Genomic DNA, 143,001 nt, shown 5'->3' on the forward strand with positions numbered 1-143,001 from the left:
CTTACAATTATTGTCGGTATTAGAGTCCAAAAATCTATGGTTCAATTATCACAAAGTTATACGAATAAATTTTAAACAAAAAATCAACAAATTAAATTGCAATATTTTAAGTAATGTTTTCTTGCCAAAAATGTTTTTGTTTTGTTTTTTCTTTTTAAAGATTTTATTAATTTTTATATATGCAATATTATCCACCATACGCGTAGACACGGTTTGGACGGTCGAAGAATAAATGAAGAAAAGAATCCACAGCCTCATATACGTTTCCTTTTATAATTAAAAATAATAATGGCCCTGTTTGGTAAAAAAATTGGCCTATAGGCCAATTTTGGCTTATTTGACCACTATTAATTGTTTGATTTAGTTAAAATATCAATATAAATGTTTGGTTAATTAGCTTTTTGCAATTTCAAAAGGCTAAAATTAAAAAAACTACTCCTAGCAACTTTTTCAATTAGCTTTTTGAGAAAAGAAATTATACAAAACAACTATCAGCTAACAGCTAATTTACCAAACACTTTTCTACAATCAGCTAATGTTATAAACTATTTATACTCTCTAATTAACACAATCAGCTATCAGCTAACAGCCATTTTACCAAACAGGGCCTATATTTATTTAAAAAAACAAATCTTTTCATATCATATTGGGTATTTTACTGTTGAGCTAATTCGAATTCAATTTAGGGTCCGTTTGGAAACCAGGAAAATGACTTCTGGAAAATGAGTCATTTTCCGGAAAACATTTTCCTTTCCGGTGTTTGGTTGCATTCTGGAAAACTGTTTTTGTGTGTTTGGTTCATTTTCTAGAAAATGAGTAGAATTGTATAATTAAACATTTTAATTATTTTATTTAGAATATTACAACATGTATAATAATATATAATAATATAATATTAATTTTAAATATAATAAAAAATAGCTAAGTTTTTCAACAAAAAAAAAAAAACTAATAATATATCAAAAATATTATGGTGGTGGTGGTGGTGTAGTGGTAGTGGTGTTATTCGTTATATAATAATAATAATAATAATAATAATAATAATAATAATAATAATAATAATAATAATAATAATAATAATTGGTGGTGGTGTGATGGTGGTGGTAGTATGACGATGGTGTGGTGGTGGTGGTGGTGGCGGCGACGGTGGTATGGTGGTGGCGGCGGCGGCGGTGGTATGGTGGTAGTGGTGGCGGCGACGGTGGTTGCGGTGGTATGGTGGTGGTAGTGGTGGTGGTGGTTGCGGTGGTGTGGTGGTGGTGGTGGCGGTGGCGGCGGTGGTGTGGTGGTGGTGGCGGTGGTATGGTGGTGGTGGCAGAGGCGACGGTGGTGTGGTAGTGGTGGCGGTGGTATGGTGGTGGTGGCGGCGGCGGTGGTATGACGGTAGTGGTGGCGGCGACGGTTGCGGTGGTATGGTAGTGGTGGTGGCGGTGGTGGCGGTGGCGGTGGTGTGGTGGTGGCGGCGGTGGTATGGTGGTGGTGGCGGCGGCGGTGGTATGACGGTAGTGGTGGCGGCGACGGTGGTTGCGGTGGTATGGTGGTGGTGGCGGCGGCGGTGGGTGCGATGATATGGTGGTGGTGGGGCGGTGGTATGGTGGTGATGGCGGCGACGGTGGTTGCGGTGGTATGGTGGTAGTGGCGGCGACGGTAGTGGTGGCGACGGTGGTTGCGGTGGTATGGTGGTAGTGGCGGCGACGGTAGTGGTGGCGACAGTGGTTGCGGTGGTATGGTGGTAGTGGTGGCGGCGGCGGTGGTGTGATGGTGGTGGTGTGACAACGGTGGTATGGTGGTGGTGGTGGCGGTGGTATGGTGGAGATGGCGGCGACGGTGGTATGTTGGTAGTGGTGGTGGTGGTGGTATGGTGTTGATGATGTTGGTGTAAAAGTTGGAAAATGACTTCCCCCAAAAAAAAGGGGAAGTCATTTTCCATAAAATTGCCTTCCTTTTCCATTGACTTCCACCCCATTTTCCTTTGACCAGTCATTTTCCAATGTAACCAAACACCAAAACCCCGGAAAATGACTTCCAGAAGTCATTTTCCGGGTTTCCAAACACACCCTTAATTAGAATAATAGTAGGAAGTGAGTTGGACTAAGAGTCGTAATTTAATAATTGCATATAATTAATCTTATATCATTTGAAAAGATGAAAATCATGGTAACTCTATATAGAAATTAGACCTTTACTTCAAGAATCATTCACTTTGAGAAGTTTCTTTCACAATGTTGTTAATGAAACTCGATTTTAAGTTATTATTCTTAATTTTATCACTGTAGTTAACTGAGCTGTAATTTTTATTTTTTGCTAAAAAAATAAAATAAAATTACAACTCGCATGGACAGCTGTAATTAGATTAACAATCATGACTAATTGACGAGAATCGTGTTTTAATTAAAAGTAATTCCGAAACGGGCATTTCAACCTCCTTAAACGACAAGGTAACGGCTAATTCAATAAATTTACATTTATGTACATATATATACTCGGCTTCTTGTTTCCGCCTTGTTTTCATCCTCGCTGGCATCTTCAGAGAGAGAGAGAGAGAGAGAGAACCTTCTGGAATCCCGAATTCTCCGTCCTGCCACGAAATCTATAGGCCAAAAGTCGTCAAAGTTTTCGCCATACGTTATGAGCTCTGACCCGATTCCGGCGCCGGCGGCCGATCATTCCCAAACCCAACCCCCAAAACCGGAACCCCAATCTCAATCATCTGACTACGCTCCCTACCCCAAGCTCGACCCGAACGACACCGTTCCGGTCTCCCTCGCTTCAGATCCTCCCCTGCAGCAGTCTAGGTCACCGCCGGCTGCCGGAGGCCCCGCCCCTGTCGCCGGCTACGCCGCTACCACCATGCCACCCGAGTCCAACCCTTACGTCTCCCCTGCTCCCGCATCCGGACCCGGTTCCTCCGTTAAAAGTGAGCTCATTTCCCCTTATTAATGAACCCTAAATCTTTGTTTCCTCTATTCATTATATCGATTTGAATAGGAATTGACACAGGATGATTTGATATTAATATCAATTTATTTGAATTTCTTTTATCTATCGTAAATACCTGTTAATTGATGTGGTTTAATTGGAAAACTAATTTTTATGCATTATTGCTTTGTTATTTGCCAGATACAATGGATACAATGAAGAATGTGTTAGGATCATGGGGAAAGAAGGCAGTTGAGGCAACAAAGAAGGGCCAGGATCTTGCTGGGAATATGTGGCAGCATTGTAAGTCTTAACAGTTACAAATCAAAATATTCGCTGTTTCCATGAATTAATCTTCAGTTTCATATTGCATATTTGTAATTTGCTGATTGATAGTTGAAGAAGCTGTTTATTTTATAGTGCCTTTGCATTTTCATGTGATTCTGCGTTTAAAGACGGATACTTTGCCTTGCCTAGTCTACAAATCATTTGTGATTACTCTATAATTCTTCAAGAAATGATAAAAAAGATACTGACTTTGCGTTGATCAGTGAAAACTGGTCCAAGCATGGCTGATGCTGCAGTTGGGAGACTTGCTCAGGGAACAAAGATTTTGACAGAAGGTGGCTATGAGAAAGTCTTCCGGCAAACATTTGAGACTGCTCCTGAGGAGAAACTGTTGACGGCCTACGCCTGCTACTTATCCACTTCTGCTGGCCCCGTTATGGGACTTCTTTACTTGTCTTCTGCAAAAATAGCCTTCTGTAGCGATGCTCCTCTGTCTTATAAAGTTGGTGAGCAAACACAATGGAGTTATTACAAGGTTTGTGTAAATATCATCTGTCTCGCCATTTATCTAGCCCTCGATGTGCAGAAGTTCTTGATATAGCAGTCGATTACTATAGTTCAATCACATATAACAATTGCATTCTTATTCGTTAGGTGGTCCTTCCAATCCATCAGCTGAAAGCAGTTAATCCATCAGCGAGCAAAGTAAATCCAGCTGAGAAGTTCATCCAAATTATCTCTGTCGACAATCACGAGTTTTGGTTCATGGGATTCGTAAACTATGATAGTGCTGTCAAGAGTTTGCAAGGCGTTTTGATGGGACATTCATAGACAGGTCACCCACCCACTGCATTTCCTGTCAGCAGATGTGTGTGTGGTATATACTTGTGTGTGCTATTAGTATTGTTATACTGCATTTGAGCTTGGGGCATTTCCATATATAATTTATTTTATTTACAAGTTAAAGGATTGTTGTAGTGTATATGTGGTTTCAGACCATCTGGCATTGCAATATATGAATGGTTCTTTATTGTGAATTGAGCTACTGTAAATAATTTTCTTTTACTTAAGATTGGTTAGGAGTTCAAAATCCCTTCTTGTATGAAAAAATCAATATGAGCAGCACTTTGTCCCTTAATTGGGTTTGCATGATGTGAACGAGGGATTTTTTAATTTTTATTTTTTTAAGAAAACACAAATCATTACTTAACTAGCAGCCTCTGAAGATATTATAGCAGAAATGAACATGACTTCCCTTGAAAAATGCATTATTTGCTGTTCACTTATCAAACATAAAGTTAATACAATGGAAATTATTAGTTAATTTACGAATATTGTTCAGTCCCGGGATGACGAGGAGAGCATCTGATTCGATCTGGACCCTTACCCTTATCATAGAACGGAGATTAATCTGATCTATTTCATAGAACGGAGATTAATCTGAGTATAGTACAAACTTGAAAGTATTACAATTTCAAATTTATCTCTATCACTGTCAATATGAATGTTGATATTGGGCTTAATTAAGGTACAGCTTGTTATACCTGGGCCAAATATTGCCAAACAAAGTTTTGGCCCAATTGTAGGAATGAACATCAATGCACGTAGGAAGAAGTGTACTGGACTAGAATTGGCACACATGAATTCTTTCGGCCTAGTTTGAACTTCTTTAGAGAAAAGTTTGAAATTTGGGATTTTTGGGCTCTGGGATGCTAGGAATTAGTGTTGGTTGTTAGGTCTAAGGATCAAATTAATTTGATGAGTAATGAAACAATCAATCGTTATATCGTCTAGATTATGTATTTATCTGTTTATACATATTTTCTCAACCCACTGAAACACAAAGAGTCAATGCCCCCACACTGAATTTAAACCTGAGACCTCTCATTTGAGAAGTCACAACTATGCCGCTCGACCATATGGCTAAAGAATATTGATATGTGTAGAATGAGTAAAGAATTTGAGTATTAGCTAAGGTGGAGGCAGAAATGAAGATGGTCCAGTGGTGTGGGCAGGGAAGATATGATAGTAGTAATGAGAGGAATCTATGGTAATAAGAATGCAAATCTTTGGCAATCAAACAGAGAATATGATAATTTAGCACAAAAAGGCTGCCAAAAGAGCACGTTAATGGAATTCAGACTCTGCACCTTTTCTCCCGTCTTGTCAATATCTTTGTTTCCTTCCCCCCACCCCCCTCAACATTTTTTCAAAATTTTAATCCCCAAATAATAATAATAATAATAATAATAATAATAATAATAATAATGGTTATCTATTTTATTTGGGTGTTTGTGTGTGTATATATATCTTTATCTTTTCTTTAAAATAATATAAAAAAATTAATAAGAGTTTATGATGTTAAGTCTTTAATTGGCCGGAGTGACAATTGTGTTGGTAATATCAAGTATTTGTTCTTTGTGTTATTTGTGTTGTTCTTTTGCATTTTTTTTCAATATTTTATCCTTCATTTTGTTGACTTTTAGTTTAACATTAGTATTTAACTATAATTAAAAACCTACTAGTGATATAAGTGGCATTAAAAGCTTTTATTTGGTGTTATTTGTGTGTACATTTATAACCTTTTTTTTTTTTTTTTTTTACCAAGCCTATCCTCAAATTTTTTTTCCTTTAGTCCGTTTTATCCTTCATTATGCCAGTAAAATACAATCACATGCATGATGCATATATGTTGTATATGTAATTTCTATAAACATAGTTTAATTTAATACTAATTTTTAATTAATGAATAATGTGTATCAATTTTCATATGCTTTTTTTTTTTTTAATTTACAAATTTAACTTATATTTGTTTTAATTTTTTTCTATAATTTTTTTTCAGTAAATGAGTTTAATTTTCTTGTATCTTATTTGATGTGGAATATACATATCATTGGCTTATTGACAACAAAATATTTATATTTCAATTATTATAAAATCGTTATTAACATCCAATTATAATAGAAGAAATTATATAAAAATAATAATTGCATTTGCTAAAAGCTAAATATTAAAAAAAAAAAACAAACAAACAAACAAAATACCTACTATGTTCAATGCATTTTTTTTTTAAATTATGCTATATAATAATCTTTCGCATTATAAAAATTAGAAAAAAAATGTCAAATAGGTCCTTAAACTTTACCCCAAAAGTCAATTAGGTCCCAAAACTTTTAAAAAGTGCAATTAAACCGTCAAACATGTCAAATTAGGTCAGTGAAGTCCAAAAATTGGTTCAATTTCTGCGACCGATGACGGCAAAGTTGTCGCTGGTCACCTTCTATTGGTGAAGGTGACCAGTTGGTCGCCTTTTCCAGCGGAAGGCGACCAACTGGTCGCCTTCCCTTGAGAAAGCACTCTGGTCGCCTTCTTCAGGGGAAGTCGACCAGATCTGATCGCCTTCCCTTGAGAAGGCCCTCTTGTCGTCGAAATCCGTCGCTGGAATTGAAATGACCTGTAATAACAGGTCATTTACTGGTTTTTGGGCTTCATTGATCCAATTTGACATATTTGAGGGTTTAGGAACTTACTATTTAAAAATTTAGAGACCTAATTGACTTTTAGGGTAAAGTTTATGAACTTATTTTACCATTTTCTCTATAAATTAAAATTATGTATTTAATCCGAGATGGCATGCATAAGCCCACTCCTAAGGTTGAAGACATAATTGCAATCCAACTTCTTCAGTCTAACTCTGGGAGCTCCATCTCCTGATTGTCTGTGGCGGGTGTGTGTATATTTGTGTATACAAATATAATATACTATAAAAATAAAAAGAAAGAAAATGTAGGAGTACAGTGGTAGTTAATGTATGAAAATGTAGGAGAGAATTGAAGTACGTAGAAAAGATAGGATCGGAAATGGTTGCGTTAATGTTCCCTGGCAGCTGACATGCATGAAGAAGGAGAAGAAGGTCGAACACATATCAGACGACGACGTACAGCGCACTGGCCTGCCTGCCTGTCACCCCGTCGCGTCAGACGTCCTCTCACCCCCCCACCCCCATTAGCTTCATTTGGACTCACTCACATGTCCATCTGCCTTCTCCTGCACTTCACTTTTTTTTATTTTATTATATATATATATATATATATATATATATATATATATATATATATATATATATATATATAGTGTTAGATTCTTGTGAGGTCAGGCCTTCCCATGCAGTCAGTGCGGCATACACCATTAGGTATGCATAAATGCACCATACAATGTTCGAGAATACACCATTATGTGTGTTGTATTTTTTTTTTGTGTGGTGTATTTTTTGGCATTTCATTCTGGTATATTTTTGAACATTGTATGATGCATTTATGCATACCTAATTGTGTATGCCGCACTGACCGCACGGGAAGACTTGATCTCACAGGAACCAATATATATATATATATATATATATATATATATATATATATATATATATATATATATATATATATATATATATATATATATACTGAAAACTATATATGAGCATAAAGTCGAGAATATAAACCTAACAATCTTGTACCGAAAGAAAACCAAGGTCAGAGGAGAAAACCCTAACCAAGTTAGTTAGACTGTTGGTTTAGTAACTACAAGGTTCAAAGTTTGACTCATAGTACGAGTAGCCTATTAGCTTTTATTTTTTGACTTGGCTAGCCAACCAACTATGGACAACCTAGGTTGGTCCTAGTTTACCTCCTTGTGCTCCTTTCTCCGGCTAAGGTTAGAGTGAAATAAGTTTTAGTAGTATTAGAAATTGCAAATTAAAGTGGATTTTGATTCGTACAATCTAAGTATGTAGCACAATTTGAAATTGGAATTCAACCTTTAAAAATTCCTTATGGAGTCCTTATAAAGCTTATTATATAATAATATTGTCCAAAGACTTAGTTTGAAGCATCATCATGAAGGGAAAGTACATGGAGTATAATTTTCTTAGGGCATGCCTACACATAATGGCATCCAAATGCCTATATAAGGACATTTATTAGGGTTGCATTATTAAAATTAAAGATTTTCTATATCTTCCCAATCTCAACAAGTCTATATGTAAATATATACCATCATTGACCAAAACAAAACCAATTATATATGCTTGGTGTAACATAGCCACTTATTTCTAGTCTTTTTTAATATATCCCATTGAAAAATCATTAATCCCAAGTCTCAAATTACTATACATTTAAATGCATCTAAATTATACCTTTCTGGGCACAGGAGCCCAATCCCAGACCAAATTGTTGGAGCTTATCTCCAAATTGTTTGTGCATAGAAGCCCGACCTAACTTGCTGTTGGAAGAGATCGAGTTTCAAGTGCAATTATTTTTTCACTAAACTACTATTCTGAGGCTAAACTAAATATCTAGATAAGTAAAAATCTGTTAATCGTATTCAATTCCGAGCATCACAAAATAATAAACTAATTTACAAGGGCATTTGTCAACATTTCCCCTGCCGACATCAACATAAAATTCTTTAAAAAATAGGAATGGTCTTAGACTCTTAGGTATGTAATCTTTAATGTAGTTTTTAATTTAAGTCCGTGTTTGGTTGTTAGTGAATAAATTGACATCAATTCTTAGTTTCTACTGATGGGCCCTTTGTATTAAGGGAAATTAATGATGGGATTTAGGCAGAATGTACTATATGGAAGTCATATTATACAGTACTCCAAACAGACGAATGAAAATCGCAAGTCCGATATTGATGTTTGGAATTTTTTTCACTACGCATTTTTGGATAGTAATTGCATATTTTTATTATTATATGTGTAATAACCTACAATCAAAAAAGAAAGTTCTGACGCGCTTGACCAAAAGGTATTGACAATAATCAAACTCATATAATTTTCTGGTACTAAAATAATGCTCCATTTACCCCGTCGCTGTACCATTTCATCCGAGCATGTAATTAATTAAATAAAGTAATATTTTTAAATAAATAAGGGATTTAAATTTAATTTGTTACACATTTATCCAAACGAAAAAAAAAAAAAAAAAAACATGCATGGACTAGGAAAAAGTGAAAAAACCATTCATAAAACATCCTGCTTTTTTCCTGGTTGTACAACATGTCACTATACTGAATTGACAGGGAACCCTAGTTTTCCACCCCCATTATTTGCTACCATACTCCAAGAAGGGATTTTGTACCTAGCCAAGCCTATAGGTTATAACCTACACTAACTTATTAATTAAACTTTAATTATTAATTACGTGTTTAAACTCATCATCTCATCATCTCATCATTAGTGTGGCTTGTTTAACTTATATCATCAAAATAAATGATGTTATCGTTAGCCCTAATTATTAATTTACCTTAGTCTTGAAAATTAAAGTAAAATAAATCATAATTTCAAGTAAAGCCAAATACTTGTGGTTTGATGACATTATTATTGTTTTTCATAAAGAAGGTCTCAGGTTTGAGCACGGTTGCAAAAATCAGTCTAGATGCCTTTAAATCGTGGTAATTTTCCGCCTAGGCGCCTAACTTGGCCGACTCGATTGCCTAGGCAACCGCTTAGCGCCTAACTCGGCCGAGTTAACTTGTCCATTACATATATACACCACACACGTGCACTATTTTTTTTTTTTTTTAGTTAGCCGCATAAGGCTACTCTACTGCTTAACTAGCGTCTACTGCAACCATGAGTTTGAGCCCCATAGATATACTATTGATAAGTTAAAGTGTATTCAAAACTTGATAGAAGAATCAAGTGCTTATTATTATCACAAAAGATATAACTAGTAGTGAAGAGTGAAGACTAACAAAAAATAATAAAATTTACCCGCACGAATTTAGCTCAATGGTTAAATATGCAGTATTTAGGATAAAAGACCAAAGTTTGAACTTCTTGTGTGCACCGACATTTGGCCTCTGATATGAGTCATTCAGTCACCGTGAGTTTTTTTTTTTTTTTTCTCTCTTATTTTACATCATCCCAAATACTCTATTGGGTAGGGATTGATGATTCAACTTTTGGGTGAAGAAAATTAGTAAAATTTCTAAAGAGTAAGTGATGGCTTTGTGTGAATGAGTTCATAAATGGAAACAAGGTATATATATAGTTATAGATACAACTCAAAGAAGTAATTACTGCACTGTAGTAATTAGTGAATTAACCAAATATACACCCTTCAACTTTTGTTTTTATTTATATTAATTTGGATGTGGGTAATTGTTGTCCACACCCTTCCCCTTCTTCTTATCTTCTCCTCCGATCATCTTCTTTAACCTCAGGCCATTTCCACCTCCCTTACTTCTTCCTTAGCTGTAAATTAAACTTATATATATATATTTTCAGAGTGGATCTGTTTGTCTTGAAGGGGTAATTTGTATAATTTAATTTGAAGACTGTATTTTTCAAGATTTATATGTGAGAGATGGATTTTGATGAGGAGCAAGAAGAGGAAATTGGGATGCATGAAATGGAGGCGGAAGGGAATTATCCGCCGCTGGGGAGCTCCGGGATGGGCGGAGGAGAGGAAGTGGTGGGCGGGAGAAAAAACGGCGTAGGTGGCGGTGGCGGCGGCGGCGGCGGTGGCGGTGGTGGTGGTGGTGGGACGACTAGGTATAGGTATAGAGAGTGCTTGAAGAACCATGCGGTGGGGATAGGCGGGCACGCAGTGGACGGGTGCGGCGAGTTTATGCCGGCGGGGGAGGATGGAACCCTAGACGCTCTAAAATGCGCCGCCTGCGGGTGCCACCGGAACTTCCACCGCAAGGAGGAGGAAGGTGACGGCTTGGGCCACTTCCACCACCACCCACACCTCACTCACTACCCTTCCTTCCGCCCCTCCGGCTACCTCCACGTCGCCCCTCACCGCCCGCTGGCCCTCCCGTCCACCTCCCGCGACGACGACGTATCCAACCCCAGCAGCAGCGGCGGCGGCGGCGGAGAAGGCGGCAGCGGCGGCTCCAAGAAGCGATTCCGAACCAAATTCTCCCAAGAACAAAAAGACAAAATGCTCGCCTTCGCCGAGCGGCTAGAATGGCGCATCCAGAAACACGACGAGGAAGCCGTCCAAGAATTCTGCGCCACCACTAACGTTCGACGCCAAGTCTTCAAAGTCTGGATGCACAACAACAAGCACACCCTCGGTAAAAAACCCTAATCCCCCCTTCTTCTCCAGGTACTCCTAGCTATGGCGGCTAGGCTAAGACAATGTACGATGAGACATTATATTCTTTAACCGCATGTAAAATCGGTTGAGAATTAAGGTTAGGACTAGATTAGGGTTGTTATTACACCGACCACCTTAATTAACTCACTACTATTGTCTCACTCCCATCACCCCCATCCCTTTCTTTCATTCTTCTATTTAGATATTCCAGTCTCATCACTCCCCCGCCACCCATCATTAAATTATTGTTCTTTTTCCCATCATTCCTTGATTTAACGTTGTACTCATGAGTTTCACCATCAACACAAATCAAGATTTCATTTCTATCTTTCTCTGTGTATATATATATGCATGTGTTATATATATGAACATCCATATATCTTGATTTAGTATTGTAATTTGTACGTGTTTGACATGCAGAGGTTAGTTCTACTGTTCATCAACCTGCATTTTTTGGTGAAACAATTTTGGGAGATGAAACCCATGAAAACCATTAATATGAGCAAACACTGTCTGAATCGTTAGTTGTCTCCCACGCACTTCCATTTAATGTTCTTACTGTTTCGCAACACTTCACGGGTAATCCCATGTTTCTCGCTAACTTCTTCTGTCAGTGCTGGAAATTATGGAATTTCCAACCATCTGAAAATAATCTTAAATCAGAAATAGCAACAAAGGTTTTTCCGGATACCATGGTCGAAACCAGACTTTCGACTTGATTTAAGATCACTTGGTGGTCGGAAATTTCATAATTTCTAGTAGTGTATCATCCTTAATTTCCACGAACATGGTATAGACCAGAGATCATTCATCTTATCTATGTAAACCCGGGATTGAAAGATACATTCTGTCTGGACTGAATTAAAAGAATGGGCGGTTAATTGAAGGATGTGTTCTGTCTAGACTAAAAGTATGAGCGGGGAGATCGACGGAGGACATGGGATAAAAGGGGGATTACGTTGTGTTAACGTTAAGTGGAGGATGTCGGAGAAAGAGCGGTCTAGGGATGGGGCTGTCGGAAAAATGAGGGAGTGGACCGGGTGGTCCGACCGGTCTCGTGGTGCTTTATTCTGTTCCGGTGGACAAACATGCATGTGGGGCTTCCCTCTCCCATTTATCCCCTCATCTCTCATTTTCAACTCATTAAATTTCTCATCATCTCCCTCCCCCACCCAAACAGGCCTTACAGCTCATCCTTTTTCTTATTTATGGTTGTCTTTGGTTTGTCAGCCTGTCCCTCCCCCCTCCCACCCTCACTTATTCTCGATATCGGCTTAAATTTTTAGTTAAAACGGAGTATATTTCTGTACGAATCAGATATATAAGATCTATGTACCATGATAAACGTCAACTTATTCCAATTATAAGTTTAAATTTTTGTTGAAATAGGATACTATCATCTTTCATCAATCCATTAATCATATCCACCAACTTGTACCTAGTTGGACAGAATATATAGTTGCACCATGACAAATGTTGGCTTATTTTAAATATTAATTTTAATTGCCCTTTTTATTATAAGTTGCAAATAATAATAATGTGTGTGGTGTAACCTTATAACAGTGTTTTTTTTTTTGTCGTATGTAGTGCCTGAAATTTATCATCTTGGATACCCTGCAAAAAGAAGAAAATTAATAAAGTTGACGCAATGGCATTATTCCACTTCCATCTCTCATGCCTTCTTTATTGATATGAACGCCTTTTATGAAGTAAAGGGGAAAGAGAAAGATGAAGCTAAACCAGTGTTAGATTTATCAAAAACATCACACAGTACACCATCCAGTTTGAATCATGAGAAAGAAAGTGTAGTCATGAGTTCTGTACTCTCCAAAAAAATCAATCACTAATTGCAACTTATTAATTAGTACAAAGTGTACGTTATATATTATGGGACAACCTCAGTTAGCAAGTTGGTCGAGCTGTTAGCTTGATAACTACAAGTTTACAAGTTTAACTCTCAGTGGGGGTGACCTATTGACCTTCTTAGTTTGAGTCGGTAAACTATGAATAACCAAGGTTGGTTATATGGTGGGTGGGGTTTATGTAATCCATGCAAACCTTTGGGTAGTGGATGCACGTTTTGGACAGCCTTGACAAGTTTATCTCCTTGTGTTTCTGCTAACTAGGGTTACAAGGTGGGGTTTACTCCATACACACATTAAGTAGCGGCTGTGTGTTTTCTCTCGTCACCCAAAAAAATAGTATATATTACAACGAAATACGCACTAGAATGAGACAAAAGATTAGGCGAGGGTGATTCAAGCTCATCACGCTAAATCTTCTTAGTGTGATTTGCAAGTTACTCCGTATTACATAGGAGGAATAGTCAATAGTGACTAAAAGAGAAATAATTATGTGACAATGCAATGTATGAGTTTGGCAAGCATGCATGTCTAATCACTATTTTTCAGTCAAATCTTTACTTACAATTTCTCCTTTTCTTCTATTCGGAGAATGAAAGGGACACCCTATCGACATTCTAAGTAGCAAACATTCAGCTCTCAATCTTACTTCAAACACCAAAACAGTCTAGAGTCAACTAATATGTACCTTTCCATAACCTTAAGCAATTATATAGTGGTTCGACGATGATAAAGACGAGATTCCATGGCCAAAAAAATCAATTATTCAAATTTTGTTTTTATCATTAGTTTTCATAATTTGGGTTACATTCAAGAACAGTAAATTTTCTTTCTTTTTTTGACGAAAAAAAACCTGCAGCCATTATCTAACTCTGTCTAGTACGTAAACCCTACCGTGTGACCCTAATTGGTAAAGGAGCACAAGGAGATAAATTAGCTTATTAGTTAATGAGATAATAAATCTGATCATCAATTCAAGAAGAATCTATACGGATATTGCAAAAATTGACCCAAAACACTTTAAATTACCTGAGTTGGGCCACAGAAAGATGCAGATTGGCCTGGAATTGAGGTAATGTTCATGTTTTGAGTGTCAATTCAAAGTATATAGGTTGTGCGTTGCACAATTGGACTATTGGGCCAAATCCCCTATGGATAAGGATATGTTTTCTTTATGCCTTTGATTTGACATTAAAGTGTTGTGTGCATGTGCATGATATGCAACTTCTAATTACACGCAATAATTATTGTATCTATTATTCAATTTGATAAACCAAATTAATACTTCAAATTCGACCCGCGTGACACTCACAAGAACCAAACTTTTATTCAAGAAAAGTTTGATCCAAAACTTCTTTAAACAATTAAATGTTGTACCTTATAACTTTTAAGATAATTAGACTGTCACCTTATTTTAGGATGATCCACCAATTGAGTTGTGACAGCATTGCATGTTGAACGAGAAAACGGAAACCGACATTGAGACTAGCTAGCTCATATGGTTTGCAACAGATTCTATTAGCCTTGCTCCAGCAGCAAGGTGGAGTTTGAATCCAGCCTACTAGCGCAGATTGAGGGTTCCAGTATGGTAAAGGCTCTTTAATTTGTGCCCAGATTGTTGGCTGATGGTTTGATGGGACTGACTGAACGATTTATGATTTACCTCCTCCAACAGCTTTAGGATGGGATTTTATTAGAGTCCATGATATAGTCAAACCTGAGCAGAGAAACCTAGGTTATAACGAAAAGGGGTGGTGGGGGGGGGGGGGGGGTGAAATCTTTGACAAATTAAAGAAAGATGAGAAGTTTGTCAACCTAGTTCTGCGATTTGGTATTGAAAACAGCCAATTGTTGAATATGTTATGCGGAATACAAGTTAAAGGTTGTCATTAAATTCAGTCAATCGCGATTGCTTTTCTAACATAACTGCTGGCAGTATGGTAGGTTAACGGCCAAAACCATGCATGTGCAATAATCGTTACACCATACAATATGTTGTGTAATGTGGACTCTCATCTAATAAAGTTCCCATACATTATTATTCTATTGTCGAAGTACCCAAGTCAACAAAAATTATTGCATATGGAATGGACAACGAGACTATTGTTGGAATCAAGGACCGCTACACTTAAATCTAGCTTGACCAGCAAATCCTAATATTAACTTACATTGATGAGAACTAATTTGTAATTTTCATGCAACCAAGATGGTTATGGTTAGATTTAGGATCGAATCTGTTGAATGGAAGTCAGTGAAGGACCAGTCTAACAATTGGTGGTTAGGGATATTATTGAGTGTGGGTCAGTGAAGGGTCAAGTACAACACCTTGCCTTTCAAAATTATGGTGGCGGTATATGAAAATAGAGTTATGCCTTTGTTGTGAGCTATATCTTTTAGCGTAGTGATAAGCGTTTGGTTCTTAAAAAGTGGTATATTTGACCCTCATGGGTAGCAAGTGCTTAGATGAGGAATAATATAATTGTTGAGTGGAGGATGCTGGTGAAAAGCAAGTCCCACGAGTAGGGGTGTCAATTACCCCATCCCCGATGGTGATCCCTGATCCCCACACAAATTTAATTAAAGTTTGACCGGGGATCCCTATCCTCAAAAGTTCTCCACAAGAATGGAGATTAGGATAGATTTCTCATCCCCGATGGGGATGGAGACGGGAATGGAGATAGAGGTGGGGGTTAGGAGACAAAAATGGGGGTATACTCCCCGCCCCATTCCATCGAAATCCCGACCAGTGAGCTATTGTCTTAACCGAATCAATTCCGAACAATAAAATTGAACAGTAGTGTTTCAGTGGTGGGCAATCTATCTCAGCTGTTAGCACATGGATATGTTAGCTGCTCCAGTAAAATATGACAGAGATTCGTGCAATCATGCATGCATTTGGATGCATACATATTGACAATACAATTCATGATGGACGAAAATGTCGTTTTGTACGTATGTGGATGGATGACTGAACGAGTGAAATATAATTCTCATTCTTAAAAAGTTAAGAATTCGTCAAATTTGTAACACAAGATCTTTGACGTGTTTGTAAGCTATTACTGGGAGTTGAGTCAAATAACTATAAAATAGATTTAAGAGTAAATTATAAGAATTATTTAAACCTCTATCTACTTGAGATTATTCAAAGAATAAAAATTTTAAATTAAAAAAAAAAAAAAAAACAATGATTTTTTTTTTTCTTTTAAATTAAGAGTATGCAATTGAGTGATACAGTAAAGTGAGGCACAACCCTACAACAAACCAAAATATTCCCAAAAAAAAAAAAAAGTAAAATAAAGAATTAAAGACATGCATTATGCATGCCACGATATCCAAAACCACTTCCTTAAAGTAAATTGCAATGAAGGGCCCAATCTATCAAGAAATTTCCTTTTGGGTCACTCTGACTTGGTCAACTAACAATTTTGACTTTTCCAATTCATTGCCATTAGGATTCTTTGCCCTCGTATCCGTACTGTTCATCATTCCCATTGATCTCGATTTACTCAATCTTACTGTGGGCATCTTCGTACCCAATCCTACACTCCTGGGACCCATCCCAGGCCCCACCTGGTTACTGATTGAATCCAACGGGTCGTAGCAAATCTCCGCAAAGGAACCGATAGATTTCGCCTTGACCGCATGATGAATACTTTTTCCACCAATCACATTGCTTCCAGATTCCACTGTCGTTACACTGGATACTTTCCTCGTCCGCCGGCTACCGGCTCGGGAAATCTTAACCGCCTCCATACTGTCGTCCAAGGGCTCGTATCTGGCCGCCACACGCGTTGAATCGCGGACGCAGTCCACGCGCCGCCGTATCGTGTTCCAAATCGGGGATTTTACCCGCTTGTATACCGCTTTCAGGGAGTCCACCACTTCCGCCATCGCCGGCCGCTTCGTGGCGGTTTTCCGGACGCACTGGGCGGAAAGCACGGCGAGATGACACATTATGCCGTCATCCTCCGGCGTATCGATCCTCGGATCGAGAATCTCGGCGTAGGCGCCGGATTTCACTAGCGGAACCACCCAGTCCACGACGGACGGCGGGCTGTAGTTCATGTCAATGGCATTCCGGCCGCTGATGATCTCCATTAACAGTATTCCGAAGCTGAAAACATCGGATTTTGTGCTGAGATCGCCCGGCGCTAGATATCCGGGATCGAGGTATCCGAGAGTCCCCGCCGGCGGCGTGCACTTGGCCGCCACGTCCTCCACGTGGCCCATCAAAGCTAGCCCGAAATCCCCGAGCCGCGCATTGAACTTCCCGTCGATCAACACGTTTGACGACTTTATATCCCGGTGGATAACCGGCGGGTTCGACGAGTGGCAAAAGTGAACCGCTTTCGCAACCTGCAACGCGAACCGGACCCGGAGATACAATCCCGGGATTCGCGGCGGCCGTTTCGGGCAATGAAGCAGCTCGTACAACGACCCGTTCGGCATAAACTCCACCACCAACAACTTCTTCTGATCCAAATGCAGGCCGTAGCCGAGCAAATTCACCAGCCGCGGGTGGTACACGCGCGAAAGCAGTTCGATCTCGTTCTCCGCCGGCGAACCGCCGGCGAAAGCTTCGCTCTGTTTCGTGATCTTGACGGCGGCGACGAAGCTACCCCGTCCCTGAGGAAGATGAGCTCTGTACACAAATCCATGGCTGCCTTTTCCGAGCAGATTTTCCTGGGAGAAGCCATTGGTGGCGGCGTGAAGATCAGAGTAAGAGAACTCCCTGAGCTCGAAGGGTCTGCTGGGATCACATTTCTTAGACTTCTTCTTCTTCTTCTTCAAGTATTCCCAGTTGTAGGAATCGCAGGTGGCAATCGCGGCCTCCGCGTTGCATGAAAGAAAACCCATGGAAGCAGAACGCGAGACAGTAAAATGTATAGATATAGAGAGAGAAAGAAAGAAGAGTGAGTGTGTTTACGGGAAGGAAGAGAGAGAAAGAAGACAGAGGCCATAACTGAAGAAGGAGAAGTGGGTGAAGGGTTTGAAGTGTAGCGGTGGTAAAGTTAACGAAAGACTGATTTTTTAAGCATTTGTTTTTCACTGCTTTTCACACTTGCTGTATATTATGGTATAAAATAGTTATTGGAGTTGTGTCTATGTGTTTTTTTAAACATAAATTCAGTGTATAATAACTTGCAAACAACACGTGGACAGTAATCGCTTATCGGGTGACGTAAAGATTTAAATTTCATAACCTTTGGTCTGCCTCTGATACTAAATTGAAGTATGTGCTCCATCTCAACTAAAAGCCTAAGCTGATAGTTGAATTGCACATTAATGGTTATATGCTCAACATAAGCTAATGAAATTTGAATTTTGAAAATGATATAGTAGTGCTAAGGTTTTATTCAGGCAAGGTTCGGTATTTCACAATTTTGATCTTACAATTTCATTAACAATCCATTATTAACGGTTTCAAAGTATTGAGTTAGAATTATTTTTTTTTTAATGAGATTTAATAATATTTCAAGTCTTAATTGAATATGCCTACACTAAAGCATTATTGAAAAGGACGGCGGCATAGTACTATAGGTTCATTATTTTCATTTAATTGTTGTATGTGCATTGAAGTATTCATTTTCATTGAAGACTCATCACAAAAAGAAACTATATATCGGTGTTAAGGACATCCACTTTCTTATGTTGAAAGCAATTAAAGGGTTATTAAATTAGATTTGAAATAGTTATTTGATTTACGAAAAAGTTCGCAACTACTACTATACCCAAATATGTATTTTGAGTAAAACTCACATTATGATTCAAGTTGGCAAATAATCATAAAGAGATAAATCAAATTAGGTTGTCCATAGGTGACCAACTAAATTCAAAAAGACCAATAGATAGTTGTTACGAGAAATTAAATTTAGAACTTTGTGATTACCGAATCAACTAACTTGGTTGGAAGTTCTCATACCCACCCACCAAAGATTTGAAATAACGGTTTTAGAAACACTATTATAGAGATTATAATGACCATAACAACGGACTCGACTAAGAAAGTATTGATTTTACTCTCTCAGTCATCTGATCTCTTTCTGGACATAATTTTATTATATGTTATTTGAATCCTATATATATAATATTTGAATATTCAAAGCAAAAGGCAAAAGATGGGCTTGATTAGAATTTGAAAAAGTTGAGGGCATAAAAAGGTGGCGTGCAAATTGCATCGAAGTGGGAAAGGAATATATAGAGGATGATTAAATACGTATTAGGGTCAAAAATCAAAATGTTCCCTCAAACTTTAAGACAGACTTGTTGCTTTAATTTAATCTGCTTTTTTCAAGGGTACCCCCATACTTCTAACTTTTCTTGACTTACCCTAGAAAACATTTAATCCAAACATTTAAGGGTACCCCCATCATTCTTTCTTTGGTTGCTATGATAGGAATTGAAATTCAATGGAAGAACGTATCCTAAAAAAATTAATACAATAACTGATAATTCATAAACTTTAAGGGTATGTTTGAAAACTATGAAAATGACTTATGAAAAATATGTCATTTTTCAAAAAACATTTTCATTCTCCATGTTTAGTTGCATTTTAGAAAATTGTCTTTGTGTGTTTGGTTCATTTTCTGAAAAAATAAGTAGAATTATATAATTAAAATTTTAATTGTTGTTAACTTTAAAAAAAAAAAAAAACATATTTGACAACAATTATGTTTTACCCTGCTATTTTTTTTTTCCAAATAACAGAGAAAATTAAAAAAAAAATAAAAAAAAAATAGATGAGTACAAGTTTCCGATGGAAACCAGAATAGTCCAGTTTCTGCCTGGCTTTGGGTTTTCGTCCCCATAGTCGAAAACTGTCTCCAGTGGCCGATGTCCGCTACAGGAGGTTAAAAAACTCAAAATTATAAGATGATGGAAGAAGGTAGACACTGGGATGGCCAAGGAAGCATTCGTGGAAGAAAACCGATGAAGAAGTCGGGGAAGAAGAAGTGTGGATCTGGAAAATGACTTCTCCCAAAAAAGATGGGAAATTATTTTCTCGAAAAACAAAGCTATTTTTCTCTTGACCGGAAGTCATTTTCCATTGACTTTAATTTTCCACCCTCCTCCGAAATCATTTTCTAGGTTTCCAAACATATCCTAAGAATTTCTTCATAATTTCTTGTAGAGTTAAAGAGATAAACTACACTAGGAAGACGACCTTGTGCAATGGACTCGATTGAAATAATGTTGACAGAAAATTTAATTTGTGATTTTTGGTACAAGAATTATCATACTTTACCCATCCACTTGATCAATCCTTTTAGGGTGAGATCTGTAATTATTTAGGGCCATAGGTTGGTAATCAATGATAGAAGAGAGTTGTAAACTTATTAGTGTTGAAACTTAAGTTTCAAAACTAGAATTAACAATAATGTTGGTTGCGAAAATCATAAGTTGCAACTTTACGTATGTAGTCTTTGAAGTGGGACAGCCCCCTGTGCTTTTCCCAGATGTAGTGATCATCGTATCATTGGTCAATTTGTTTTGCCACTAATCAAATCAAACATATATGAATAATATATATATATATATATATATATATATATATATATATATATATATATATATATATATATATATATGTGTGTGTGTGTGTGTGTGTGTGTGTGTGTTACATTAAATAAAGTAGCCTAATTAAGTTCAGGAGTAGTAATTTAATTTATTTTCAATAAATTATCAAAATACATCTCCAAATAGTGTTTATAGTATTGTAGTGAAATTAAATTCCGTTTCACTACAATAAGTAATTTATATTATATAAAAGTACTTTATTTATGCAGAATTATCTCTTTCATTAAATCTCTAAATTTATGTACATAAATTAAAAATCATTAATTTGTGTACAACCAACATAGTTTACATGTCTTAGTCTTCATAAATTAGGGTTAACATATTAGAACTATTGCAACATGTGGGTGGTTGAAACATTAAAGAAATAAGATTGTGATGCACTATGTAGATGAACATTTATTGTCCTAGCTTACAGCTTACTTAAACTATACATTTCATTCACCCCAGGCCACCCCCTAACATTCCTTCAAAACTACTCAATTACTCACTTCCACGTCAGCAATCCCACATAGTTTTGTACTAATTAACCTCAATTCTTTGTTGTTTCCAAAATGTTGAATCCCTAATTTCAAAGGCCCTGACGTATCGGCCCGACAGAGCATATAGGATGATGTAAATCATGGTAACTCAACTGAACAAAGATGCTAAATCTGTAAATCATGATAACTCTGTTGAACACACAAAGGCTAAACCTTTACTTATTGCGCATAAGGAGCCGCTTCACTGTCGTTGGTGAGACGCAATCCCAGATCATTGTTTCCAAACTTTATTTATGTGACTAACTAAGCTACCCATGACAAGATATTGAGATTGGCATTATTATTTTATTTAATATAATGTTGCTTTTGGTGTGTGTGATTTGGAACGTAGCAATCATTTAGGTACGAATGGGACATTTAGTTTAACTGCCACCGCTCTAGCTAGCTTCTTCCAGCTTCTCGTTTCTTCCAGATTAAAGTCAGCCATGTATATTTAGTATATATTTGATTTCATAATCATAATATTTTACGTTTGACTATTCATACATTAAAACTATTTATTAATTTTCTTGGTTTAAATTGATTTGTTATAAACAATTCAAAGTATTTTATTTTCTTATAATCTGTTACTGATTAAAGTTACATAGAAAAATTTTATCCAAAATAAATCAAAGATTGATTAACTTATGTACGTCTATCCGTGATGTTTACTGTTTCCAAATAATGAAAAAAGCATCAGTTTCCTAACTACCTTAGTACCTTCCGAGGTACATATATTATTTTAATATTAAATTCTGGCATCTTTGAAATGGGGTAGGTGACATCTTTGAAATGGTGTGTATACAATATTCAAATTAATTCTATTGGTGCCAAGCACCTGGTGCTTAGATGGCATATAGTGATCTTTCAAATGTGGGAAGTTTTGAAATTGAGTATCAGTGGAGGCGTTGTTGACTTTTTGTGCTTCATTATGTTGAACTGATACTATAATGTAATACAGTCAGTAGCATTAAAAAAATTCTTCAGGTGTAGCTCAAATTAACTAATCTTGTCACTTTGCTCCCAAGTTCCAAGTTTTAGTAATTTATATTTAGGCCCTGTTTGGTAAAAAGTTGGTCTATAGACCAATTTTGACTTATTTGACCACTATTAATTGTTTGATTTAGTTAAAATATCAATATAAATGTTTGGTTAATTAGCTTTTTACAACTCCAAATGACTAAAATTGAAAAAGCTACCCCAAGCAACTTTTTCAATTAGCTTTTTGAGAAAAGAAATTATACCAAACAGCTAACAGTTAACAGCTAATTTACCAAACACTTTTCTACAATCAGCTAATGTTATCAACTATTTATACCCTCTAATTAACACAATCAGCTAACAACTAACAGCTATCAGCTAACAGCCATTTTACCAAACAGGGCCTTAATGGAATAATCAAGAAAATCATTCTAAAAGGTCCAATGCTTTAATTTTTATCTATAAAGTCGAAACAATAACACACTTAACCTATAAATTAAAGAGTTGTTGAAGAATTATTACAACGGTCAAAATACTCAAAACATTTACTCAACATAATGTTCGACTTAAAATTGTACTATTAAAACATCTACTCAATTATCAATTTTGTCCAATATCTGTGTATCACAGAAGTTGTAATTATTATTATAACATTAGGAGCACGATATTTTGATATTTATTTAGTAGACTTAAGAAAAACCAAATTCATTACTTTTTAACCTAATGCCTTCTATCTTAATTTACTAATCTAACTTTTGACATTACAAAAAAAAAAAAAAAAAAAACACTTGTTGACATTACAGTTGCATGTAGTCAATGGAATTGATAATTTTGTCAATTTGGATTCAAATAATGCGATGGGATCGTTTTTCAACTGGATGAGATGTTCCATTGACATTATGAATAAGGCATACCACAAAAAGTCAGAGACCAAATGAGTAGAATTTTGAACCATAGGATATATTATCTGTACGCATTTCAATTTTAAGGTGTTTGAAAATGGTGGTTTGGACTTTTTATGACGTTAAAAAACAAAAATAAATAAATAAATGGTCAAATAGTCCATTCAACTACATAGCAAACTGCAATTGGATCATTAAATTCAAAAAAATTACAATTAGGTTGCCAAACAATGTAAATTTTTGTAATTCAATATAACAAAATTTTATATTGAATTGCAAGAATTTACAGTTTTTGGGGACCTAATTGTAATTTTTTTTTAAGTTCGATGATTCAATTTTCGTTTGTTGTGTAGTTGGATGGCCTATTTGAATCTTATTTTATTTCGAAAATCAAAGGTAAATGAACCCAATAATCTCTATTCTCTTGACTAAGCATTATGATTGAAGTAAAGACAATTTGCATACTAAATGTTCACAATTTATATATTAAATATTCACAATTTATATATATTAAATGTTCACAATTCAAATTGTGAACATTCAATATATAAATTATGTATTTTGGACTTGGCCAATTGTATAACTGCAGATTAAGTTGTGGGCTTGGTTAATCTGTATGCTTTAGGCCTATAAGCCCAACTAATACTACAAGTAAGCCCATGGGCCTTGAATGACTAGCCTAGCTATCAAGCCCATGAAAGAGTTGGCATCCAATTCCAATATAAGGCTAAGAAAGTTCAAACTACGTAAATTTGTTATGAGGATCCTTTAAGGGTGTGTTTGGAAATCCGGAAAATGATTTCCAGAAATTATTTTTCGAGTTTTTAGTGTTTGGCAAGGAGGAAAATACTAAAATTAATAGAAAATGAAGTTTGGTCAATAGAAAATTGGTGCATTTTTCCGAAAAATGACTTTCCTTTTTTTAGAGGGGAAGTCATTTTCCGTTTCTTCTTCGGAGAGCACAGAGACCTTCTTCGCGACATTCACCACGTCGTTTCCTTCTTCGCGACATTCACCACGCCGTTTCCTTCTTCGCACAAAGACCGAACTTCTTCTTCACACAGAGACCGACCTTCTTCTTCGCATAGAGATCGACATTCTTCTTCGCATAGAGATCGACCTTCTTCTTTAGACAAAGATCGACCTTCTTCTTCGCACAGAGATCGACCACCAGAAACGTATGGTTTCCGACTTGGAAACCCACAAATCTGTTTTTCCAAGTCAGAAACCAATCTGGTTTCCGGTGACTGCTTTCATTGCCGGAAACCAAACCAGTGTTCTGGTTTGGTTTCTAGCAATGAAACCAATCCAATTTTTTTTTTAATTTTTTTTAAAATAAATTTATAATAAATTTATTATTTGAAATTTATACAATGAAGTCATATCTATTATTATATGTTAAAGATTTGAAGATTATACATTTCTAGACAAGCTAAATCAAAGGTGAAGTATTAAATTTTGCAATTTTGCTCATTCTCTCTCATTTTCTGAAAAATGAGCCAAACACACAAATACAGTTTTCTGTTGTACAGTCAAACACCGGAATGGAAAATATTTTCTGGAAAATGACTCATTTTTCATAAAACATTTTCCAAAAGTCATTTTCCTACTTTCCAAACGGACCCTAAATGGAATCAAACCTCTATACATATATTATATATATGCTTCGGTAAGATTAAATAATATATTATTATACATAAAAATTATCAAATATTGCCAACTACATAATTTGTTGCAACACAAAATACTTTTCTCTGACATACTTTGAATATATAATTATATTTTAATTTTATCTTCCCATCATAATTAAAATTGTGATTTGTAAAATTTATTTATAATTGTAATTGTATATTAATTGTGAAATTTATAATAAGTTACATGTGATAAAAGTTATTTAAAGTGATTAATTAATTAATATAAAATATATTTTGTAATTTAATTATGTAAAATATTTTAAAAGAAAATTTATTTTTTATGAACTATCTAGTTAATGTAATTTAGACGGTTCAAATGTGTGTCATCGTATTCAATTTTTTTTAAAATTATTTAAAATAAAAGTATTTATGAATATCATACTAATAGAGATAATATGCAATTTATTTAACGCGTTTATCATCCTCTAATTATTATTCAACTCCCTTTTTTTTGTCAAACGTCCGTTTACACCTTGAAGCGTTTATCATCATCTAATATGATATATAATTAAGAAAGTAATTAGTGATAACAACACACGAAATTGTTGATAATTGTTGTCCGGTTAAGAAAAGAAAGCACACGCCATCATTGTCGTCAACCGCCTAATCTCCTCCAAACAATAATAATTAGTGGAAAACACGAGTATCGCGTGGTATCATTAATCATGGGATTCTTAATCCTAAAGTTAAGACAAAACTTCCTTAATTAAGTCTTATCTCTGGGTCTTATCCTGTTTTCCACGTTAAGTGTATGCTTTTTTTTTTTTTCTTTTTACATTTTTTGGGTAAATAATGCAAGACATGTGGGGCCCAGCAACTGTAGACCATTACATTATACAAATTGGCAAAGGAATCAAAACTCAAACATATCTGTCTCACACTTGTAGAATGCGTGCATGCCATGTAAGAACAAGAGAGATAAAGACAACCTATGACACCATTTGCCATGGTAGACAATTTCACAAAAACACTCACCCAAATACTAAAATAATTTGAAAAAAAAAATACATATCACCATCATCATGGCTTCAAAGCATGCATCACAACAACTATATATATATGTGGAAAGAAATATACACATATATAATATATATAAACATGTCATCCCCACACAAGGCAAGTTACTCGGCTCATCTGGCGATATGAGACCTCGACAAAAAGGTTCTTTTTTCCCGACCATTCAGCTAAAAGACTGACTAATCATGTTCGTGTCAAGTAAGACCTGAAGCGCAGTTCTTTTGACCATTCAGCTAAAGACTAATCATGTTCAGGAGTAAGACCTCGAGCCCAGTTTTCTTGACCATTCAGCTAAGACTAATCATGTTCGTGTCAGGTAAGACCTGTTGGAAAGGAGTGGTCCCGGGGTGATGAAGGCGGGGGGCGGGGAATACCTGATGTAACGCGAAAGTGCAGCAATAGTTGCAGATTGTTGTTGCTGTGATTTACTGGTGGGATAAGATTGGGGAATCCCCACAATATGTAATGTGACAGTATCTAAAAAAAGGGGGTGGAAAGTGAGGTTTGGGACCCAAATTCCCCATCAAGCGTGCATTCCTCCCTTTCCAGGGTCCCATGGGGGATCAACACACAATCATCCATTCCCAGAAAACAACTCAACTCTCAAAGCAAGCCGGCGTGTTCTTTTCCTCTCTTAGGCGTCAAGATATTACCTCATCATATCATGACTCTTAGCCCCCGGATTTCTAAACCAGAACTGCTCATTCCTCCCTTCGCCAATCAGTCTGATCGAGCTCTCTAGAATGTACTTATACTCCCTTTATTCCATTGACAAACCATCGGGGAGTACTCCAAACATTGCAGCAAAAGAAAAGGTATGGAAAAGACACCACTATTAGTACTACTACTACTGCTACTACTGTTACTCGGTGCTCGAATAATGTTTGGTTCTAGAGCGCATCAAGCCTCAGAGACTTGGCCTCGACTTTCAGGGATTTCAAGTACCGAATCGTTCCATCAATAACATCCATTGCGTCTTTGCCTTTTCTCCCACCGGGGATGATCTTCTGTAGAAGGCTTAGGGTTTCCCGTATTTTCTCTTTTCTCGATCTTTTCCTCCCCGATACCCCTGAAACTTGGTAGTCCTCGTCGATGTTGCCACAGCTAGATTCTGCATCGTCCTCTAGCTCGGAGCATCCAAAGGGTTTTGCGGGCGTTGCATTGTCTAGAGGGCACGGAACACCATAGCTACCGTCGATCAGTTTAAGCCTTTTGGATGGTTCATCGGAACTACCAACTTCTTCAATCCTTTCGTCGAGCCACTCGTGCTTATTATGTGCTGTCATGGTACTAGGAGAATGACCCGTGCTGATTTCTTCGTCGTCCTCGGAGTATTCACCGTCATCATCATCATCGTCATCGTCATCATCATCAGAGTAGAGTAGAGCATTTAGTTCTTCAGTATCTTCCCGCATTTCACTTTCCTCGACACCACCTCTAAGGTTGTCTTCAATACATTCGTCACCAAGAAAGCGGCCCAGGGGAGACGCTTTGTTTATTCTACTCCCCAGCTGACCCTTCGTCGAATTATAAGCCATTGAAGGCGGCTTTTGAAGCCACGGAAGAACACCCGTTGCAGGAGCATCATTTGCAGAACTGTAGAGCAACCTCGTCTGATCACCAGATTGATCAAAAACAAGAAACTTCCTTTCGGCGGGATTTCCAATCCATCCAAGATTTTGAACCGACCCAGCTGGATCTTTCTCTTTAGTTACGGATTTCAGTAACGGATTTGAGCCCTGATGGAAATTAGGCAAACCGTAAAACCGAGGCTCATTTGGTTGGTTTGCCCTAAACTGCAGCGGGGCAGTATACGAGGACAAGGGAAAATTCCCATTTGTCGATACCCCATTGTAACAAGGAATCATAAATGCAGAAAAATTATTCTGCAGTTGTGTATCAACTCGTGCACCCGAAGAATTCAAGACGGGTGATTGCACGTCTAAACACCGGTGCTGGAACCAAGAATTAAAGTCCTTTTCCATTCAATTGCAGCAATCACCTACAATAAACATTGGGAAGCAAACGTATTCATAATGAAATTCACAAAAGATGTTTCCAATCCTCAAAATGATAAAATTAACAACTTAGACATGGCAAAACATACCAGTTCTACGATAGTTTTTGGTACTACGATCTGCTGAACACTTCTTGAGATATTGAGAAATAATGAAAAATGAAAAATCTTCGGCTTAACTTGAATGCAGTGGAAAGAAAATCAATCTACGTTACAGGTTTCAACAAGTGACGGAAATATTCAGCCTGAAAATATCATACAAAACGAACATTAGCTTTCTCCCAACCAGTGTTGAGCATATAACCATTAATGTGCAATCCAACTATCAGCTTAGGCTTTTAGTTGAAATGGAACACATGCTTCAAATTATCAGTAACTGTTCTTGGCATAATATAAATTTAAGAGTAAAAAAAAAACGGTGGAATTATAAACCAACACTAACCTGGCAATCCTGGAGAGGTTGAAAGCATGCTATGACTCTAACTATTATGGTGGCACTCCCCGCAACTCCATTTTCATGTTTCAATGCCCGGAATCTCGTCTTACTAGCTGCTTGGCTTACCATAACTACTTGTTCCCAACCCTTCCTCACAAAGCAACACCGCAATCTTCCAGCAAAAAATTATCAAAGATCCCAAACACTCGCACCTTTTACTCAAAACCACACAAGAAATACCCACCAGATACCGATTGGCAATGCTTAGAATTGAATACTCTCAAGACTAAAGACACAAACTTGATTGGCAAGGCTTTAGAATTGAATACTCTCGAGACTAAATCTACAACACCGAATCAAAACAGACACAAACAAGCAAACGCTAGAAAGGCAATGGTTCAAAAATCTTCGAGAAAACAACAGGGAGGAAGCCGGAAAAGAAGGTAAATCTCAGCTAATCCAGCGGACGTAGCAAGGAATGACAATGAAACGAGTGGATCCCATTGCAAGAAGCACAACAAACTATTCTCTAGGGGGGTGAAATGAGCAATAAATCAAGAACTGATTACAAGAGCGAGGTCAATTTTACAGAATCACACGGCAGTACAAGTTCAAGGAGATCACTTTCCGAAACACATCAATTGAAAGACTATACCACCGCATAGTGTTCTTCACTCTGCAAGTTCGCCACAGCTGTTGCTGGTTGAGTTTCTTAATCTAGTCTAAGCTCCCTGCAATGTTTTTTCACACATATCACTACTGCAGCCACATAAATCTCACAAGAACAAGATAAAAGCAGAAAAAAAAAAAAAAAAAAAAAAAAAAAAAAAACTTTTTTCCACCTCCTAGGAAGATAAATCTCACAAGAACAAGATAACAAGAGGAAAAAAAAAAAAACTTTTACCACCCCTTAGCAGACAAATGCAAATTTTTCAATATGTAACAATATATATATCACTGCTTTATCTAATTGGAATAGGTTCACAGAATCACAGTTTATTCTTTGTGCTCAGAAATACTAACAGATACCTAAGAATAATAAAAGCAGGATCTTTACATAGAATAATCTAGAGCTAACGAAAGCCAACATGGTCTATCAAGCATTTGAAAAGTAAACTAGAAAAGTTAATGAAAAATTACAGCTGATTGGCAGGATTTACTTTTTACTGTCCATTCTTGACCAAGACTAAGAGCACAGGGGAGAATGAAAATAACTCAGATGATTCCTAGTTTATCTTCATTTACCCAGATTTACACAAGAAAGGAGCTAAGGAAGGGGGTATAAGATCTCAGCCAAAAGCAAATGGCAAGAAAATATAAAAAACAGGAAGACAAAATCTAGCAAAGATTGCATTTTTGGGAAGAAAACTCAGAACTTACAGTGAATGAAGGTCCAAATCAGGCACTCAGATTTGCTTATCCTCAGAAACCCAGAAAAACACAGAGATTCAAGAGAGAGATAGAGAGAGAGAGAGAGAGAGGGCGCGTGATGCTGATTTGCAGAGAGAGAAAGAGCAGAGTCAAAGACGAGGAGTGCACGGAGGGAGGCTATATAGGAAAAATGGATTTAAAAGAAGAAAAAAAATTGATGTCTTTTTATTTATTTATTTATTTAATTTTTGGTTAATTTTCCAGGTTGGGAGGGGGGGCGTGGTAGTGTTCATACGTGCGAACCGCACGCTTGTGGTGTAAGGAGTGCACAAATCATATACACTATCACTCGCAGTGGGGCCCATGAGTGGTTGTACCATGATTTTATTGATTCCTCCAATTGGGGTTTTAGTTGGCTTTTTCTTTGGTTTAGGTTTGATTTGGTTGAACCTATGCCCAACACTAGTTTCCCCAACTTTTGATTCCCCATATATATATATATATATAATTAGGTTCAGATGCAGTTGGTGCACTAAGGTGCGTTGTGCAGTTAAATCTGAACCATTGATTTTGCTTAAATCAACGTTCAGGATTATCAAAATTTAAAAAAATAAAAAATACGGTAGCGATTTAGTATGAGCTTTTAAATCAACACTCAGGATTATTAAAATTATTGTCTCTTCTTTTATAAAAAAGATTTAGTGTGAGCTTATTCATTTGAAGCACCATAATAATTCTATCTTGAATTAGTTATAACTCAGTGTATATATTTTATTCTAATAGGTCCTAACCATAATATAGAAAAAGTAAGGTGTAATTAAAAAGATTATATAAAATTTATGAAATAGTCTTAAAATAGTGACAGTGACAAAATTACTATGTTTATAGGGGCAAAAAAGCTACATCATTTCCAAAGTTATTTTGTATTTACTAATTTTAACTCTATATATATATTTTTAATCTACTAGGTATTTATGTCTTTTTTATATAAAAAGGTATTTTATATATTATATATTAACTATATAATTCAATTTATACAGATTATAAATTACAAGTTGCTCAATAAAATTTTATCAATAAATATCAAGTGATTGTACATAAATTAATAGAATCAAACACATAAAATGATATGGGATAAAATATAACATAGTTGATTACTCATTTTGAATATTAACTCTCTTTTTTCAGAAATGAATACCTGTCACAATTAAAATCAAACTATACAAAATTTAATTTAAAAAAAATATAATAATAATAATAATAAATAATAATAATCCAAACATCAATTTCCTTCCTAACATCCTTTATTTTGGGGCCCCCTCCCAATTTTCTACATATCTATTTTTAGGTTCATTACCCCCATCTAAAGATACTCACGAGATTGTGGTCACGCTGCTTGCTCTAATCATGCATCCTTTCTACTTTCCTTTGTTTGGATGAGTCTAATCCTCATTTTCACTCCACAAAATTACACCATTCTTTGCCCCAAAAGGATACGGTGGACAAGTTGGATTGAGCATAATTCTCATACCAGAATGTCACGAGCTGAATTTAATTATTGTCAATACATTATTAGTCGAGTCTGTTGCATAGAATATTTCTAGTTCAGTTTACATCTTTTGTATAATTTACGGGATATTACACAATAATAAAATTTACAGTTGTTATACAGTGGACCATGGTCCACACATCATTGTGTGGATCATGATTGTCGTATGAAACTGTAGTAGAATTAAAATGATACTTTGGTATTACTATAATTAAACTAGTGTGTGGAAAATGAAACTAAAAAACAGAGCACATTATTATCAAATGAAACTGTAGTGTAATTAAAATGATACTTTTTTATTACTATAATGAAACTAAAATCCAGAGTCGTACAATAACATATATTATCAAATCACCTGAAGTGCAATTAAAATAATACTTCAACATTACTATAATTAAACTAGTGTGTGTGGAAAATGAAACAAAAAATAAAACTCAGACAATAATATATATTATCAAATTAAAATGATACTTTAATATTGCTATAATGAAAGTAGTGTGGATGGAAAATAAAACTAAAAAACATAACAATATTGTCAAATGAAACTGAAGTCTAATTAAAATGATACATACTTCATGGTCCATGTGCTACATAAACCATGATCCGCAGTAAAATTTACCCAATGAAGTGATTGAGGAATTCTCTTACCGTCGCAAAAAAAAAAAAAAAAAAGAAGAAGAAGATAATAATAATAATAATTACACCATCCTTTAGGTGGGTTAAATTCTTTTGTTTTTGGGTCAAGGATAATAATTTTCACTTTGAGTCCTCCTAACTTTTAAATAGTTGAACATTCAAAGGGAAGAAAAAAAAATGTTATGTATAAAGCATAAAAGGGTAAAGGATCCTATGCATAACAAGATGTATTCCAATCATTTGAATCTTGACCATTCAAAACTGTGAATGACTCCACATTACCATGTGGCCCATGCATCTAACCATCCACCTGCATTTTACAATTTACATTTTCCCATTATTTATCTTTCTCTATCTACTTAATTGTAGTTGGAACGAAAAGATTTTGATTTTCTTTCAAGTAACATTTTAAATTTGAGTCGTGTCTTATATAGGTTTTATTCTAATTTGGTGTGTTTTATCATTTGTGAAAAGGATGAAAAATTTATGTATTATCAACTACTATTTGGTTTTAAATAGAAAAAAATTAAAGTTATAATTCAACCGTATGTAATGATTGGTAAGTGGATTATTAATTAAAATCTCACCGAATTGGTAGAATAGTTTACTTATTAATCATAAGGTCTCGAGCTTAACTATGAGTTACCTATTCTCATTTTTAATTTGAGTCAAAGTCCAATCATTGTGGTTCTTTGTTGGAAGGCGGGATTCACTCCAAACTCCAAAGATCACATCCGAATAGTAAAAATAAGTTTTTTTTTTTTTTTTTTTTTTTTGTAAATTAAAGAAATAGGGTGGTAGGGGTAAAAAGAAAATTAACGAGCTAAAATAAAGGTATGGTACATTAACTCTTTTCATTATTGATGTGATTTATAGTTTTGTATGAACCATCAAGTGAGCCATCAATAGAATGATGGATGCCATACTTTTTTTAAAAAAATTTTATTTATTTTTTGCTAAATTAATGCTTTAAATATTATATTGCTTCATAATACACACACATATATATACATACACTCTATATACCCACTTTAAAAATTTTGTATAAGTTAATCACCACAGCCACAGCTTTATCTAGCTTTTTACCCTTTTTCTCATTTTTTGCTTTAAAAATAATAATAATGGGTTTTGAGTAGTGAATGCATTATTATGGGCACACAAAACTATCACACTCAAGGTATCTATACACCCAAATTAACTTTCAAAAAGGTAAAAAAGAGGTAAAGAGAAAGAAAATCAACTTTCATTATTCCCCTTTTAATGATAATACATACATACTCTTGCGTAGTTAATTAGTTATTATTATATATATAGTACACCAATAAATAAATTGAATTATTATAACTATAAGAAATATCACTAATAATCACTAATGTCGTCTTCGATCAGCAATTAATACTTTGCAATATAGTAATGTAACATCTGCGTTGATTTATGATTCTCAATAATAAATATGTCGATCTTGATCAAATCAAATTCTAATTTTTTTATGCAATATTTGTATTTATTACAAACTTAATTTGTAAATAAAATAACAATATATTAAATAAATAGTAAAGATTGATTAAGAATCGTAATACAATATCAATTGCATCACTAAAGCTATATGAAAACATTTGTCTTTAGTGAAACTCTAGACCTCAATTTCAACCTCACTAATTACTTTATTAATTCATGCATATGAAAAGGGAATATATTCTCCTAATTGTTTGAATTATTGTTAATACGAATTTTAGTGATTCAATATAATAGTATTTATTTATTTATTTATTTAACACATACTTAATAGAGAGCAGGTATTCAGTTAATAGGAAAACGACAGTCAAATCTTCAACTGTTCTCATCTTTGACTATTCCTTCAATGAGTTCAATCATGCTAATTTCAACTAAATTATTTGTACATGACATAATGAAATACGGCACAAAAAGACAGTGGGAATTTAATAAAGCAATAAATAAATAAATAAATAATCAAGAGCTTCTGGAAAGTTATTGAAGGTGATAATATCGGAAATAATCATAATGAATTATGATTAAAGTACTTAAAATGTCACGAGTTTAATTATAGTCAATACCTTTTTGGTTAAACCAGTTATATGAGACGTGACCACAATTTGAATAGTCGATACGAAATGTATTTTTTTAATTATTGGTTAAGAATCGTAATACAATATCAATTGTAGTTTTGCTTTCTTCTAGCATTAATCATCCATCTCCCATTATTAAATTACAAACAAAAAACCTAAATATATACTAACTCACTATTATTAAAACAATAATTAATCATGCGTGAAAAAAGTAATAATTAAAATAAACAGAAGTGGTTGTACTATATGCACTGCCTAATAAAGCCAGGAAAGGGAGAAATTAAAAAAATTAAATAAAGCCTGATGACCATGATTTTATCACCTGAAACAAATCTTGTGCACAGATCAGAAGATCTACAGCACAAAGATTTATTTGTTTTTTTAATTAACCCTAATTAATTTAATTAAAGAATTGATTAAAAATGCAATTATTTATGAACCCCCTTGAAGAATCAACGCCCAATTGTTTGGAGTGGAGGGAACAATGTACACACGCCCAATCAAGTTACATTCATCCCTTTTCCCCCTCACCCCATTGGGTATACTCTTTAGGTGGCACCAACTATAATATATATACATGGACTATATTTAAATAAATTAATATACATATATTGATGTTTGGGTATCTAGTAGATGAGATGTAAAGCAAAGGATTGTTCAAGCTAATCAATGTTCATGTATGTACTAGCGATCCGTATACACTGTCGAGGTTCGAATCTTGATATCTTCTTGCAAATAGTGTCTACTGAACCATTGAGTAAGTTCATGTGGGTGGCATTTATACAAATTCTTCTCCCAAAATGTTGAATCCCCAATCCTAATGCCCCCCCCCCCCCCCCCCCCCCCCTCACACCCCGGCCCGACATAGTATTTGAGAGGATGTAAATCGCGGTGACTTAATAGTTCAGCGGACAAAGCCAAATGCCGGTGTGCACAAAAAATCTGCCCACTTAAACGTATGCAAATTCTTAATTCTCAAAGTGAATGTTAATAAGAATTAAACATATGATTTTTAAATACGAGAATTATGTTTTACCACCTAGGCACCGATATAAACAAACAAAAGTATAAATGAAGAATTGAAGAGTAGATTTAAGGCACACATGTGGGCATTAATGTTCAATCTTTATGTCATGATCATACGGTAGAGATTTCATGATGCGCCATCTCAAGAACTTACATGGGTCACTTGATCACGGGTTTAGTGGCAAATAATCATCATCGCCACTCCATCATTAATACACTACTAATTACGTCCCTCAACTCAACAATGTTTTTGATTACTAATTAATACCCCTTCCAACTCATTGCTAGCTTTAAGTTCTAACATCTTCAATACATCTCTTATCCTTAAACAAATTATTTTTGGTGTTTTAAAATCTGATTTAAATAACATACATAATTTTTAATTAATATTAGTTTGTTCAACAATGGCGAGAATTCATGTAAAATTTATGTATCAAGATCGAGTTTAAATTTATCTTTAAATTCATCTATTTGTGTTAACGAACACCAAATTTGACATTCCATGTCTGGTAACTTTCACTTTTAATCTTTCAACTTCTGTAGCATTTCACTTTTAGTCATCGATTATCAATTTTTTTTCACTATTAGCCCATTGACTTTGAATTTGAGTTAATACTTAATGTAATCATCGACTTCTGAACACTCATAAATTATATATTTGTTATAGTAAATATAATTTGTTTGGGGGGGGGGGGGTGGGAGGTGGGTAGGGGCACACGAGACGGTGGTTGGATTTAGGAAAATTTGATTTTGGATTCTCCAACAAAAGCATTCACGCTTGGAAAGTCTCCACCACGCCAGCCCGCACTATATTACCAAACATTAATACTATAATTTTTTATGCTTTTCATAAACTTCCAACAAAACTAAACAATTCGTACATAAAGCGCAGCGCAAAACAAGGGGATTCCTTCTCTACCCTAATTATTATTATTATTATTATTATTTAGAAATCTCCGAGTTGAACTTCAAATCTCTTATATATTCCCGTATGTTTGATTGTTCATATGGTTGAGACAATTAAATTTAAAAACTAGTAGATAAATATTTTAATTTATTAAAAAGCTCGCACTCATAATTTAAATGTGCGCTTTGAATAAAAACTCGTCAAGGATTAACTCTTGCCAACAAAGGACCACAATGAAGTAAACTAGTTTAGATTGTTCATATAGTTCAAATTGAGAAAATCAATAAGAAGCTCCTATAGGAATTAGGGAGTCAATCTTGGAATTTTGCATTTACCAAAACAATTATCTAACTAACTTCGTTGGGATTGACTGTGATTTAGAACTAAATTTTCGTCACACCCCAATTAAGCTAATTAAATAATTATGAGTAATTAATTTAACTAATTACATTGTTTCTTCAACTAATCATATCTTTAGCTGCGTTGCTAGGTGTATTAGTTAGCCAGTTAAGCTAAATTAAGACATTGGTTACGTTAATTAGTATGGTGCGTTTGGTATGAAGTTCCATCACCACACTGCTTATAGGTGTTGTGGGAATTGTTACGACGTCACATATGAAACAACTTATATATATTGTGCATTATAGGTTAAAAAAAAAAAGTTGTATTTTATGTATATTTACACGTACGCTTGAAGATTTGATCAAAAATTTTACCTTTATACTCCTAGGCATATTTTCTATAGCAAGGTGTCCAAAACCCACTGATGACCTCCAATATGTAGATCAAAGGTCTGTACACACCTTGATTAGCGTGAGTAGTCGTGCACTCTCATTCCATAAAAGATGTTGAGTGTTAAAAATATCATCTTATATAAAAAAAAAAAAAAAATCAATATGGTCAGCACTTCATCTTTCAATTGGGCCGACTCGATGCGAACAGCTGCACATGTACATATATACAAGTTATGTAAAATGTAGGGGTGTTAGCGAACAAAGCTTTTGGTAAACTACTCGTGTTCGGTAAACGAACATAAATGAACAAATTTTAAAGCTCGGTTCATAAACGAACAGAGTCTGAACAGTTGTAGGCTCTACAACTCGTTTGTTAAGAGCTCATGAACAAACTCGTTTGTGTTTGTTTAATAATGTTAATGAACAAGCTCGTTTGGTAGTGTTCACATACATACATATATATATATATATATATATATATATATATATATATATATAATTTTACTAGGGCAATAAAGTAATTTAAGGTCATATATATCATCATTGTAGTTATGTTGTTTGTTTGGTTATTGTTCGTGAACATAGATCATTTATCGTTCACGAACGAATTGTGATCATAAACATGTGCAGGTGTTTGGTTATTAAGTGTTCACGAATGTAAACGAACAAATTCGTGAACGTTAACAACCACTAATGAACACTTAACAAACGAACACGAACAAAATTTTCAAAAACCTTAACAAACGAACACGAACAATCTCGGTTGGTTAACATCCCTAGTAAAACGTGTATATAAATTTGTGTATGTGAGTATATATTCATGGCATCTATGTATTCACCATCTTCTAAATATCTTTAAATTTATTAACTTTTTTTCAATCCCCACTCACAAATAAACATAAAATATATGCATTAAAGTAAGGCGTGTTTTAAGGATTTTAATGAATTCCCATTGCGAGTGTCAAACTTGATCAGATGTTTAGTAATTAGTAATTAATGAGAGAGGACAAATCACCATTAAAAGCATAAATAATATAACCTTCTCCCACTAATCTCATCCTAGGTTTAAGAAAACCAAGACAGCCTCCTAAGTAAACTCGGAAAAGGCATCATTAGCCTGCCTTGCTTATTTTTTTTCAACACCTCTCTTAATTTTCTGGATTTTTAGTGTGCTCTTATACATCATTTTCTTTTGACTTTAATTTTTTAATCATTGTCAAACACTAAAAATTCAGAAAATAATTTTTAGAAATAATTTTTCGAATTTCTAAACACACATTTAATCTTAATCTCATAATAATTACACAAGAACAATGATGTCCAACGTTTGTTGTGGTAATTTCCGTACATCGGCTGGTTAATTTATCAATTCATAGGATATTAAATTGTAAAAAAAAAATTGCATTAAATTAACGAAATCATTTGTAATAATAGTAATAATAATAATAATAATAATAATACTCTATTATAACAATAAAGATGATAACAATATCCACCATCTTAAAACACCATTTAACCGACGAATTAATTAATGGTTAGCCAGAATATTAATAAATATAATGCATGTACTAATTTAAGTAATTAATTAGGTATGTCACATAATTAAGGTCAAAAAGTTAATTATTAAAAATAAAGAAATGATAGCCTCGTGTCACAATTTCTCATCAACATACATAACACGATTGATAATTCTATGAATAATAATGCGTTTTATAATTATTGAAACCAATATGTATTTTCTCTTTGTAGCCCCTTTACTCCCAAAAAAATGATGATACTACAATGGATAATATTTCGTTTTTAAAATACTCATGATTTTTTACAAAATAGTATGAAGTATCTTTTATATATAGTCTAAAGAATTTAAGTTCCCATCCAGGTTCGAATTTAGGACTATTCATTTGGAATGGTAATCGTGATCACTAATGAACTTCACCCAAAATAAAAATTTAGATGGGAGATACAACTGTAAATTTTTCTGGTAAATAAATAAAAAATAATAACATATATCCACTAATTCATTTTGAATGGGGGATAGATTTGATTATGTTTTAAATATACTACGGAGTATTAAAAAGAGAGGTCAATGAAGATATTTTATAATTTTATCGACTAATTGATTTGACTTATCGGCGCTAATGTACAAAGCACTATTGTCAAAGCTTTGTTAGTCTAAAAGTAAACAGTATTTCACGTACATATGTGGGGAACAAAAATTAGGTTTTCAAATTTCAACTAATTAATAATTTTTGTTAATTTTATATTAATCTGCAGCCAGACGAAATGCAAAAGGCTAATAAGGCCGACATGGCTATTGGTCTTAGGTTAGGAAGATGGTTTGGTTTGTCGATTATTGGAAGCCTTTGTCTTCTTTCGCTGTTTTAATTTGCCTAAATTATAAAGATACAAAATTCCTAATCAAAATAGAAATGATAAATGATAATATTCATAAGAAGAGTGAGAATGAATTTTAGCGTGTAAAAAATAAAATGTTCTAATACAAATAATTTAATAATAGTAATTAGGTGCGGGAATTTGCAGATTTAACAAGTTATGAAACAATCGAGTGTATATTTAGTAATGACACTAAAAAGCTAATATGTATATTAAATGTTTATAAATTTTGATAAAGGTTTACTAATGTCGACATAGATTGCATAAGAAGATGCAGAGAGTATTATGTACTATAGCTCTGGGTAGTGGATGGAGGCCAAAGGTTTAGTATAGCAAATATTTTTTCTTGTCTCCATAAAGCTAAATTTTATTGTTCAAAAGTCGTCACACCTTAACTCGACAAAATGATGAATGAGTAAATTGTCTTGAATCAATGGCTTTTTATGTGCCATCACATTGAGTGTAACTCTCACATTATGACTTGTGACTTGTGACTGTCAAATCTCGATCCTATGTCCAATCTTGAAAAAATCTCTAAGTGCCTGTGGACTACCTAGGAGGCCGACTGCCTAATGTTTATGCGCGATTGTTTTTTAAACACTGCCTATGTCATTGCCTACAATCTACTATTTGAGTTGACCCTACAGCCATTATATATGATGTGATACTCAACAAATTTTAACCTCAATTTAACCAATTTGAGATACTCAAAACAAATTTGAGTAATAAGAAATAAACAATGAAATCGCAAAGTGTGAAAGTAAGTCACGGATTCACAGTAGAGCACATTGGTGGAGATGCAAGCCAATGATGATGGAAGAAGGTAAAAAGAAGATCCCATTTTTACTGTTATTTGATTTGGCGGTTATCATCCCCTTGGGCCGCATGCATTTCTGCACGCTTTTGCCCTTTTACCCCAATTGAAATACTGTTACATTTTGAGTGAAATATTTTAATTTTTCTCATAAAGATAATTAAATAAAATGCCAAAAAACAGTATTATTGCCTTGAGGAGTTGAGGATAACCGCGTGGGTACTATTATGATTTTTATAGAGTTAATACCATTTGAGGTCCTTCGAGTATAGTGGTTTTGCCACGTTTAGTCCTAAATTTTCAAATTGACCATCTGTAGTCTTTCGACTTTTAAATTTAACCATTCGTGGTCCAAGTTAACCATTCATGGTCCTTTAACTATTAAATTTTAACCAATCATGGTCCTTTCAAGAGGACCACGACTGGTTAAATTTTGAAACTTGAAGGACCATGGGTGGTTAACTTTGACCACGAATGGTTAAATTTGAAAGTCAAAGGACTACATATGGTTAATTTGAAAGTTTAAGACTAAACCTGGCAAAACCACTATACTCGGAGGACCTCATATGGTATTAACTCATTTTTATATATAAAAGTTACGACTTTAATTTTGTTTGGTGGAGCCTATCATATAAGGTCTTTAGTACAGTTTACTTATGACATAATTAAAAATTATGAGTTTAATTTTTTAACTCCCTTTCAGTTGAGCTCATCACATAATATTTTTTTACTACAATTTACCTTTTATGTATAATTTGTGAGTTGAAATAAATGTCGTTGCAGGCTTGCAGGCATATGAGTTGAATATTAAGTTAAGGCTCTGAGAAGGTTAAGGGGTGAAATAGAAAAATTTGGAGTATGAAGGGGTTTGGTGAGCAAATAAGGGGAAAGATTTTGTAGTATTCCCATGCAAAATCACGCATGAGGGAGGGTCAACCATGCCTAGTTACTTGTAGCCCTGTGGAAGGGTGAGAGTAGAGCAAGAACTCAGTCTTTAATAGCAGCAAAGCATGAGCTTCCATTCCTGCCAACTACCTCACCTTTTCAGTGCCATTCACCACAATGTGATGAGTATATGGATTCAGATTTGCTCCGGACATACTTGTTCCCAACAGACTCTAAGCACTTCCCACGCTTTGACTTAATAGAACATCTGCGAGAATATAAATCATGATAATTTAGTTGAACACAGAGGTTACGTACAAAAAATTCTCTCACTTTGAGAGGTTGCTCTTATACTATTGGCTGGTGAGAGTGTGAGACTCAATCACAGATAATTATTCTCAAACTTTACCTATGAAACCAACTGGGCAACTGAGCTACCCATTACTCCGGACATACTTCACTGGTCGAGTGGTTGATAGTTTGAATGTGAATGTAGTGTCTATCAATTACTCATATTTGAATTCTTAATAAGGGAAGATCTTAACTTGGGGAACGAAGAAAAAAAAAGAAAGCATTCCGACTTGTGTCACTAAGACTGTAAGACATATCTTGTGATTTACCTCAGGTGACTAATATTCGCGTATTGTAAGATAAAATTAATATAAGTGAAATGTGATCCGGTCTTATTTAGTGTAATTTGTTAAAAATGTTAATGTATTATGTATATAAATATATATGAGTTTGAACTTTCGAACTCATGCTTAGAGGAATATTTTAATTTAGACAAAAGTTCGTAGAAGGTGTATTTTGGGTGAACCCGCAAAAGATTATAATGAAGTAAATTAGTCTATGTTGTATATAATTGACCAATTTAAGTTAAAAATGTCAAAAAATAATTCATGCAGAAATCTAATTTAAAACCTTATAGTTACCAATTCAACAAATTCAGAAGGGTGTTACCCTGATTAGAGCAGCATTTGATAAACAATGGAGCATCTTTATAGCTTTTATTTTAGTTCTAAATGTTGGGGCAATTGTACAATGTTGGTTTGGGCTAAAGCCCTGGTTGGACAGGCTTCACTCAAAGACAAGGGCTTTTGTCCTCTTTCCCTACATCTCCTGGAAATTAAGAACTTGGGCTTGATGTTTTGTCTTCTGATAGGGAAGTGAAACTAAGCCCAAATAAAACCTATTTCGCAGCTTCTAATACAATCGTTATGTTATGGACCCGTGTCCAGCATGCACGCTGGACACGGTAACGGTGCCGTTAGGCACCGTTCTCTTCCACTTTTTTTTTTTTAAATAAAAAAATAAAAAAATTCAGACCACTTTGTTATAGGAGTATATGTTCATAATTTTATCACTATATGTTCATAATTGTAAGTTCATAACGTCAGAGCTCTGTGTTCATAATTGCATAACTGTACATTAATAATTGCATAACTGTACATTCATAATTCAATAACTGTAAATTCATAATTTTTGAAACTCTATGTTCACAATTTTAGAGCTCTATGTTCATAATTTTATCACTATATGTTCATAATGTCATAGTTCTGTGTTCATAATTCCATAACTTACATTCATAATTCCATAACTGTACATTAATAATTCCATAACTGTACATTAATAATTGCATAACTATACATTCATAATTCTATAACTATACATTCATAATGCCACAAACGAATAACGCCGTTAACAGCGAGACAAAATCAATTTTTTTTTAACTGGAAGGCCGCGTTTTCCCTTAAAACGACGTCGTTTTGGACTCGTGTCCACAATGCATTGTGGACATTTTTCAAAAAAGTTTCTTGCTATTTTGCATCTCGAATTGTATTTCTGGAGTCCACAGCATAATTTGCCATGATAGGCACAGTGATTTTTTTTTAATTTTTTTTTTAGGTTCTGGGTAATTTCAAACTCTATTTTAGAAGAGATCTCCCAGCATATGTTAGGTAGGGTGTTTGTATCAACTTATCATTCTTATCTTTAGCCGGCTTGAAAACCTTAAGGGGGCGTTTGGTTCAGGTTATATAACATAACCAAGGGAATGTGACATTCCAAAGCTCACATTCCAGTGTTTGGTTCATATTATCTTAGGGAATCTAACATTCCCAAGGAATGTCGCATTCCCTCCACATAGGATTTTGAAGGGAATGTGATTCCCTTCAAAATCTTAGATAATGTAAGATAACCTTGGTCTTAAGAATATTATAGTGTGTATAAAAGATAACCCTAAACCAAACATAATTATATTACATACCCTAATTTTAACTAAACACAGAAATCTAACATTCCCAGTAATCTAATATTCCCAGCAATCTAACATTCCCTAAGGTAATCTGACATTCCGTGAACCAAACGACCCCTAAGTGGCAAACCGAACCTCAATCTAACATCATTTAGACCAACTCTTTCAAGGGCGTTGTTACATACATATATCGTGGCAAAATTATTTTTATATAATGAACCCTAATTGATCACAAGCAACCCACTTTTGTGGTTTTGCCCATATTAAGAAAACAGAAAAGATTAATGGTGATGCAGACTGACTGCTGCACCTGTTTTACAGATAACATAAAGAATCACTTAATGACTTAAACACACTAATATGGAGCAATGCATTTACAATATGAATCAGAGTATCCACTAACTTGTTTATTTGTGCAACAGATTAAAACACATTATGTTCAGATGACACCTCTGTGGCTCCCGTTGAAGGAAAGTCACAAGATCGAACCCCGATGGTGGGGTATTGACTCTTTGGGCTCCAGTGGTTCTGTCGGGGATTTCGACTATTGTGAGCAACAAAGGCTACTCTGTATATTAAAATGAATCATTATAGTACAAGGTTGATTTATGTTTATTAAATGAGATTCTTTTGATGCCTGCATCTTTGGCAGTTCCCTTTCTTTCATTAGAAAGTTGCAGGATTTCACTATAAGAAGAATTCACAGTTCAATGGCAGCATTTTCAGTAAACATCTTTTATTCTCAAACAATTTAACATCTTCCTTCTGTTTTTGGATTTATTTCTATTTTATTGGTTGTGATAGAAACCTTACAAGTAATACATACCTGAAATTTCAGAAACTCAGAAAAGAAAATTATATTATTCTCCTGCATTTTCTCCCATTTTCACTGGACCTTTTTGCCTTCAAAAGCTTCAAAGTTTATTGTATATCAGCTACTTCATGATAATTCTCTTCAATAATGCAACCACCAATGAACCAAGTACCAAAAACGCCTTCTTTACCGCCATATTCTCTTCATTGCCTTTTATCCTCTGTGAAGTTCTTCTGAGATTACACTTTAAAACCATGCCAAAGTTCAAATTCAACAAAAGAGGGTAGGTTTATATCGATGCAAAATCATGTGTTATATTTCACGGGGTCCATTTAGCTTCCTTCTCTTAACACCCGAATCATCAGTTTTATAACTCAAACACGCAGCATCAAGAACGCCAATTGGACTTTGAGGCACAAAAGGAATTGAAGTCCCCGGATAGTCGCCATAGCTACTTAGCAGAGGTAGTTCCATGATTTTCAAACAGTAGATCACTCTATCCTGCAAAGTACGATATAATGGTTAATGGGGATTGGGGAAGCGTTATTAATGTTGGATTTCTGCAGTTAATGAAAGTGAAAATGGAAAGTGGAGAAGTCCACTGCTTATAGCAATGAATGCAGCTTGGAGAATTGGACCACACTATTCACCTTTTGTACATAAGGAGTGAGAGCAGATAACACTTTCTCGATGTCTACTCCCTCGGTTTCCACCGCAACAGAGATCACCACTGCTGCTGCTATCTCAGATGGCCTGAACTCCAAGAAGTAAATTCCTGCATTAAATTTTCACCCACCGAAATGTTAGCCATCTTCTTCTTCTTTTTTTTAGTACTACTGAGTAGTGTTTCAAAAATCGGGCCTAGACGCCGATTAATCAGCGCCTAGGCGCTAGGCAATCGGCCACCTAGGCATCCTAGGCGCCTAGCGATTTTTTCAACCTTGCTACTGACTCTGTTACAATGCAGTATCTGTTCATAACTACTTTCTCAACCTACTAAAGCACAAAGAGCCAATACTGCCTCCAAGCCACTAGACCACAAGGTCTTGGCCTCCCTTGAGGTCTTAAAAGCAATATCTATAACATCAAAGCAAACTATGACAAGAATATAGCCATACCACGAACTTATATTCAACAAAAATATACCTTTAAGCATGCTTTGTACGAGTTGTAAAGATTTCCCGATTGAAAATCTTGAAGCATCCCGGTCGCCATTTATCTTCTTAAAGAAACAGTCTATGAACGAGAATGGAGTGACAGATCGCATTCTCCAATTCAGCGTGCTCAACACAAGAAGTTCCATTCTCTTGACGGCTTTAGCATCAAACACAAACTTATCATCCCCTACCTGTCATTCAAAAGGACCATCGCAAATTCGCAATAGACTTAGGACATATATTCATTCATTTTCTACTAACACTTCTAAAAACTTGGCACAATATTCACCTGCAGATCTAAACACGACGGGACTCCACCCTCATCCATTTTAGCCGCAAGAGACAGACAAGCTATGGCTAGCAACCGCATTGTCCACTCCTTGCCCTTCTATAGAACCAGGGATGCTATAAGCAGTGTGATCTAATGGAATTTATCGCACATATACAGATCTCAATTCAATAGTATGCAAACCATTACAAACTACAGTAAGAATACGAACGATGAACTTACAGGTAACTCGTAGGCCGAAAGAAACCGATCAAAGTAATTCACAGCCAAATATGCACACAGAGGTCCAAAATTGAAATGTGCATGAGCCTGTTGTGCCAAACCAGCATTACAATTAATCAATATCAAACTGCAGTATGAAATAAATGAAACACAGTAAAAGTTAAGATCTAAAAGGAATTGCATACAGTTCAAAATTGGGTAAAAAGGTTGTAACTTTTCATTTTCCACTATCAGATTTAGCATTCATCATTAACCAAATAATTGATAAAGACAATATCAATCATCATCATCAGTAACACACTTAATCAATATGATTTAAGCTAATAGATCAAAATCCATTACAGGGAAAAACACCAAGGTTCTATTTGATTGATTATATATGAATAAAAAATTGTGTTTATGAATCTAAAGAACAAACCTTAAAGATCCAATCAAGAGCCTGAACTCTAGCCTCAATAATCAAGTCCCCACTCCTTAATCTTGTCAAATAATCACGAGCAGGCAAGTGCTCACTCTCCCTGTGAATCATCGAAACCAAACACTCCTCACTATGTACAGGCAGACAAGTCAAACTCTCCCACAGATCGTTCCGATGATTCTTATGAATCCATTTATCCCAAAACCCATCCTCCAAGAACTCATTCCCCACGCCGTCAACTTCATCGCAGAATATGCTACCGCTATCCTCTGTACACAGAAGACTCAAGACAGCGCTGTGGGAACTCTGTGCCATTGGAATTGGAATACCTTAGAAATCCAATCTTTATGCTCCTCAACCCTCTTTCTCACCCACCCAGATACAAAATTGGCGCCAAATTTATCTATAGAAAGCGCGCTTATATGGTTTAATGGCGCGATTTAAACAGTGAATCCTATGGGAGTAAATATGAATATAGGGAAAACCCAAGAAGATGAAGCAGTTCTAGTTTCTTTTAGTCAACAATCGCTCTCGTGTGGGGAGAGAGGATCGATGAAAATCTGCAGAGACGAAGGGCCCGGAGAACAATGAAGGAGAGTTCTCCGTTTATAGCTCTTCATACGGAGCATGAGGCCTTCGTAGAGATTAAAATTTGCGTGGGCTATGGGCATTTATGTCATGCGCATCAATGAAAGGACGTAGACAGGGGGTTATGTGTTAATCTTTAGTGCATTCATTATTGACATCATTTATTATTATTATTGGAATTTTCTACATTGTTTGGCAAACTTTTTTGTTTTCTTTTGATAATCTAATCTAAATTTTTTCAATTCTGTTAGATTATATCATGAATCTCATAAATCTGTATTCGTGCGGTATAAAACAAATCTAAATCAATCTCATAAGAGTAAAGATATATAATATATTCTAAACAACCCATGTGATACATGATACAACCAAAACACGTAAATATGAGTGTATTATTACAATCTACGTAATATTCAGTAATAATTAGTCGACAACTCTAACATTTGTTGACTTACACTAAAAATAAACATGTATCGTGGGTTGATTTTGTAAGTCAAACCCTAAGAAGATACACAATACAACAAGATGTGTGAGTATGAATGTCTTATAACAATTTGTAATTTTTGTATAATATTCGGTAACTATGGGTTGTAGAGAGATACCTCATACCTTTGTTGACTTACATTAAATTATAACTTTATAAGTAGTATTCATATAGTTTATCTACATACTATCACCGCGATGAATGTTTCCTCAATATACACGTAAATTTCATTTCATAACATATGTCAAATTTGCACTAAAATAAATGCATAATACACTAAAAATAAGTCTGATGGTCATCCTAATGTGCTAATTAAGTGCTTGTCGTCCACTTGCACATGATTTGTTAAGGTGTGATAATAATTCACTATTAGCTAAATGTGAGTTATGTCTCTCTCATCACTCATATCTCAATATCTCGTCCACATGGGGAATCCTAACATTTAAAAATAAAAAACATGAAATAATTTATTTTTTAACCAATGGTGTTGCTATAAGTAAGGGGAATTCTATTTGCACCACCCTAATTGCTATTTACACCACATATTTAATAGGTGTAATAACTTTTAGGTGGTGTAAATAAAAAATTGTTATTTGCACCACCTTCATTAATTTTAGTCAAACATTACTTTTTTAACAAATATTTATTATAAATGACACTTTTTCTCCTTAGGTATATGTTTTTAACACTTTTTCCCTCTTAGTTATTCATGTATCCACATTTGCCTCTTAGTTATATTAAAAGTGGCATGTTTTCTTCCTTTTATGTTTGATAGACATTTTTACCCTTAAAACTAAATATTTCATTTATTTTTTCTTCTCCAACAAATTATTGTTTATATGTACGGATGGTCACGGTTTAGTTCAAACAATTTTTTTTTATTGCCAGTTCAAAATTTATTTATTTATTATAAATTTTATTTATTATTTTTTTTAAAAAAAAATAAATTTAATAATTATTTTATTGTATTTTATTTTTTCGGTTCTGAATCGTAAGCAAAGCCAAAGGGAGTTTTTTTTTTTAATTTGCAATCACATAGGGGTGGGCGTAATTCGGATTATCCGAACCAACACCCGAAATCCGAACCGAATTTTAAATTTTGGGTGAACCCAAATAGTTATCGGTTCTGATATTTTAAATTTTGGTATATCAGAATATAAATTCGGTTCAGATATCGAGTGTTAAAAATTTATCCATACCCGGCCCGAAACCCGAACTAACCGAAATTTTATTATAAATATAATAATATAATTTATATATTTAGTTTTAAATATATTTCATAATTAATAATACATTAATTTTTTAAAGTCCATTAGTTAATTATTAGTATTTGCCTTATTTTTAGTTTGATAGTATATGAAAAAATATAAATAATAAAATAATAAATTTATTTTAACAAAAAAACTCAAAATTGATAAAATAATATTTTGGGTATATCCAAACTAACCCGAAGTAAATCCGAAATAATTTCACCCGAACCGAACATATCCGAATTAAATTTGGTTCGGATATCGAGTGTCAAAAATATCACCAGAAATTTTCGGATACCCTAAATAAATTTCGGGTATCACCCGAACCGAACCGACGCCCACCCCTACAATCACACGTGTTATATATTACTCTTCCGAACTTCATTCCAGTTAAAAAGGGAGAAAAATATTGATTTCTTAGGCTTTCGCAGTCATATTGAAGTTGACAACTCATTACGTTCCAATGGCATTTTGGAGTGTGATTTTATATCTAAGATTATATTTGATTTCTCTCTTTTTGAGGAATGTACACCTTCATTAGAGGACATATATACTAGTAATCTACAATTACTTTGATTTAACAGCAATTGGTTTTTATACGATTATTATATATAATATGATTAATTAAGCCAACTATCATGTAGTGTGATGACATTTCAATTACCATTTCAAATAAATGGTCATAGGTCCGAACCTTGGGAGTGGAGCTTAGATTCTTAGGGTTAAAAATGTTTAAGAAAATATAGAACAAATATAACTAATTGTGAAGGCACAACACAACTTTATTTTCTTATACTTACGAGTCAGAACCGAAAAAATGAAATAAAATAAAATAATTATTAAATTTATATTATTTTAAAAATAAGAAATAGAATTTATAATAAATAAATAAATAAATTTTGAATTGGCAATAAAATAAAAAATTATTCGAAGCGAACCATAATCATCCATACATATAAATAATAATTTGTTGGAGAATAATTTGTTGGAGAAGAAAAAATAAATGAAATATTTAGTTTTAAGGGTAAAAATGTTCACCTAACATAAAGTGGAGAAAACCTGCCACTTTTAATATAATTGAGGAAGCAAATGTGTACAATTTTTTCTTAACCGGAAACTTTTAATTCGATTGCTATAGTGGCTGGTTCCGTTAGAACCGAACCTTGGTCATCCCTACGTATATGCAATAATTTGTTAGAGAATAAAAATAAATAAAATGTTTACTTTAAGGGTAGAAATGTCAATTTAATACCCTTTTAGAATAATTGAGGGGGCTAATATGCTAACATGAATAATTCAGGGATAAAAAGTACTATAAATATATAACTTAGGGGGAAAAAGTACCATTTTCTCTTAATTAAATTTTGATTTAAAAAATTACGGAGTATTAATTACACCTCATAAATGAGGTTTGACCAAGTTGGTGCAAATAGCAAAATGAATCTCCATTTGGCTATTTACACCACCTATGTAATTATTGAAAGTTTTTACCTTTTTACAATTTCAAGATACTTTATACCTACTTTTGACCAAAGGGTGGTGCAAATAGCAACACCCATTGCAAATTCTCTCTCCCCTTGCTATATTTGTCAATTCTCTCTCATATTGCAAGACACTTGGCTTTAAATAAATAAAAAAGATTTATCTCACTTGCCATGTCACTTTGCCAATACCAAATTTGCCGGAATGAGGATAGCCATTTGCCAATTTGCATTACTTGCAAATTAGCACCACCCTAATTGCTATTTGCACCACCTATTTAATAGGTGTGATAACTTTTAGGTGGTGTAAATAAAAAATTGCTATTTGCACCACCTTCATTAATTTTAGTCAAACATTATTTTTTTAACAAATATTTATTATAAATGACACTTTTTCCCCTTAGGTATATGCTTTTAACACTTTTTCCCTCTTAGTTATTCATGTATCCACATTTGCCTCCTAGTTATATTAAAAGTGGCATATTTTCTTCCTTTTATGTTTGATAGACATTTTTACCATTAAAACTAAATATTTCATTTATTTTTTCTTCTCCAACAAATTATTGTTTATATGTACGGATGGTCACGGTTCAGTTCAAACAATTATTTATTTATTTATTATTGTCAGTTCAAAATTTATTTATTGATTATAAATTTTATTTCTTATTTAAAAAAAATTAATAATTATTTTTTTGTATTTTATTTTTTCGGTTCTGAATCGTAAGCAAAGTCAAAGGGAGTTTGTTTTAATTTGCAATCACACGTGTTATATATTACTCTTTCGAACTTCATTCCAATTAAAAAGGGGGGGAAATATTGATTTTTTAGGCTTTCGCAGTCATATTGAAGTTGACAATCCATTACGTTCCAATAACATTTTGGAGTGTGATTTTATATCTAAGATTATATTTGATTTCTCTCTTTTTGAGGAATGCACACCTTCATTAAAGGACATATATACTAGTAATCTACAATTACTTTGATTTAACAGCAATTGGTTTTTATATGATTATCTTAATCTTAATTATAATAAAGCCATATGGTCTTTTGAAAATTAAATGTTGATATTAATGGTTAAATGTTGGTATTAACAACATGTAATTTTCACAAGACCATATGATATGTGTATATATATATATATATATATATATATATATATATATATATATATATATATATATATATATATATATATATATATATATATATGAATATGAATTGCAACTATGTTGATATTAGGTTATGTATTTTTTAATAAATAATATTATTATAATGTTGTCCAGTATTCATTCCGTGCATCGCATGGGTAGCATACTAGGAGTAAACATACTCAAGATTAAATATGTATACCGCTAGTTGCGATAAATATATATAGTAACTTTTTCATACTATTTTCAATTATTAAATTAAATATTGTAAATACAATATCATAATTATTTTGTCATATACTTAATAAAAATGTAATTTTAAACAATTAAATTGTGGTTCATGTTTTCTTCTTCTGTACTTCAAATACCATTACTAAAAATATTTTTTTACCTATTCTAACATTACAAACAAATTTTTAATATTTAGTCCGTGCATCGCACGGGACAATACTAATTATATATAATATGATTAAACCAACTATCATGTAATATGATGACATTTCAATTATCATTTCAAATAAATGGTCATAGGTCCGAACCTTGAGAGTGGAGCTTAGATTCTTAGGGTTAAAAATGTTTAAGAAAATATAGAACAAATCTAACTAATTGTGAAGGCACAACACAACTTTATTTTCTTATACTTACGATTCAGAACCGAAAAAATGAAATAAAATAAAATAAAATAATTATTGAATTTATATTATTTTAAAAATAAGAAATAGAAAATTTTATAATAAATAAATAAATAAATAAATTTTGAATTGGCAATAAAATAAAAAATTGTTTCGAACCATAATCATCCGTACATATTAACAATAATTTGTTGGAGAAGAAAAAATAAATGAAATATTTAGTTTTAAGGGTAAAAATGTTCACCTAACATAAAGTGTAGAAAATCTGCCACTTTTAATATAATTGAGGGAGCAAATGTGGATGAACAAATAACTGAGAGAAAAAAAAGTGATATAATCATATAACTCAGAGGGAAAAAGTGTACAATTTTCCCTTAACCAGAAACTTTTAATTCGATTGCTATAGTGTCCGGTTCAGTTAGAACCGAACCGTGGTCATCCCTACGTATACGCAATAATTTGTTAGAGAAGAAAAATAAATAAAATATTTACTTTAAGGGTAAAAATGTCAATTTAATATATCGAAGGAGGGGGGGGGGGGGGCGGAATTGTCACTTTTAGAATAGTTGAAGGGCTAATATGCTAACATGAATAATTCAGGGGTAAAAAGTACTATAAGTATATAACTTAGGGGAAAAAAGTATCATTTTCTCTTAATTAAATTTTGAATTAAAAAATTATTAATTACACCTCATAAATGAGGTTTGACCAAGGTGGTGTAAATAGCAAAATGAATCCCCATTTGGCTATTTACACCACCTATGTAATTATTGAAAATTTTCACCTTTTTACAATTTCAAGATACTTTTTACCTACTTTTGACCAAAGGGTGGTGCAAATAGCAACACGGGTGTTGCTATTTGCACCACCCTTTGACCAGAAGTAGATATAAAGTATCTTGAAATTGTAAAAGGTGAAAACTTTTAATAATTGCATAGGTGGTGTAAATAGCCAAATAAAAATTTATTTTGCTATTTGCACCACCTTGACCAAACCTCATTTATGAGGTATAATTAATAATATTTTAATTCAAAACCTAATTAATTAAAACATTAATTTTTATTTAAAAAAAAAAAGATGAACCCAGTCACTGTTTTGCTTTTATTTTTTGTTTTTTGTTTTTTGTTTTTTTTTTTTTTGTTTGTTTTAATGCCTAATTATTTATGCAATATTTTTTTAAGTTTCAATAAATATTTCTTTTAAGTTTCTATTTTCAATACATTTTTTTTTTTGTTCAATATATATATTTTTTGTTCAATACATATTTTTTTAAGTTACTAATTTTAATACATTTTTTTTTAAGTTTCTAACTTCAATACATATTTTTAAGTTTATAATTTCAATACATATTTTTTTAAACAATTAGTCAATATTGATGTTTGTGAGATGAAATTACTGATAATTTGGGCAACAGAAAATACAAATTGGACTCATAAGACTCTATATATATGTGGGGTGTGTGTTATGTATATGTATCACACAATCTATAAGCCATGGATGATTGGATATAAGATTTTTTTAGTTACAATAATCAGAATCAAAGCCAGTTACTTAGTTACAATGATCAAAATCAAAGTCAAGGACATTATGAGGTATTTTAAGTTCTTATTTGAATTTGAATTGTTATTTATTTCTATGGGTGTTGCTATTTGTATTTTAAGCCAGTTTGTTCTTGCTTGCTAGGTAATTAGGACTCATTTAAATTAGATATAATTTCTCAATTGACTAAATAACAATCTCTTTGTTCCATGTCAAGAGAGAAAATTATAGTATTAATCAATTTTGTGAATATAGTTGTAAATTAATTTAATTTGTTGTGAATATAGTTGCAAATTAAGTAATTTATTGTATTTACAGTATAAACAAATAGGCAGAATTGAATTGTTATTTATTTCTGTGGGTGTTGCTATTTGTATTTTAAGCTACTTTGTTCTTGCTTGCTAGGTAATTAGAATTCATTTAAATTAGATATAATTTCTCAATAATTGACTAAATAACAATCTCTTTGATCCATTTCGAGATAGAAAATTATAGTATAAAGAGTAATGAATTTGGGATTTTATTTATTGGGTGACTGGTGAGTCTATCTATATACTGAATTAATTTAATTTGTTGTGAATATAGTTGTTAATTAATCAATTTATTGTATTTACAATATAAAAAGATAGGTAAAATATCAATTTATTGAGTAATATTGAGTACATAGAGAAATATATACTACAAAGAATACACAATTGTAGGAAACTATTCTACCGAGACGGAAGGACAACCATAAATACAAAATTCAAAATAGAAAGAGTGTAGGAACGCATGGACTTATTTTATGATTAGAAGCCTTGACCTCCACTTATTTTATGATTAGAATTTTAACTACCACAAAATTGTTAGAACTCTAATCCACATATCTTTATAAATTGTTACCGTATTTACAGTATAAAAAGATAAGTAGAAAATCAATTTATATTTCAAAGTCTCAGTAGAACTCTAACCCATATCTTTATAGAATTTTAACTACATCAAAATTGTTAGAACTATAACCCACAGTCACACATATATCTTTATAAAATTGTTACAATATTTACAGTATAAAAAGATAGGTAGAAAATTAATTTATATTTATTCATTTCAAATATCACTAGTAATCATTTTATATTTCAATTTATAGTTAAAACAATTTAAAATAATGTATACAACAAATTTGAGTTATAAAAAAATTAGAATAACAAAATTAATTATTATTTCTCTTTATTTAAAATTAAAACATAAACAAAAATAAGTATTGAAAATATAAACTTAAAAAACATGTATTGAAAAAAAAAAAAAGATGTATTGAAAAAAGAAACTTAAAAAATATATATATTGAAAATAAAAACTTAAAAAAATATTGCACAAAATAATTAGGCATTAAAACATAATAATAATAATAATAATAATAATAATAATAATAATAATAATAATAATAATAAAGAGATTGATTATTAAATAAAAATAAAAAAATAAAGATTAATGTTTGACTACATTTAATGAGGTGGTGCAAATAGCACTTTTTTATTTGCACCACCTATAAAGTTATTACACCTATTAAATAGGGGGTGTAAATAGCAAAATGGATGGTGCAAATAGAATTTCCCTAGCAACACCCATAAGTAAATGTAGAACTGTTAATAATTAAATCCATAAATAATGTAAAAATGTAAGATAGTTAAATTAATGGACATTACATCTAATTTTACTTGTCATATTTATTAATTAAATGTAAATAAATTATTTCTTATTTATTTTTTATATTTCCTTGTAAATATTAAATTTAATTGTAAGATGGAGGGAAAATTAAATTTATGGAGGGAATATTAAATTTTTGGAGGGAGTAATTGCCATTTGCCAGCGAATTTGTAGAGTACACGTGGATATTGATTTGTAAGAAAAGACGGTGGAATTTGTAGAGTACAAAGGGGTGATAGCGTCAATTGGCGTGGAGAAAGGACCAATGGGCTGTGATTTTGTCTTTGTTCAGATGGAACGACACGTGGATATTGATTAGGGAAATCGTCATTATGCGCGCATCATATAATGTTGAGATAATTTTATGCATTTTTAGCACATTTTATTAATAAAATTTTAGTTTCGTATGCACCCGTCACCAATTACGTACTCGCCTTTCGCCTCGGATACTTTTTTTTTTTTCTCTAATTAAAATTTGAATATAGGTTATGTGTGGCGCCTTTGGTTTATGTTAATTTTTTATTTTGTTTCTCAATGATTGACAAAATGTGGAAATTTTACTATTTCAAAATAATAATGGTATGACTTACCTCCCTTTTATCTGGTTGCAATTCTTGGTGATGATATAATGAATTAAGTTCTTTTCTCCAAAATAATAATGGTATTTTTAATTTACTAAATAAAAGTTAGAAAAGTTTATACAAAGATGTACCATTATTATTAGTGACGACAATACTCAATACTACTTATTACACTTACATATTTGTATCAGTTATAATAATTATCAGTACTTAATAATCTCACACATCCATTTATATTATTAACAATTGAAAATTTTATATATATAAAAAGTAGTGACATATTTATAATTATGATTATGACTATACTTTTGAAAATGATTAAGGATGCATTCATGGATAATTGATAATGTATCTAGGATATATAATATTACAGTGATGTGTGTGCATTATTGATTATTTGCAAATGCATTATCATGCATCGTTATAATATGTACAAAAATGTCATTACATTTTATATTTTTTAGTGATTTTCAACCCTTGACTAATTTAGATTAATAAATAAGATTATTATTATTGTTGCTGTTGTTATTACATAAAACATGCGTTTTCACTTCAACCGAGGAAAAAAGAACAAAGAAGAAGAAAACAATAGTAATGGAGAAAGGGATGGTCTGAGTGCATCTGATGAGATGGAGACTTTAGACTTAGAATAGTGGGAAATGTGGTCTAAATATGGAGTCTAAAATTCCACGTATTTGAGATCCGAGTCATCCAAAGTGTCACTCACACCTCCATTAACAAAATTTTAACCTTCTCTCTATTTCTTTATGTTTGTTTTTATCTAATGCTGCAGACTCAATGTGATGTCACAATCTAACCCTATGGACAATTTTTATACCCTTGATATGATCAATATCACATACATATTATACATAATTGTACTCAATACTATCAACAAACATACAAATTATTATTCCAATTACTTTATAAAATTTCTAAAACTATACTCTTATCGTCAATTTTTATGTGTATGATTCAATTAACAATTAAAGTTATTTACAATTCACATTTTTATAACATTAAATTTACTCTAGTTGAGATAGTTAGACAAATAATTTAGTAACTACAAGGTGCTACAATTGACTTAGTGAGAGAGATGTTAGATTTTTTAGCATAAAAATGACATATAAAGTGACTATTTTGTGGTACAAATATATGTGGAGTCCACTTCAAATTTGGGTCGGGGTCAAAATGAATGCGAGTTCTTCATACTTTCGTAGTGAGACGTAGCAATTGATATATTGTACACTCATAACGGATAATGAAGGTGGAAAGACTTTGTAAAAAGTGTTTGTCCCATATTGGTTTTGAAGTAGGTTTGCACCAACCTTTTAAAATGTGGTTGAATTGTATAACATAGAGACTCTTTTTCGCGCTCAAAATGTACCAGTCAAATTTCAAAATAAGCTTTAAAATTTTTAAGAAATTATTTAGTCAAAGCCATCCAAACATAGGAAGATTCGTCGTAAGTCAGAATAGCGCAATAAACCAACGACTATTGGCTGCCAAATCCACTCATTAAAATAGTTCAAAGACAATAAATTCTTATCGTCTTCAATAGTGAAAGCAGGCTGCAGTGCATGTGTATTTGTATTTGTATAAATTTAGGAAGACAGAGAGTGCCCTCCTTGTGACCAGATGGATCTGTTTTTCTGCTCTGCTCCAAGCTAAATAAGTTAGTGGTCCACAAACGTTTTTTTGACTTTAAATAAGACAAAAATCTTTCCAACCCGAGCTCGTTAACCAAGTGATTAATTACTAATTAGTGTAAATTAATTTATTGGGAGAGTTGGAGACACAGAAGATACGGCGGATGTTTAGGATGGCTGTGGACTATGGTGGCGGACCACCGTAGTTAGATTTCTTGGCGATATATATATGTTATACAATACTCCATACCAATTTGTCATCTCAAATCTCAATATATTATATCATATATGGTATTCTAGTAGATAAATTAATGTTAATTATGAATAAATGTGGAGAAGTTTTAGCCATGGTGGGGGACCACCGGACCAATACCGATGTTATTAGAGGTGTAAAATTTGTCATTCAGTTTTCGTTAAAATAGTATTTTTAGGGTGTGTTTGGTTGACAAGTTTAACTATCAGGGTATCAAAGTAATTGTTATTGTTTGTTGACAGGTTTTTAGAACACTAATATGAGTTTTTTTTTATTACCCCCTTAATTGAAAAACTCATTCCATAATAAAATAAGGGTTTCAGTATGTTATTCTTCCTCATACATAATCAAACAGCAATATTGATAACCATTCATATTCCAATATACTATCAAACATGCAAAATACTTTCACAAAAACTCATTACCATTACCAAGTATTTGATACCCATTCCGATTTCGATTACCATATGCGAACCAAACACATCCTTAGTCTTATTTAATAGATACTATATTGTTAATGGATTAACAGAAAAATACAAGAACCCTACCTTAATAGTATTTGTACTTATGAAAAAGACATATTATTGTGTGGACCATGAATATAAGAAACAAATTTTAAATAGCAACAATACAATATTTGTGTACTAAATGTACATTATTTGATAATATATTTTCAATACTCAAAATGATATATTTTACATACACAAATAGTATATTTGTAGTATATTAAGTTTTTTTTTTTTTTTTTTTTTTTTTTTTCATATGTAGAACATGGTTTCCCAATGTAATAATGATTACTTGAGACATGTTTTGGCTAACCTACTTCATTTCCCAATGAGAAATGTGTTGGCCAAACCTACTCCGATCCATTCCCAATTTAAAAAGTGCAAGATTTAGTCCAATAATCATTTCAATATCGGACTAATTTGTGCACTTTTTTAGTTGGAATGAAGTGGCCAAGTGGATTGATATGATGAAATATTTTATAAGGGGGAAGAATGCTATGTAAATGTCCAAAAAAAGGGTTGTCAAATTATAATTTACACCTTAACAGGGCGTTTGGTTGGAAGGGGGAAATTATGTGGGAAAAGAATTGTAATTCCATGAGAGTTGAATTACTGGGAATAAAGTGAGAATTTAAATTCTAGTGTTTGGTTGACAGGAATAGAATTACTGGGAATTTCAATTTCAATGTTTGGTATACATGAGAATTGAAAGGGAATAAGTAGTATAAAGTCAAAAATGTCCATTATTGTTGTTAGACATTAATTTTAGGTTAAAAAAAGAAGGGGTAATTTTGACTCATCACTATCTTTTTTTCCCAGGAATTAAAATCCCAGGGGGGGACATGGGATTTTAATTCCATGAAAATGGGAGAATTGCAATTCCCTCCAACCAAACTACGGAATTTAATGACCTTTGGAATTAGGTGGGAATTAAGTGGGAAGAGAATTTAAAATCCCTCCAACCAAACGCTCTGTAAAAATCATTAAATGGGACTAAAAACTTCAAATGAAAATTGAGAGATCAACAATAGAACCAATGAATTAAAAATGTTATTTCTCCAATAAATTTTTATATTTTATATTTTATATTCAGATTTATAAATTATATATTATACAGTGGTTTTCAAAAAAATACTATATATTATACAGTGAGTAATTTTTTATGAACTTATTACTCATGGTCTGTCCAAAACAAAACCCACATCACATTACAAAAGTTTAAAACTCATAAATGGGTTAAGCCTGCAATACTCATTATAGTGAGTTGCAATATGAGTAACTTGTAACCCAACCCACCCAACATAGCACCGTGGTTGACAGGGTACATGACAATTTGTCATTATGTTAAAGTTAGAGGAAAACTATTCTTTCTATATTGATTTTTGTTTTATTTGCAATATTTATAACTCTTTGGTAAGTTCAAATGTTAGAATGCTGGATTAATTTGCTCTACACTGTACAATTAATTCTAAACACTTTCATTTTATATTTATGATAGACTTTTTTCCACCACGTCTACTATCGTTACGTACTATGGATAACATTATCAATCTCACAAATTGTGATTTTTAAAGATGAAAAAATCAATATATGCCAAGTGTTAACAAACTATTGAGTAAGAGCAAAAACAAAAAGAAAAAAAACCTTTCGGATATAGAAGTATCAAACTGAAGAGTATTAATAGTCAGACATAAAAGATATGATCTCAAGGTTATGAACACTATTCACAAACAACACAAAATGAGTAACGGAACAAATGACAATTCAATTCAAGTCCACATCCTAATAAGAGATTAAATGATCAAGACTCGTCCACTTGATCCTGCATGAACCAAAGAACAATAAATTAGTGATAGAGGATATGAATAAGGGCAATTCTCAAATAGTTGATGTGTTTTATATTGGTGGCTATTAATAGGAATTTGGGACAATATATAAAACTTAAAATCAAATTGAATTAGCTTTAATTTTGTGATATAATTACGAATACTGGACACTAACCCGTGAAGATGAACTCCAAAGAGAGAGATTGTCTCGTAGAAGTTGCATTAGTATAGTGCACTCCTCATTCACTACTGCAGTGGGCAGCTCAGCTACGGCTTCATCAAATGCCTATACAATTAGCATAAATGATCAGAACATCAATAACAAGAAGAATAACACCCTTCTATAACCAATATGTTATAGGCTTGAGTGTAACCTACATGCATTTAATGCTATATGCCTATATAGTATATACTATGATAACTTTTGAACAGTTTCAAAATCTAGTACATAAGACAAGCATGAAAATTTTGATTAGCCATATATGCAGAATATTTCCTTAACCATTCAACAGCTTTTGATAATTTAAATTATTTCAAGTTTTAGACCCATTCATGAAACAAAACACAGATTCACACAAACCATTAAAAACAAGCATGCCATTTTAATACCATAAAGATAAAGATGATGTTAAAAAGATAAACAAAACCCATGGAACTATTAAGCCAATACAAACAGATAAGGACAGGCAAAGTAGATCTAACTTACTAATAACTTGTGTAGTTTGGAAGAGCATAAACATACCCGTCTTGCCATATCACATGCCGTACTGCATGAATTAAGAATCTCATAATGAAACACTGAGAAATTGAGGGCAAGACCCAACCGGATATGATTCGTTGGAGGCAGATCGAATAGAGCAAGGTCCTATAATTACAGAACAAATATGCCAAATTAGTGACAATATAATTCAACTTCTTTCACAACGCAGTAACCACACTCTAATGAATGTAAATACAGAGCCACTGGTATTACACCCAACTTTAACACCAATTTCAAAACAACCCAACCCTCTTTCTTTAACTGGAAACTAAAGTTTTATGTATGCAATGATATAGTATAGGGCCACAGGGGACACCAACCATAAGATAGCACAATATCAAACCAAACAAACAAGATTTCAATAAATTCTTTAAGTAGTCATGCAGTGTTTTATATACACATCTGATAATGTCTTTAAAAAACTTCTAATCTCCAAAATTACACCATATAGCCTTAATCAGCATGGATGTTGAACTTGCACTCATGAAGTTAGTTGTCGTCCACAAGTATACATATAGACAAACACATGCATTAGTCAAGCTCCAACTTCTAGATTAAATTAGGCTCACGCGATTAACACAAATCCAACAAACATAAGCATAGTACAACTATAGATTTGTAGAGTAAGAGATCAGTTAGTTAAATCCCTAATTCTACAACATAATTAAAATATAGAAATCAGTTGATTCAGAACCATATTAATTGATTTGTTAAAAAAAACGACAGAGAGTAGAAACAATCCAAACCTCAGCATCCGTATAGGAGGTCATTGTAGCATCGGCAGCCTCCCTGCGCTTGTCTCCAACCAGGAATTCGGCGAGGTAGCGGTGGTAATCGCCCTTCAATTTGAGGTAAAACACCCTCGACTCGCCAGGGGGAGTCGAGGGAATGAGATTGGAGTCGAGCAGCTCAATGATGCTGGCGCAGACCTGCGAAAGCTCTGTTTCCACCGTCGCACGGTAATCCTTGACGAGGGCGACGTGATCGTCTCTCCTCCTGGTCTCCTCCTTCTGCTCGATGGAGGATATGATGCGCCACGCCGTTCTAAGGGAGCCGATGGCGTTCTTATATGCGACGGAGAGAAGGTTTCGCTCCTCCACTGTGAGCTCACCGGCAGGAGTGCAGCTGCGAACCAGCTTGCCCATGAACTTCGCCATATCCTCGTATCGCTCCGCTTTCTCGGCGAGTTTCGCCATGAACACGTACTGCTCTCGCGTGAAATTATCGCCGATGGCGCCCGCCATTGCAGTTGTAGTGAGAGAAATCGGCAAGAAAGATTTACTTGGCGCTTTCAGTGAAAAGTTTTAGAGCGAGAAAGCCAGAATTCAAAAACCTTCCTAAACCAACTGCCGATTGCATTAAACTTTTATACCCGCAGATATTTTCTGTTGCTGCTTATGAAATGTGTACTAACTGAATTATTAGAGTATAACGATTTTTGAACCGCGCCAAATTTGTAACTAACTCCAGGTGTAAAGTAGTTACGTTGTTAAATTAATTCAGTCTATAACGATTTTTGAACCGCGCCAAATTCAACATTAATTACATTATTAACTTAAAATTGACTTGACGAGAGAAACACGTGATCACTATTTGAGAGTGTGAACCGAGTAAATATGGGGTAGGATATGAATTGCTATTCATATGAGTAAAAAAAAATAATAATGCTAATAATTAAAAAGATAAACAAATTCTTTTCATTCCTGTTTTCTTTTCCATTCCCCATTAAATTGCAATTCATATGGGATAAGATATGAATTGCAATTCCCTCCAACAAAACACTGTAAATTTTTATTGTCAAAGAAAAACATTGCAACTACGTTATACCAAACACCCATTAGTCATAGTGCACTAGTGTGCCGACTCATGCACATGGGGTGTAAATAGAAGACCGATGAATAATAAACCGAACATATAAAATGAGACACGTGAGAAAAAAATTATTTATTTTTTATGAAGAAAAAATATTTATTAAATTATTGTAAAACAAAATGATTAGATAAAAATTATAATTGCGAGATTAAAAGTGAAATTAGATATTGGCTTAGGTTGTGAATTTGAGAATCGGTAGGCGCGATATTGACTTTTTGTGCTTCAATTGGTTGAAAAAGTAGTTATGAATAGATACTTACATTGTAATAGAGTTAGCAGTATTAAAAAAAAAAAAGTGAAATTAGATATTCCAGCAAAATGGGCGAGTCCATTTCCCTCCAAATCCAAAATACACTTTGGAAAATTGGGGGACAGACATGTTCGGCCAACGTGCAGGAAAAGCAATGGAATGGCAGAAGGTCTCCGCCATCCCCCGCTTTTCGGAAAAAGCCGGAGGAGCAGAACACTGAACACAGAACTCTCTCTCTCTCTCTCTTTCTCTCTCTACGCCTGAGCGTTCTTTGCTCGACCTTCGGGTTTCCATTAGTCCACCTGCTCCTGGGGGACCCCGCTGCTCCCTCCCCTCTCTCTCTCTCTCTCATCAAACAAAAAACAAAACCAAAAAACGAACCGTAATCCGAAAAACACAAAAAATAGAAAAATTTCAATTCACGAGAGAAAAGGCGATCTCTCTCCCTCTGCTTTTGTCCATCATGATTATCCGTTACAATATATTTTCATTTTTTGCATTATTGTAGCTAGAAAGGTAGGCATTGTGTGTGTGTGTGTGTGTTTCGTTCTTCATTTTCTCTGATCCGCGCCTTCGGACGCAACCGAACCCTAATTGACAATGATTTGTGAGGATGTTAAATGTAGGATGATGAGTTCGGACCGAGATTTCGACTTCTATTGATTCGGAATAGTGCCATGCCTATCCGCAACGCTGATGCTTCTCACTGTTCTCAGGTATATTTCAGCTGCTGTAAGTTTGTGATCATGTATAATATGTATATGTGTGTATATATTGTTCGTCTCTGCATTTGAAATTCAGCTGCTCTAAGTTTGTGATCATGTGTAATGTGTAATGTGTATATGTGTGTATATATATATTGTTCGTCTCTGCATTTGAAAATCTATTGCAATGTTCAATGTTTTTGTGTTTCAGGGAGAAGGGGGCTTTCCACTGCCTCCAGTTGGCAATGATAACCAAGCCCAGCAGTGTCGCGGTGGAAATAAGGTAATTAATTGTGATCCTCAGCTTATACATTGTAGTTTTCAGTTAAGGTCTGTGACATATTATTATCAAAGGCTATATGCTGTAAAGTTATATTTTCTCCTTCATGGCTGTTTAGCCATTTTGCAAGGTTGATTAACTGGACAGTTCTTTTTCTTGAACAAAATTACTTTTCGTTTTGGAATGATCATTATGTATTATATCCTCCCTAGGTAAGGCAATGCCAACACTAAACTGGAATGATTAAAGTGCTGAATGCAAATTGAATAGAATAGTAGAATACTATAATGAATATTGATTTTTCACGAATGAAATACTACATTATATAGGCTAGAGCATTCTATAGTTTTAGAAAATAAACCAGGAAAAAAGGAAACCACCCATTACTACTGGAACTAGCTTGCTAACTGCAAACTCAAATCCTGATCTGGATAAGGATATCTGCTTCCTGATTCTTCTATCAATCTCATGCTTGATTGATAGAAGAACATGATATAGACTAACTAGTCACTCTTCCTGATTCAATCTCATGCTTGATGAATCTACTATCAATGTTAACATGTATCATCTGTTCATTTAGAAAAGGATTCTCATATAACTGTTTTTTTTTTTTGTTGTTGTTGTTGTTGTTGTTGTAATATATGCCTTTCCAACACAAATATGGCTGCAAGTGTATGCAGGTTGCATCATTTTTGTTGGCAGATTTATTACACTTTTCTATGAACCTAAGTTTTATATGTATACTTATATGTGTGTGTGTGTGTGTGAATTGATGACATGTTTCTTTGTTGGAGGTTCATGTTTGAGAATTTACCTGTCTGTGCAGGTGTACAAAACTGGGCCTATGTTTATATCATCCAAAGGTCTGTCCTTGCTAAATTTTGCTTAAAGAAGCTAATTTATTTATGACCAAATAAAAAAGTTTGTAATGTTTTGATGCTTGCTATCTTTCTCACTTATCGATATGCTTATTAGCCTCTTTCTTTCTAGGTTATTATTGTTGCTGTTATGATTTTAAATGGTTTTAACCTTTTCATTTTACCTTATAGCTAGAATTAGAATGTATTGCATTGTCTATATTTTTTGTGAACTTCATTGGTAAAGTTAGCATGATTGCTTATTATACTGTAGAATAAGCATAAATCTTGAGTTCATTAAGAAAAGTGAAGGAGTCTTGTTAAGTGTCTCACATTGATAAAATAATAGAGAATATATGGGTTTATAAGGCTATAGATTAGACTAGCTAATTCGTTGGATTCAATCTTTTAGTGTGGTTTGGCCCATGTGCATTATAGTCCAGTTGATGACCCTAGTCCAATCTTAAATTATAACATGGTATCCGAGGATTCGGAGCATGTTCCGTACCGGTTAGATTCAAAATGGCCTTTAGACTAGCCAATTGGTTGGATGCAATCTTTTAGTGTGGTTTGGCCCATGTGCATTATAGCCCAGTTGAGTGACCCTAGTCCAATCTTAGTTTATAACAAGTCTTTTCAAGTGCATTACTGAAGTTAAGTAACCTATGTGGCCTGTTTGGCCAGGCTGCAACTTCTCTAGAAAGATCTATTTTGGTAATAGCTTTTAACAATGTTGAAAAAATCGCTAGGCGCCCTCTAGGCGGCTGGGGACCGCCTAGAGCGCCTAGGACGCCGATTAATCGGCGCCTAGGCGCGATTTTTGCAACAGTGGCTTTTAAAGAACTTGTTCAAAAAGTATTCAATATGTTTAGTTGAATACATTTTGAAAGTTTTTTTTTTGATATAGAAAAGTTGTTTGGTATTTGACTATTAAAACTCTTATATTAAAGAGGGTCAAAGTTACAACAAAGGGCATGCATTTTTTAAGTTAAAAGTTAAAATTCATTAACTTCAGCTTCTGTTGAGCAGTTTGAGCATTTTTTTTTTTTAAAACCCTCAGCTTGACTGACTACTTGCCACCTCGTCGCTGGCGCTGCACGTACCCCTGCCCCACAAATGCATCAGAGTTTCGGAAGTGTCATTAATGCATTGTTAAATTACCCAGGCTTATTAAAGATCTTATTTTGAAAAGCTTTAATTTCAGGCTTTTGGCTTATAGGAGGTTCTGCCTCTAATTTATTTCAAAAAGTTTTCGTCAATTAGTTATGTTTGGCCCAACTTTTAGCTTATTGGAGAATATAAACTCCAATAAGCTGTGGGCCAAACAAACACTATATAGTGTTTCTCAAGTTTTTAATATATTGGCATACACAACTCTTACATGTTCTAAAGCTTGCATTGATAGATAATTCATTCAACAATCCTAGTTCCTCTTGGCTGCAAAAAAGATTTTTGTGTTATTTATCTCCATTCATACACTCTATATAGTACTTGATACAGTAATTGTTCTAAAAAATAATGTCTATAAAAAGGTTCTGTTAATTATTGATGATTTGATGCATATCAAAGAAAAACTACACTTACTGCATTACTGCAGTTGCTTTTGAGCATAACGAGAAGTGTCAATTTCTGTAGTTGGCATTGGATGGACAACTTGGAAGAAAAGATGGTTCATTTTAACTCGTACTTCATTGGTTTTCTTTAGAAGTGATCCTGTAAGTTTCCTTTCTTAATTTAAAGATGTATATCACAACTTGTAATTATTTATGAATTAGTTTTAATTCTTCACTCTGAGGCATGAGTAGTTTTTATTCTAGCCCCATCTCCTAGGCCATTGTCTTTTCATATTTTAAAAGTTAAGACTATGTAGTTAGGACTTTGCTTACATCTTTCTTCCACAACGCCCTAGGTCTAACAGTAAGTTGTTTAGTCTCTTAAGTCTTATCTTACAAAAATAAAAATTTGTCTATTTTCATTAAACTGTTACACATTTCAGACTGTTGCTCCTAAAAAGGGGGGTGAAGTAAATTTAACACTTGGAGGCATTGATCTCAACAGTTCAGGCAGGTAGGCTTTTATCAATCTCACTTTTATAGTTGTGCTTAGCATTTCTTATTTTTCTTTTTAGTAGAGTTTGATAGGAGTTGGCTTTCCTTATAGGCTATTTGTTATCACTTTGTAATGAATTTACAGTGTGGTGGTCAAAGAAGATAAGAAACTGTTGACTATTCTCTTTCCTGATGGTCGTGATGGGCGTGCTTTCACACTAAAGGTGCCAAATGCCAATCTTCTTTATGCCTTTTGTTTTAAATTCTTTCATTTTGTTGGTAGTTTTCCTCATATCCATTCTTGCTGTAATTGTAACTTGTTAATACTTATTTTCATCTTCAGATAATAATTAGGAAGATAGGACATATGTCTATCTCTAAACTGTGATTCACATTCCTATATTATCATTCTTGACACCATGGTCACTAGCACTTAAAGTTTTGGTTTGTGTCTAGTTGTCTCATGTTAGAGGTTTGTTATTTTAGGCTGAAACATTAGAAGACTTGCTTGAGTGGAAGGCTGCACTAGAAGAAGCTTTAGCAAATGCACCTAATGCTGCTCTTGTAATGGGACAAAATGGAATGTTCAGGAATGATCAGGGGAATGCACTTGATGCTTCAGACCAATGTATGTTTTTTAATAATATGGCCATGATCCAAATAAGTCGTTTGATATAGCTCTTTTGCTTCTTGTTTGTAATAATTTAACTGTTATGAAGTTTCTGGTTCATAGCACTCCACTTGCTCTAATTATCAATAGACAGAGGGAAGAGTAAAAGGAAAAGGAATGCCTGATTTGTCAGTCTTTTGCAAGAAAAATGTGTCTGATTTGTTCTTTGACTTACGTATGCAAGCTCTACAAATTTTGGGGTTCAACAAGTAGGATTTATCTAAATTTGTAGTAGGGAAATTTGGCAGCATCTGGTTTTCAGTGGTTAATGTAATTTCAGTAAAAGAAGTTCTATTTGGAAGACTAAAATGGTTAATAAAATTTGCTTTTGAGCTCTTTCATTCTTTTATCTATTTATTTCAAGACAAAAGTTGTATGGGGACCAATGGGGTTCTTTTATGTTTGCAGTTATTATGCACAAATATGCATCTGCTTTCTATTTTAATTATCTTTCTCTTGGAGTTAATTTGACAATGCGATTGTGCTTTTGGTTTTCACTTCTAGCTAAGGATAGACTGCCGGTAAAATCATTAGTAATTGGTCGGCCAATTTTACTTGCTTTGGAAGATATTGATGGAACTGCGTCATTTTTGGAGAAAGCCCTTAGATTTGTAGAAGAGTATGGTAAGGTTCTACTGCATCAATATCATGCTCTTATGGTATATATCTCTCTTCTATGTTTCTCCTTCTCCTTCACTTTGTAAGAATCAAAGATCAGCTATATCCTGATCTGTTGCTATATTCTTGCATGTCACTATGAATAAATATTATGAAGAATATATCTTGTAAATTTATACCATTTTGATATCACTAATATTGTTGGATAGTTACCTTAATTCTAGGAATTGTGTGTGCTGATTCCTTGTGTTTAAGGATTTGACTCTGCCGTGATTATGTTCTTTGATGTTAGGGATTTAATTCTAGGTTATTTTAGGGGCCTATTCTCCTGATTTTCCCTGATTTCATTCTTTCATTTTATTTCTTAGGTTAGCTACTGCAACTGTATATATATAGGAATGTGTAAATGGTGTAGAATAGTCAGTGATATAGAAAATACATATTTTTCAGCAATATCATTTCAGCGAAATGAATAGTAAAACATTTTTCTTATGTAGTTCCAATTTTTTCTTATGAATAGAAGCAATCCTAATTTATTTTTCCATGTGATTACCGAAAGGTAAAAAACCAGTTCAGGAAAAGTCACAGTATTGTTGGTTTATGTGAAATAATAATGACCAGAGATGACATAGAAGGAATTGAAAAGCTAAAAACATGTTTGGTGAAAGAATTTGAGTTCAAAGAGCTTGGAAAATTGAAATATTTGCTTGGCATAGAAGTGGCACATTCTCAACAGGGGATCTTCATATCTCAGCAAAAGTATGTGATTGATCTTTTGAAAGATACAGCCTACAGGTAAATTGGGATGCAAGCCAGGTTACACACCTATAGAACCCAATCATAAGTTGGGGGGTGTTGCAAAAGATGCTAAAGTTGACAAAGGAAATTATCAAAGACTTGTTGGGAGATTGATTTATTTATCAGACATAGCATATGCTGTCAGTGTAGTGAGCCAATTTATGCATAACCCGAACGAAACACATCTCAAGGCTGTGCACAGAATCCTACAAGGCTACAACAATACTTAAAGAACTCACCTGGTCACCTGGTGAGGGAATCTTATTCAAATGAGAAAGGGGATTGAGTCTTGAAGCCTATATTGATGCATATTATGCAGGGTTAGTTGATAATAGAAGATCAACATCTGGTTATTGTACTTTTTTGGGTGGAAATCTTGTTACATGGAGGAGTAAGAAACACAATGTGGTTGTAAGATCAAGTGCATAAGCAGAATTCAGGTCAATGGCACTTAGGATATGTGAACTTCTATGGCTGAAGATTGTTTTAGAAGATTTGAAGATTAAGTAGGAAGGCCCAATGAAATTGTATTGTGATAACAAGTAAACTATCAACATTGCAGTGATTGCACATAATCCGGCTCAACATGATTGCACAAAGCATATAGAGGTTGACATGCATTTTATAAAGGAGAAGCTTGATTTGCACTCCGTTTGTCCACACAAAGAATCAGTTAGCTGATATACTCACAAAGGGGTCCAACAAAATTTTTTAGAGTCTAGTCGACAAACTTGGAATGGACGACATCTACTCACCTGCTTGAGGGGGAGTGTTGGAAAGTTCCCTTAATTCTAGGAACTGTGTGCTGATTCCTTGTGTTAAGGGATTTGACTGTGCTGTGATTATGTGATCTTAGGGATTTAATTCTAGGTTATTTTGGTTAGGAGCCTATTTTCTTGATTTATGCCTTGCTTTTCCCTGATTTCGTTCTTTGATTTTATTTCTTAGTTTAGCTACTGCAACTGTATATATATATATATATATATATATATATATATATATATATATATATATATATATATATATATATATATAGGCATGTGTAAACAGTCAGTGATATAGTAAATACATAGTAAAACATTTTTCTTATGTAGTTCCAAGTTCCAACAGATATTTAAGTTTTCACTACAATAGAAGCAATCGTAATTTATTTTTCCATGTGATACTCAGGAAAAAGGTAAGGTTATGTAGTTTAGTTTTAAATAATTTGATTTGATAGTGGGATTCTAGAAGAGTCAAATCCCCTTTTATCATTGATGTACCAAAAAACAACTTCAAAATAATAGTTTTCCCTAGTATTACTCTTTTGATATCTTGCTTATTCATGCTTATATACTTGCATTTTTTAAATGCTCGTGTACTCTATTCAGTTTTTCATAGTGGCTTCAATTTTAGGGTTTCTCTGCATATTAATTATTCAAAGTTTCTTTTAACTGCTTTAGAACATGTCTAGTGTAGCAAACCATGATTGAACTGTCTTCTTCTAAATATGGGGTTTTAAAATGCATGCTCATAATTGGTTTTCTGTTGATCAATTTGATTATACTTTTCAGGAGTTAGAGTTGAAGGAATCTTGCGGCAAGCTGCAGATGTGGATGACGTTGAGCGTCGAATCCAAGAATACGAACAGGGTCTGTTTGCTTTTGTGATATTGTTATTTTTTTTCTTTTCTTTTTAAAACTATTTTGGAATTTTATCTCCAACTGGGAAATGGATCTGAACAAAAATATGAAAGTAGAGAGCTTGGTTCCGGGGGTGCTAATTTTTCCACTAAATAGCATTTCATGTGCTTCTTAAACCTCTTCAAATGAGTTAATAGGATGCCTTTCTTGATGTGTCTGAAACTTTTTCCATATGAAGAGGTTTAACTCTTTTGATCCCTAAGTATTGTATACATCTCAGGGAACCTGCGAAATATTGGTGGTTGTCACAATAGTGGAGAGACTACGGTTGTTAAGCAGTTTGCTCCTTTGATTGATCTGCTAATGTCTGATCCAAGATCCATACAATCAATGAAGCCTACACACACACACACAACATACTTGATATCATAAAGCTAATGATTGAATGAACTTTCAGGGGGTTATATTTTTGACAAACTTCTAGTTGATGTTGAATGGCAAGCAGGAAACTGAATTGTTTGGTAATATTAATCCTTTAACCCAGGTAAAAGAGAGTTTTCTCCAGATGAGGATGCACATGTTATAGCTGATTGTGTGAAGGTATCTCCTTTAATGAGAAGTAAAAGAATACCTTTGATAGATCTTCTGGAGGCACTCTTTTCTAACTTTGTTGTTTTTAATGCTAAAATTGCTCCAGTATATCCTCCGGGAGTTACCATCGTCTCCTGTTCCTGCATCTTGCTGCAAAGCCCTTTTAGAAGCTCACCGTAAGTTTGTTTCTACACTTATTGTTTTGAGACCTTTTTAATTTGTGGATGTCATATAATCTTTACCAACCAAAGAGGATATCCTTGTGATCATGAATGAACAATTTGTCTAGTCTTGACTGAGTAACATGACCTGTTGTCAGTTATTGGGTAAAGGTACATTATGTCTTCTTGATACTTAAAAAGTTTGGTATTTTAACAAGTTTATCAAAGTTTTCATAGCTCATATGTTTGGATTGTTAGCACTTTTTAAGTTTATGAAAATTTATGTACTTAGTGTGCATCTATTTCCCTGTAGAAACTATCTAATTAAGGTTTTCTGTCTCTTCTTTCCCTCAAATACTATGTAAGAAAAAAAAAATCATGGTGGACACATCACAAAACAGATTTTACACTTACAGTATTAAAGAATAAGTTTTTCTTGTCCCTTGCTAATTTATTCCACTTAATTAGCTAAAGCATGTTCACAAAATGATTTTATTAATAATCTTTGAATTATCACATGTGGAAGTTAATAATATCTCTCCAGTGGAATTGAATTGTTGATTGCATTCAGTAGAAAGTGGTTCATAGTAGTAGTTCTTTGATATGTTAAGTTCCTCAAAGTGCAATTGGTCCTTGAGGCTTTAAGCACTCAAGTGTGTAACACTATATATATTGCTTTGAGATGCTAAAAGCACAATTTATCATAAACTTAGTTTAGACACCTAAATAGTAAATACAGTAGCGATTAGTATGCACTAGGGGAGCCAATAAAATAGACAGAAATGAAATCTAGTGCTACAAAATTATAATCTAAACATGCACCAATCAAGTGCCACTGCCAAAAAATATTATCAAATCTGATTCAGTAATTTTACCAAACAAATGGTGTGCAGTCTAGTGTTAGAGTTACATTAGAGTATTATACAAATGATGGTTTGGGATTTTCATTGAACTGTTAGTATGCAATTCTGTATTGAGCCTTGAGAGATATGTCATATGTGAGTTGAAGATACGAGGTTAAAGAAAAAAATCAGGCATACAGTTGCTGTTTTGGGTGTCTTTTGCCATAGACTGAAGAGCATGAGGATAGATGAAGAGTTTTTGGTGTTCACAAGTTCTGTTTGTGAATGTTGTTGGCTGATATTCTTAAATCACTGAAATTCACACTTTCTTTAACGTTCATACTTTTATTCAATTTTCTCCTTTTACAGATTATACCACAATTAGAAATTCCTAGAATCTTTTATCATTTCCACAGCTTGAATATCAGGAAAATCAAAAGAATGGTGAAGCCAAATTGGAAATTTTATTTTTATTAATTCACTTTGGAATATGTAGTTATTTTCCAACTAAACAGTTACACAAGATCATTATATGTATATTGTTTTTGGCATTAAAATTGGATACTCAATCACTGATCTGTGTTCTATCTAACCTTTGATTTCTAGCAACTCAATTGACTATTTGACTATTATTCTTAGGAACTGCGGCTGGCTTGAGAGTTAATGCTATGCATAATGCAATATTGGAGACATTTCCTGAGCCAAATCGTCGCTTATTGCAAAGGTGTTGATAATACCTACTCCTTTTAATTTGAATTACTTTGGTATGTGGTGCTTAAGAATTTCATTGTATTTCAACTTGTCCAAAATATAATACTGTAATAACATCAATAAAATTGCTAGTTGTTGAATTTGTTCATATTGCTTATAAAGTTGCATTTCTTTCATTTTATTCTGTTTAATTATTTCATTTCTGAATCAATTATGTGTACCTAATCAATTATATAAATTTCTTGAAGATTCCTTTTCCATATTCAAATGCTTGAGCAAAATTCGGTTTTAAGTAGTTAAGTTTATCATGCAGGACATGAATTTCTTAAATGTTTGAATCATTTGGATACACAAAACGCTGTTGCTAGAAAGGTTGGACCCAGTAAGATGTAGATAAATTCTTTTGAATATTGAGTTGTAACTTTTATGTTTGAATTGCCAGGCCCAATAAATTCTTTTCCATGCTAGCAGATCCTTGAGGTTATGGTCAACTGTATTGAGTTATGGCTCTCTCTTATAATCAAGCTTAGTAAAAGTTGAAGCAAATCCAGAAATGTGTATTTGTACATCAATTATTCTGCTCCTATCATTGAACAAAACTACTGGTGCTAAATTTTAGCTGATCCATTTTTCTTTTATATATCAGAATTCTCACAATGATGCAAAAAGTGGCTTCTCACAAGAATGAGAATCGAATGGGCATTTCAGCTGTGGCTGCTTGCATGGCACCTTTACTTCTTCGGCCCCTGCTATCTGGAGAATGTGAACTTGAACCTAACTTTGACATGGGCGACGATGGTTCTGTTCTACTTCTTCGGGCAGCTGCTGCAGCAAACCATGCTCAGGCTATTGTTATAACTTTGCTGGAAGAGTATACTAATCTATTTAGGGTATGATTTAGTTACAATTTTCATATCTTTTGTGCCTTTACATAGGATTTAACTAATGCATTATTTTAGAAATTGCAATTTAGACTTTAGAGCATTGAGTAAACTTGTATTTGTCTTGGAGATCATGTTAGTTACTTTGTTAAGGTATTTTTCTTCTCCGCTTGTGGAACATATAGTGTTTAATTTTAATTCAATCTTATTAATTCCAGAGTAATTGGAAATACCTTTAAACAAACTTCATCGTCCACTCCTTGCAAAAAACTGAAACCATTCCTGTTTTGCCTGCAAGTTACATTTAGTTAGGACTTAGGAAGAACTAACTAAAGAGGCCTTTTCAGGTTTTTCTATGATTGCTGTTTGATATATGTAGCATATTCAGGCTATGTTTTTAAGGAGAATAGTAGTGTATATGGCCTTGGTTATTTTGTGGGTTTGCTTTGCAAGTACACATAAATTTTGACTTTATCAAAGAAGGTTGGAGTTTCTTTAGTAGGCCATATTATCTTCTCTATAGATTTTTGTATAAGCCGAATTATGGCATTAATTTTAACTTTTTCTGGAATGATAGTACTAATGTCTAATAGCCTTCATTATGCTTACTTGGCAAGGAACTTCTTTGTTGATTGGCATAAAGTGGTCTATTGCAGCATGAAATTTTTGTTTGAGAAGCATCAATGGATGCAACTGAAGCACATAAAAATACACATGCAAGAAAGATCCATAAAAGGACCTAACACTTTGTTTGTCACCCAGCTAGACTGAATCTGACATTCTTTTCCCCTTTCAGTTTAGCCCAAAATGGTTCGGCATAATTAGCTAGACGTTTTGTTTTGCTTAACAAGGTGTATAGTTATTCAGGTGTTCATGGAATCATTTCCATGTTCAATTTGTGGAAGTAATTTGTTTTGAGGGTTCAGATTATGTTTAAGTGTGACCTATACTCTAATTATGTCATTTTACCATTTGTTGTAACATCTATACGATCTCCTGAATAAGACATATAATTTCTGCATGTTCAATTTTAGGACATTATAAACTGAAGGAATTTACTCAAGTTAGTCTTTGCATACTTTCCCATTTATACTTAATAACCATCTGAACTGGTTGCAGGAAGGCTCTGTGTCACCTGAATTATACTCTGACTCAGATGGTACTGATGATGAAGAACTTAGCAATGATGAAAGCTACAATGATGATGTGGGATCTGATGCAGGTTTTGATGATGATTCTGGTCATGCATCTACTGTCGCTACCAGTGAGACTGGTGAAAATGAAGGTGCTAACAAGGTTAGTCACTGTCTTCCTTAACATGAGTATCTACTATGTGTCTATGTGAACAAATAATTATGAAATCACCAATAACTGGTGCTTTTAAGGATTAAATGACCTCATTTCTTATGTGATGTCAAAAGTGGTTCTAAAATATGTTACCCTTCTTTCATAACTACAGAGCTGTCTTTATTGTTGCAACTTGTTCCCAAGAATGACCTATATCCAAAAATCTAATCCTATTTCTGAATTCAAATGCACACTTTAATTAGCTATAGTCATAGTACAGCTACCTAGTTAACTTTGCTGGTAAGACTAGTACTTCCCGAGTTCCCACAGAGAAGAGCAGGGATAAAAACTGTTTACACCTATGCAAATATTTTGTTTGATCATTTAGTTTGCTCATAGATAAACTCTTTGGAATAGCATTGGTGGTAAACATTTTCTTATGCTTTGTGAAGTTTCAATACTCTATTGTTGTTATACTCTGTATATATCATCTCCTTTTTTTACATTTCATTTACGAGTTTTTGTTTATTTTCAGTTCCTCATTCAACCCTCTCCCTATGTATTCTGTTGTGCTGAATATCCAGGTCTCTAGGGGTTCTAATTCCAGTTTTGAGTCTCTTGAAGTTAACAAGAACGTATCAAAAGGTCTCCCTCAAATTTCTGTTCAACACGAAGGGACAGACTGTGCTCTAAATCATAGTAGCCATATGTCTACGATGCCAGCAAATGAATCCCGTGATTTATTAGGAGAACCTGCTGAAGCATCTACTTCTCAACGATCCGTAGATGTCTCTAATGCCCCTGGGCACACTGTTCGTCGGCCTGCTGTCCGGGTGCGTGCTCGTGTGAGTATTGCAATTTCTTTTTATTTTAATAAATTAATGTTTTCAAATTCTGTCCTAGGCCTCTTTGGTATGACACTTGTATTTTTATATACTTGATTATACATCATCTTACTTTATTCCCTAAGCTTTAGTCTTTTGACTTAATCTGTTGTCATTTTTCTAGTGTATGTCTATTCCTTTTAAACACTTATACTATAACACTTTTCATTATTAATTTTTTGGAGGGCAGGGCATTAACCTTCCCTTGGAATCCATTGATTTCAACATTGAGGAAGAGTAAGTTGCTTACTTATCATTGTTGGAATTATTAGGCAAGATATCAATTGTCTGCTGCTATATGAACTTAAACGTCAATTCTTCTTGTACAGCTCACTGGTCTTTTTCTTATTCTTTTAATATGACTACTCCTACCTTTTGCAAAAATGTTGTGTCTTTTTCTTGTCTATATAGAAAGTTGAAACTGATTATCTTCTTCACCTACATCAGTTCAATATCTACTTCTTCTTTCAGTAATAGGATCTGTATAATTTTCAGAATATGTTTTGTCTGATATTTTGTCTGATATCTACTTCATTTCTAATGTCCTCTGATCATAAATATATTTGACAATATTTTAACATTTTATTTGTTTATTATTCATTTTTCGTTAGCCCCGAAATTCAGAGGCTGGAGGCCACCAAAATAGACTTGGAAAATAAAATTGCCGAGGAGGTATGGATCATAACTATCTTTGTTAATGTGGAGATCATTCATACCCATCAAGCTGGATAAAATTTAATTTTCTTGTCCTTGTCATATTTTGGTGCCCTATCTTTCATAATAGGCTAAGGGGAACACACTTCTGAAAGAGAGCTTGGCAAAACGAAAGAATGCTTTGCATGAACGGCGCCTAGCTCTTCAGCAAGATGTATGTGCTCGAACAAGTACTTTCTTGCTATGTTTAAAAAATAAAAAAATAAAAAACCCAATAAGTGCCTATGAAAAATCTTTGTACACCCTTCTTGCGCATTGTTCTTCTCTCCCTCTCTTCCTATTCCTCATAGTGTATATATGTGTGACTCTGTATTTTGTGGATACTACTAGAAAGATTATAGTCATTTTTCTGTTAGGATTTTTTTTTTTTGTCTTTGATTCTGTCTTTCAACAGAAATCTTAAAGTGATAAAAGCAATCTGAATGATTTCTGGTTCAGGTGGCAAGGCTTCAGGAACAGTTTCAGAAAGAACGAGAGTTGAGGATGGTACTGGAAGCTGAACTTAAGAATTCTCAACGACCATTGGCCATTTCTTCCAGTATTGATGAATCAGTGAGTCAGTTTAAACCCCAAGTGTTTATCACACACTAATAACTACGGATTATGTTGGTAATAGTAATCTTCTCTGTTTAATAGACTAAAACAGAGCTTGAGGAGATTGCTCAAGGAGAGACAGATGTTAGCAATTTAAAACAGAGAGCCGATGATCTTGGAACACAACTTAATAAACAACGTGAACAAATTTCCAAAGTTCACACTGATACAGGCAGTCAACCACAGCAAACTCATCAAGGAAAACCGTAAGAATTTTAGTTTTTTCTACTCATTTTAGTTTGCTAGATGCCATTGGGACAGGGCTTTATTTAATTTAGTTTTTACGTATTTTTCCCTCCATTTTTTGTTGGTTAAACACTTAAATCCCATCCAGCTGCACGCCTGCAAACCCCAGAAAAGGCCTCTTCGATAAAAATAAGAAAAATAGTGGGCTTCTTTTGAGTAAGTTATGTTTCTGAATAGCCTTGGCATGTTAGTATGTTCCTTGGAGACCACATGTTTGAATCTCAAAAATAGCCTCTTATAATACGAAGAAAGGAAGGCTGCTTGCAATAGGCCTTTTGCTGGAACACATACCCCCCCCCCCCCCCCCCCCCCCCCAACACACACACGGTGTAGTTTCTTGCAATGGGCTGATGTTTACATAAGCTTTATGTCCTGTGTGCTAGTGTTTTCATGAAATATATACTTATCCAAAGAAAGATATTTCCTTGTTAAGGATGTTGATCTGCATGTTAACGCTATTTGTGCTTCTCTGTATGTAGCAGGGATAAAAACAGGGATGCGGATACCCATCCTACTTCACAAGCTCAAGAGAAGCCAGTGAGAAGTAAGGTACTATTTTCACTGTAGATTGACCTTTCTACACATCATTCTTATTCTGCAAGCCTCACAAACATATATCAATTATGAATTCATAGAGTTAGGTATCACATTTTAATTGTTACTCAAGATAATGACATCATTTTGACAGCAACCGATGTAATTCTTTAAAATTGCATGTGCAGCATGATACTTCCTTGAACAAGGCTGACGGTGACAGAGACAAGAAAAATGAATCTCAGTCATCAGTGAATAAACAGAGCAAGCAATCAGATCCTATGCGCAATCCCAACACTTCTGGGGCTCTGATTGTTTTTGAACCAAATGCAGCTAGGGCTGCGGCTAGCTCCAGAAAATCTGGCTCAAGGACTGAGGTTTGCTCTAGAATTTTCTACACAGGAATAATACTATTTGCATACTTCAATTTTTACATACATTCCTGTAGCTTTATCAATGCCCTCAGATCAAACTAATATACTATCCTATACTTGGCATATGACGGCATGAGTAAAGCTAAATTAGCTTTGTATAAAAATTAGTGTGCAAATAACATTATTCTTTTCATAAATGCATATCCCATTGGGAGTATGGAGTCTGAATGTCTGATACATTCTTTTACGAAGGCACTACAAACTCTGTTGTGCTTAGCAGAATATGTTTTACTCCATAGTTTATTTCATTTACATAGGCACCTAACTTATGGATGTACTCTGTACATTATTTATTACTCCAAAGATTTTAGTTACACTTATGAACTTTCTAAGCTTACAAGCCATTGAATTACAGGGAGCTAATCCTTCTTCTGCACTGTCAAAGCTAACAAATCGGCTCAATTTCCTGAAGGAGCGTCGCACTCAACTTGCAAATGAGCTCCTAAACTCGGAGAAAAGCCTGAATTCTTGTCAAACTGGGGGAATTCCTGAAAAGAAAGGATCAGATCCTATACACTCCTCCCAGAACATGTCTGAAAACCAATCATCAGAAAAAAATAAAGGATCAGAGAGCTTGCAAGCAGCATATGCTACAGATGGTCAATCTGTCCAGAATCCAGATAGAGGAAAGAGATAAAATGAAATTTATTACACGGATGGAACTTCACCAAATCAGAAGATAGGAGGCTGAAACACACTCCATCCTGGGACATCTTCCACAATATACATGTTTGTATCTGGACCTCTGTTTTCTAGCAATGTGCTGCATGGTTATCCAATCAATTTTGCAGTCCAGATTTAGATGGTGAGCACTGAGCAAGGTTTAAGACATAGATGAGTAACCCTTGTCAGAGTCAAAACCGAGAAACGAACTCAGCTTGTTCAGCATCATGTCTCATCAGGAGGAAGTTAAATGGCTTGAAACGTTGATAGCTATGTTGCTGACAACAAATTTGGGTACTACTGTATATATATAAGTTAAAAGTACTTAAACATTAATGGTAGCTTAAAATAGCTAATAATCTAATTGTTTTGCTGTTGGTAGGCCATTAACGTTGAAAGATCAAGAAAAGTTTGCTTTATGTGTATAAAGTACTAAGAATTAAAATTGCAGTAATTAATACTTGTATCAGTAATTTAATCATTTGAACTACAAAGAATTAGAATTAAAAATCTTTGAGGAGCTTTCTAACTTGTTCTAGTGTCACGAAGAGGACCACGGTAAAAGGTCCCTGCCTAGAAATTGTGGGAATGAAGCCTTTGTAGAGAGCCATTGGCCCTTCCGATCTTATAGTCTTGACGGCACAATCCAATGCACCGGAGTACGGCGGCGCCACCCCTGGCTCCACCTTCATATTCATCACCCGGGTCTTTATCACATCCACCGGGTTGGACGCCACCGCCGCCACGAACCCCGCCGCAAAGCTCGCTGTAACGTGGGTCCCGAGCCCATCACTCATCACCCCACGCTCCAAGATTTCCTCCTTGATTTCGTCGTAGGAGGCCAGCTGCGATGCCGTAACGATCATCGCGCGGTTCACCGTAAGCCCTGAGCCGCGCCACAAGCTAGCAACTCCTTCCTGCTTCGACATTTTCATGATCGCGTCCACAACGCCCTTGTAGTTCCGCCTCTGTGAAGCCGGGAGCCGCCCGTCGGCTTGCATGCGCACCATGGCCAAGTCCGCCGGGTTCCCAACAGCCGCGCCTACTCCGCCGGCCAACAATCCGGCGACCAATTTCCGGCCGAGAGACAAGTTTCCTGTTTCGGGGTTGGACCATTTTTGCTTAAACACGTCATACAGCCCCATCCTGGTGGTTGAATACAACGCCTGCCGGAGCATCGTGGCGGAGACGCCGGAGAACAAAGCGGAAACACCCTCCGTCTGGAAAATCCGCACCCCCACAGAAATGGGTCCCGCTCTTCTGGGTTGTGGAAACGGGTCAACATTCAAGCCCGCATTAACAGTCATGGATGGATTACTGTGGAAGGCTAACGCGGGTCGGAGCTGAGAACAAAATTGCGGGTTGAGGTTGAATTTCGGTAGAGAAGATTCACCTTGAAGCTGCATACGGACCTTGATGAGGTCTAGAGGGTGGGTAGAACAACCAGCTACAATGGAAGCGACTCCACCTTCAGCAAAACCTTTCAAACCCATGGATTGTTTGAATCAAAAGAAAAAGAATAAAAGAATAAAAGAATCAATATTAAGTGCGAAATGCCGATTGAGAATTGAGCTCGTTTGAATGGAAAACAAGAGTAAAGAGCCATGAGAATTTATAGGTAACAATCGGAAAAAATAATTAAGCGAAATGGAAGCTTGAAGGAAAGAAGGCGGATGCGCAGTGTGATATCCCTCCAGGCTCCAGCAAGAGAACGCGTTTAGAGGAGAGTCCGAAGAGTTCCACGAGGCAAAATATAGTGCCCTAAATGAGACTTTGACTGTTACTGCTGACCACGCTATTAGCTTGATTGATTTCGTCGCCATGCAATTGCTGCGTAGCCCAAACTATCCCCCGTTGCTATTATATTGTTATACCAAGGATCATGGTTCATATTATAGTGCAGATTCTAATTTAAAAATTATGTATTTTTATCGTTAATAGGCTTATATATATGTAATATAATGTGATGTGCCTTCCATTTGTTACAGGTACAAAATATGTTAACTATGAATACATAATCTAAATTTTATTTTTAGATTAGTGTTCACAATGTAAAATAGACATGAAATTTGTAATTTGTTGTTGCTATAGGGCCTGGGCTTTATTTTATTTCTTACTTTAAAAAAAAAAACAAAAATTAGTGTGAGACTTTAGAATTGGAAGTTTGTATTTCCCCATTTTTGTGTGAAATATTCCAAGCTTTTATTATCAATAATGTTTTTTTGGGTGCAACGCAGGAAACGGCAAATTATGATGTGAGCACGTGCCCACCATGCACATAGTGTGCACGAATTTATATTCATAATTTCTATATTGTAGATCCATAATTTCTATAATCTTGGTGAGTTAAAATTTATAGTTTAGATTAATATTGTATAGCATGGTTCAATTAAGCAAAAAAACTAACATATTTATTCCCTTTCTCGAATCTAAAGAAACCTTATGAAATCCTCATTATCATTTGGAAAATTTACTTAGATTTCTCATATTTTGAAGAATTCGTCATATATCATATTAGCGTAATAGTCGCATTATGAAGATTTCATCATTGTGCGCTTTCTAAAATTCCTATAACATGTAGGCAAATTTAACACCCCACAAGGTATTATTTGGTTTTATTTTTCATCTGAGCAATTCATTGCAATCCAGTGTATGAAGGAAACATGGGCCGTTGTTTGGACCCCTCCATCAAGTTTGTGCGAAATCACAATCTTTGAACAAATGTTTTAGGGTTTCATCCTCTTGATTACATTTCGAGCAAATCCCCTCCGTTATTGTTCCTCTTGCCCCTCCATCAAGTTTGTGCGAAATCACAGTCTTTGAACAAATGTTTTAGGGTTTCATCCTCCTTATTGCATTTCGAGCAAATCCCCTCCGTTATCGTTCATTGTATCTCTCCAACCAGTTTAGGCGAAATCATAATCTTTAAACAAATGTTTTAGGGTTTTATCATCTCGCCTGCATTTCGAGCAATTCCCATATGTCGTCGTGCCTCGTATCATTAATAATCCTTGCCCAGGAGTTGATGGAAGAAGTAAACCGCGAGTTGCTCATATCTCTCAAACCAGTTTGGGCGAAATCACAATTTTAAAACAAATGTTATATGGTTTCATCCCTTCGGTTGCGTTTTGAGCAATTCCCCTATGTTGTCGTTCCTCTTATCATTCAGAACCCCTACCCAAAAGTCGATAAAAGAGGTAAATCATCAATTCGTCAATAAATTTTCCCGACTAGTCCCGATCGTTGACTATGCGCACAAGAGATCTATCTCAACACTTCCTCCAAAGGTCCAGACTCTAGCTTGGGGTGCCCTAAGGGAGTCGATAAAATCCCACCTGCACACACTACGCTTAAGTGGTAGTTTATGTCAGGTAATCTATCACTTGAGATAACCTCGCGGGTCTAAGGAAGTTGTTCTTCACAAGGAGTCATACGAAAATGTGAGTCCTCTCAATACCCTTGATATTCCAAACTCACTTCATATAATCACATTTCTCTATATTTTTTACAAACAATTACTCTGTATATGTATATTTCACAGGAAAAAGGTCTTGTACATGAATGCAGCCAACACAACATATCTAGAAGATTATCATCTTAAGTGGTGGCATTGGTCGAATCATATCCATCATCTCAACGGGTAATAATGCTAACAATACAAATTCAAGATTTCAAAATCTTCAATAATAATTGATCTACAATTATAATTGCCATATAATTCACTCCCAGCATTGTCATTGCATCACCATTATCTTGCTCTAACATTACATGTTTTTTACTATCATATATATTTTTCACCAACATACTTTGATGATTGTTTAAATTCATAATAATTACTATTAATTTACTTCACGAGTTAAAATTATATAAAAATTGCATCAATTATAAGAATGTGATAAGTAAATGTTAATAATGGCTCAACTCCACTACCTCATCATCATGCCCTCATCCCATGATCTGCATGCATTTACCGCAATTTCCTAATCCAAACGTGTATAGATAAGCTTTGTGTCATTCTATCATCTCTCATTAATTGAATTCATCTTCAAGTCTACTTTAATTTGTTTCCTTTCCCATCTATTACGTAGACAATGCATATATATACTCTTTATAACAACTTATTGTTTTAAAACACTAACAACATGTTTGGTTCACGGAATGAATTTTGAGATAATAGGAATGCTATTCCATAAGGAATAGGATAAGCAAGGAATAGAATAGGAATTGTATTCTATTGTTTGGTTCGCGGAAGGAATAGACTTTAGGAATTATATTACAGTGTTTGGTTGATTTAAGGAATAGAAATGGAATATGTTTTAAAAAACATAAATACCCTTATAAGAATATGTGATGGTGGCGATGTTGGTGGTGGTGGTGGCGGTGATGGTGACGGTGGTGGTGGTGATGGTGGTGGTGGCGGTGGTGGTGGTGCTGGGGTGGTAATGGTGGTGGTGGTGACGGTGACGGTTGTGGCAGTGGTGGTGGGGGCGGCGACGGTTGTGGCGGTGGTGGTGGTGGCGGTGGTGCTGTTGGGTGGTGGTTCTGGTGGCGGCGGTGTTGGTGGCGGGTGGTGGTGATGGTGGTGGTGGTGGGGTGGTAGTAGTGGTGGTAGCGATGGCAGTGGTGGGGGCGGCGACGGTTGTGGCGATGGTGGTGGTGGTGGTGGCGGTGATGACGACGGTGGTGAAATAGGATAAATTTATATATAGGATAAAAAAATTAGGTTAAAGAAAGGGGTAAAAAAAGAAAATAGATTCTAAAATCTATTCCTGAGCGTTCAGTAATAGGCTAATATAGGGGGGCCCTAGTAATAGCTATTACCTCATTTGAGGTAATAGGCTATTACCAGGAATATTATTCCTAATAATAAAAATGGTTACCAAACAAAGGAATAGGCCTATTACTGGGAATGCTATGCCATTCCCGGCCTATTCCGTGAACCAAACGGGCCATAAAATTCAAAAAACTGTTCAAAGCAATTTTTTCAAACATTTTATTGAGAAAGTTATTTTATATGTAATCAACTATCAACTAACAATACTAACACTATTCAAAACAACTAACACTTATTTTCCAAACACCTTCAATATTTTGAAAAATTAGTTAAAATGACTGGACAATTTAACGAGATCCGTATACATCCGGGTCGAAACCCCCCTCTTCGTAGTGCGTACTTCGTATGTAGATCCGGATCCGAACACGATTGACCCATTTCAGCCGGCTGTATAAAGCCAAGCAGACGCACGTCAAAATTTCACCAGCTCGTTGCTCAGTGTTCTCTCAGGCATGTTCTTCGACTCGGACGACTTCTCCGGCGACCAGCGACGATTTCCCGGAGCTATCTCATTGAATCGAGTCTCTTGAATAGGACTATATATCTCCGCGCGCGTGCTCTCTGACTTTGTTAGGTTCTGCTGTTTCTCCCTTTCTGGTGAGAGCTCTTTTGCTCAAGTTTCTTAGCAATTTTGTTTTTCCTACGAACCCTGTATAATGCAGCAAGGCAATTCTCTTCACCATTTTCGATTTTGACATCTGAACCAATAACCCTAATTTAGCCCTAACTATGGATAATCATTTTGCATGTTGCATATATATTTGTAATCAAGATGAGTTCGAATGCGCGACCAATTATTTATTTGCGTGCTGTCTGATTTCCTGCTTTGAGTAGTTCGGATTAATAGGGCCTTTTTATTTGTGCCTGCAAGAGCTTAGAGAGGTTTTAGGACTGAGTTCGTATAATTAATGAGTTTGAATTTCAGTTGATGAGTTCAAATGATGGTTCTGTTAAAATTGTTTATGGTAGTATTTGGATATTGAACACTAGTATTAGTTTATCTGGCCTAATAGGTTTGAACTTTGGCTATAATAGATTTCAACAAGGTGCTCTTGTTTTAGTATTTTGGTATAGATCAACATCCTCATAAATAAGCTGGCTATGAATCAATTTCCCAGCCTTTGAGCAGTGTGATGTGTATTTCAAAAGAAGCATATCCAGTTTGGAGGTGGATGACTTTCCTTTCTATGTCAATTATGATTCATGGATGCTGAAACAGACCCTCCCTGTGCATCTAATTGCAACATGAAAGTATGAAACGAGTAGGCAAGCACCTCCTCTATTTTTTTTCTGTCCAGATAAATCTGCACCACGACACACGATTCAGTAGTTAGACCAGAAGATGGATGACTAGTCCTGCCTAGAGTTTGCGATTAGTTTATCCTAACGTTGTGAGATAAAAGGGGATTTTGATTTTCCCCACCCCAACCCCACTATATTGTGCTCATCAAGACACTGGATGATAAACTGATCCTTTCGTAACCCATGCTCTGTGTTTTGCAATCAAACTTGGCCTTTTTCTCTTATACAGTGTAGGACTTTATGTGTCTTTTATTAGTTGGTTTAAGGTTCTTCAACATCTTCCCACCTTTTCTGTTCCTGTTTATTTTTAACTCTATGTGCCCTGTTATTCTGTTAATTCCGTTTAATTATGTTTCTAAATTCATACTTAATTAGTTTTAGTGTGCTTGCCGTAGTAGTACATAATTGAATCTTGCTATCTTACTGCTACTCATATAAGAATGTGCTTGGATTATTCAAGCATGCTTGGCATGGTGTTTTCTATTGAATTCACTGAAGCATGCTATCTTAGTGATTCTTTCATATGGCAACGCACTTCAAGTATTGAAAAATGAATGCCATGGTGTTATTTGTTGAATTTAGTGTAGCATGCACCGTGTATGCTACTTCATGAGTTCATGCTAGGATTTATTTTGTTGGAATATGCCTGACATGCTGTTATTTGTTGGATTCTGTATACATGTAATTGCTGGTATTTCCTGAAAATACAAATAGCTCTTCTATAATGCAGAGTATTATTTTCTGTTTCGTTGGCCATTCTGTGCCTAAACCTGTGAGAATGTTGTTAATATTGTTGAATTATTTCAAGAACCCTTCAGGGTTGTTCCATTGTTTTCTTTTATCTTTTTCCCAGCACACTGAATCTGTAGTTTACTCAAGATTATTTAATTGTGTGGAGTAGCTTTTTTAATGCTTATGGGAAGACATAAATGAGCAGAATGTATCCAAAACGCTCTAGCCAAGCAGACGAAGATGACCCTAGGCCAGTTCGTACAAGTGACAGGCTCAGGAGAAGACCAAAACCATATGGCAATGGTCGCCCATTTCTGTATTATATGGAGACTCGAAGAGGAAAATCAGGAAAGACCAAAAGGAAGACGGCAGCTTCTCATATTGCAAAGATGTTGGGTAATCGACCAGTGCGAAAAGCAACAACAAATGTACGTGCTGATCTTTTCTTGTTATTCTATGTGGATATGATTGACTATGGGTTATGTTTTGTAAGAAAATATATCATTAGGAACTTATATGAGTTTGTAATAGTGCTAAGACAAACTTGTCTAGAAAAGAGAGCTCTTACGGTCTTACCCTTCACACTTCAACTTGTTTTCCTGTATCCTAGTATTGGAATGATTTTTAATGTTTGTCAGGCTTGAATTATGAAAAGAAAGCATGTAACCATCTCTTACTGTTAGGCCACTATTGGCGAAGACCTATTTCTTGGTGGTCTGTTGCCATTGACTGTCTTATTTGCAGCCATTTTGTGTATATAAACTTCGTAGGATATTTTCCTTGGTTTTATGGCAGTCAGTTACGACCACTCTTCGTCGCTCTACTAGAAAGAGGAGGATGTCTGTAAATCTTGAAGATTACACAGATAGTACTGGATCAGAGGACAATGACCTAATGGTATGTTTTTGTTGCTTGTTTGTCATCATTCAATATTTGTAGGATAGCTCATAAGTGTAAGCATACAGCTTGTTCAATTCTCAAGATTTTAGTTTTAGCATGTAAAGGGAACTAAAATATATATAGGAAACTAAACTTTTTTCTGAATTTGCTTCAGAGCCCAAAATATGGGAGTTCCAGGAACCGAATTGATAATAACAGTGCAACTCAAGATGAAATGACACCTCGACGTGCAGGTCTGCGTCCTCGCCGTGCAGCATTACGACCTAATCGTTCAAGAGCAGTTGCCAAAAAAGCATTGAAATTAGAGTCTGATGATGAACAGGACACTTCTGAGGAGAAGGTTGACCAAGATGAGCCAGCAAATGGCAATGATATAGAGGATAATGATGCTGAGGATGAGGGTGGTGGTGACGGTGATGGAGAAGAAGATGGTGAAGATGAAGGGGAGGAAGATGGTGATGATGAAGAGGGTGAAGAACAGGAGGTTAGAAGGCGGTATGACCTCCGTAATCGCACTGATGTTCGTAGATCCATTGAGGGGAGTAAACAAAGGAAAAGATCTCCTCGTCGAGTACTCCAACAAGGAATAGGATCAAAGGTGAACAGAGATGTCAGAAAAGGAGGACCTCGTGTTCATAAACGTCACAGAATGGGACAAGCTGATGACTCGGATGATTCTCTTCTTGTAGATGAGTTGGACCAAGGTCCTCATGTTCCTTGGGGTAGAACAGGGGGCAGATCTGGCCCACCTTGGCTTTTAGGGGGACTAGACATGCCTGGGACAACATGGGGATTAAATCTTGCTGCATCTGGTTGGGGTCACCAAAGTGACACCTTGACTAGTTTGAGTTCTGGAATTCAAACTGCTGGGCCAAGCTCCAAGGGTGGTGCTGATATTCAACCATTACAAGTTGATGAAAGTGTAAGCTTTGATGACATAGGTGGGCTTTCTGAATATATTGATGCACTGAAAGAGATGGTGTTCTTTCCCCTATTATATCCTGACTTTTTTGCCAGTTACAACATAACCCCTCCACGGGGAGTTCTGCTATGTGGTCCTCCGGGCACAGGTAAAACACTGATTGCTAGAGCATTAGCGTGTGCTGCTTCAAAGGCTGGGCAGAAAGTCAGCTTTTATATGAGAAAGGGCGCTGATGTTCTTAGTAAATGGGTTGGCGAGGCTGAAAGACAACTGAAGTTGTTATTTGAAGAAGCTCAAAAGAATCAGCCTTCTATCATCTTCTTTGATGAGATAGATGGACTTGCCCCTGTAAGGTCTAGCAAGCAAGAGCAGATTCATAATTCCATTGTGTCAACTTTACTTGCTCTGATGGATGGACTTGACTCACGGGGGCAAGTAGTCTTGATTGGAGCTACCAATAGGGTTGATGCAATTGATGGAGCCTTGCGACGCCCGGGAAGATTTGATCGTGAATTTAATTTTCCTTTGCCTGGCCTCGAGGCACGCACTGAAATATTAGATATTCACACCCGTAAGTGGAAACAACCTCCTTCAAAAGAGCTTAAAATGGAGCTAGCAGCTAGTTGTGTGGGATATTGTGGTGCTGACCTAAAGGCATTGTGCACAGAGGCTGCTATTCGTGCTTTTCGCGAAAAGTATCCTCAAGTGTACACTAGTGACGACAAGTTTTTGATAGATGTGGACTCAGTTGAGGTGGAAAAGTACCATTTCATGGAGGCCATGGCAACTATCACTCCTGCTGCTCACAGAGGTTCCATTGTACATTCTAGACCGTTATCACCAGTTGTTGCACCAATTTTACAAGGGCGTCTTCGCAAAGCTATGGACATTATTTCAGATATTTTCCCTCTTTCAGTTTCTTCAGAATTGACAAGGCTTTCCATGCTTTCTTATGGCTCTGCAATTCCTCTGGTGTACAGGCCTCGGCTTTTGCTATGTGGCGGTGAAGGAGTTGGACTGGTATATACTCTATGGAATCCTCTATTTAAATATGTTGTGATCAATATGAGCTGCAAACCAAGTTTACTCATTTAGTTTTGCAGGATCATATAGGGCCTGCAATTTTACATGAGTTGGAAAAGTTTCCTGTTCATTCACTTGGACTTGCCTCTCTTCTTTCTGACCCTGGTGCCAAAACACCAGAGGAGGCATTGGTGCACATATTTAGTGAGGCAAGGAGAACAACTCCATCAATACTCTATTTACCACAATTTCATCTTTGGTGGGAAAACGTGAGTTTGCCTCTAACTATGTTCTTCACATACACATTATACTTTATTTTTGGGGCTTATCCAATGCAAATTTCATGTATTTCTTCACAACATGATACATTTCCTTTTTGGGCTAATCCAGTGTGAATACAATATTACAATGTACTTCTGCATAATATGACTCTTACTATTTTTTTCAGGCACAAGAACAGCTCAAGGCCGTTTTGCTTACCCTGCTGGAGGAACTGCCATCTGACTTGCCCATATTATTATTTGGAACATCCTCAGTGCCACTCTCTGAGCTAGAAGATAATTGTCCTTCACTATTTCAACACCATAATGTGTAGGTTTTTTAAAAAAAAAAGAAAAAAAAAAAAAAACTTCATCTCACATCATATCTTTATTGGATCTTCCTGATCCTTGCCTATTTCCTATTGCATGTCTGTGTTATTCTCAGTTATGCCTTGTTGACTGGAATTTTGTTAACTGAAGTACTGAACATTGTTCTGCTTTATCTCATAACCATAATAACTTATTTTCTCTTGATTTATTGTAATTGGTAGTATTTGTTGACTAGGAGATTTTATATATCATCTCTTGATTTAGTTATTTCTGAAAATATTTTTTGTCTACACATGCCATCTGTGGACCAACTATCTTCTAGATGCTTTAGACTTGAAAATTATCATTTTAGGAATGCCCATGGAGTATATGTGAAGCTTTTTTTAGTGGACCATAGCTTTCATTCCTTTTGCATGTTGGGTGTGGATAACTCGTGTCCAACTACAATCGCTTTTGTTCAACATGTTAGACTTTATAATTTATTGCTTCAATGGATCAAACTATGTTTTCTTTTCGCAGCTTGTGTGTAGACAAACCATCAGATGAAGATAGATCTATGTTCTTTGATCGTTTGACTGAAGCTGCTTTATCAATTCAACTTGAGGGTGAGATAAAGAAGTCCAACAAATCAGAGTCTCTTCCTGAACTTCCAAAGGCGCCAAAAGTGGATACTGGACCGAAGGCTTCTGAGTTAAAATCCAAAGCTGAAGCTCAGGGACATGCTCTTCGCCGAATGCGTATGTGCTTACGTGATGTTTGTAACCGGTAATGTACATGCCATTTGAATTTAATCCTTACTAATTCAAATTCTTGTATCATGCAATTATAAAACCAGGTTTTGTTTACTGGTTTGCTTCTTTTTGACATTGTCTTCCTGCTATTTGCTTATCAGACGTTATTTCCTTGACATCAAGATGCTATCTTCTAATTTTTATTTTTAAAACATTTGCAGTATTTTATATGATAAACGCTTTAGCGTCTTTCACTATCCAGTAATGGATGAGGATGCACCGAACTATCGTACAATCATCCAGAACCCCATGGACATGGCAACTCTGCTGCAGTGTGTTGACAGTGGCAAATATATCACGTGTAAAGCATTTTTAGAGGATTTTGATCTGATTCTGGCAAATGCAAAGGTAGGGTATATTTAAATTTACTCCATTCTCTACTAATTTGTTCCTTAATTCTACTTTCTAAACAATCCATGTTTTTAATCTCTTCTTACCCCTTTTTAATTAACCCCAATGTCTGTGTCTGACATTTCTTTATGGTTTATTGAGTAAAAAACTTAAATGTTAGATGCATATGGTCATATTTATTTCTTAATTTGAAAGCTCTTTCTTTCATATTACTGATGAAAGCAAAATGTCAAAATAAGAATGATAATCTTCCTCTGTCAACTGTTGCAAAGCTATTGGAAATATCTTGACAGAAGATCAGTCTATGGCACAAAGTAACTTCATAAGCAAGTGTAAGGAGTGAAAAAATCTTTTTCTGTAGGGGAAAACTAATTGGAGGATAGGAAAGGGTATATTGAGGACTGTACAGAATAATGCACTCATGCTACTTTATTGCTTTACTTTGTTGTAAGTAGACTTGGGCTTTATCTGACCACGGTTTCTGATGCAGAAATATAATGGCAATGATTACAATGGTGCAAGGATTGTCAGTAGAGCTTATGAGCTGCGCGATGCTGTATGCTTGCTTTCCTACTGATACTTGGTTTTGTCTCAGTAACTTAAGCTTCTTGCATTTGATATTGAGATTTTTTCTGTCAGGTGCACGGCATGCTGTCCCAGATGGATCCTGCTCTGGTTGCATTCTGTGAGAAGATTGCTGCTGAAGGGGGTCCAATGTCTGTGCCTGATGAATATGGGATCTCCATAGTGCCACAGTCTCCTGTTCTGACAGCTGTCACTAGGGTAAGTGCACGTCTTAGGAATGTCCAGCCAGAAGTTAACCTAGATCAGAGTTACGAAGCTCTGAAAAGACCAAAGAAGCATGCTGATATGGCACAACCAGGTATAAGTTCTAAAAAGACAATCTTAATGTTGTCATTGAGGTTCATGTGACTTTATCTATTCCCAACCTCCCCCCTAAAAACCACACATTTAAAACGCATTACAGCTTTAGTCTCGTATGACCATCTTCAATGATGATGATTCAGCCTTCTACATCTTATGGCTATTTATTCCATTCACATCGGTTTTTACATTGATAACTTGTTATTTTGATCTTCTTGCTAATTATCTACTGCGATTTTAGCTTCAACATCAGAAGAGGGATCACAACCCCTAGAATCATTAGAACCGAAGTCATCACAGGAACCTGAAGCTGGTGCAGATGAAAACAGGCTGGAAAGTATAGTTGCCGACGATCAACGTGAAGATTCCCGTGATACAAGTGGGTGTACATTCCAAGACGCTGCAATGTCAGATGAAGATGTTTCCAGTAAACTCAAATCCATCAAGAAACATTTCATGGAGCATACAAAAGATTATGGTGTTCCTCAGCTAGAAAGATTATACACTCGGCTCATGAAAGGTGTGTTAGAAACAAAAAATGCTCTAAATGGTGGCCAAGATCTTAAGCCTGCGATTTTGAGCTTTTTGTTAAAATTTGCAGATGACAAGTCGAATTTTTTCATGTAACATCAAAATTTTCCCTATAGAGAGTAGATATTTTCATTTATAGGTGACTGTTTATCGCTACTCATTAGTTGTCAAAGAAATTGCTTTTCCGAACATCTCTGTGCAAAAATAGAAAGCACCCAATCTATATACTTTTTATTTGATTTCATTGAAACAATAATAATGTAACAGAAAGACTGAAAGAGATGATCTTTGCTTCTCTTTGACACCTGACATCTCAGTTACAAAGCTCACGAGCAATTCCCAGGCGAGAGTTGGCAGTGTCAAACAAAATCCTCAGGTTCTGTTGCTGCAAATTGGCTATCACATTCAACACAGAGTTCCCATAGCTCGGTGCGGCCGCCATTGCCAAGCAAGCCAAGTTCCCAACACTGGTATGAATCAAAGTGTTCTCCATAGGTAGCACCAAGTCCAATCCTTGGAAGTGGAAGGTAATGGCTGGTGCAACGGACTCGTGTGTCACTGCAAAGCATGTGTCAAATGCCCCTATGGTGCTAAATGGACCCGAGACTCGGCTTCTGAACTCGTCCCGGATTGCTTCATAAGCGGGTTTAGCAAACCGGGTTATAACCGTGCCCGAGTCTATGATGGTACCTGACCCGGAGACTGGGTCGAAGGCCAGGAGCTCCGGGGCTATCGGAACCGTTACCCTCCCTACACTCACACTAGTGAGGTTCACATAGTATAGTGAGGGACGGTGTGGGCTCTTGAGAAGTGGGGTGGTCCGTATGATCTTGGGCTGGCCCAATGGGCCAAGTTTGAGCGAGCCCGAGAAATAATACGACTTAAAACTGGGCAAACAGTAAGAGAATACCCCCGGGTAAAGCGGCCCAGATTGAGAGAGCAACGACATGGAGCCACGACCCAAGCCCAATAGCCCTTGCGGCGGGATATTGTTGCCGGAAACCGTATTAATGCACCCAAAAGCGTAATTCGGGATGATATCAGTGCCGAGTCTAAGCGAGTCGTGCGACAGCGTGGCGGAGAACGACGAGTCGCCGCCGTAGGACTGGTTAAAGAGGCAAGCGCCGGAGCCGGTGGACGGGCACGCGAGCCCCCGGACTTGAGTGCACTCCGGCAGGGTGCAATCCATCGAGGCGTAAGTCGCCGACGCGTTCGGCGCAAACACGGCGGAGGAGCAGCCGTAACAGCCGCTGCACGGGACCCACGCATTGTCATTACTCGTATCCAACACCATAAACATGAGCTGCCCCGGCGTCCCAATCTTGGCCCGAACCACATAGTTCCCAATGTTGAGCACATTCTGGCCGGAAGCAATGGGCGCCGACGTGGGCCTTTGGGCAACCAGACTGGACAAGTAGGAGAGCCTCTCAGGGTCCTTAGCCGCCATGTTAATGACAGTGTTGGCCCACGAAGAAGAAGGACTGGGAGGGTTGAACGGCGAGCATTTGCCGTAGATGTGAATGACTGAGAGGTCGCCGGAATCGCCTTTGTCTGAACCACAAGAATCAAACGCAACGGCTGTTGTTGAAAGAAGAGTGACAGTGACGAGAAGTGTCACAATAACTCCGGCGGCCATGGTTTTGATTTTCTCTTTTAATTTGCCGGAAATGATGTGAATATCTGAAACAAGAAATCTAGCTATATATATATATATACACACACACCATAGATAGATGTCATATGAAAATATTATAATAGTTGATATATATTGCACATATTGTTCGAGCTACTCTTGGTCATACTAAGATCATTGAATAATGGAGTTAATTAGTTGTATATTGTGGGCTAAATAACTAAGCTAATAGTATTTTGAGGGTAATTAACAGAGGGATGATGGTTGAAATTATTGCAGCAGTATCCAACATTTCACGTGAAGATCTCTCCTTTTTCTTTTGTTTTTTTGGTTAATCATTGATGAATACAGATAATATGAGTAGGCTCAGCTCCAAAGAACTGTATCAGAAAGTCATGAAGGTGTGGGTCATCGATCAAAATGAACAAATAAAAATAAATGTTCACATTAAGACGAAGATCAGATGGATCAGATCGATCAGATTAACCAGAAGAGATTCATCACATGATGATGATGAGTCCTTGCGTTTAACATATATGGACAAAACAACATCTTTGGTTATCAACCCAACGTTAAATTAGCAAAAGAATCCAAATGTTTTGTTTTTTTTTTTTTTTTGGATATATTAGGTATCTCAACTCATGTCAGACTAATCTTAAACCCTTAGAGTTTCTACTCAAGAGGGTGGGATCGGAGGAGATAAATTGTTAGTCCTTGAGTATAAGGGGTCTTCATCTCTTCTAATAAGTTTAGTCTCCTAATGACCCACTAAATTCTTTGTGGGATTATTCGAACCCCTACACTGTTGCTGGGACGAGACATAATTTGATCAGTCGAACCAACTGATGTAGCCCAGTGGACATCCAACTATTTTGTTTTGGTGATGAGGATAATTTGTAACCGGTATAAGTGTGCACAAGAGTATGTATTGGGTGAATATTTAATTTGTGTGACTATCTCGACCACCAAGAGGATGTCGTAAGAATTCATGAACTAGTGACCTCAAATACTAAAATCATGTTTCACTCAGGACAAGAATCCAAATGTTTTGTTTTGTATTATTATGGAATTAATGTTGGGATTTAATAATGTGATGACAGGAAAATAGGAAGCTGTTATTGTAAGTTTAGGGAATAATAGAGATCAGAGGCTCGTGCGCCAAAAATCTTGTGATCAAATAACATAATTATAACTCTCTCAAATAAAAAGTCATAGATTCAAATCCCGATCGAAGAATTGACTATTCGTGCTTTACTGCTTCAATAGGATAATACTCAAAAAAAAAAACATAATACTCAAAAAAAAAAAAAAAAAAAAAAAAAGAGGAAGAAGTAGAGAGGCTCGTGAGTGGTGAATCCTCATCAATTTTGTCAGCTTACAAAAGAGGGGGCAAGTGGTTGTTTGTCCATAGGCAAAAAGCAGGAATAAAATGGGGTATGTCATCACGGGTTTCCCATCCTTTTTTATCCGTTGGGAATTTAAATAAAAGGATCATTGTAATGTGATGTTTGAGAGTGACTCATAAATCGTTACAGAAAAGATAATTAATGAATAAAATGTTAAGAGATTTTTCATTCTATATTGTATCTTTTAAACTTTTTAAGAGAAATCGAGAGTTGTCACGTTAGTGACACACATATCTCAGGCACCTTGACACTGTTCTTTAGTGTTTAACATAGTTCTGAATAGTAACCTATGAGAATTAACTCCAGAGATGGTATCAATTTAGTTTTGAGAACCTGAAGTATACAAATGGTAGTGTAATAATCAATACATTATAATTAGTTGTATAAGAAATTTAGGGATCTGATTCTGAGTGTTATGGAGCTAGAGATTATTTAATTTGATAATTATATTGATTATATTAATTAGCAATAATTGAAGCTCCTAATTTGAACATGACCTGCTTCTCTGGCATCAAACACGTACAGGAGTATTCGAATCTTCAAGTACTATAACCCACATATATATATTTGCATACACACACAATCAGCCAATCACGTGGTGTATGTATAACTATTCTAAATTAAGCTAAACATTGTGATTAGATTCTTTATATGTTCGTAGGCTAGGCATCCATGTATGTGTTGCTGTTGCGGGATCCATGGGAGTTGCTTGATCTTACCATCTTCTTCTTTGTGTGATATAAAATATAAAGTTGTTTTGCTGCTTGAGGATTTGTTATTCGGCTCTCAATGAAAGCACCAATGACGGTAAATAAGCTACCAAAATAATTATAGAAAGTAGTTTTGTTATAAGTATATTGTCAAAGTGTTTTCAGTACAAGAATCAGAGTGTGTTCCCTACTGCTAGAGGCTTGGTCTTTATACTAGTGGTAATGGTTACAATATTAATGGGTACAACGGCTCCCCTTACTAAGTATTGCGATTTTTTAGTAATTGATGTGGGCTCCCCTTCATAAGTGCGTTGGCGCTCCATCACTCTTGCTCATTGATGAGGCGATAATGCTTTAAATAATGAGTGTGTGGGCTCTTGCAACGTTCCATCTGCTTTGCTCTTAGCGGTTACTGTTTGATTGCCGTAATTGCCTTTGACGAGTCGGGTACCATCCCTTTCAATTATGTTTTAATACTTTAGCTTTGCTAATCGGAATATGTTAAAGCACACTCCAAACTTGATTTGATGTTGTCTACATATATATAGTGTTGGGCTTAATTATTAGTTGAAATATCAATAATTTAATTAAATAATTGTTTAGGGACAAGGCATGTTTGTTTGCTCAATTTGGTATGATTCTTCATTGATCTATCATCCATGACCATTGAAAAATGAAAACCATTTATTTTAAAATAAAAAAATAAAAAAAAATTAGCAAGAAAATATGTTTATTAATTAATGCAGCCACCACAGCATTATAGAAAATTAGTTTCTTCTGCTACTAAAAGAGTGATTGAGTGAGTAAATATAATTCTAATATCAGAAAGCTAAGTATCGCATAAGACGATTTTCTAATGTGATTTACTGGTTTACCTCTCTTATATGATTTGTAAGTTATTATTCAATAATAACATAATTTATAAGTTTACACCCTCATATAATGGTCACAATTTTCCTCATCATCCATAGAAATTAAATCAATTTGCTTCATCATAAACAAATTAAAAATTAATTTTTTTTATTGCTAATCTAAATTAAAGAAGTCAGGAATATATGCAAGTGCAAGTGGTAGGGTGTTGGGTGGTCATCTAAGGTGGCATTTGATCATTTATGCAATAAGGCAATGATATACAGCCAGGTGAGCTACATGCCGTTATGTCCATATGAAAATAAAGGGATTTTTGGTCATGAATTTAAACGTTATTACAAGTAATTTTAACAATCATGGTGTACATATTAGTGTCTTTATTTTTGTACGTAAAGATGTTGATGTTAGTTGTTTATATATTATTTGAATATTTGTGATTAGTTGATATTGTAATTATAATAGATAAATTGAATACTTGCTTATTTGATTTTTTTTTTATATAAAAATGAATAAGGATTAAATATGCCACCGAACGGTACACGATAATACAATTAGGTCACTGACCTTTAAAAAAAATATATAATTGAATCCCTAAACTAACTTATTTCATGCAATTCGTCCAATTTGTCAGTCTTTTAGTTTCTAACAGGTTATCCAATTTAAAAGTATTTTATTTGTAAAAATAATTTTAAATAAAATAATTACTTAAAAATAAATTTATTGTTTAAAAAAAAAAAGAAAAAAAAGCTTCGTCTTCGCCTGAGACGAGGATACCTTCTTCGTCTCCAGATGGGAGACGAAGATACCTTCGTGTCTCGCCAGAGAAAGGTATCTTCGTCCCTATGGCCAGAGACGAAGGCTTTTTTTTGTTTGTTTAAATAATTATTTTATTTAAAAATTAATTGGGTGACATGTTATAAACTAAAAAAAAAATGGCAAATTGGACGAAGAAGGTATCTTTTATAGGTTCAATTTTTTTTTTTTTTTTTTTTTTTAAGGTTCAATGGCCTAATTGCATTATCGTATGCAGTTCAGTAGCCTATTTAATCGTTATTCTAAAAAATATATTAAAAAAAGAGAGGCTATTTTAGCTAAATCTTCAATTGAAATTTGCTATTTTTCCCTATTTATAATATCCCAGATTTATTAGGTAAAAAATTATACGGAGTAACTAATAGTGAATGCATATATGCTGAATTTTATATAGAGATGGCAACGGGGCGGGGAGTATACTCCCCGACCCCGTCCCCGTCCTCGTACCCTACGGGGAATTGAAAATATTCGCGGGGACGGGGATTCCCCATTCCTCGTCAACTCCTAGTCAAAATATTATATAATTATAATTTTAAAGAATAAAACATTTAAAAACTATGTCCTAGTTTCAAAAATTAAAATGCTATATATATATATATATATATATATATATATATATATATATATATATATATATATATTGTGTACTGCCTATGTATATTATGTAGTACAGTGCATTAGAGGCACTTGGCGACATTATATTAAAAATATATATAGTTGATTACATATGTAAATAGGATACTATACTGCCAGTATTTACTTTTATATATATATATTCGGGGACGGGGCGGGGAGGGGTATCCCCATCCCCGTCCCCGTCCCTGGCGGGGAATCACACATATTCTCCGTCTCCGTTTCCCGAAAACTTTCCCCATTCCCGTCTTTATCGGGGCGGGGATCGGGGATCCCCATCGGGGACGGGGCATATTGTCATCCCTAATTTTATGTCATTATATTTATCTGTAGTAATTAACGTCATGTTTTAAATACATATTCGCAGCAAGGTGTAGTTTGTCGGATTTGACTTTTTCAAACCTTCATCCAACAATAAGTTTGATACATACTAATAAAATGAACTTGTATTAATGCCAATAGGCTACTCCGTATTATGTATGATGTGATATTTAAATTTAAAATCTCATTTGAAATAACAAAATTTAGATATTAGCTTGATTATATGAGTATTAATGTATTTATAAAAAAGGGTAATAGTGCACCTTTTACTCGATCCATACTAATGTGACATGCACTGTTAGATTTTTATTTTTTATTTTTTCAAAAAGTGAACCATATATAATTTGATTCATTTTTTCTCTCAATAACAATAAGTTTGCTTCCTAATAATATTAATATAATTTTCATTATATTATTACAAAAAATAAGAAGTCTAATCATATAATATAAGGATTCTTGCAAAAAACCCGGTCTAGTATGAGTCTGAATTCACATCAGGCCACTTGGGCTATAGTCTATTAACATCGTAGTTTCAACACTTTAAATATCCAAAATTTATAGGTATATGTCGATAGCAATTTTAATGAGTTATACTCCGTGTATAAAAATGAAAAATATGTATTAGGTGAAAATTTTCTCTTACCCTAAAATGTAGAACGGTTCAAGATGAGATTCTATTACCAATTCGTTCCTTTCTAATTAGGTAAAAGTTAAAATAAGTTTTTAAAAGTAACATTTTAAGTGTATAGTGAAACACTTTCATTTCTTGACCAAATAGAGTTTGAGCTGAGCATTACTTTTCTTTGCATTGCACCCTCTCACACCCTTTCCTTGCACCTTTCATGGAGTCATTTTCAAATTTAGGTGAACATGGATTTCACAATGCAACTTGAGTTTGTCGTTCACTTATAAAGTAGAAAGCTTAACTTTTAGGTCTCTCCCAACAAACCAAAACTTCCATTCAAAATTGAGCAAAGCTCAAACAGAAAAAAAAAAAAAATTAGCTAAGAAGTTGTTCATGAGCATATGTGGACAAATGGATGGTAGGTATACACATAGACAGCCTAATTGTCACAAATGATCATATATCTAAGTTTATAGAGTAGAGAATGTGTATATCATTTAAGATGATTTCATATCAAGGTAGGGTAAAATAGTCTTTTATATTTTTTGAGAACGACAGAGAAGGAGACGCTGCACTAAAATAAATAAATAAAAATCGAAGTAGCTAGTGAGCTAGCAATGAACTATTCTATCTTAGAGCACTCAATTCATCTTCAAGAAGTAATTCTTGAACTAAAATAAGAGGGCAACAGATCGAGCACCCAGAAGCCTTAAATATGTGGGAACACAATAGGTGTGACAAGCAAACATGTTGTGCATGCATTTACTACAAGAAATACATGCAAGGCATACAGAAGTTCATTACATTGCGTGCAAGCTAAGACACAAATCTAAAATTTGATTGTATGTCATGCACGCATGCAAAGTATGTAGTTTCGTGCATAAACTCGTCAGACAACATATATCATTATAAGTCATGTGCATTATGCCTAATATTTTTGTGACGAAAAGCATTATATGTGATATATACTTTATATGTGCAAGCTTATTAAATTGTTATAATAATATTACAATATTATGAGAAATTCTAATTTGATTAAAATTATTCATGATCTACCAATTCCTATGAAACATTCACTATCACACTATCACACTATCACACTATCACCTTCATATCCCTCCACACGTAAAATTAACTATTGGTCACAGAGTCTCCAATATAATATAGTCAATGCATGCATGGACTCTTAAGCTATGTAATGGCCAAAAATTTCTCTTTATATTTCCAAAATTCCTATCCACCTTTCACACCAAATGTCTTCATTAATTAATTGTTTTGACAATTACTACATTCATTCAAATGGGTAATGAATCATTAAACCATAATTTATAAAACAAAAATGAATAAGTTTTGTGTAAAAACGTCTCATGTGAAATATGTATTATTTTTTAGGTAAATCATGTAATATTTTTCTTGAGAACAAAAGGCGAAATTCCTTACCCCAACGCCTACACCCTTGCCCTACAAGGATTGTGGATGAGTAAATCACGGTGTGACTTAGCGGCCCCTTAGGTAGCAGAAGGACCAGTGCTTGGTGCTCACGATAAGCCACTCCACAAGATGGTGAAACTCCCACAATGCTTTCTATAATACATTTCTATAGACCCATAAAAATATTATAATTTATCTAAAATATATTAAATGCTCATGTGAGTTGCTTATTGATTTTCTTAATTTGAGTCATTTAGTTATGAATAATCTAAACTGATTCACATTTATATAGTCATTTACCGATTAGAGTCACAAGTCATGATTCACTCATCAAGCACATTCAAGTAAATATACGTCTACGCGTGAAATATAGTTAGAACGACCGTAGATTAAATAAATTGCACGCTATGTATAGTTAGTAGTAACATTATGCATTTTGGTCAAGAAATTGAGTTTTGTAGGGAAATTCAATTTTTGTGCGATTACAACTAACGTCACAATCTCGCTTTTTGACCAACTATATGAGGCAGAATTTTTGCAGACAAAATTGTTAATCAACCAAGACTTTTTAATTGGAACCGTTAATTTTGAAAACTTTATTGTAAATTTACTAAATAATTTAAAACTAAATTGATATATCATTATTAAATAGTACGAGAGGGAATAACTCTTCTAAAGGGCAAAGCTATGGATTGAGTAGAATCTCATCAAGCAATGAGATGCCAATATTTGTTTTGAGATTTTTTTTTTTAGTTACGAAGAAAACTCGGCAGTCATTATTTGATGATGATGTGTACACTTGATAAACACTGATATTGTGTAATAACACACAAATCACATAATAAGAGAAATAAATCGAATTAGGAATATTGAGAGCTCATTTATAAATTGGAGAATTTTTGAAAAATTAAAGAATTGGAGAATAGAAAACATGTTTACTAGCACAATTTTTTATTTTAAAAATATGAAATAATTTTCTAGTTTTCTAAAAAGGGAAAAACTTATTATTACAATTTAAAAAGTGTACGCCATCTTTCCTAGTTCAAATACTCAAACACGAAAAATTGGCATAGTAATTAACGCCAAAGATTTATACACGTTAGTATAATTTTCATGCACGTACGTTCATCACCGTACATATATACGCAAACGGTCGCAAATCTACGTGGAAGTTTCAAGAATGATGACGTGTCACCTTTCACCTACTTACCCCCATGAGAGAAAGCAAAGTTTGTTTCTTCTTTGCTCCCTCCAAATTCATATGAAGTTCAGGGAATCATTCTCTCCATATGAACTCATTTTCTTTTTATGCAGCGACAAAAGCCAATCTGGCAACCACCAATTTATATTTCACTTCAATCATCCACTAGAAATAAAGAATGGTCAATGAAATATAATTTTCATACTTAAAATACGCCCATTGAACGCGTGGCGTGCATGCGCCCGAGTAGGCACTCGATCATTCTGTGCCTAATGCACAAAAATGGGAGCTCCTTTAAAGCGGGTGGGGCCTATTATGCCTGTAAAAATTAAGGGAGTAGCTGGAGCATGCACCTTAAACACTCTCTCTCCTCCACATATGTATTGTTGCCTAAAAAACCACACCAAAATGCATTGGTGTGGATGCTCTAAAGGTTACAAGTTTGATTTCTATCAACTTTTTCAGTTGTTATCAATTTCGTCACAATAAATTTTTTTAATGTGATTTATCTTTTCTATGTAGATTATGGCTCTGTTTGGTAAAATGGCTGTTAGCTGATAGCTGTTTGGTATAATTTTGTTTCTCAAAAAGCTAATTGAAAAAGTTGCTAGGAGTAGTTTTTTTAATTTTAGCCTTTTGGAGTTGCAAAAAGCTAATTAACCAAACATTTATATTGATATTTTAACTAAATTAAACAATTAATAGTGGTCAAATAAGCCAAAATTGGCCTATAGGCTAATTTTTTACCAAACAGGGCCTATATTTCAAGCTATTATATATGAATGTTGTTTACTTAGTGTACACCGTCAAATAGTACTTACGAATTTATCTTGTTAATAAACAAATATTGTGATATATATCTAGGTTAATGTTTGTGCATCAAGCCAACCCTACTCTATAACACACCTGTAAGTTTGGCGCGTTAATTAATTGCCCAAAATGAACTTTCATTTTATAACAGGGTTAGGGTAAAGATCCTAGTTATACATTATTTCATACAAATTGTACATCTAATTCAATAATATATATGTGTGTGTGTCTGTGTGAGATTGAAATTTATTGGAAATTGAATTATTGCTATTGTAGTAGTTCATGCACGATTCATGAATTGGTAAAAAACTAAAACAAATAAATTTTAAAAAACAAAACAAAACCCGGTGGCCGGCCACCAGCCGACACTTTTTCTTTTTTCTATTGTTTATTTAAAAATTGTTATAATAATTTTTAAAATAAAAAATAATTTGATTGTAGGACTAAACGTGATACAAATTACAAAATTACGAACCTAATTTAAAGATATTAGTAGTCAATTCAAGGACCAAATGCAATACAAATTATATAGTCAATGTATCTAATTTGATAATTTTAATAGTCAATACCAAATTTGATATATGTATGTAATATACTCAAGGGACCAAAAAGGATATTTTAAAAAGAACACGTGTCAGTTCAAGTAGTAAAACAAATCATTTTGGAATTAATTAAACATTTTGGCTAATTTAGAGGGCTTTAATGGAGCGTTTTTTACTTAAGGAATTCAATTGCACTATCTGATTTAATTTGGTGGGCTAATTTGACCCCTTTTTCCTATATTTATAAGTGTGTGAGAAAATGAACTTTCTTTATGTACTAAATATTATTGGTATATCTCCTCAAAAGGGTGTCTTAATGGTGGAGTATAATTCTCATACTTAAAGGTTATGAGTTTACTTTTTGTCAACACTCTATGGTCTAAATTCGTCGCTAAGTGTATTTCTTTTTAGTGCGATTTACTTATCTAGTAGCGGGAAAATGTTCAAATTAGCCACCGAACTACCCGCAAAAGTGCAATTAGACTATCCAACTAAAAAAAATACAATAAGGCTCTTGAATTGTTTAAAATTATGCAACTCAACCAAATTTGACGTATTCCTTCGGTCATCTTTTTAAACATTTATTATTTTTAATTTATTTTAATAATTACAAAAAACACACACAACCCCCTCCTTGTCATCATCTCCGGTCGAAGACGAACACGAGGAAGCTATTTTAAAAAAATATTTTATTCAAATTTATTAAAATAACTTTTTAATAAGATGAAAATCATATCAACGATGACATGATGAACATGTCAAATTTGATTGAATTACATAATTTTAGATAATTGAGAGATTAATTTATTTATTTATTTATTTTGAATTGAATGATTTAATTATACTTTTGTACATAGTTTAGTGATTAATTTGAACATTTTTCCAAACTAATATGTTATTGGCCCTGGCCCCTGCTGATTGGTCTTGAAAATATATAATGGTGTAATTTTCAATGGTCATAACGCATATTATGTACCCATGTACTATGGTTGTAGAAAAATAAAAGAGCTAGGTCTATTTTCCACAGCTATGATTCTATGAAAGAAAAAAGTGGTACTCTCCTACTATAGGTTGCCCCCCCTGCGTATGATCGTTTAATTTTCCCAATAAGAGAAAAGTCATCGTCCTCATCATCTAATATTTGACACGAAATTATTCGTATTAACAGCTCAGTTGATCACATATATAAAATTTAGAGAGAATGACTATGGATCGAGCCTCATTAGCGATAGTATGAGAGCAATCTCTCAAAGTGAGGGTGTCTCATTATATGCAGTAAACAAATGTTTAGCCTATAAGACACGCATACATTCGAGATTGAGATGATTGTGTAAATTAAAATGAGGTGGGGGCTGGTTCAAGTATATTTGGAAGAGTAAGAGTGATTTTATTACTGATCATATAGTACACAAATATGAACTATAAGACACGAGTACATGAAATTGATAAATCAAATAACTTGGACTTAGTAGATATAATGAGTATGAGAAGTACAAGAATAAAAAGTTAAGAACGTGATGATTCATGACAATAAACTAATAGAGTGTTTATATTGGATTCATGCGTCTTATATTATGATGACATATTATAAGTAGGCTAATATGACTTTCTGATTTTTATGTAGTACACTTTTTATAGCATAATATACACACAAAAAAATTAATAGAAAAGACAGATATAAACTAAAAATATAATTTAAATTGAAACTTATTATATTTTTATTAAATTATATTATATATTATATTTTATGCATCAATCAATAATCGAATAAATAATAGTATAAACATTTTATTTGCAGATCGATTCAATATTTGTAATACCTTTATTTAAATTCAAACATGATATAGATCCAATAGATACCGACAAAGAATGACAATATTTCTTATCAATTAATTTTAATATTAAAAAAAAAAACAAATTGTCAACCCAAAGAATAACATGCCAAAGAAAAATTAGTTAAAAACTTAAATAAATAATAATAATAATAATAATATTGATTGGTGGGGCTAGACTAATCTCCACCGGCTTGCAGCGCGGAAGTGAAAACCGTTTTTTTTACAAGCGGCCCAATTTGGTCCATCCGGTCGGAATATTTTTGCGAGCCCGATATTCACGTCTCTCAAATCGATGCAAAGGGCTGAAAATTCCTTACCCACCCCCCACCCTGCCACCCAACCCCCAAAATTCCTTTCTTACACACATTACATATACATATTTTAATAAGAAATATTTTCGAAATAATCCAATCAAATTCATCAACAATTAATTTAATAATAACAAAATTTTACATTTTAATTAAATTTTTTTATTGACTTTTTAAATTTGAATCGATCAACCTACATTTGAATAATAATTACAATTTTTTTTCAAATATGAACAAAGAATATTCCAAATTCACCCCTTAATGCTTAAGCAATTGTTGAGATTTAGCTTGCATGGACAATTCAACTGGTTATAGGGGTAAAGTTCGAAAAGAATGACCCGGGACCGAGTTGTGCACAGTAAACAAAGGTCTAGCTTCTATGACTTGGTTGAGTTACCATGATTTACATTTCTCAATGCTCTGTGAGGACCTTGGGGTTGAGGATTCAACATTTTAGAAAGAATTATTGAGATTTAAAAAGATTTTTAACCGTCAAAAACCTTAAGGTCAAACAGCATAACTGTAGGTTGCAGATTCTAATCTCAATGAAAATATTGACTCTTTTGTGTTAAAACAAAATATGTATAAACAGATACGAAGTACTATATTATACAATAATAAATAGTTCTAAAAAAGACTTTTAATTAAATACTAAGCAACGGAATTAGCTGCAGTATTATTTTTGGCTTTTTCAAATTTACCCCTAAATTCTCGATCTGGAAAAATCTTTAGGGTCGGAAATCTGAGTCTCCTTCACTTCTTCTCCGTCTCGGCGTATCTTTATTGCTTCGCGAAAGGTCACATCTATTTTCTCTCTCTATTCGGTGTCTCTCTGTGGCGTTTATGTACATATATAATCTATATGTTTTGTATTTTTCTCGTTTATATCGCTGTCAGTGCGGTGGAGAAGGCCAATCGTTGGCGGGTTTGATCTCACAATTGGAATCCGATATATCCTGGGGGAATTTCGTTGAATTTATTTGGATGGGGGAGGGAGGTGTGTAATCTGTGAGGTTTGGATGTAGTGAGGGTTTGGATGTGATCGAGAAATAGTGTTGTTGTGTATCTATTGTGTAAATGCTTCTGGGAGGGGATCTAGGTCTGCGCGTTCTCGTGGCGGCGTTCCTGGTGTTCATAGGGCCACTGCTGGGCTTTTTGGTCCGCCAGAAATGGCGGCACGCGGAGGCTAGGAGGGAGGAGATCGACCGGCTTTTGGTTTTGGCTTCTGAGGAGGCTGCTAGGGCTGAGTTCGAGGCGGCTGCGGAGTACGGCTTTGAGTATAGCAGCTATAGCTTCGGCTCTGTGGTGGGGGATGAGGTGCCGGCGGCGGTTCCGGCGCCTGCTCCGGTATCTTCAACCTTGACATCTGTGCCAGTTGCGCGGCAACTGCCGTATCAATGTGCTCAGTGCTTTTCCTCAGCTTCTACGCGGTGCTCCCGGTGTAAAGCGGTTCGATACTGGTATGTTGATTTAGAACTCCAATTTCATAGAACATCTGATTTTTTATTCACTATCTGGTGAACTCCAATCATAAAACTTTACTTGTGCTCCTGATGCGTTTGCTCTCTATGAAAATTGCCTTTTTTATGACATTTGGAAGATGATGATTATAGTGTTAATTCTTATCTTTCATTTTGAATTCAATAGTTGAGTAAGATGTGAATGCCAAATGATAATATCCACCTAAATAATTTGTCCACGGTAGGCTGAGGAATTTTGGAAGGAAAGATCATATTATGCTTTTATGAGCATTGAGCAATGGTGAATTGTCAGAGTAGTTTTAGATCCCCACCTCTAGGAAGACAGTATTTATTATGGTGCATCACACACAAATTTATCTATAGCATGATCGTGATGTTTGGTGGGATGGGCAATTTCCTTACTTGGTGTTGTACTAGTTGGCCATTTTTTAGGAATCTCACATATCATGTTCTTCTAGCTACTTAGCAAAAGGCAGACAGAGAAATGTTCTACACTTCTACCCCTATGTTGCACCATTCTCTAAGACTGATGAATTGTCTGGATTGGAATGTTATTTTTAAAGAACCAAACAACTGCATCTTTATTTGAATTTAAGGGGTTTTATCATATCTTTTCTTGTCAATGATCTATGATTCTATGGAAGTCCTTTTATGGCATTTTCTTGCATTGAATTAGTAATCCTTGCTATTGGAAATAAGATGACTTAAGGAGGCTCTCATCCTTGTGCTTAATTATTGTTTGACACAAGTCTCTTCCCCACCCCACCCCCCAATAAGATGCTGTATTGGATTGGTTTAGTTTGTACAGAATGTATCAGTAGGATCACAACAAGAAGCATACTGCCATTGTTGGTAGCTAAAGATCTTTTTTTTTTTTTTTTTTTTTTTTTTTTTTGTCTTTCCTAAGGTTAAGGCTATTTCTATGTTAAAATGAAGAACAGAAGAAGTAACATTTAGTCAAAGACTCAAAATTGGGAACTGCAAACCTGTTGACAAATTTTAATTGCACAGCTGTGTATTTGTTCTCTTATGTTCAGCACTTACTATGTCCATGCTGTATTACTTTCCTTTTTTTTTTTTGTTTTCCCCTGGTGTTCTTAATAAAAAATGAATGTTTCAGCTCTGGTAAATGTCAAATCATCCATTGGAGACTGGGCCACAAAGATGAATGCCATCCACCTGTCAACAACAATCATGACAGTTATGGTAAAGGAGCCAATGATTTTAAGGTATTTAGGCAAGAAGCAAATGAAGGTTATGCTGAAGGAATTGAGACTGAAGAGAGGAACACTCCTGGATCAATTGATGCATCTTTTGCAGAGCCTACATGTTCTGAACCCAGTATCTCTGGGGCAGAAAACACAGAAGATGTTATGGAAGGAAAACATTTCACAGATGATGGAACTACAAACTCAGACTCTGAGTTTTCACCTCATTCATTTTCAACTTCCACTACTTCTAGTGAATCCTTTTCCAGCACATCCATCAGTGATGATTCAGATGGTTTTGACAAATCTGTTGGTGCTGGTTCTGGTCACACAAAAACTTGGCCAACCAACTCAGATCATAAGCCACAATTTCTGGAGCAATCTGCAGTGCCCAGTTCTGTAAATGTTGTCTCTTCAAGTAAATCTGGTCATGTGAATCCCAGTGCTGATAAGAATACAAAATCAAAGTCATCAAATTCAACAGTATCAAGTGTTAATGGCTCTAGTGAGTCTTCATTATCTGTGTCATCTGTACCCTCTTCTGGCTTTTGGGAAGGAACTGCTCACTACAGTAGATCTAAAGTGAATGTAGTGGATGATGTTTCTCATCCTGATTCTGAAGATGTTTCATATTCTTGGTTGCCCACAAACCGTTCTTCTGAAATGGCAAGAACTTCAAGTCCCAGTGTGGATGAACAAGGCCCAAAAGCAAAACCAAGTGATGCAGCCCAGCTCTTACAAGTTAAAGATAATGTAGACTTGAAAAGGTCTTCATTGAGACCCGATTCTCATAATACTATTGATCTCAATAAGGCCAGTGTCAGAAGTACATCAAGTTTTAAGGAATCTAGACGCTCTTTATCTACTGCTTCCGATGCTTGTAAAGTGGAGCATTTAGTGAATAATGACACATTGAAAGTCAATTCCCCACCAAAAGCATCTGATAAGAGCATTGAAGGCTTGAAGAATGTTTCACAAACTCCAAAAGCCAGACAAGTTGAATCTCTTTCTACAAAGGCTCCTAATGGTCATCCATCTTCTAATAACAGAAGACATGATTCTCAAGGTGCAAAGTCTGCAAAGATTGATAGTGCACAAGTTACTGCTTGCTCATCAGATTCTGGAGGTGATTCACAAAGTTCTAAGAGTGGCTTAAAATCATCGGTGTCTAAAGTTGTTGATCAACTCAAAGCTTCAAAGTCACGGCATAATTCCTTAGGAGCCTGGAGTGAGATTGGAGGAAGATATAATAATAAGGTTCAACTTCATGCTTTGCTCTGTATTTTCAATTTGTATGGATATGGTCTAGTGTGTCAAGCATTTTATTAATTACTTCATTCTTGACAGGGTCTATTTCCATATGAGTTGTTTGTGAAGCTTTTTAACTCAAAAAAGGTTGAATTACGTCCATTTGGCCTCACAAATTGCGGGAACAGGTATGTTGAGCTAAGATAGATCGTTTGCTCATCATGCTTTATTTTGACTATCCATTTAACATATTCATTACATTCTAGACTAGCTAATCAGAGATACTCTGTATAATTTGTGAGATCCCATAGAGCATAAATTTCTTTTATGAATTTCCATCCACCATTGTTTCTTTTTGGCTTGTGTATTTCACCTTAGCTCTAATTTAAAGCTATTAGACAGTTGATGTTTAATATTTATTTATCATTCCTCAGCAATATTGCATCTTTCTTTCGATTGTTCTAGCTCATCGCTTGTATTTATTGTAACTTTGTCCAATAATTCATGATTGGACATATGCTGAAAAAATTATCATATTTCCAATTTAATACCAGTGAGCTGCTACTGGTTGTTACCCATGTGTTTGTCTTTTTAACAATCCGAACTTCACTCTAATAGAGAAAGCTTTTACGTGTGGACTTTTTTGGGTTTTACAAATGCATGACTTTTATTTAATATCCTGCAGTTGTTATGCTAATGCTGTCCTTCAGTGCCTGGCGTTTACTCCACCCTTCACGGCTTACTTCCTTCAAGGCTTCCATTCAAAAGGATGTATGTTTCTCAATAATAATTTTATGCAATTGATTTTTGAATCTTATTCTCTCATTAAAAGAAAGTGATCCTGTCTTGTTTTCATATTCTTGTAACTCCTACTTGTTTCTCCTTTCTCTTTGTTAGGTGCAAAGAAAGATTGGTGTTTCAACTGTGAATTTGAGAGTTTAGTTCTAAAAGCAAAGAATGGGAATTCTCCGCTCTCCCCTATCCGGATAATTTCCCATTTGGAGAATATTGGGAGCAGTCTTGGTAATGGGAGAGAAGAAGATGCTCATGAATTTCTCAGGTGAGCTTACTTGTACATCCTTTGAGATTCGTTCACTTTACTCCTCCAAATGCTCTTGCATAGTTGACTCATATATTGGTATTGTAGGTATGTCATTGAGACCATGCAATCTGTTTGCTTAAAGGAAGCAGGTGTCCGTACATCATGCTCTTTGGAAGAGCAGACAAGTCTCATTGGGCTTACATTTGGGGGCTTCCTTCGTTCAAAGGTAATCTGTGGTCTTCTAGGAGCTTGCAAAGATTTTGATTTATATGATCTCCATAGAAATTCCTACCTGGTAAATTAATGATATAATTTGCAGATTGAGTGCATGAGGTGTGGAGGCAAATCTGAGAGGCATGAAAGAATAATGGACCTTACAGTTGAAATTGATGGAGATATTGCAAGCCTGGAAGGAGCTTTAAGACAATTCACACATACTGAGATTCTAGATGGTGAAAACAAGTACCATTGCAGCAGGTAATCTTTAATGCATTTGTCATAACTTTTCCTGTAAATATCAGATCTCTTTCCATGGAATTATAATTTTGTTATTATCAATTCATTTTTTCATGTGCTTCACCCCCCGCCCCCCCCCCCCCCCCCCCCCCTTTTTCATCCCTCACTACCCATAGTTTTTTAAATCATGTATTAAATGTCCACTTAAATTTCAAGTCTATTTCAGATGAAATTTTCAGTAGTGTAACCAGTGCAACTGTGGTTTCTGACTACCCTGTCTAGAACTTTTCTTGGTTGTTTCTGGAGTGGTGCATTATATTCTTGTGATTTGACTGTTTGTGTTACTGATATGATTTGGATACATCTAACTAGAACTGAATTATCTTATCAGATGCAAATCATATGAGAAAGCCCGGAAGAAGTTGAAAATATTGGAGGCCCCTAATGTCCTCACTATTGCATTAAAGAGATTTCAGGTAATAACACCTTGAATAAACTTTTCCTTTTTCTTATTTTCCCTTACTACTGCTCACTCACTTTTTTCCCTTTGCAGTCAGGTAAATTTGGGAAGCTGAACAAGACAATAACATTTCCTGAGATTTTGAATCTGGCCTCCTATATGAGTGGAACAAGTGATAAATCACCAATATATCAGCTTTATGGAGTTATTGAACATGAGGACGTCATGAATGCTGCCTTTTCTGGGCACTATGTTTGCTATGTCAAGAATTTTCAAAATAAGTGGTTCAAGGTCAATGACAGCAAGGTATGTTGTTTGTCCTTGAAACATCAAAGTTAACTAAATCGAGTATTTAGCACTGTCTGACTTATCTCTGCCTTTTACATGGTCGTAGGTAAAACCTGTGGAAATTGAGAGCGTCTTGTCAAAGGGAGCTTACATGCTTCTCTACTCGAGGTAAATTATTTCTCTCTCCTTTATGTTGAAGCCTCTGTTTTTGATCAGTTGAGTTAATGTCTCGCTTGATTTTATTTTGGTAGGTGCTCTCCACGTGCCCCAAAATTAATAAGGAGTTTGACTTCTCATGATCCAAGGGGACAGAAATATGTAAATTGTAAATCAAGTTCTCACACAAATTCATGGGATCTCTCTAAAGGTGATTCTACAAATGACCCAGCATGTAGGGAATGCTTCAATTCTGTTCAAGCGAGTTCCTGGCCACATCGGACAATATTCGAGGACTCATCCAGTGACAACTCATCGTCTCTTTTCTCCGAAGGCTGTTCTTCTAGCACAGACAGCAGCTACAGGGATTCAATAAGCGCAGAGGATTATGCAGCAGATCAACTATTTGGTGATCCTGGAGGCGCCTGTTGGAATAGCCCTTGGAGGATCTCTACTGATTCCGACACATCTTCATCCTCGTCCTCTCCTTCTCCATTGTATTCAAGGCATTCACGCCTCTCTAATATGGGGCATTACGCGTCAGGCTATCCCGAGACGAGTGGATATGCAGATTCAGCCGTCGAGGATCGGGGATTTTGGACAGGAACATGTGATCCCGAGGTATCGAAAAGCAAAGGAAGTATTCCCTCGTTGAGTCCGGATTCAGCCAAACAGTGTAGACATTTAGGTGGTAGTAGTAGTAGCGGCGGCCAGAGGTTAGGATCGGATAAACCTTTTGGAACCATGAAATATAGATGAGGTAAACCCCCAATTTGAACATCATACAATTAAGTTTTGGTAATGTAAAGTGGTAAATAAACTTTGATGAGTTGTAGAGTTGGGGGTTAGAGGTTGGGTGTACGTCTTGGGCCGTGTTAAGAAACCGGCCATAATTTTGTCACTCTTCCCCTTATATTTGTAGGGAGTAACATATATAATATTTATATATATATAGTTTTTAACATGAATATAAAATGTGAATTTTTGTTCCAAATAGATCCGTGTGTTCTAGTATAGCTATGTGTGGTTTAATTTCCGTCCCAACAGAGACGAGCAGACAATCAACAACTTGAACGGCTGAACTAGACAACTATGTAAGTATGTATTATTATAGTCAGTATCATATCTATAGTAACTCGATAAATAGGTAATATTGCGACTTAATTGTACTATTTCATTGGTTTAGGAGATCATAATGAAGTTATTTTAGTTGGGGATTGGGGATACCATTACACTATTTGTTATATTAAATGGACTAATTTGACACTTTTTTTTACTTTATTAAAAAATAAAACGCACTCAAAATACACAAAATTTTGACAAATTCAAAGCAGAAGTCTGCCGTCAGATATGTATTATCTAAGACTATCTTTATCCATGCAATATTCTCTCACTTTCAAAATGTCATATCACTATGTTTGCAATTATTCATTATTTACTATCCATCCATACAATTCCCTCTCCTTTTTCAAAGAAATTTTGACAAATTCAAAGCAGAAGTCTGCCGTCAGATATGTATTATCTAAGACTATCTTTATCCATGCAATATTCTCTCACTTTCAAAATGTCATATCACTAAGTTTGCAATTATTCATTATTTACTATCCATCCATACAATTCCCTCTCCTTTTTCAAAGATGACCCCTCTATCACATTTTATTTCTTTTAATAATAATAATAATAATAATAATAATAATAATAATAATAATAATAATATATAATAGCCTCTCTTTCCTCTTTGCAATTCTGACACATCAGTTGCAACATTAGAGCACATCCACAATAAGGGGAGAAATGAGGGATAATGTAATATGCTTTCTCTTGGGTGGAGTTAATAACTAGTATGGGAAAAAAATAATGAGGGGAAGAATTTGCTTGCAAGGAGTGGGGAGAATGAAAAAAAAAAAAAAAAAAAGGACCACATGCTGTGCGCATTTGGCGCACAGTGGCCACAGCCGAGCGCGTGCAGTGCATTTTGTCTTGATGAACTGCAAATTAGCATCAACATGTCTTTTTTTTTTTTTTTTTAATCAAATCAAATCAAATTAAAATGTATTTTGACAACCGCTATTTTGAGCGAGTTTATTGCACAATATCTTTCTAATGTAATTTACCTATAGATAAAAAAAAAAATTTGTTAAAAAAAAAAGTCTACCCAATACATATTTTTTAGTATTAACTATTAATATATATTGTCAATCAAAATAAGCGTATTATAGAATATGCATGGTCGAATGAAAAAGTAAAAAAGATAAATTATAATTTTTCCCTCTTTTCTTTTCTTCTTCCAATAGAATCAAAACGTATAGAAGAAGCAAACGATTAAAATGTTGGAATTTAAGATGATGTATTTATCAGAACAAGACTACTCATGTAGTTTTAACCCTAATGGGGGGGGGGGGGGGGGGGGAATTTCTAATGGTTAGGACCCACTTTCCAGCTGCTGTTGCCATTGAAGAGTATAAAGCTTTCATCCAAAATTAGGATTTTTTGTCATTTTTGTATCCCAATTATTCATCCATATCAAAAAGTCGTCAAATTATTACTCCATACGTCAACATATGACATCGGAATGTATCTCGTCATCTTATGTTTTAACATGGAGTTAGCTAGAATTAATGGGTTGTATATATCACAAAGACTCTCTTTTTACACTATTATAAATTAGGGATATTTTTAACCACCCACTCACCTGGTAGGGTCTGAAAATTCTGAAAAAGGTGTAAAAGATCTTGGTTCAATTACCAAAATATGATCACATTTATGTGAGATCGTCTTACGGATCTTTGTCTTTGAGATGGGTCGAGTCAAGTTGAGTCTTTTTAAATGTAATACTTATATATACTGAAAAATATAATACTAATAAAAACTAAAGGGAAAATGACACTTTTTCCCCCTAAGTTATATACATATAGCACTTTTCCCCCTTGAATTATTCAAGTGGCTGTTTTTCTCCCTGAAATGTTAAATGGACATATTTACCCTTAAAATAAATATTTCATTTATTTTTTTTCTCTAACAAATTATGACCACAAGTTGGTTCAAACCAAACAGACACTATAGAAATCAAATCGAAATATTCTAATTACAATTTAGAATCGAAACACGATATTTAGATTTTATTAAAATCGTGAACCAGGATGGCCGGTTCATGGTCCTAACTGAAAAAAATAAAATACATTTATTGTTGAATTTAGACTATTTTAAAATAAAAAATTAAAATTTTAAAAATAAAGACGGTTTAAAATCGCTAACCGGATCTAGAACCGCCGGTTCACGGTTCAGGATCCAGTTTTTTCGATTCATAATTTTAATGAATTGAAATTAAAATATTGGGTTCTGGATCTGAATCATAACCGGAAACTTTTAATTCGATTGCTATAGTGTCTGGTTCAATTCGAATCGAACCGTGGTCATCCCTATATATACGCAATAATTTATTGAAAAGGAAAAATAAATAAAATGTTTACTTTAAGGGTAGAAATGTCAATAAAATATATTAGGGGGGAAAACCACCACTTTTAAAATAATTGAGGGGGCTAATGTGCTTACATAAATAATTCAGGGGGAAAAAGTGCTATAAGTATATAATTAAGAGGGAAAAAGTGCCATTTTCCCAAAACTAAAATATTGATTACTTATAAATAAAAACGTAAAACTTTTGAGGAAAAATATAATACTTTTACATAATGTAAAAGTATTACACTTTCTCATATAAGTAATGTTGGCAAGTGTTTGTCATTTAAAAGGAAAAATGTAATACTTTTAGGGGGCGTTTGGTTCACGGAATCTTGGATTACCCCAGGTAATAGGATTACCTCCAATAAGGTAATGTGACATGTTGGGAATGTAAGATTACCTTGTGTGTTTGGTTTGGATGGTGTAATATAATATTACCTTGTTTGGTTCAAGGTTATATTTTAGGTTATATGGATCAATTTACAATAATGTCCCCAATTATATATATATATATATATATATATATATATATATATATATATATATATATATATATATATATATACACATAATGTGTGTGTATTTATTTATATGTATGAATGTATATCAATGCTTAAATATTAAAAAAAAAAACTAAATATATAAATATACACATGTATATTTAATTATTATATAAACATATATTAATTTCATTATTATTATTATTATTAATTATATTATTATTATTATTATTATTATTATTATTATTATTATTATTATTATTATTATTATTATTATATAAGGATTAGTTAACAAGGGCAAAGTTGGAATAATTCAAGGTAATCTAAGATTACCTAAAAAAAATGGGGGTAATCACATTACCTTGAAACATTACCGCCACGTCAGCTTTCAGGTAATATAACATTACCAGGTAATCTTATAACTTGAACCAAACAAGGTAATATAACATTACCAGACTCAGATTACCTAGGTAATCTAAGATGACCTGAACCAAACGCCCCCTTAAATCAAAACCTAAAGATTTTTTTTTTCTTTAAAAGTATTACACTTTCTCATATAAGTAATACACATTTTATTTTTGATTAGTATTACATTTTTTCGTATAAGTATTATATTTCATCTTAACCCAACCAGTTTCACACAAGTTCTTACCCCAAAATATTACTCCATGTTTGCTTAAATAAAAATTTATTTACCTACAAGTTGAGGGACCACATATGAGAGATCATTAAAGAAGCATAAGTGCAAAACTACAAATTTTCTTTAAATTAATTTTTATTTTGCTTATAGCAGTTGGTATCCTTAACAAATCTAAATTACGTTCAAGCCAGAAGTCGTTGCAAGTACATTTTTGACTCGAATGATGAAAAATTAAGTCTTCTAAGCATTAAGCTTTACATAATTAGTTTTAATGTATTAATGGTGGAGATTGATTATTCCCTAAAATAATAAAAAAGAAAACGGACATGCTCACACTTTTACCAACAATACACAAACAACATTTTTCAATTCTACTTATAGAATTAAGTTACTACAAACATCTACCCAAAATATGATACAATTATATTAATACTGTTCTACGACATGGAACTCCCAAATTTTATTTTCTTGAGTGATGAGCACGAATAAGTAACTTTTTTTTTTTTTTCATGTGAGTCTCAATACAAATGTTTATATCAAGATTTTGTGCGTGGAGTAAAAGTTGAGAGTAGAAAATAAGAGTATACATATGAGGTGTTTGGTAAATGACTGTTAGTTTATTGAGTTAGTGAGTTTGACAAGATTATAGCATTAGCTGATTGTAGAAAATTTTTTGGTAAATTAGTTGATATCTGATAGTTTATTACTACAAGATGAGTTTCTCAAAAAACTTATCGAAAAAGCTATTTTAAGTAGTTTTTTAAATTTTAATATTTTAAAGCAATAAGTTGTTATAAAAAATTAATTAATTAAATACTTGTATTGATTGTTTAACCAAGTCAAATGACTAATAATGGTCAAATAAATCTTATAAATTAACTATTTGTCTCAAACAATTAATAAAATTAAGAGCCTTAGCTTATTGCCTTGTTGAAATTAAACTACTTTCCCTGATTTTTTAAAAATATATAATAAAATCCTTCCATTATCTGCTGCTGCAAGTGAAGCCAAATCAACAGGAAAATGTAGTCATTTCTTATCTCTATCTGTCATTCGTCATTTCTCCGCAGCACCCATGCAAAGACATGACAACATCTCTAAAACTCCTTCCATTTCACATTCTCCAACATATCACTCCCCCTTCCAATTTTCCTCTACCCATTTTCCAAACACTTCTCAATTTTCCACATCATTGCATCATACTTTTTTCTTTTTTCTATTTAAGCAATAATTTTAATTAATTATAAATATTTTTGAAAATTTTTACATACAAAAGAATAAGAACAAACATACTTGCAAAAATTTAAATCATATAAAATAGGGAAATCACTATTTTGGTTCTTTAATTGTTTCTTAACTGTTAATATAGTTCATAGTTTTTAATTTTAATTAATTTGATGCTTGAGTTGTTAAAATTTCGTCTATTAAACCATTCGAGGATCAAATTGACAAAATTTTTAAAATGGAAACAATCGTCATTTTGATCCTTCGAAATGTTTAATTGACAAAATTTTATACAATTCGAAGATCAAACTAAGGTGTGTTTGGAAACCCCCAAAATTATTTTTTGAATTTTCTGTGCTTTGAAGATACTGGAAAATCAAAATTAACGGTAATCATTTTCCAATCAAATGAAAAACAGTGTTATTTTGGAGAAAATAACTTCTACTATACTAAAATTTAGCAGAAGAAGTTATGTGGAGCACAACCTTAATCTGGTTTCCTATATCGACGAGCACAACTTTAATCTAGTTTCAACAAGAACAGCGTGCTATGGTTTTCAGCAGAAACCTGAGTTTTTTTTTTTTTTTTTTTTTTTTTATAAATACATTATTTTTAGTATTATTATAAATATTTTTTATATTTTAAATAAAATAATTAAATTAAATATAATTCTACTCATTTTTCAGGAAATGGACAACAGAGGGCCGAATTTTAGATTTTTGTGGCCCTGTTCTGGTAAATAACTGAGGCCCTCCAAAATCATGATTTTTAAAACTAACATATACGAGTTTCGAACCTTTGACCTCTAAGTTAAAAGACAATAAATACATATTTCAACCATCTCTTCATAGAACCTTTTAAGATTAATTGTAAACTTTTAATTTTTATTTCTAAACTAGCTAGGTAAATATTAAATATTGGGCCTCTAAAATTTGGGGCCCCTCTAAAATTGGGGGCCCTGTGCGGTAGCCCAGCTTGCACAGCCTAAAATCCGGCCCTGATGGACAACACCTCAATATAGTCTTCCAAAACCAAATACTAAAAAAGAAAATGACTCATTTCAAACCATCCAACCAGTACATTAATTTGTTTTAGGGTTTAAATTTAAATGCAAATATTCAAACTAGCAAAAAGATAACCATTCCGAGCCATAAATCTAAGTTACTAGACATAGCCAAAAGTATATACTTTTAAGATACAAACTCGATCAAGACTTGAAAAGTCAAGCTAATTAAACTAGCAAAACCCAATACTAGCTTATCCACGGCCAAATTAAACTTGGGCGCATTTTAGTAGGGTGGCGGAGCTTGTCTAGCCGTTGGCGCCCATATCACATCCGACGCCATTTGACAGTTAAACGTCGACGATAGCCCGCGCGGCTCCGTAGCGCCGCCGCTCTCCTCCCCGCCGGAAGACTGGAGGCCGCTCTCATTTCCTCCACCACAATTCTTGCCCTCCTCATCCACCGGCAGCCTGTGATGCAAAGGATTGTTAAAGGTGGCGGCGATCAGGTACACCGGCCCGGCCGTGGTCAACGGTCCAACCACCGGCCCACCCACCACCTGCCCCTGCGGTCCGGCTAATGCTATCGTGAAATCTTCGGGTCTCGAAGTTACGCCAGAAAAATTCACGTTTGGGTTCAGAATCGTAGCGGAAATAGACAGAATATCGAAACGGCCATGGAAGATAATGTTGGGACCGGGCGCGGTGGAGGGCTGCCGGAGAGTGACGTCGGAAACCGTACCCGACCCGCTCAGGACACAAAGCCCCATATCCCGCTTCCGGCAAAACCTAGTAACGGAACCGATCAAGTCAACCCCGCCGGGTAATTCGAGTACGTAAGGGCTCATGGAAGGCCCGGCGTCAAGAGTTATCACCACCGGCGGCTTGGGCTTGTTCTTCGACCCCGGCGGCCGCCCGCGGGGGCGCCGGGAAATCTCGATGCTGGCCCCGTCGTTAACACAACTAGGCGTCCCACCCACAGCCGAAATCGGTTGCGGGGCCACCACGACTTCACTGTTCTTACAGTTGTCACCTTCTTCGGAAGATTTCAATTCCAGCCCACCGGCGGCGTCTTGGAAAGCGTTTTCCGGCTGAAGCTGCCGGAGGTGGTAGTGGTGGCTTTGGAACTTGTGGCTGCTTTGATCGAGCTTTGCAAACATACCTTTCTTTCCTTGTATATATTCCGGTTTCATTCCTTAAACTCTTCTTTCTCTCTCTATATCACTATATATAGATACACACACACACACAAATATAATATAATACTAATACTAATAATAAAGGCAGATAAGGAAACGGATCAAGAGAGAGAAAATATGGATGGGATGATGGAAGGAAGTAGGCAGGAAGATGAAATGAGTTTATGAGGAAATTTTCTGGGTTCGAGAAGAAGGGTAAAACCGTAAATGCGCGAGTATGGAATATGTGAGGGAGATGGATTTTGGCAGAGACGGACACGTGGAAGCGCTTGGAAGCCAGGTAGTCTGACAGCGTCGTTGGTTAGTGTGCCCGCTTGCGTGTTGGGCCGGACTACGTGCTGGCCCAAGTCCAGAATGAAGCCCATATCTCCATTAAGTGAAACGGCCCAGTCTATAAGTTGTTATACCATGGATCAAGGTCCGTCTTGGTCTTAAATGACGTATAAATGATGTATTTTTAGTATTATAATTGTGAACTTTTAGAATATATAAATTCTGTTTCTAAGTCAAAACACATAATAATAGCTGTAAAAAGAAATTATATGATCATTAAATCTTAATATGTTAATATTGTGTGACTGCAATATTTGAAAGGAAATCAATTACATATATGTTAATATTATGTTCTTAATATACAAATTATGAATTTTTAAAAGGTAAATTTTAAATATTTAGATCTCAATTTATCTTGTAAGGTGAACTCGGATTCACATAATAATTTGCGCTACTCTAGTGTACTAGTGCGTTGGGGATTGCTATAAGTTAGAAATGGGCTTTTAAGACATCTATGAAAAAATAGGCTTTAAAAGTTGTTCAAAATATCAGGGCCCATATGGTTTTAATGTGATCCGACTTGGGTCAGACTGTTACTACTGACATTGATGTTATCCAAAATCAGGGAAAATATTGTATTATTCTCATTTTCCCTAGGTAAATCAAGACAAATCTTATTAATAAAGAGTAAAAAATGAAGTGTAATAGGGTTCCGAATTGCACATCAAATGATAATGAAAATCAAGCCCGGGCAAAAAGACTGACTATCCATTTTTAATAATGATAAATGAGGACGAGAGATCTGATCTTGTGGTTGTCTTTGGCTGGTTTAGTGTCTTTGTTTGAGGAGTGATTAATTGTTCTGAAGTTAGTTCATTTAAATTTTCATGACGCCTTTTTCACAAAACAAAAGAAAGATGTTGGACAATTTTTTACCATTTTTTGGGAAGGATTGTACCAACCTAATCAATATAATGTGTAACTAATTAGCATGTTTCATGAATTTAGTTTCGTGTAAATTAGTTGAAGGCATTTTATCTGTAAAAGATTTACAAATTTATATTCGATACATCAAATCACTTTGCAATTCCTTCGTTAGTTTCTCTATTTCCGTTTCATACATTTCTCTTCATTTATGTTGAGTGACTAATGACTTCCAAGTCAACAAATTAACACATAATACCCAACTTATAGTAGAAAAATGTTTACAAGCCCGGGGAAGGTCATGGGTGCTTAGAGCATCTTCAATACTTGTAGTTTTTTAGAAGTTTTTGCATGTGTGATTAAAAAATAAAAGATGGGAGGGGAGGGAAAAAGAATAAAAAATAAAAAATAAAAAAGAGCAAAATTTGAAAAAGTAATATAATTAAAAACAAAAAAGTAAAGATTTACGCGCTTGATTAGGCGCGAGATTTGTGGCTCAGCTCACGCGAGGTAGCGCAACTTTTCCTTCTTTTTTGGTGGGCCTACACATCTGACAAAAATCAACTCTTTCAAATCAAATCTCACTTATTCTCTCTCATCTCCCTTTCTCCTTCACATAAGTTTGGCCTCTTCAAAAAATTCTCCAAAAATTATTGATGGAAATGCAATTAGGCAACATTAAAGATTGTCTGACCCAAATTTATGCAACATTTTAATAATTATATTTTTTTTTTCTTCTAGAGAAAATCGAGAATTGGTTTTCAATTTTCTGACAGAAAAGGGAAAAGTGTCAAATAGCCCCATCTACTATGGCGAAGTGTTCAATTCCACCCACGAACTAAAATATAGTGTAATCAGCCCAATTAACTTTCTAAATTTGTTCGTTTAGCCTGTTTCGCAGGTAACCACCCCATTGCTGATGATGTGTTCCGGTTAAGCTTATGTGTCTTGTTGACATGGCAAAGAATAACAAAAAATAAAAAACATGTGGCAAAAACTAACAAACACATCATTCATCTCCCTGAAATTGCCCCTGAAATCCCCAATTCATACTTCTTCAACCCTAGCGCGGAGAAATTAGTTTCCAAATATCCAATCCCCAATTCGAATACTAGAGGACATTGACGACATAGAAGACATCGACGCTGGTGGAGAACATTGACGATATAGAAGACCTCCGTGGTACACAATCCCGTCGACGCCATTGACGAGCACGAAGGTAAGTTTTTTTTTGCTAACCCGTACACTCTGTATGTTTTGCCAACTATTCGGTTTTCAGGGGTTCTTGTTGCTTTGCTTTTCTCTTGTTGCTTTGCTGTTATATAAAGTGGTAAATAGTTGAAGTGGTCCTATTTTGTTTTTTGAAAAAGAAAGATGCTTGTTGTTGTGTGTGGTCCAGACAATCCGTAGGAAACTGTAATGTGGTCCTGTGGGGGTCCTACAAAACACTACTCTTTAATGGTTTGGTTGTTGTGCTTTTGAGATTGTGTATTTAATATTTGTAACAGATTGTGCTTTTGTGCTTTTGAGATTGTGAAACAGATTAGTTTTGTCTGCTTGTGATTTTTATATTGTGCATTTACTTATTATATTTCAGGATGTCAGATTGTATTGAATTACTTATTCACCATGGTGGTAACTTTGTAAAAACCCCTAGCCTTAAGTATGTAGGTGGAGAATTAGAAAGTGTTAAAGTTGACCCAGACTTGGTATGCTATCCACATCTTATGAAGTACATAAAAGAGCAAAGATATGGAAACATTGTATCAATAACATACAAACTACCTGAAGAATCTTTTAAGTGTTTGAAGCTGTTAAATAATGATGCAAGCAGTCTGCACTTAGTTCAGATTACTTTGAAGGGTAAGAAATGTGAAATATATGTTGAACATGGCTTAGATGATCCAGAACTGGTTTCCATTATGACTTTGCCTTGCCCTGAAACTGTAGAATCACAAACGGATAATAGAGCCAAATCTGGTTGTTTGAGTGATATTGAAATAGACTTGGATGGGTTTGAATTTGGTAGTGAGGGTGATGTTGGGGCAGAAATAAGAGGGGAGGTAGGGGTTGAATTTGGTAGTGAGGGTGATGTTGTGCCAGAAATAAGAGGGGATGATGGAGCTGCATTAGGAGGGGATGATGGGGCTGAATTTGAAGGGGATGATGGGGCTGAAAGTGATGGACAAGTAGGGTCAGACTTTGCAACTGAAGATGAGGCAGAAAGTGATGGACAAATTGATGAAATGCCTAATGTTGGGCCTGATTGTGGGGCTGTTGGTGGGGCAGAAACTGTGGGTGTGGGTGCTGATGAGCATGAGGGGAATGGTTCTGTGTACTATGATTCTGATGATCCACCATCCATTCAAGAAGAGAATGAGAATGATGTAGGTGAAGAGGCCCAATCCAGTAGTCTGAAATCTAGATATCCAATATATAATTCAAAGTCTGATCCACCTCATATTGAGTTAGGTATGCTATTTGATGATAATGTGCAATTTAAAAATGCAATGATTAGTTATGCTGTGCACAATAAAAGAGATATATATTGGAAAAAGAATGAAGCTAAATATGTAAGGACTGAGTGTAAAGGAGAGGGGTGTCCATTCTACTGTAGTGCAGGGTGGGAAGATAGATACAAATGCTTTCAAGTAAAGTCAATCAATCTAGTCCATAGATGCAATTCAAAGTACAAGCTAAGAGTTGTGAGTCAGAAGTGGCTTGTAGATAAATTAGAGGACAAAGTGAGGAAGGATCCTTGCATTGGCTTTACTCAATTGAAGAATGACATACAGGCTGATTTAAAGCTCAATATCTCAATAAGCATGGCTAGAAGGACTCTCCAAGGAATTATAAAGAAATTGGATGCAGGATATGAAGGGCAGTTTAAAAGATTAAGAGATTATGCTGAAGAATGTCTGAACTCCAATCCAGGTAGCACTGTTAAAATATAAACAACTAGGGTTGTTCCTAATGCTCCATCTGTTTTTCAGAGAATATATGTGTGTTTTGCTGCTGTTAAAAAAGGGTTTTTAGAAGGTTGTAGGAAGGTGATTGGGCTAGATGGGTGTTTCTTGAAGGGTATGTTGAAGGGGGAGATTTTAACTGCTGTTGGGAGGGATGGAAACAACCAGATGTATCCTATTGCTTGGGCTGTTGTTGAGATCGAGAATAATTCATCTTGGAAATGGTTTCTAGAGTTGTTGAAGTCAGATCTAGGGATGTGGGACAGCAGTGATTGGACAATTATGAGTGATCAACAAAATGTATTCTATATTAGAGATGAATTCAGATTTGTATAAGTTAATTTACTACTTAATTTACTGGTTGTTGCCTATAATTGATTGTGTCTTCTATTTTGCAGGGTCTAAGTAAAATAATTGCAGATTTATTTCCTGGGATTGAGCATAGGAATTGTGCAAGGCATGTCCATGCTAACTGGAGTAAAAGTCATAGAGGCAAGGTTATGAAAAAACACTTCTGGCAGATTGCTAAGGCTACCACTGAAGCGCAACTTGAAGAAGAACTCAAGGCATTAGAGAAGATAGACATCAAAGCAAGGAAAGACTTGGACAAATACCCAATGAAGATGTGGTGTAAAGCCTTTTTTAGAACAGAGGTTAAGTGTGACATTGTGGACAATAACCTATCAGAAGCCTTCAACAGCACACTCTTAAAGGCTAGGTCAAAACCAATAGTTTCAATGTTAGAAGACATTAGAGTTGGAATGATGAAGAGGATTGCTGCAAAGAAGTCTTCTGTTGAAAAGTGGAATGGGCAATTTGGGTCCTTTATAATGAAGAAATTAAATGATAACATTCTTGAGAGTGTTGGATGGGAGGTTGATTTCAATGGTGATGATGGATATGAGATAAAGAAGGGGAAGCATCAGTTTAAGGTCAGCATTCAAAGGAGGAGTTGTTCTTGCAGGTCTTGGGATCTCACTGGTATCCCATGTGCACATGCAATTTGTGCTATTTTTGACCAAGGAAAACAACCAGAACAGTTTGTGCATGATTGGTACTCTAAGGCTGTGTACATCAGAACATATTCACATGTGATGCAACCCATAAATGGTGAGATCTTTTGGCCAAAAACTCATAATGAGAAGCTACATGCACCTGCCCCAAGAAGATGACTGGAAGGCCTAAGAAAAAAAGAAAGCTAGAGGAATCAGAACCTAGGCCTTCACAGTCCACTACTCAGTTGTCCAGAAAAGGAAGAGTTATGACTTGTGCACTGTGTAAGCAAAAGGGACACAACAAACGTAATTGTCATACTCAACCAAGGCAGACTGGCAGTTCAAATGCAAGAGGAGGGAGTTCTAATATAGCTGCTGTACGAGGAGGAAGTTCAAATGCAAGAGGAAGACAAGTTGGCCTTGGTATATATACAAACCCACACACTGGAGAAGTCACACTAAATGTAAGGAATCATGTAGACTAATTTACTTGCACTATTGTTATCTTACTTTGTAGATAATTAACATCTTGTTTTATTTTTGTATAGCGTGGACTACCAAGTCAACGACTCATATATAAACCTAGAAGGGGGAGGACCAATACACCTAGCACAGGTAGCATTGCCAACAGTTCAAGTGGAGGGAATTAACTCTGATGTATTTATCATAGTAGCTGCATTTTGCTAAGCCTTGTAACTGTTAGTATTAGTAATATATTTTGGTAAACAAGGCAGTATGTTTGGCAGTATGTTTGTGTAGACAATGCTGAATTTTTTGGCAACTCTAACTTTTAGTGGTAATGCATTAATGCAGTATGTTTTGTTTGGAAATTTGGCAGTGTTATTTACAAGTTTGGCAGTGTTTTTGTAGTATGAATTATTGCATTAATGCAGTAAATTTGGCAGTGTTTTCGTTTGGCCATAATCAAGGGAATAATGCTCACTGCTACTGGCCATAATCACACAATTCAATCTCTAAGCAAACATATACAGATAATCAGATATAGATATAGTGCTCTCTACTCTCCATTCCAGGAAAACATAATCTATTGATAGCAAATAACAATTCTCAGTACAGATCAACCTGCAATTAATCGGCCTCAAAGGAATATTTTCACAACTATATCATGGCAAGAAAAGATTGAATCTTGAATCAAGTTTCAAACCCAAAAATCACACAAGAATGATAGTGACTAGTACCAGCAAACACAATAAAAAAGATAGGCAAAACAGAAAAAAAAAGGTTGCCCTTTTGCATCCTGAAATCAAGCTTTATTTCAAATTTTTTAGTACCCTAAGCACAACATGCTAAATATTTGCAGAGTGACATTATATTCAATAACAACTACAACATTATCTTAACTAGGGATTACAAGATTCACTACAACATAAGCTTCACTAATACTAACACCATTACTAAAGAAATCAAAAAACACTTTTTCTTTGCATCTTTTTTCTCCTTCAATTTCCTCCTCTGCACTTCACTCTCAACTATTGCACGTAGAACACCTATTTCATTCATCAAATCAGCCCTCATGCTTGCAACCATTTTCTTCAATTCGTCCATTCCACTTGCGTTTTCAGATTCTTTCCATACGAAAAAACCGCACCCAAGACCCTCCTGAACAAATTTTTTTATAAAATCTCAATCCAAAAATAACAACAATCTATAAAATTATGGATATAAACGCACCTTCCACCTTTGACATCCATAAAATTTCTTCCCAGATTCTCGGGTTGTGCAGATTGGAGCCTTCAATCCACACCTACAGAATATAGGAGGCTCATACTCCAAGTTCGTCCGCACACTAGATGAAGTCGATGATGATGACATTATACAGTTGAAGCTAGAGTTTGAAGACGAAACCCAGCTATGTTGACATTGTACGGACGAAACCCAGCTTGTTAGGCTTGAACACGAAACCACGGCGAAGTCAGATGGAGAATCGCGAATGATATGGAGAACGAATGGAGAACAATTTTGGTCCAATAATAATATGAAGAAGAGAAGGACGTGGCTCTAGGGTTTGCTAATATTCCATGTCATATTAATGAATATATCCACGTCAACCAGCAGTGAGGGGGAACCGGGTGGCTACCTGCGAAACAGGCTAAACGAACAAATTTAGAAAGTTAATTGGGCTGATTACACTATATTTTAGTTCGTGGGTGGAATTGAACACTTTGCCATAGTAGATGGGGCTATTTGACACTTTTCCCGACAGAAAATCTTATATATATACCACTAAATTACAAAGTTTTTGTCGGTAAGAAAAGCACTTTTGAACTATGACGTCCAACAAGGCAGTCAATATATGTATTTATAATTGGGAAGAATATATGTGTTTATAACGTGAAGATAACGAAAATAGACATCATAGGATCATAAATCCTTTGAAAATTATCTGTATTATAATTGTAATTGTGAAATGTGATAAGCATAAAGCATGTAGTATATATACGTGATGCGTCACAGTCATAACAGCCAACAGCTTTGGCCGCCCTATCTGTACGGCCATGTTGCCGTCCACATAATATGGCAAACAAAATTGCACTCTCCAGTCTCCCACCATTATTATACAAATTTTGATTTACGAACAAAACTTGCCATCTATATTTAAAATTGTACACAAGTAAAACCTACTTTATAATCATAGCTGATAAATAACTATAAAAATGTAAATTAACTTAAATTATTCATAACTAATTCACTCAAGTTAAGAAGACTAATAAATTAAATAATTTTCTGGAAGAGTTAAATAACTAATTCACTCAAGTCATAGGTGTGCTAATTTTATAGGTGGTGTAAATAAAATAACTTGTTATTTGCACCACCTTCATTAAAGTTACTCAAACATTATGTTTTTAAATTAAATAATTATTTAAAACTTAAAATATTAAAACATTTAAAAAAAAAAAAAAAAAAAAAAAACTCACCATCTCCCGTGAGAAGGCCAGGGGCTACCTTTTCACCGATGAGAAGACAGCCCACTGCCGAGGATTTTTTTTTTTAAATAATATTTTATTTTTAAAATTTTTAATTAAAAAATTATTATTAGAATCTCGTAAATTACATTTGACTAGATTTGTGTAAATAGTCATATTTACATCATTATTGTTATTTACACCACTTATGTAATTGTTAAAAATTTTCCACCTTTTTACAATTCCCAAGTTATTATTTACACTCACTTTTCATAAGAGGGTAGTACAAATAGCAACACCGCCTAGGGATGACAATGGGTCAGAGAGGGCTACATCCATCACCCGGCCCACCTTATATTTTCTCCACCTACCCCCATCTCCAGCCCGCATCGGGTGGACTTTTTCAAAATCCACTCAACCCCCATTGGGTGCGGGTGCTCACTATGCGTACCCACCACTTATAATCTCATTATTATTTTTCAGAAAATAATATTTAAATTACCTACACATAATAAAATAATGAAATTCATTAGTTATATAAAACATCAAATAATATAAATATTTAAATATAATAACTAAATTGTTAATTTTTAAAAATAAACTTAGTAATTTAGTATAAAAATAGTAAAAATTTACATTAAGTTATAAAAATTTTTATAAATAACTACATGGTGGATCGGATGAAATTCTAGGCGGGTTTTGCACATAGAACCCGAATCCAATCTGATCCACCGCGAATTTACTTTTTTTAAGACCCATCACCCACTACCACCTAAAAAAATTCAATCCATGCAGGGTGAATTCCGGCGAATATCCACAGGCCAGATTGAAATTGCCATCCCTAGCCAACCCCCTATGAAAACTACTACACAAACTGATATCAACTACTCCGCTAAGGGGTGAATTAATGCATGTATATATGCACGTTGCACTTCTTTCCAACCGTCAGATAAATACATCCTACGGACAATAACACAACAACAAATGCTATTCTTATGTGTTTATACTTAGGTTAATTATTGCTCCCCCAAATACAACATATACACATACAGTACATCTTATCCGGAAACCTGCCCTCTATCTTCATATTTGATGTTTTTGGCTGTTCATTGATTATTTTGTCAAATCCATAATAAATTGCTAGTAAATAGGTTATACAGAGCATCTTCATCCGCTCTAATTTTTTCACGATTTTTTATGATCCAATTAGGAGATGAGGAAGGTGAGGAAAAAAAGAAAAGAAAAAAAATACAAATCTGACACGCAAATAGAAAAAGAAAAAGAAAAAACAGAAGCAATTACGTGTCAGGATGCGCGAATAGGCGCGCCTCTCTCCCCACGTGGGCTCCACTTACTCGGTCTAAAAACTCATATTCTTGCAAAGACTCAATCCATTATCTCTCCTCCACCTCAACCTTGTTTCATCAAAAATTCTACTAAAAATCATTATTGTGAATGCTTTTAGTGATGAAATATAGTACGTGTATAAATCATAATATATCGAGCAATATATTTATTTCTCCATGTACATATATTATTAAGTAAATTCCTCAGTATTGGGAAAATATGGTATTTGTATATATATCCACATAAGGTGGAGGTTTTCATAATTTTGCTATATAAAGTAAAGCAGACTTTCCTTTTCTTGAGTCTTGACTACACTAGTGGTAATAAAAAATATATTATATTTCCCTCACAGTCTCTCTCACTGTCCACTTTCTCTCTCTTTCTACTTTGAGGGATAAAGAGTACTGAGTTTCCCAAAAGAGGGAAAAATAAAACTATCATTTCCATCCCCAGAAGGTGAAGGCATCCCATCACTCCCGAGAAGGCCACGCCCCCAGGCCAGTTATCCAAACACAAGAAAACAGCGAACTATTCACTCCCAGGTTCGCACGTTTGGTTACAACTATTGGTTAGATTCATTGTAAACTCCGATCTGTTCTGGGCATGGAGTGGGTGGGTACTGGGTAGGTGGGTGGGTGGGTGAATTTTTATATTTTTTTTTTCCTGTTCTTCTGGCTAGGGTTTCAGCAGACACTGCATTATTCTTGTAATCTTGTCTCCCATCCAGCTTTAGTGTAAGAATTTGTCTGATTTAAGCTCCGGTCGGATCTACGTTGTTGTTCTTGTTTTTTTGTAGTTTCCGAAGTTGACCGGAGATCGAGTTCGTTGCTAAGATTTTTAATTTGTTGGGTTTTGCAGATGGCGAGGGAGAAGATAAAGATAAAGAAGATCGATAACATAACGGCGCGGCAAGTGACTTTCTCGAAGAGGAGAAGAGGGCTTTTCAAGAAGGCGGAGGAGCTGGCGGTGCTGTGCGACGCCGACGTCGCTCTCATCATCTTCTCCGCCACCGGCAAGCTTTTCGAGTTCGCCAGCTCTAAGTAATTAATCATCATCATCATTTATTCCTTGCTATATATACTCAAGTATAAAGCTATATATATATGCCCTATATGACATACATATATCACTTCTTGTATGGTCATATCAATCATAGTTGTGAACTGATATATGCTTTCTTGAAATGGTAATAAATGTAAAAGGAAATGGAGATTTCAATTTAATTTGCAACAAAAAGAATATTATTATATTCGTGATAACATAATTTCTTTAGTATAGCAACAGTACATCGCTAGTTTTAATTAAAAATAAAAATGATTGTTGTATATGCTTAATTTATTTCGTGAATAATGGAATAACAAAAATATTTACTTTTTTTTCTCTCATAGCATGAAAGATATTCTTGGAAAGTATAAACTGCATTCGAGTAATCTCGACCAAGTAAATCAACCTTCTCTTGAACTTCAGGTATCACATATATCCTATAGGTTTATTCTATTTAAAGAAAAATCGTTTTACCACTTTAGTAGTGTTTACTTCAATTTTTCCGTTTTCGGATCCATTCTATGATATTTTATAGATTAGAGAGCCAATAATTCTATTATTACATATAATGTTTTATTATTAAATTTCCTAAAATATGTTTTGCTCAATTTAGCTAGAGAATAGCCTTCATATGAGATTAAGCAAGGAGGTTGCTGACAAGACTCATGAGCTTAGGTATAAATTACATATATATAATATATATACTTTAATTTTATGCCCAGTTTATTGTTCCTAAACATAATTAATTTCCATATATAATGCAATACCCAAATATATGCAAGGATTATATATCTAATTTGGTTAATTAAAGTTCATTAAAATGATTACAAACAGACAGATGAAGGGTGAGGAGCTTCAAGGATTAAGCTTAGAGGAACTACAAAAGTTGGAAAAAAAGCTTGAAAATGGACTAACACGTGTGCTGGAGACTAAGGTCTATTTGCTTGTTTAATTTTATTTGGAAATATAAACTAGTTCTTTGAATATATATATATAATATAATGCAGCTAACCTCAATTAGCTACAACTTATTTGTTTTAGGGTGAACGAGTTGTGACCGAGATTGCTACTCTTCAAAGGAAGGTTTGTTATATGCAACATAACTTATTTAGAACTTTAGTATTGATGACGGGTTTTGTGAAAATCTTAGGGTATTAATTAATTTTGGTACGTGAATATTATATGCATATAAAGTATTTAGAAGGGGAAGTAATAGTATATCGTGGTTAATCCCCGGCCCTAATATTATTAATCGCAAGAGTTTGGAGACTACAATATATACAATTGTTTGTAGGAAAATCTATAGACTAATGGTACAGTATATGATTAAAGTCGAGTTCAATGCAAAAAACTTTTATTTATTTTTTTGAATGCTACTGGTAAAACACAACTGTAATAAAGAGGCTCGAACTTACAATCTTCCAAATGAAAGTCCAACCTAGGTACCATTAGACCACATAGTCTTAGTAAAAAACTTCTATTTATATTACACTACGTAATAGTTAGCAGAATTTGAAGATCGAATTATTTGTTGGTGGATCAAGCAACCAAGCCGGACTAACATTTTTAACCAGAATCTTTCACCACTTGATGTGGCAATAAATAAGAGTTTTATTATTGCAGATGATTGAGGATTTTTGTGAAACATTTTGGTCCCGCTTTATCCTTAGCTTCATATGTAGTCATATGCTAAAGGTTCCCCATGCATTGGATGCATATATATGTTTAAGCATGCCGGCCTAACAAAGATGGGGTCAATTATGGACAACAAATGAATATACAAAGTGTGACAAGTTTAATTTAGTCACACATTATATTTTGCTAAATATAGTAACTTACACTATATTGACAATGATTTTATTCCTTGTTTAAATTCGTGCCATTTCTGCAGGGTGCAGAGCTGATGAACGAGAATAAACAACTGAAACAGAAAGTAATTAACACTAATTGTTTCATTATATTCTGTCACATATATCTTCTTCATCTGATCTTATATATATGGAGGTGGTGCTATTATATTATTCAACCAGCTTGATTGATAGTCATGTAACTTAACTATATATGCACAGATGGCCAGGATTAACGGTGAAAAATTCCCGGTTATTGCTGACGTGGAGGCAGGCTTGATACCAGAAGAAGGGCACTCGTCGGAGTCCATAACCACTAATGTCTGTAGTTGCAATAGCGGTCCGCTTCCCGAAGACGATTGCTCGGACACATCGCTGAAACTAGGGTATATATATGCTTGCCTTATTATACTATACTATACTATTGTATTGTTTGGATGGTTTTGTTATAAGATGTGTTGTTTGGCACTTATGTTGCTGATTGTTCATTTGCGTTGACCAGGCTACCCATTAACTAGCTGATGAATATACATATGCGGGCATAACATGGATGGCCTTGTGCTACGTACGTAAGCGTTGTTTTTATGTTTGGTTTCTTGTCGTTTTGATCTTAAATCGAATGTATGTTCATCGTATTCCATGTGTTGTGGAAGGCTTGTCGTTTGCTAACTGCTCGGACTTGTAATATAATGAGAAACTATGTTTCACTCTCTCATCTGATTTTATACTAGCTAGGCTTGTATTAGGTGCAACTATTGTGGTACATTATATATATATATATATATATATATATATATATATATATATATATATATATATATATATATAAAAGACTAATATGAACTTATGGGGTGTAGATCAGGTTTGACCCTTGGAAATGCAGCTATAGCTAGTTATTTTAGTAGGCACTTCACAAATAGGATTAGTCAATCTCGTATTTATTTTTTGTGATACTAATCAATATTGTGACCAATTAGTTGAGACTTAATTGTCAAGTCCTATTTGAGATAACACTCTTAAAGATTTGTATTTAAATGATTCAAATAACTTTCATTTGAGTTAATTAGCAACCACAGAAACTAATTTTTTTTTAGGTAAGACTTTAAAGGTAGTAAAACATTTTTTCATAAAATTTTAAGATAGTTGTATTTTCAAGGCTCAAATTTAATATTCATATCCTGACTTAATATTCAAGAAGTATATACAACTATTTGTTAATAGTAGTTATAGATTTTTTGTAAATAAAAATTAAGCTAGCATACAACTATTAAAAGTTTATTATAGGAAGTCAAAAGTCAAGCATGATAAGGTGTTGAGGAGAGATAAACATATTTCATGAACAAACATAGACCACACCATATTACATCGAGCCAACAACCTTTGAAAAGAGTAAAGAGGCATTGAGTTGATTCTACACATGAAGATTAATAGGGTGTTTAGTAAATAATTATTAGTTGATTGTAGAAACATGTTTGGTAAATTAGCTGATAATTGATTACATGTAAAATGATTTAAGAAGAACTCAATATCTCAGTTATTATAATTGGTTTGATTTCTCAATTTCTATTTGAACTAATAAATCTCACATAACCACCAAAGACTTTGTGGTCAAGCGATATGAAGTGACTCCCTTAAGTGAAATGTCATGTAACAGAGTCAATAGTACTCAAAAAAAAAAAAAAAAAACAATCTCACATAAGAAGTTTAAACATTGATTACCTGTGTTGTCAAAATATCACGCCGTTTTCTCAATTATTATTGTGTGGACCATAGTCCACACAAGTTGTATGGACCATATTTTGTATAGTGTAAAATAATGTACATTCAGTACAAAAATAATGTATATTGTATTCAAGGGATGTACATTATTTTGTACTAAGCGTATATTATATTGTATAATATACATACAATATAAAAATAATATACATTTATTATATTAAAAATATACTTTTTGTTATTGTCCACATAACATTGTATGAACCATGGTCTACACAATAATTTGTCCCGTTTTCTGGATACTGAATGAGACATAATCGGGCCGATCCCATGGCGAAGTATCAACATTGAGCCCATAAAGTCCATATGGACGGCCCTTCTTCAATGGGCTTCTTATCAATTAGCCTAAGCCCAACAATTGAAGTAAGAATTTAAAGTCCTGAAATAAAATAAAATAAAACAACAAATGAAATGAAATATTCTCTTCTTTCTGCTTCCGTCGATCGAACACACAATACTGTTCTTCAGTTCCAGATTCCATAGTGAAAGAAGAAAAGTTAGATAAAGAGCTTCTACATTTCAAGTTGGTAAAATTCTTGTGAGATTCATCGAAGAATCGGAATATTGGTAAGAGGACACCACCGACTACGACGACGACGGTTGACGAATGTCGGGTGGTAGCAGTTTCCGGCAGTCTAAACAGAGCCGAGGGAGATCAGCGTTTCCACATCCATTGCAATTAGGAGCGCTTTTGCTCATACTTTTACCCAATTTCTACCCCAGCCTCTTCTCTCCGCTAGGCCGGTCTTACCTTTCTCTATTTTCCGTATGCTCAATCTCTCTCTCTCTCAGCTTACTCATATATAACCGTTATTTTATTGGTCTTCTTTCAGTAGTTTTGCATTATGCAATTTATCCTGCATTAGTATAAAATTATTGTCTGGAAATGATAGAAAAAAGCAATTTTTTTAATGGGTAAGTCAGCAAAAATCAATTCTTTTTGTAGTTTTTATCTAGCAGTTATTTTTAGTGGCCGTCTTTCAGTAGTTTTGCATTATGCAGTTTATCCTGTATTGGTATAAAATTATTGTCTGGAAATGATAGTAAAAATCAATTTTTTATTTTATTTTTTATTATGGGTAAGTCTGAAAAAATCAATTCCTTTGGTAGTTTTTTTCCTTCTGTTCTGGTGAATGTAAGATAGTAACTTGCTATGGATCACTACTTGCCTCGGGAAGGCCACTATCTGATAGTTCAGGTTTTGGTTTCTTGAAAAAGTGTCCATTCACCACAAATTATCATTTCAATTCAGTAAGTAATGTAAGGTATGGCTGGGAAGTTGTTATTCAAGTGATTATGTTTTCTTCATGACTTAGAGGAAACATAAGTTGAGAACCTGCGAGAGTGGATTGGTTTAGGGTGTGTTTGGTTTGGACATGAGAATCTGAACCGGAATTGGAATCAAATATTTGGTAATTGGAATGAATTTTGGTGAAAATATTTTGCATGTTTGGTAATAGGGTGGAATTGGAATGATTACCAATATTGATGTTTGGTTATGTATGACCCTATAACCAGAATAAAGATTTTTAAAAATACAAAAAAAAAAAAAACAAAAAAAATCAAGGCAATTGATCTTAAGAGTGACGATGAGGTGAGTATGCAATGCAGTGAGGAAGTCGATGAAATGAGGAGTGATAAGACTGAATTAATGGAATGATACCTAATTTCAATTAGGTAATGGGTTTTGTAATTATAGGGGTAATCAAATCCTATACTTGTGTTTTAAAAAGTTGTCAAGACTTTCATTCCCAACCCTTGTGTCTAACCCCATGAACCAAACACACCCTTAGTTTCTCCTTTGAGACTCATCACTTACATTTGTTTCCTATGTAAGCCTTTCAAGACTGTATCGGTGAGTTTGTATGTATTAAAACATAAAATATTGGCACTAGATGTTGCTAAATCATTTGTGACTTGACCTATACTATATTTGGATAGAGGTTTAGTTGAGTTGAGTTGAGTTTTAGTTAATCATTCTTTTGCTTGTTTGCAAACCAACCAATTGTTGTTGGAAGATCATTTCATGCTTAGATTCTCCTATCTATTGTGCACAATTAGAGATAGATTTGCTTGTAGTTTCAGATGTTAAATGGTTCACACTGAATATTTTTCTTGAAAATTTTACAGTAATTACTTTGCTGGCTTTTATGCTGGAGTTTTATCTGATAACGTAGCTCATGCAACTGTAGGAATGGATTGCTCCAAGGCCAATGCACTTGCATTTACTAAATGGAGCTCTACAACATCCAAGTGTGAGTATATGTTTCTTCTTTTTTCTTTTTTTTTTTTAATGCCTTGAAATTTATTTATGAACATTTTCATAAATGTTGTTTACTGACTTAACCATGTAGTCTGATGAACAAGAATCTGATCTGTGGTCTCCTTTGCCTAATCAAGGAAGGAAGCCTTGTGCTTCTCCAAATAACCCTTGTGAGTATTTGCGATGACCAAGTGTCTTGATCGCATATCTTGTTCTTACTTTGCCAGTGCAACCCTCGGGAATAACCTAACTCTGTTTAGTTGAATTTCTTTTGCTTTGGCTTCCTATGCAACTCTATAGCTTTGCCAAAGAAGCCTCAGGGATATATACAGGTGTTTCTTGATGGGGGTTTGAACCAGCAGAGAATGGGGGTACGCAACTTTGAGTTTGGCATTTATACATGCATGCATTCACACACTAGACAACATTCTGAAGAGTGTTACTTTAGAGACTAGAATTCGTATATGGAGCTGTTGGGGGACCTCATGATTGATTTACTAAAAGTTTTCCCCTTCTACTGTCCAAAGATTTGTGATGCGGTAGCTGTGGCAAAAATTTTAAATGCGACCCTCATAATTCCTTACCTTGACGTAAATGCTGTGTGGCAAGACACAAGGTCAGGAATGCCTATACTCTTTCACTCTCCATTTTCTAATCTAAATTTTCTTTTTAATAACAAGTAATTGTTTTCTTTTTTCTTTCTCCGTATAGTTCATTTGAGGATATATTTGATATTGATCATTTTATCCAAACATTGAGGGATGATGTCTCCATAATTAAAGAGCTTCCAAGTGATTTCTCATGGAGCACCAGGGAGTACTATGCAACAGGCATACGTCAAACTAGAATCAAAACAGCACCTGTCCATGCTTCTGCTACTTGGTATCTGGAAAATGTTTTGCCAGTAATGCAGAGGTTTGTTCATACATAATGTGATTGCCACAAAATGAAAGGATCCTTTTCTCTTCATTAAACCTTATATGCATTAGCAAACTTCCTAGTTTTTATACAATTTTTGTTATTTTTTTTTTTTGTTTTGCTATTCTAGTCATGGGATTGTCGCTGTAGCTCCGTTCTCTCATCGCTTGACTTTTGATGGCTTGCCTTCAGACATCCAGCATCTACGTTGCAAAGTTAACTTTCAGGCACTGGTTTATGTTCCACATATCAGGACATTAGGGGATTTAATTGTCAGTCGCTTGAGAAGCTCTCCTAGCATGGATGGAACATCAACTTCCATGCATCAACGAGGCAATGACAAACCAGGAGTTGGGAAATATGTTGTATTGCATCTTCGATTTGATAAAGTATGACTTCCTCTACCTCACTGACATGGTTTCATTTCTCAACTATAAAGAACAGAGGTAGAAAAAGGTCTTGAATTATGCACTTGCATTTGTTTCTGTTCATTCTCGCTTTTCAAAAACAAACATGTCGAGGAAACAATTGGTTTACATTAATTTCATTTGGAGATTATATAGAGATAAGTAGCAGACATGCAGATCAAGGCTGACAATTTTGAGAAACTGTTAAATTATCATAAGCACTATAAGCCAAGCACCTTGTGCTCAGATGGCACCCGGGTTGGACTCCCATATGGGAGGTTGTGAGTTCGAGCCTCAGTGGAGGCGTTATTGACTCTTTGTGCTTCAGTAGGTTGAGAAAGTAGCTATGAACAGATACTACATTGTAATAGAGTCAGTAGCACTCAAAAAAAAAAAAAAAATCATAAGCACTATAAAAGAAACTGTTTTTTGTGTACTTTACTGGCCTATAAGCACAATTGTACATATACTTGACTATTTGCAATATAACTGAGTCATTGGAGTTTATTACACTTTTTTTTTCTTTTTTCTTTTTCTTTTTTTTGTTACGGTGTCCAAATTTGTTGGTTTTGTCCTTGAACAGGATATGGCAGCCCACTCAGCTTGTTATTTCGGTGGAGGTAAGGCTGAGAAGCTTGCTCTTGCAAAATATCGCCAAGTACTTTGGCAAGGAAGAGTGATGAAGTCTCAATTCACTGATGAGGAATTAAGAAAGGAAGGGCGTTGCCCATTGACTCCCGAAGAGATTGGACTCCTGTTGGCTGCCTTGGGTTTCGACAACAGTACACGTCTTTATCTTGCTTCCCATAAGGTTATTATTGCCTCTTCCTCAATCATGCTTTAAATGTTACTACTAGTTACTACTCGGTCTTCTTGACCCTCCTCATTCTCATCGTTCACCTGAAATATATAGATGCTTTTTTCGATCTTCCCAGGTTTATGGTGGAGAAGCAAGGATCTCTACACTTCTTCGTTTGTTCCCGCTAATGGAGGATAAAAGGAGCCTTGCATCTCCAGAGGAACTAGCTAGGGTTGAAGGAAAAGCTTCTTTATTATCTGCTGTGGATTATCATGTGAGCATGCAGAGCGACATCTTCATTTCTGCTTCTCCCGGCAATATGCACAATGCATTGGTAAGACTATATATTCTTGTCTTAATTGCATAAATATTCAATATAGTTTTGTTACTGAGCTTTCATAATCTCTTCCCGGGACTGCAATTAAGTGACACTGTGACAATGTCCTTAGGTGGGGCATCGAGCATTTATGAACCTGAAGACCATTAGACCGAACTTGAGACTTCTGGGCAAACTCTTCATAAATGAGAGCATGCAGTGGTCAAAGTTCCGCCAAGCAGTACTGCATGGTCACAGGAACAGACAAGGGCAACTGCTGATACGCAAAGCAAACCAATCGATATACACTTATCCTGCTCTCGATTGCATGTGCCCTGCTTAAACAATCCCTTGGAGGAGAAAGCGGTTTTCTTGATCACAATACTCTCAAGTAGTGTAGATATGCATACGTTTATTGGGCTCTAATTTTGACTTTCAAGTTTATTTGATCATGAGCCTAAAACAGCTGTAAGAACGAATAAAGCTTGAATGGCAAGAGAATTTCATTTGTTATTGCCAACTTGTATTCTTTTAGATGACAACCTCACCTCAGTGTTTGTTATGGACTGAGGTTTTTTCCTTTGAATTTGAAAATGCTGCCTTTTCTTTTGGGTATCATTACAGGATGATGTCTGGTTCTCACAACTTGGAAATGAAACCAACCAACTTGAAGATATTTGTATGATGATTTTGTAACACTAATGATCATATTTTCTATAATACTGTTAGAAAAACCCGCAGCCACTACCCAAGAGTGTGCACAGGATAAACGTTGTCTTTTGATCTTAGTTGGTATTTGACAAAGGAATAAAATGAGGTAAACCAACAAAAAGGCCAATAGATTATTTTCGAGGGAGTCGAAATGTCGAACTTGTAACTGTATTTACTAACTCAACCGACTATTAGCATTAATGTTAATAGTACTCAATATAATAAAGTATATCACATATGATATGGGTGTGTTTGGTTCATAGGTTTACACACTATGGATGGGAATCAAAATTATAGTTAGTATTTTGTTGACAGCTTTTTAAAACACACTATGGAGTTTGATTACCCCTCCAATTAAAAATTTCATTATTTATTAAGTTTTGATTTTTTTGTTCATATTGATGTTTTTGATGTCATTATATTAGGATCAATTGTCTTGTTTTTTTTTTTTTTTTTTTTTTTTTTTTTTTTTTTTTTTTTTTTTTTACATTTGTTTCCATTATAGGGTCATACACAACCAAACATCAATCTTGGTAATCATTCCAATTCTACTTTACTACTAAACATGCAAAATACTTTAATCAAAATCAATTACCATTACTAAGTATTTGATTCTCATTCCAATTTCAATTTCATGTGCGAACTAAACACACCCTATGAGTATTATTAACACCAATGTCAACCCGCGTCATAAAAATCTCTTATTATATACTGTGGGAGAGATAATGAGACAAATGAAAGAAAATGGATTATAAGACATGCAAGCCTCAATTTCTTCTCTTACTTACCAATGTTGACAACCATATAATTAGTTAATATAGGTGCCTACTTAGTGCCTGCCTAAATATATGCAACAAATCCCTGTTTTGACCAAGTATATATCCATCCACCCCTCATCCTCCATGTTCCCTAAACAAATAATTTTTTATTCTTTCTTTTCCAGTTTTCCGCCTTCACAGAAATGCAGAATCACAACAAATCTTTGATTCTTTTTATATTTTAGGTATTTACAAAAACCTTTTATACTTTGCTTTCTATAAATGAATTAATACCATAAAAGTTCAGAGAGGAGAAAAGCAAGTGTGCATCCGAGCCCCTGATAGATGATTAAAACTTTGGCAGAAAGTTGAAGAGGAAAAGAGAAATGTTGCAGAGAGCAGCAAAAAATGCATATTCATGGTGGTGGGCTAGCCACATTAGGTCTAAGCAGTCTAAATGGTTGGACCAAAACCTCCATGGTAAATGCTTCAAACCCTCATTAATCATTTTGTCTTGTTCCCTTATGTGTCTTCCTTTACAATCCATTTTGATTTTAATATTAGAGGAACTACTATGATTATCATGCATTTCATCATGCCTCTTTTGTAAAAATCACCTAAAGTTTTCACATTTATATCCATAGACAAACTTGAAGAGATAAAAGAATCTTGAATGCATATCTGAGGATAATACTTGTCTAATTGTTGTTATCTTCCCTCAGAAAAGTGGATTATAGAAGAAAACAGGATTTGATGATGTTTAGTTTATGGTTGCAGATATGGAGGAGAAGGTAGGTTACATAGTCAAGATCATTGATGAAGATGGAGACTCTTTTGCGAGGAGGGCAGAAATGTACTACAGAAAGAGGCCAGAGATTCTGAACTTTGTGGAGGATACCTTTAGGAATTACAGAGCTCTAGCAGAGAGATATGATCACATATCAAGAGAGCTTCAAAACGCTAATCGCACCATAGCAAATGTGTATCCAGAAAGAGTTCAATTAGCGATGGATGATGAAGATGGTGAAAGTTTCCTGGGAGGACTAACTGGAACTCCTGAGGAATGGAGTGCTTCCTCCAAGGATTTGCCAGCTGCCCCAAAGTTACCGAGAGCTCTCTCAATGTCCAGGAAGGCTAAGCAACCATCGCGAATGATGTCTAAGAAGGGGCTTCTCAAGTTCAATGCCATTGATGATGTTAAGCCCTTTTCAAGCTGCTCAGGGCTGAGCAAAGAGGAGGCACTTGGGGAGATCGATGAACTTCAGAAGCAAATTCTGGCGCTGCAAACTGAGAGAGAGTTTGTGAAGAGTTCATATGAAAACGGGGCGAAAAGGTACTGGGATATTGAGAACCAGATAAATGAGATGCAGGCAAATGTTAACAGCTTACAAGATGAGTTTGGGATAGGCACCATTATTGAGGATAACGAGGCTCGCTCTCTGATGGCATCCACAGCACTGAAATCGTGCCACAAGACACTGGAACGGTTACAAGGACAACATGAGAAGTCAAATAAAGAGCTTGCTGTTGAAAGTGGGAAGGTTCAGAATCTCACAATGAAATTTGATACACTAGTGGAAACACTTGCGGCCAGCCAGGAGCTTAAGCAACAGAAACTGCCCTCTAAAGAGAGAAAACCTCCCAAGCCAAATATGGACTCGAGGAAATCAGAGCAGCAAGTAGGAAGTACTAAACAAGGGAGGATTGATGTGGAGTCATTACGCAAACAGATTAAAGAAGAACTGCAGGTATCATCCAGTGCCACAGATCTTAACATGTCTGAACTGGCTGAGAAGGTTGATGAACTCGTGGAAAAGATCATAAGTTTGGAAAGTGCAGTGTTGTCCCAGAACACTTATGTTAACAGATTGAAGGCAGAGGCGAATGAGCTTCATGAACATCTTCATAAAGTAGAAGACGAGAAGGAAAGTTTGATTCAAGACTCTGAGAACATGAATAAGAAGATAAGACAACTCGAGGAAGAGCTTCAGAGAGTTCTGAATCTAAATCATAAAACCAACAACCATAGCAATCATCTCCAAACTCGCATTGCTGAAGCAAGTTGCAAGCTAGATGACCTCGCTGGGAAGCTGATAAATGTTTTGCCAGAGGAAGAGACAAATACTACTTCTGCTTCTGGCCAAGAGCAGCTTCAGGTGCATAAAGACCTTTCTGCAAATAATAGCAATTCCACTGTCTCAAGTGATCGAATGGCAAAAGACAATCTAAAGAAAGATGGAAAGGAGATTCAAGCACACAAAGACAATCTAAAGAAAGATGGAAAGGAGATTCAAGCACACAAAGACAATCTAAAGAAAGATGGAATGGAGATTCAAGCACACAAAGACAGTCTAAAGAAAGATGGAAAGGAGATTCAAGCACACAAAGACAGTCTAAAGAAAGATGGAAAGGAGATTCAAGCACACAAAGACAATCTAAAGAAAGATGGAAGGGATATTCAAGCACACAAAGACAGTCTAAAGAAAGATGGAAGGGAGATTCAAGCACACAAAGAGAGTCTAAAGAAAGATGGAAAGGAGATTCAAGCACACAAAGAGAGTCTAAAGAAAGATGGAAAGGAGATTCAAGCACACAAAGACAGTCTAAAGAAAGATGGAAAGGAGACTCAAGCACACAAAGAGAGTCTAAAGAAAGATGGAAAGGAGATTCAAGCACACAAAGAGAGTCTAAAGAAAGATGGAAAGGAGATTCAAGCACACAAAGACAATCTAAAGAAAGATGGCAAGGAGATTCAAGCACACAAAGACAATCTAAAGAAAGATGGAAAGGAGATTCAAGCACACAAAGACAATCTAAAGAAAGATGGAAGGGAGATTCAAGCACACAAAGACAATCTAAAGAAAGATGGAAGGGAGATTCAAGCACACAAAGACAATCTAAAGAAAGATGGAAAGGAGATTCAAGCACACAAAGACAATCTAAAGAAAGATGGAAAGGAGATTCAAGCACACAAAGACAATCTAAAGAAAGATGGAAAGGAGATTCAAGCACACAAAGACAATCTAAAGAAAGGTGGAAAGGAGATTCAAGCACACAAAGACAATCTAAAGAAAGGTGGAAAGGAGATTCAAGCACACAAAGACAATCTAAAGAAAGGTGGAAAGGAGATTCAAGCACACAAAGACAATCTAAAGAAAGGTGGAAAGGAGATTCAAGCACACAAAGACAATCTAAAGAAAGGTGGAAAGGAGATTCAAGCACATGATGCCATACCGGCTGGTCATAGCACTTTGGCCATCTCAGGGGATAAATCGACTGAAGAGAAGCAGATGAAAGATGGAAATCCAGAACAAGGTACTTTTGCTCTCCACAGCTTAATGATAACCATAAATTTTATTTTATTAACCCAGTATACTCTTGCAGGAATTCAACAATACTCGAGGACACAAGTGGAGCAAGATGAACTTGTCACCAAAGACGATAAGCCAAATTGGAAAGAGTTATTTTTAAATGGTTTGGATGAGAGAGACAAGGTTCTAATAGATGAGTACACATCTGTGCTGGTAAATTACAGGGAAGTAAAGAACAAGCTTAACGAAGCAGAGAAGAAACGGAGGGCTAGCCAGTTCCAATATGTTGTTCAGGTAAAAGTTCTGAAGAATTCTAATGCCTTGAAGGATGCACAGATTCAATCTCTGCAGAAGAAACTAAGCTTGCTTCAAGAGAACCATTTGGAATCTCCAAAGTCGAGTGAAAGTACAGTGAAAGCCAGCTTGGATACTACAGATGTCCCTCACAAACTAACCCTCTCTGAATTATTAGATGATTCAATCCTTAAAGAAACAGCATCTCAAGAAAAGAGTAAAGGTGATCCTGCCGGAGAAGAAAC

General features: G+C 34.8%; 15 protein-coding genes across 25 annotated transcripts in view; 8 read left to right on the forward strand and 7 right to left on the reverse strand.

Annotated features, from left to right (window-relative positions):
• The first annotated feature begins 2,498 nt into the window (after window positions 1–2,498).
• On the forward strand, window positions 2,499–4,244 carry LOC109149837 (GEM-like protein 1). The gene is made up of 4 exons (XM_019297845.1): window positions 2,499–2,917; window positions 3,121–3,222; window positions 3,471–3,742; window positions 3,862–4,244. Exons 1-4 carry the CDS (start codon window positions 2,629–2,631, stop codon window positions 4,036–4,038), a joined length of 840 nt encoding a protein of 279 aa, XP_019153390.1. The 5' UTR covers window positions 2,499–2,628; the 3' UTR covers window positions 4,039–4,244.
• A 6,132-nt stretch (window positions 4,245–10,376) lies between these two features.
• On the forward strand, window positions 10,377–17,974 carry LOC109149103 (zinc-finger homeodomain protein 2-like). The gene is made up of 2 exons (XM_019296747.1): window positions 10,377–11,326; window positions 17,955–17,974. Exon 1 carries the CDS (start codon window positions 10,578–10,580, stop codon window positions 11,307–11,309), a length of 732 nt encoding a protein of 243 aa, XP_019152292.1. The 5' UTR covers window positions 10,377–10,577; the 3' UTR covers window positions 11,310–11,326; window positions 17,955–17,974.
• On the reverse strand, window positions 16,359–18,204 carry LOC109149102 (serine/threonine-protein kinase-like protein At3g51990). Its single transcript, XM_019296746.1, has one exon. It carries the CDS (start codon window positions 18,035–18,037, stop codon window positions 16,559–16,561), a length of 1,479 nt encoding a protein of 492 aa, XP_019152291.1. The 5' UTR covers window positions 18,038–18,204; the 3' UTR covers window positions 16,359–16,558.
• A 7,456-nt stretch (window positions 18,205–25,660) lies between these two features.
• On the reverse strand, window positions 25,661–29,880 carry LOC109149668 (transcription factor bHLH143-like). The gene is made up of 4 exons (XM_019297586.1): window positions 29,704–29,880; window positions 28,330–29,054; window positions 27,978–28,132; window positions 25,661–27,872 (listed from the first exon to the last, which is right to left on the reverse strand). The coding sequence occupies exon 4, from the start codon at window positions 27,853–27,855 to the stop codon at window positions 26,761–26,763; it is 1,095 nt and encodes a 364-aa protein (XP_019153131.1). The 5' UTR covers window positions 27,856–27,872; window positions 27,978–28,132; window positions 28,330–29,054; window positions 29,704–29,880; the 3' UTR covers window positions 25,661–26,760.
• Window positions 29,881–43,699: 13,819 nt separating this feature from the next.
• On the reverse strand, window positions 43,700–46,538 carry LOC109149119 (cyclin-D4-1-like). 2 transcript variants are annotated; one of them, XM_019296766.1, is made up of 6 exons: window positions 45,881–46,537; window positions 45,463–45,549; window positions 45,241–45,339; window positions 44,941–45,142; window positions 44,445–44,569; window positions 43,700–44,295 (listed from the first exon to the last, which is right to left on the reverse strand). In XM_019296766.1, exons 1-6 carry the CDS (start codon window positions 46,193–46,195, stop codon window positions 44,107–44,109), a joined length of 1,017 nt encoding a protein of 338 aa, XP_019152311.1. In that variant the 5' UTR covers window positions 46,196–46,537; the 3' UTR covers window positions 43,700–44,106. The 2 variants fall into 2 exon arrangements, with proteins under 2 accessions (XP_019152311.1, XP_019152313.1); XM_019296768.1 differs by lacking the exon at window positions 45,463–45,549 and having other exon boundaries at window positions 45,881–46,538.
• Window positions 46,539–59,322: 12,784 nt separating this feature from the next.
• On the reverse strand, window positions 59,323–61,651 carry LOC109149337 (14-3-3 protein 10-like). The gene is made up of 4 exons (XM_019297054.1): window positions 61,007–61,651; window positions 60,243–60,365; window positions 59,676–59,786; window positions 59,323–59,496 (listed from the first exon to the last, which is right to left on the reverse strand). The coding sequence occupies exons 1-4, from the start codon at window positions 61,502–61,504 to the stop codon at window positions 59,476–59,478; spliced, it is 753 nt and encodes a 250-aa protein (XP_019152599.1). The 5' UTR covers window positions 61,505–61,651; the 3' UTR covers window positions 59,323–59,475.
• Window positions 61,652–62,525: 874 nt separating this feature from the next.
• Window positions 62,526–78,946, forward strand: LOC109149725 (rho GTPase-activating protein REN1-like). Of its 7 annotated transcripts, none has more exons than XM_019297665.1 (24): window positions 62,532–62,898; window positions 63,009–63,098; window positions 63,298–63,369; window positions 64,193–64,229; window positions 65,859–65,938; window positions 66,220–66,290; window positions 66,417–66,495; window positions 66,758–66,899; window positions 67,446–67,565; window positions 69,911–69,988; window positions 70,524–70,579; window positions 70,677–70,746; window positions 72,213–72,297; window positions 72,931–73,174; window positions 74,285–74,461; window positions 75,037–75,297; window positions 75,527–75,573; window positions 75,948–76,008; window positions 76,121–76,204; window positions 76,489–76,602; window positions 76,687–76,850; window positions 77,370–77,439; window positions 77,613–77,801; window positions 78,214–78,946. In XM_019297665.1, the coding sequence occupies exons 2-24, from the start codon at window positions 63,060–63,062 to the stop codon at window positions 78,493–78,495; spliced, it is 2,622 nt and encodes an 873-aa protein (XP_019153210.1). In that variant the 5' UTR covers window positions 62,532–62,898; window positions 63,009–63,059; the 3' UTR covers window positions 78,496–78,946. The 7 variants fall into 7 exon arrangements, with proteins under 7 accessions (XP_019153215.1, XP_019153216.1, XP_019153210.1 ...); XM_019297666.1 differs by having other exon boundaries at window positions 77,373–77,439; XM_019297669.1 differs by having other exon boundaries at window positions 75,037–75,285.
• On the reverse strand, window positions 78,920–80,226 carry LOC109149726 (mitochondrial uncoupling protein 5-like). The gene has a single exon (XM_019297672.1). It carries the CDS (start codon window positions 80,012–80,014, stop codon window positions 79,025–79,027), a length of 990 nt encoding a protein of 329 aa, XP_019153217.1. The 5' UTR covers window positions 80,015–80,226; the 3' UTR covers window positions 78,920–79,024.
• Window positions 80,227–83,762: 3,536 nt separating this feature from the next.
• Window positions 83,763–91,619, forward strand: LOC109149666 (ATPase family AAA domain-containing protein At1g05910). 3 transcript variants are annotated; one of them, XM_019297581.1, is made up of 11 exons: window positions 83,763–83,952; window positions 85,559–85,817; window positions 86,185–86,286; window positions 86,444–88,231; window positions 88,315–88,503; window positions 88,683–88,825; window positions 89,344–89,589; window positions 89,777–89,963; window positions 90,457–90,522; window positions 90,606–90,849; window positions 91,093–91,619. In XM_019297581.1, exons 2-11 carry the CDS (start codon window positions 85,587–85,589, stop codon window positions 91,476–91,478), a joined length of 3,582 nt encoding a protein of 1,193 aa, XP_019153126.1. In that variant the 5' UTR covers window positions 83,763–83,952; window positions 85,559–85,586; the 3' UTR covers window positions 91,479–91,619. The 3 variants fall into 3 exon arrangements, with proteins under 3 accessions (XP_019153126.1, XP_019153128.1, XP_019153127.1); XM_019297583.1 differs by having other exon boundaries at window positions 85,595–85,817; XM_019297582.1 differs by lacking the exon at window positions 83,763–83,952 and having other exon boundaries at window positions 85,543–85,817.
• Window positions 91,590–93,208, reverse strand: LOC109149667 (aspartyl protease AED3-like). The gene has a single exon (XM_019297584.1). The coding sequence runs from the start codon at window positions 93,016–93,018 to the stop codon at window positions 91,696–91,698; it is 1,323 nt and encodes a 440-aa protein (XP_019153129.1). The 5' UTR covers window positions 93,019–93,208; the 3' UTR covers window positions 91,590–91,695.
• Window positions 93,209–105,217: 12,009 nt separating this feature from the next.
• LOC109149380 (ubiquitin carboxyl-terminal hydrolase 16-like) lies at window positions 105,218–111,834 on the forward strand. Its single transcript, XM_019297117.1, has 11 exons — window positions 105,218–105,980; window positions 107,122–108,466; window positions 108,557–108,645; window positions 109,143–109,228; window positions 109,355–109,517; window positions 109,605–109,725; window positions 109,819–109,976; window positions 110,347–110,431; window positions 110,509–110,721; window positions 110,810–110,871; window positions 110,955–111,834. Exons 1-11 carry the CDS (start codon window positions 105,598–105,600, stop codon window positions 111,616–111,618), a joined length of 3,369 nt encoding a protein of 1,122 aa, XP_019152662.1. The 5' UTR covers window positions 105,218–105,597; the 3' UTR covers window positions 111,619–111,834.
• Window positions 111,835–117,740: 5,906 nt separating this feature from the next.
• Window positions 117,741–119,111, reverse strand: LOC109149383 (AT-hook motif nuclear-localized protein 17-like). The gene has a single exon (XM_019297120.1). It carries the CDS (start codon window positions 118,875–118,877, stop codon window positions 117,972–117,974), a length of 906 nt encoding a protein of 301 aa, XP_019152665.1. The 5' UTR covers window positions 118,878–119,111; the 3' UTR covers window positions 117,741–117,971.
• A 9,549-nt stretch (window positions 119,112–128,660) lies between these two features.
• LOC109149384 (MADS-box protein AGL24-like) lies at window positions 128,661–131,915 on the forward strand. Of its 2 annotated transcripts, none has more exons than XM_019297121.1 (9): window positions 128,661–128,862; window positions 129,171–129,352; window positions 129,701–129,779; window positions 129,970–130,031; window positions 130,191–130,290; window positions 130,398–130,439; window positions 131,248–131,289; window positions 131,426–131,589; window positions 131,706–131,915. In XM_019297121.1, exons 2-9 carry the CDS (start codon window positions 129,171–129,173, stop codon window positions 131,719–131,721), a joined length of 687 nt encoding a protein of 228 aa, XP_019152666.1. In that variant the 5' UTR covers window positions 128,661–128,862; the 3' UTR covers window positions 131,722–131,915. The 2 variants fall into 2 exon arrangements, with proteins under 2 accessions (XP_019152666.1, XP_019152667.1); XM_019297122.1 differs by having other exon boundaries at window positions 128,661–128,854.
• Window positions 131,916–133,391: 1,476 nt separating this feature from the next.
• On the forward strand, window positions 133,392–138,202 carry LOC109149382 (uncharacterized protein At1g04910-like). The gene is made up of 10 exons (XM_019297119.1): window positions 133,392–133,745; window positions 135,172–135,234; window positions 135,334–135,412; window positions 135,543–135,613; window positions 135,770–135,858; window positions 135,954–136,157; window positions 136,291–136,549; window positions 137,151–137,378; window positions 137,503–137,700; window positions 137,816–138,202. Exons 1-10 carry the CDS (start codon window positions 133,587–133,589, stop codon window positions 138,023–138,025), a joined length of 1,560 nt encoding a protein of 519 aa, XP_019152664.1. The 5' UTR covers window positions 133,392–133,586; the 3' UTR covers window positions 138,026–138,202.
• An 864-nt stretch (window positions 138,203–139,066) lies between these two features.
• Window positions 139,067–143,001, forward strand: part of LOC109149190 (protein NETWORKED 2D-like) — a 4,707-nt gene continuing 772 nt past the window's right edge. Inside the window, exons 1-3 of the mRNA XM_019296853.1 lie at window positions 139,067–139,631; window positions 139,929–142,466; window positions 142,536–143,001. The exon at window positions 142,536–143,001 is cut by the window's right edge and continues 772 nt beyond it. Of these exons, the coding sequence (XP_019152398.1) occupies window positions 139,538–139,631; window positions 139,929–142,466; window positions 142,536–143,001 (3,098 nt within the window). The 5' untranslated portion in view covers window positions 139,067–139,537. The remainder of the gene's footprint in view (window positions 139,632–139,928; window positions 142,467–142,535) is intronic.

Source organism: Ipomoea nil, unplaced genomic scaffold (genome assembly GCF_001879475.1).
Source record: "Ipomoea nil cultivar Tokyo-kokei standard unplaced genomic scaffold, Asagao_1.1 scaffold2159, whole genome shotgun sequence".
NCBI classification, from domain to species: domain Eukaryota; kingdom Viridiplantae; phylum Streptophyta; class Magnoliopsida; order Solanales; family Convolvulaceae; genus Ipomoea; species Ipomoea nil.

Coding starts and splice junctions, on each gene's coding strand:
- LOC109149837 (XM_019297845.1), top strand. CDS start 2,629: ATGAGCTCTGACCCGATTCCGGCGCCGGCGGCCGATCATTCCCAAACC. Junction 3,223..3,470: donor TGGGAATATGTGGCAGCATT/GTAAGTCTTAAC, acceptor TGCGTTGATCAG/TGAAAACTGGTCCAAGCATG. Junction 3,743..3,861: donor CACAATGGAGTTATTACAAG/GTTTGTGTAAAT, acceptor CTTATTCGTTAG/GTGGTCCTTCCAATCCATCA.
- LOC109149103 (XM_019296747.1), top strand. CDS start 10,578: ATGGATTTTGATGAGGAGCAAGAAGAGGAAATTGGGATGCATGAAATG.
- LOC109149102 (XM_019296746.1), bottom strand. CDS start 18,037: ATGGGTTTTCTTTCATGCAACGCGGAGGCCGCGATTGCCACCTGCGAT.
- LOC109149668 (XM_019297586.1), bottom strand. CDS start 27,855: ATGGAAAAGGACTTTAATTCTTGGTTCCAGCACCGGTGTTTAGACGTG.
- LOC109149119 (XM_019296766.1), bottom strand. CDS start 46,195: ATGGCACAGAGTTCCCACAGCGCTGTCTTGAGTCTTCTGTGTACAGAG. Junction 45,143..45,240: donor CGTCGTGTTTAGATCTGCAG/GTGAATATTGTG, acceptor TTTGAATGACAG/GTAGGGGATGATAAGTTTGT. Junction 44,296..44,444: donor TCACTCCTTATGTACAAAAG/GTGAATAGTGTG, acceptor CGTACTTTGCAG/GATAGAGTGATCTACTGTTT.
- LOC109149337 (XM_019297054.1), bottom strand. CDS start 61,504: ATGGCGGGCGCCATCGGCGATAATTTCACGCGAGAGCAGTACGTGTTC. Junction 60,366..61,006: donor CCTCCTATACGGATGCTGAG/GTTTGGATTGTT, acceptor CTGTAATTATAG/GACCTTGCTCTATTCGATCT. Junction 59,787..60,242: donor CATGTGATATGGCAAGACGG/GTATGTTTATGC, acceptor CTAATTGTATAG/GCATTTGATGAAGCCGTAGC.
- LOC109149725 (XM_019297665.1), top strand. CDS start 63,060: ATGCCTATCCGCAACGCTGATGCTTCTCACTGTTCTCAG. Junction 64,230..65,858: donor TATGTTTATATCATCCAAAG/GTCTGTCCTTGC, acceptor CAATTTCTGTAG/TTGGCATTGGATGGACAACT. Junction 70,747..72,212: donor AGCCCTTTTAGAAGCTCACC/GTAAGTTTGTTT, acceptor TATTATTCTTAG/GAACTGCGGCTGGCTTGAGA.
- LOC109149726 (XM_019297672.1), bottom strand. CDS start 80,014: ATGGGTTTGAAAGGTTTTGCTGAAGGTGGAGTCGCTTCCATTGTAGCT.
- LOC109149666 (XM_019297581.1), top strand. CDS start 85,587: ATGAGCAGAATGTATCCAAAACGCTCTAGCCAAGCAGACGAAGATGAC. Junction 86,287..86,443: donor CAGAGGACAATGACCTAATG/GTATGTTTTTGT, acceptor AATTTGCTTCAG/AGCCCAAAATATGGGAGTTC. Junction 89,964..90,456: donor TGATTCTGGCAAATGCAAAG/GTAGGGTATATT, acceptor TTTCTGATGCAG/AAATATAATGGCAATGATTA.
- LOC109149667 (XM_019297584.1), bottom strand. CDS start 93,018: ATGGCCGCCGGAGTTATTGTGACACTTCTCGTCACTGTCACTCTTCTT.
- LOC109149380 (XM_019297117.1), top strand. CDS start 105,598: ATGCTTCTGGGAGGGGATCTAGGTCTGCGCGTTCTCGTGGCGGCGTTC. Junction 109,229..109,354: donor AGGCTTCCATTCAAAAGGAT/GTATGTTTCTCA, acceptor TCTCTTTGTTAG/GTGCAAAGAAAGATTGGTGT. Junction 109,518..109,604: donor GATGCTCATGAATTTCTCAG/GTGAGCTTACTT, acceptor TTGGTATTGTAG/GTATGTCATTGAGACCATGC.
- LOC109149383 (XM_019297120.1), bottom strand. CDS start 118,877: ATGAAACCGGAATATATACAAGGAAAGAAAGGTATGTTTGCAAAGCTC.
- LOC109149384 (XM_019297121.1), top strand. CDS start 129,171: ATGGCGAGGGAGAAGATAAAGATAAAGAAGATCGATAACATAACGGCG. Junction 129,780..129,969: donor AACCTTCTCTTGAACTTCAG/GTATCACATATA, acceptor TGCTCAATTTAG/CTAGAGAATAGCCTTCATAT. Junction 130,032..130,190: donor GACAAGACTCATGAGCTTAG/GTATAAATTACA, acceptor GATTACAAACAG/ACAGATGAAGGGTGAGGAGC.
- LOC109149382 (XM_019297119.1), top strand. CDS start 133,587: ATGTCGGGTGGTAGCAGTTTCCGGCAGTCTAAACAGAGCCGAGGGAGA. Junction 135,413..135,542: donor TGCTTCTCCAAATAACCCTT/GTGAGTATTTGC, acceptor GCAACTCTATAG/CTTTGCCAAAGAAGCCTCAG. Junction 135,859..135,953: donor GCTGTGTGGCAAGACACAAG/GTCAGGAATGCC, acceptor TTCTCCGTATAG/TTCATTTGAGGATATATTTG.